This window comes from Triturus cristatus, chromosome 6, assembly GCF_964204655.1.
Source record: "Triturus cristatus chromosome 6, aTriCri1.1, whole genome shotgun sequence".
Lineage (NCBI taxonomy): Eukaryota > Metazoa > Chordata > Amphibia > Caudata > Salamandridae > Triturus > Triturus cristatus.
The window spans coordinates 1,673,911,451-1,674,055,629 of record NC_140589.1 but is presented as its reverse complement, the minus strand read 5'-3'; the positions used below and the strand labels follow the sequence as shown (position 1 = coordinate 1,674,055,629).

The window sequence follows — 144,179 nt, the reverse complement described above, 5'->3', positions numbered from 1 at the left end:
GGATAGGGAGGAGGTGGATGGGGCAGCAAGCTCACTGTTCAGAGAGTCGGGTATTAGGAACTTTATTGTTTTTAAAATGTGTGTCTGTGCGAACTACTTAAAATATGAACAAGTATGCAGCATGATCTCACTTTTATTCAGGAAGAAGAGGACGTTTGTGACTGTGACTCTGAGCTCACTTGGCAGAAACACCCCCTGACCTTCCACCCCCCATCGCAAAACGTAATGCCCGTGAAAAGGGTTGGTGGACGCAGTGTTATATAGACATAGTCCTGAGAGCACGATTGAGAATGAAAACTAGATAGAGCTTGGTGTGTGTGTATTAAATGTGCCCGTCAATAGCTACCCATGTTTGTATAAATAAAGACAAGGGTGTCTACCTGGGCAGTACCCACCGGCGGGGGCGCCGGGTTTAGGCACGGTAGTGCGTCAGACACATCAGAGTTTCACTAGCGGTGTAAATACATTCCACGTGGATTCATTGTATGCATAGTCGCCTTTTAATGAATATCACGCAAATTGTCATGGTGATAGGTACATACGGTTTGTCCAGCATGTCCTAGGTGTTTCTATAAATATATTAAAAAAGTTAATAATAAAAAACAAAGGCTGGCCCCGGAGGATGGGGTCCCCGGGGCCATAAGTGGCCTGAGGAGGGGGGCAACGGAGCCCCCCTCCAAAAGAATTTTTAAAAAAACAACATGACCCGGGGGTTGGGGTCCACGGGGCCGATTAAGGCCTTAGGAGGGCCAAATTTATTTTTTTCAACAAAAGACATGGGTGCAGGCCCTGTGGGATGGGGTCCACAGGGCCAATACATTAGAAAAAGAAGGGGGGCCACACAGCCCTCCTTCTTAAAAAATAAAATAAATAAAAGACCTGCATCGCGCCGGAGGCCACGCCCCCTCTTTGCAACACTCTGCAAACGAGCCCCCTGGCCAGTTGTAAATTGGGGAATTAATTCCCCTTCAATACTGAGGATCCCTGAGGGACAACTAGCCCAACAGGTATCTCCAGTATGCGCCAGGGAGCTCCATAGCAGACAGGTGTTCTGAGGTCACGCCCCTTTTTACACCTCTATGCAACGCAGCTCTGTGGCGCTTACTGGAGGTACCTAGTGGGCTAGTTTGACCCAGGGACCCTTAGGATTCAAGGGGACTTAATCTCTCAACTTAGAACGGCCACAGGGCGCGTTTACACAGTGGTGAAGGGAGGGGACGGGGCATGAGGTGACGTGTGCAAACACGCCCTGTGGTGCGTTTTAAGTTGGGGAAATAATTCCCTTTCAATCCTTAGGGACCCTGGGGGCCAACTAGCCCACCAGGTGCTTCCAGTAAGCGCCACTGCTCTGCGTTGCAGAGAGGTGGTCTAGGCTGTGCGCCTTTTTACATCTCTCTGCAACGCAGCTCTGTGGCGCTTACTGGAGGTACCTAGTGGTCTAGTTGGACCCTAGGAACCCTCAGGATTCAAGGGGACTTAATCTCCCAACCTAAAACGGCCACAGGGCATGTTTACACAGTGGGGAAGGGAGGGGACGGGGCCTGAGGTGACGTGTGCAAATGCGCCCTGCGGTGCGTTATAAGAGATAGTTTTAATCCCCTGCCCTATTATATACTAGGGGCTTACAGAGGACGTCATGCTAATCACAGGGGGACCCCAACGCATAGTGTTCCCTAGTGTATGTAGGTGTTTTCACTGTATTCTGAGTGTCTTTTAACATAGCACTGGCTCTAGGACTGGTTAGTCAGACTCAGTTACCACCAGTATCCGTCTCAAAAAGTTGAGGGTACAGGATGATTTTGCAACAAGGCTTCTTTCTGCTCTTCTGTTTGTTCTTTCTGCACGTTATCCTTCTTCCTGCACTTTTCTTCATCTTTGAGGACTTCTGTTGCTTCTTTCTGCATTTCTTTTTTTTCTTTCTGTGCGTTTTTTCTTCTTTCTTCACATGGCCCATCTCTGTAGACATAGTTAGAAATTAGCATTTAAAAAACCTTTGAAATTCGCTGAAAAAACCATAGGTTTCAGGCACGTTATAGTTAGGAATTAGCTTTTAAAAAACCTTAGAAATTCACTGAAAAAAACATAGGTTTCAGGGGCGTTATAGTTAGCTGGATTTTTCTCTCGTACAAAACTATTGAAATTCCCCCATTATAGTTAGTTCAGCTAACTATAACTCGCGCGCCCGCAATGCACTGCTGATGACGTCACATATTACATCACTCATGACATGGTCAGTGACATCACTCATGACATCACTGATGTAATGTGAGTGATGTAATATGTGACATCATCAGCAGTGCATTGTGGGCGCGCGAGTTATAGTTAGCTGAACTAACTATGACGGGGGAATTTCAAAGGTTTTGTACGAGTGAAAAAATCCAGCTAACTATAACGCCCCTGAAACCTATGTTTTTTTCAGTGAATACATATATATATCTGTGTGAATCCGTATACTTGCTGCAATTGTAACTCCACACCGTCACAGCATAAACGGACACGGACCAAAGATAAGTGCTAAATTATTTTAATCTGTGCCTTTTTGCCGCCATAACGTTTCGGCTCCTCCGAGCCTTGATCACATGACAACATGATCCAATGAAAAGATGGCTTATAAAGTGACTGTGCATACAACCAAGTGATCATGTGACTGTTTGTAGACGAAATAGATACCAGACTTGACAATTAGAACTGTGCAAAACAACGCGTTAAAACTACATCAGCAAGATGATTGAATTATAAATAATTTAAAAACCTGCATTGTTAATTACATCATATAAATAAATATTGTATATTGAGACCGATGTAAGTGCAAATAGCAATTAAATTCAAAGAGAATAAATAAATAAATATTTTTTCACTTGTGCAAAGTATCGCTGTTGTATATGCAAAGCGCGACCACATATGTACCTTGTCATGATACAGTCAATGAACATATATATGCTTGCCGGTAAACATATGTCTGTTAACCGACAGCTGTAAAGTGGAGGTAAGGTGCTAAACAGAGGAACATCTATGCAGACATGAGATGGAATATATAAGTTATCTAAAATAAAACGATTCTTTTGACAAGACCTCATGTATAATGTGCACCTGGTTTGTGATGTAATAATAACATCTCGTGTGTAATCTGAATGTAAACATTCTCATGAAGAAAACACAGAAGCACTCCACGTTCATAATTATGTTCATTATTATCATAGCAAATCGCGGGATAAATCCCCTGTAGTAGGTCACGCTATAAACAAGTCTGCCTTTACTAAAATGATGTCGTAAGGATAGTCACATGGATGAATTGTGCAAATGTGCAACGTGAAATATGTAAACCAATAAGCCTCACCTGCGAGATAAGAGTAAACAAGATAATGAATTAATATATAATTGTAATTGAGATAATTCTCTGATAATCAAACAGTGGGGGAAGTATTCTAATCTTGAAGCAAACTAAATCAAGTAAGAATAAGTCACCAAATAGATGTAAATTCTAAAGATAGAAATAGAAACAGCCAGAGGCATGCTCAAATATCCAATGTCATTTGCCCTACTGGTAGATGTGGACAGATCAAGTATACTGACATGTCCAGCAGCCCACGATGTAAAAGAAATCATGGGGACTTTATTCAAGGTTAGGTGCAATGTGGTGAGAGCCCTCACCATACCTAATAGTAATGTCGTGTATTTCAGCCTGAAAATAAGATAATTAAAAGGCAGATTATAAATAAAGGGTGCTAATGTAACTATTGCAAGAAAAATAGGCCAATGTGACACCTGGTGTGAGATAGCAGCTAAAATGGGGGTACACGAGGTATGCATACAAAGAAGTCATTCTCACTTCACTGAATGACTGACAATCTTAAAATACATAAATAAATATATTAATCTAAAAGGCAGAGATCCGCCTCAAGGTTCTGCCAACTAGTATAACAACCTACGATGGAAAGGTGGATGCCTACAGAAAACTGAATAGCATTAAGGTAGGCAAGTGTAAAGATCCTCTGTAATATTCAATCCCCCTGGATGTTTTGAATCTAGCTGTAAAATATATCGGGTTTCAAGTTGGCGGAGTCTATGCTCTCTATCACCTCCGCGCCTACTTGCCGTTACTGCGTCAATAACATAAAATTTTAGGCCCTTATTGTCACTGTGGTGATGTTCCTTGAAATGTCTGGCTACTGGGTAGGTATTGTCTTCATTTGTTATAGCCCGAAGATGTTGTAAGATGCGTTTATGAACAGCATGTTTCGTGCTGCCAACATATCTAAGTTGGCAGGGGCATTGTAAAACGTATATGGCAAACTCTGTTTTGCATGTTAAAACCTTGTCAAGAAGATGTTCTCTATCACTAAAACCATCTTTAAAAGTTTTCATGTTCAAACCGTGGATACAAGATTTTCAAGTTTTACATTTAAAAAATCCACTATTGGTCTGAAGCCATGTAGTTCTTTCAATGGTTTCGGGGCTGGTATTGACCAGACGGTCCTTCATAGAGGGAGCTCTACTGTAGGTGATAGAGGCTCTGTGACGAAGAGTAGGACCGATGATTGGATCACTGAGGATAATGGGCCAATTGCGATTTATGATTCTGTATACGTCTGAATGTTGCCTATTGTACCCCGTAATGATCCTAAATGGACTGGCTGTTGAGGGTGACATAGCGCCTGTTTTCATGGGTAACATTGGATCAGAGGTTCTATAAGTATCAAGGAGTTTCTGTCTGTCAACTTGCATACTTTTCATTATGGCACTATTATTGACCCGTGCACTGTAGCCCCTCTCCAAAAATCGAATTCTGCTTGCTTGCTGAGCAAGCTCAAGATCATATTGGCTGCTGCATATTCTCCTTAACCTAAGCATCTCCCCGTAGGGAATGCTGTTGATGAGATGTGTAGGATGTGCACTCCCTGCATGGAGGATGGTATTGCCTGCAGTGTGTTTTCTGTATAGTCTAGTTTGGATCGTGTTGTTACAAATGAATACCTCGGTGTCCAAAAATGCAATGTTAGATTGACTCATGGTTGCAGTGAATTTGAGGTTGAATTGATTTACATTAATCATGGAGATAAAATTCTCTGCCTGTTCTTTGCTACCCCTCCAGACCACAAATAACACATCAATGTACCTATACCAGGCAATAACATTAGTACTAAGGGTGGGCGTAGTGGGCGTAGTGGGGCTACGTGAAGCAGCACGTAGTGTGCCCAAATCTACGCACACTACGCGCTTCGCGTAGCCCCACTACGTGCCACCCACCTCCCGCCCGCCCTTCTTTTAAATAATATAAGCAATGAAAAATAAATTAAAGTAAGTCGACTTACCCGTAAGCGCGGCGTCTCCGGGGCTCCCTCTTTCTGTTTCTGATTTCTTCTGGCAAATGCGCATGCGTGGACGCCCGCGCATGCGCATTTCTCGCGAGAAATGCGCATGCGCGGGTATCCGCGCATGCGCATTTGCCAGAAGAAATCAGAAACAGAAAGAGGGAGCCCCGGAGACGCCGCGCTTACGGGTAAGTCGACTTACTTTAATTTATTTTTCAATGCTTATATTATTAAAAGGAGGGCAGGCGGGAGGTGGGTGGCGGGTGGCAAGCAGCTACGCTTCGCCCTCGGCGTGTGCGTAGCGCTGCCCTGCTTCGCCTACTTCGGAAAGTGCGAAGCAGGCAGCGCTACATACACTACGTGGGCGAAGCGTAGTGCTACGCCCGGGGTTAATTAGTACTGAAAATTGACTATTGGACCTTGAGGACCAGTTCCTCCCAAGCGCCCATGTGTAAACAGGCGTAGCTTGGAGAGAAACTGGCCCCCATGGCCACGCCTTGCAGTTGGCGGTACAGAAGATTGCTATACATGTATATACCTATATATATATATATATATATATATATATATATATATATATATATATATATATATATATATATATATATATATATATATATATATATATATATATATATATATATATATATATATATATATATATATATATATATATATATATATGTATATATATTACCTACTGGTAGTCGCCAGTAGGTAGTTATAGTTAGGACCTCTTATACATAGGAAATTCGTAACATTCTATTTCCAATAACTTTGGTACCGGATGACGAATCTTTGCGAAATGTTCAAAACTGGTGGGGCGCTCCGGTCAGCTCCTATCCTGAGAGTTTGGGGGTGATTCGTCAACCGGGGGCCGAGAAAAAAGAGGGGGTCCCAAAACGCTATAGTGATATCTATGGTTGCGGTGGATCCGCGCAACCTCCCGATCACGAGCTTCATGCTAATTGGCTGTCAACACTTCAATCCAGGAAGTGTTGGCAGCCATCTAACCAAGGCACAAGAAAAGCGAAAAACAAACGTGCAAAACACGAAAAGGGGGCAGGGTAGAAACACCCTACCCCCCTAGGCCTGCTCAGGGGGTCCCAAAAGGACCCCCAGGGCCCAAAAAAGTATTTTTTTTTTTAACCCACGGGATGCACAGAGGATCCGCAGATCTGGCCGCGAAAATGAAAAAAACGAAGCGCGGGCCTTCATTTTTAATTAGCCCCCGGGTGGGCCAAGTCCCGGGGGCAATGTTTAGATTATAATGGGGGGCCCCCCGCAGCCCCAGGGACCACCACCCTTGGGGCTTCTATCTTAAATGGGTGGGGGGCTCAAAGGCTCCCCAAGCCCCAGGGACCGCCACCCCCTGGGGCTTTTATAAAATATTGGCAGGGGCACATGGCCCCCCACTGCCCCGGGGACCGCCACCTCCCGGGGCTTGTTTTTACCAAAAAATTAACTACCTGTGTGGGGGGGCTCGAACCCCCCAACACGCCCCAGGGACCCCCACCTCCCCGGGGCTCTAATTATTAAAATTGAGGGGTCCGTGACGGACCCCCAAACCCCGGGGACCACCACCCCCCAGGGCTTTGCAAATGTTGGGAGGTGAGCCGCGCGGCCCCCCTCCTGGAGCTCTCGATGGCCCTGGGGACCGCCACCCCCCAGGTCCAGCTCCTGCAGTGTCACGGGGTGGCCACCCCCGGGACACTGCTGTTTACTATGGCAGGGTGGGAGCCTCGCGGCTCCCGCCCTGTCATAGCAAACTCTGCTTTGGTTTCTGGAAGAGAGAGCAGGAAACCTGCTCTCTCTTCCGAAAAAAAATGCTGATTGCTTTTCCACACGGGGAACTGCAACTTAGCAGCTCCCCATGTGGAAAAGCAATACCGGCTCCTGCAGGAGGCAGGGAGCCGGCGGGACCGTGGGGGGATTGGGGACCCCTTCTCGGTCCCCAACGGAGAGGGCCAGCCCCGAGGGATTGGGTCCCCGGGGCTAGAAGTGGCCCGGGAGGGGGGCCACACGGCACTCCTCCTCAAAAATGTGAAAATAAAAAAAATAAAACAAAGGCTGGCCCCGGGGGATGGGGTCCCCGGGGCCATAAAGGACCTAAGGAGGGGGGCAATGCAGCCCCCCTCCTATTAATTTGAAGGAAAAAATGGCCATGCCCTGGGGGATGGGGTCCCCGGGGCCGATTATGGCCTCAAGAGGGGAGCCACGCGGCCCACTTTAAAAAAAAATAAAAAAAATAGTAGTCTGCCCTGGGGGATGGGGTCCCCAGGGCCAATAAAATAGGAAAAGAAGGGGGGCTACACAGCCCCCGTTCTTAAAAAAAATTGTTTTTAAAAAAAGACCGGCCTCGCCCCCTCCCTGCAGCACTCTGCAAACACCCCCTGGCGCGTTTGCAGATGGGGAACTAATTCCCCTTGAATACTGGGGGTCCCTGGGGTCAACTAGCCCACCAGAAACCTCCAGTATGCGCCAGGGAGCTGTGTTGCAGAGAGGTGTTCAGAGGCCACGTCCCTTTTTACACCTCTCTGCAAGGCAGCTCTGTGGCACTTAATGGAGGTACCTGATGGGCTAGTTGCACCCCAGGGACCCTCAGGATTCAAGGGGAGTTAATCCCCCAACTTAAAACACGCTACAGGGCATGTTTGCAGACATGTCACCTCAAGCCCCGCCCCCTTCCTTCACCATTGTGCAAACGCACCCCCTGGCGAGTTGTAAGTTGGGGAATTAATTCCCCTTCAGTACTGAGGGCCAACTAGCCCACTAGGTACCTCCATTATGCGCCAGGGAGCTGCGTTGCAGAGAGGTGTTCAGAGGCCACACCCCTTTTTACAACTCTCTGCAACGCAGCTCTGTGGTGCTTACTGGAGATACCTAGAGGGCTAGTTGGACCCTAGGGACCCTCAGGATTCAAGGGGAGTTAATCTCCCAACTTAAAAACGCCACAGGGCGTGTTTACACGGTGGTGAAGGGAGGGGACGGGGCCTGAGGTGACGTGCGCAAACACTCTCTGTGGCATGTTTTAAGTTGGGGAAATAATTCCCCTTCAATCCTGAGGGCCCCTGGGGGTCAACTAGCCCACCAGGTGCTTCCAGTAAGTGCCACTGCGCTGTGTTGCAGCTCTTTACACCTCTCTGCAACGCAGCTCTGTGGCGCTTACTGGAGATACCTGGTGCGCTAGTTGGACCCAAGGGACACTCAGGATTCAAGGGGACTTTATCCGCCAAATTAAAACGGCCACAGGGCGTGTTTGCACACATGTCACCTCAGGCACCCCCTCCCTTCACCAGTGTGCAAACACGCCCTGTGGCGCATTTTAAGAGGTAGTTTTAATCCCCCCTGCCCTATTATGTACTAGGGTCTTACAGAGTGTGTATGTAGGTGTTTTCACTGTATTCTAAGTGTCTTTTAGCATAGCACTGGCTCTAGGCCTGGTTAGTCAGATTCAGTTACCACCAGTACCCGTCTGAAAAAGTTGTGGGCACAGGAGGACTTTCTGCTCCTCTGTTGGTTCTTTCTGCACATCTCTTCTTCATGTACTTTTCTTCGTCTTTGTGGACTTCTGTTGCTTCTTTCTGCATTTCTTTTTTTCTTTCTGTGCATTGTTTCTTCTTTGATCACATGTCCTCCCGCAGTAGGCATAGTTAGAAACTAGCATTTAAAAAACCTTTGAAATTCACTGAAAAAACCATAGGTTTCAGGCACGTTATAGTTAGGAATTAGCATTTAAAAAACCTTAGAAATGCACTGAAAAAACCATAGGTTTTAGAGAAAGTTATAGTTAGCTGGACATTTCACTCGTACAAAACCCATTAAATTCCCCCCGTCATAGTTAGTTCCGCTAACTATAACTCGTGCTCCCGCAATGCACTGCTGATGACATCACATATTACATCACTCATGACATGGTCACACACCAAAGAAGATGCCATTCTGTGAGGTGTGTGAGGATAAATCCTTCAATTAGATATCTGGCTGCTATTTTTAAGTCTATTGCACAATCTTATTCCATATGAGGAAGTAATGTGTCTGTTGCCGTGCATCTAAACACACCCAGAAATTCATGATTTACTGGAGGAATCAATTTCAGTACTTCAGATAAAGTAACTGAGAAGCAAAGTGGAAGCTAAACCTCATATTCCAGGAAGAGGACAACACTTATGTGTGCAATGCTTTAATGAGAAGGTGATAGTGGATTCTGCATACTTAATCCAAGGTTTGTGCTGATGGAGCCAAGAAGTATGAAGAATTACTGCAGTCAAAAGACATCAATTAAATGAGAAGAAAGTGACTCCACATGACCTGTTGTGGTGACCATGAGTAGAGGAAGATATTCTCTGCTAACATCTGAAAACGTCAGTGCTATCCTGTCTTTCTTTTCAAAGCTGTTGTCCATAAGACACCCATAGGTGCCACAATCAGTCAGTGCTAAAATCCTGACAGACTCTTCGGAGCCCCTAATTCCATTGTCATCAAAAAATAAGCCTCCATTTTGGCAAACCTTTGCAAGCTTTCTATGCTCATCCTTGGGTTGCCTTTCATAGTTGAACTCTCCCATTTGTCATTAGTGTTGGACACTTATTCAAGAAGTATTTCTCCAATAAAGATTATTCTTTTTCCTTTTCTCCTTTTCATCTTATGTAAGTAGTTGATTTATGTTTTCAATCTGCATCACTTGTTCTCCTCCTTCTGCAGTACTGGTGGTCATTGAAAGTCCTACTGCAGGAACTTGTTTGGGTAAACCACTTTACATTGTCGATTCCTAGTTTGTCAGTTCGAAGAGCCAAAAGCCATTAAGACTGTGGATGTGTTTAGTTGATTGAAAATCAGTTATAAAGTAAGTCTGTTTTCATCTTTTATTCTATGATAGTAAGTGGCAGTCGTTTCTTGATCAGTCCACTCAGGCTAAGAGCCTCGATTTTGAAAATAGAAAATATTGTTCATCAGATATTTAGCACCTTGTCTCCATGCCAGAAGATCTGAATAATTTGAGTTCCAGTCACTTTAAAAGTGGAGCAGGCTGTTGTATTGTTCCAATGCACACTACCCTGAGAGCTGGTTTCCCCACGTATACCTTGTTGGGCATGCATGTATGTACAGTTATTTTAAGGCACATATGAAGAGTTGGACAAGAATAGATTATGTTTCAAGTAGTAGAGTGTGTAGGTTGGCATTTGGAATAAGTGAAGGTGAGGTATGGGTTAAAGGAGAGGTTAAAAGAGAGGAAGGTTTGTGGAGGTCTATCATGGAAAGTGGAGATGTGGGTAGGAGATTGTAGCCAATTGGCTATAGAGTTTTCAGTAGTGTGTGTGAGGGGCAGGGGTTGTAGCTAAATTGTCCAACACATGCTAAAGCAGTAGCCATGGAATGATGTGAGATGGAGGGTAAATCCAGGCCAGGTGGTGTGAAATAGCAACTGTGAAGAGGGAGGCAATAGGATGGGTGATACCTGGAACTATGGATTTGAGGAATGGGAATCTGTTTGTAAGTGAGCTTAAATAGCTGCTAGATGTTGATGTCTTTAAACTCAATAAAGAGTGTTTTTATCGAGTATCAGGAGCCAGGCAATTTTTATTCTAATTTTGTAGTCTTTCAATAACATGGCTAAAGCCCAATATTAAATAATATTTGAGTTTTAGTGGTCCTGGTTTTAAAAACCTGACTTTCAATGGGCTACCATGACCATAATGCATTGCAAATGTTTTACAAAGCCTCATAGTGACCTTAATATTTCAAAAACCTTGGATGCCTTAATAAGCTTCAATGAAAGCAAACTGCCACATGCTAGCTTCAAAAGGAATAATTCCATGTTGTGCTGGGTGGCAGTCAATCTCATATTTCCTGTAAGGCACTATCCCTTGTATGATCATTGTTCCGATTTTCAATGTAGCTTCCTTTTAGAGGAATGGTCCTTGAAGACTGAGAGGAACCGTTCTTCCAATGGAGTGTGCACAGAGGGATAGGATTTTTCCTTGATCCTCTCGGACTCAAGTTAGTTAGCTGTTGATTGCGCTAGTGGAAAGAAATGCTAAATCTAAGCAATGTGTGTAGCTGCTATATTAAAAAACAGCGTCATAATATGATAGAACGTAGGTGGAGACAATTTTTGAACGTTAGGTTGATTTGCTTAGATTTAAATCAAAGTTGATTCAACTCTATGAACACTGTGGCACAGCACTTTGACTGGACAAAGTTATACTGAAAAGTATGCCTGCTTTCTGAAACAAGCTGGAAAAATTGCCTTCTATGTGGTCCATGACTGCTGAAAAGTGTCTCCTGCTACACTCCGAATCTCTGGGCCTAAAAGTTGCTCCAAGGGCTTCAGAAGCAGGCAACTAGTTGACCCACTAGTACAAAGGTGCCCAGGTCTGTGCAGAAGCAGGCCTGTTTACAGTGGCAACTTTTTGCACATGGTTGGAGAGAGTGTGAATTGATGAAGACAGAAGAAGCTACCACGCCTGAAAGACGTTCAGCAAAATGTCCACCTGGGCATTTTGCTTTGTACCTGAATCGAAGTGTGGAAAGCCTTTTCACAACTTGATCCCGCAGCCTTGTCTACAAGAAAAGTTTCATAAGGGTTTGGGGACTTCTGGTGCATCACACAAGGAGGTGTAGATCTGGAAAATTTCCCTCTTTTGACATCTAGGGCAAGGTGTCGAGAGAATCCAAAAATGATGCTACTACATTTTCAAGATTTATTCAGCTTGGAGCTTTTGCTGTGAAGTTCAAGTTTACCATAGGACTGTGAAACAGATGTTAATAGCATTTTTGAGTAATGCTTGTCTATACCTTTTCACCTTCTCAGGCTGAAGATTAATGACCAGCAGAAAAGTTTCAAATTTGCAAATAAAAATATTGGAAGGGGATGGCCACACACCTATTCACAACCTGCTGAATGGTGGTTGTCTGTCAAGCATGTCTAAGTGACAGCCATTCACATAAACTGATCAGGGTGAGCAAATATCTTTTATCAAGCCTCATTCCATCACCGATCAGTTTCTGAGCATGTCAAGATCCTGTTTAACTACACCTTATTGAATTACATTGGAATATGAGGAATGTATGACGTTACAACACAAACTTTACAATGCAGTTTTTGCAGTTTTTACATAGCAACATCAGATACAACGCATGATTTTCCATCGCATACCACCACAACGCATTTTTAGAAACTACATTTACAATGCATTCCATTACAAAGCATACCATTACAACGCATATCATTACAATACATATTATTTTTAGGGCAACAGTAGATTAAGTGTTGGACAGTGTAGGGGTAAAAATTACTACTCCCACTCCAGTGAGTGCAGCAGTAAGGTAAGTGTTGGATAATGTAGGGGTAAAAATTACTATTCCCCATTACTTAACTTATAATGCGTTGTAATGACATGCTTTGTAGTGACATGCGATGTAATGGCTGCATTGTAATGCCATGAAATGTAAAGAATGTTGCGATGCAATGACTGCGTTGTAAAGGAAGTGCGTTGTAATGACCGCGTTGTAAAGGTTGTTTCCCAAACATGAGTTGCTATATTATTTCATGGATGTTTTTTTATAATTACTGCTCCCTGCATCTGAGTTTTTGTAAGAATTTTTTATCTAGTCAATAGATGGTGCTCATGTGAGCTCTGTGAGCTCCTGCCTTTAGGTCTGACCATGCCATTGCATTTCAAAACACACAGCACACCTTGCGCCACATTGCATTCCCCTCCTTGCTTTCAATTTAGCATCCTGGTTCATAGTGGAACATGTAATCTCTCTTGTGCCAAACCTTGCTCTGGCCATGTCCTGGTGGTGTTACTCAGTTTAACATCATGGTTTCTGACTCCCCCAGATACACTCACTCTTTTAGTCTTGCTTCCTCAACTTTTCTTACTTTTAACTCCATCCTGCATTCCTTGTCTGGTTTCCCTGTTCCCCTCCTTATGCCTGATGTATTTCCTAGTCTTTTCTCAAATCCAAGTTAATACTTAGCCTTCTCTTCATTGGTAGTTCCCTGATTGCCTTCACCTGCTTGATCACCAACATCTGGATTACTCTCTGAATTTGTACTCCTCCCTCCTTTCCAGCTATATAATCCCTGTGCGTTTAATTTGCAGCAGCTTGCAATAGTCTTTTCTTCTAAGCCCCACTGGTTCCAGTTTTGTCTAGCTGCTTTGATTCCAGGCTTGCTCCTTGATTCTTGTACTTGGAAAGATTGTATTAGTTTTCACTGTGATTCGGACGGGTACTACACCTTTGATTAGTTCGATGTCTTTCCCGCTAAGATCCAAAACTTTTGGGTTGACAATTTCTGTTTAGATCCCAAACTTTTGGGTTGACAATTTCTGTTAAGTCAGGAGGTAAACCTACTGTCCTCACTGGATACAATCCTAAAGCTGCTTCTTGTTGGGCCATATTAAATTCAACCTCTTCATCATAAGTTTGAAATTCAACATAGCTTCTTCTTTCTTATGGCGGCAACAAAAAAGTTTGCAATACTAAAATAGTCTAAAGTACTTATTAAAATCTGAAGATAAACTAGCACTGGTCATACTTGCAAAAACCTTTATCTTTTAGTAATGGCAATCTAAAACGTTGGCAAAGAGAGCAATATTGGTCACAAAACATTATAAAATGCAGTTGCGGCCATCAGAAAGAAGAAGTTTAATATGTTGAAAAATAATGTTTTATTGTGTCTATTTATATTAATTTTGATATGCTTTGATACTTTTAGCTATAAGATTTAAAGAAAGATTTTTTGTGGAATGATTTTATGTCTACTTTTGATTTTCTTGTATGTATTTTCATGGTTTTAATTAACTGATTCAAGTATTTTGAGTGACTGAAAAGGAGTCATTTTCTTCAACTTTGCAACTTGAGCACCAGAATTCAGATCAAACGGAACTCCTTGACCTCTTCCTTGTGAACCGATCCTACCTCCATGGTCACCTTGCACAGCAGCTTGATACCCAACACCTTTCATTCCACCAGCATTCCCTGAAAAAGTCTGATTCTGAATTCCTACATGTGCACATTTTGTCTGAACGAGCATTCATTTCTCCTTAAGTTTTTTCTGCTTTATTTCTTGTTCATCACTACAGCATTTTGCATATCTCAGGAGCTCATCTAATGGTTTTGTCTGCCAACAAATCACATTCTGTTTTACGTGCATACTGATCTCTGGTCTCAAACCAAGCAAAAACTGTAACACAAAGAACCCCATATCACTCTGGTCAGAATGTTCCTGTCCACTTTGTTGTTGAAAACCCTGAAGCAAACACTCATATTAGTCATGCACTGATTCATTTGACCCTTGTGAGGTTCTATTTACCCAATCAATATCTTTTGGAAGGACGTTGCCTTTCAACATCCAATAAATTCATCGTGTTTATTCATTACCACAGGAGATGATGCATTTGTGCAAGCATCTCTCATTGGTTTGGTATGCAGCCACTGTACAGCAATTTTAAACTCAGGCCACAAATCAATGGGTACAAAAAAATAAAAGAATGTATTCAAATCAGTCCACAGCACTTCTGAAATGTTCACAAATCTCTCAACTTGTGAGTACCACTGTACAGACTTCTCTCTCAATTTTGGAAAATTATTTGTAAAGGCTGCAAGATTGCCCCTACTCCCAGGTACATGGATTTATCCTCCAACAGGTATTTCTCCTCATGGAAAAGCCGAGGCTTCTCCTTAATCTGGGGGACCTGATGGAGGCTTACTATTTGTTTTTCGTATCTGAATATTTATTTTTTCTTTTTGGGTTTCTTTACCCATTCGCTTTAAAATTTCTCAAATTAATTCATTTACAAATGCATTTGACTAATTCAGTAATGTGGGATCGCATTTCTGAACAATACATTGTCTCAATAGCTACACCATCTAATTGTGCTCTGAAACTTCTTTGCAATGGGACACTTTATGAAATATCGACTACATATTTTCGGGCCAATTCAGTTAATTTATCATGTATTATCACTGCACGCATAGTAAATCAGCTCTTCTTCTTGGTATTAATTCACATGGTCAAAATCTAAACACCCTCTAATTATTTCTTCTAACTTTACTTTTAACCTCAAGACATTTAATGGTCTTTCCATCTTTTTCTCTTGTCTAATGACAACTTGATTTTGTGCATTTTCTGTCTTACCCTCAATGACTGAACAGTTTGTGGTGGTGTCCAAGAAACAATTTGTGAATTCTGCATTGCCAGGATAAACCCTGTCGCAGGTTCTCCTCCAGTAGCTCCTTGAACCACAGCATTTGGGACTATATTAATTGGAGCATCTCCTGCTGAAATCTCTAATGGCTGTGCTATTATAACCCTGGTAATAGGTGCAGGTACAGTCACAATAAACGCAGGAGCACATGGAGGCATCATTGTAGTTACAGTCTCAATTCTGGCAGGCACAACATTAGATATAACAGATTGTACAACAGGTTGTGTTATTTTTAATGGTTTTTCATTTTGATCAAATTCTGGTCAATAGGAGCTGTAGCCACTGTCACGTTAGATGTCAAAGAACCCTCTGTATTTGTAGTAGGGGCCACGTAAGGTTGTCGATGCACAGACAGAAATACATCCAGAATGTCATCCCCTGAATCACTATTGGTGTCAGATTTCTTTTCATATTTTTCATCTTTATTACCCTGTAGTTTATTCTTTTTCAACTTTTCAGTTTTTCAGTCTCTGCTGTTCCTCATCCCATCTAGCATCTGCAAAAATACACACTGCTCTCTCAGCCTTTTTTCATCATTTTCTTTTCTTTTTCATGTGTTGTTTTCTTCCAAGTCGTTATGTTCAGGCCTGGGTGGAGGCTTCATCTCATAAAGATTTTCCCTCAATGATTCCTATTTCAAATGCACCATAGCTCGGAAGACTCAAACTAACTTCTATTTCAGTGATCTTGCACCATTGACGAAGCAACAAACATATCTGCCACCACATTCTCATTGTCATATAATGTGCTGGTGTACCCTTGGGTGGTGCCTCTTCACCTTCCCATACTGAACTTGTCACATAACCTCTAACTAAAGCCTTAAAAGCGTTTATACAATTCATGATTTCAGATTATTCACAAAAAGAACCGACAAAGTAATTCAAATCTACAATCTTTTTGATTTGATTCTGTATACATGAGATTTCTTTGCTTTAACGCTTGAAGATTCGTCAACCAATCTCAATGCAGCAGTTACACAACATTTGGCCTATAACAGCGCGACTCTCTGTTTTATCATCAACCAATAGCAACGCAACAGTACACCAACCAACCAATCTCGGCGCCGCACACTATGAAGTATTTTCTCACTCATTGCAGCAGTTCACCCTCCTTTACAATTTTCTCATAAACACAATTTTACAACTCTAAGCAAACATAAAACAAGCAATCTTTGCCTGCTCTTCTGAAGAAACCCAAAGGCAATTCAACAACAGGAATATTTAGCTTTTTGCACCCTCTGAGTGGTTTTACACAGAAAGTATTTTCACACATGCAAATGAAATCTCGACCAGCAGGAAAGCACCCTAATCAATTCAGCTTCACCTTTGCACAAATAGATGTCACTAACATCAATCAATATTAATAAAATTGCAACAAATCGTTATATTCCATAACTCAATTGTACAGTCGACGGTACCTCATGACCTGCACCATAAATTTGTTTGGCAGAGAGGAAAACCATAAATCCACTTTTATTTATCTATCCCAGGAACTTAGGCTATCTCGAGCCAAATAACTTCTTCAACTCCTTTATAAAAAGCACATAAACATTACCAATTCATTCAACACGCATAATGGAAATGCTTGAACACAAACCTCAATAGCCAAAATAATTGCAACGCATAACCCTATTAATACTCAGACCTCCAATTCTACAACCGCCTTTTAAACTGCACTCCCTCAATCTTCAAGATTCACGCTCTGAGCTACGGGAGAAGGGAATTTGTTTAAATCAGGGCAATTATTTAAAAGCCCTCTTTCTCATAACATAAACCATCGTCTGCTACCAACTTTGTTGGAATGGGGAGCTCAGTTAAGTTATCATTTTACTAGACATCAAGGAAAAAATCCGTGCTGCTTACTTCTCAGGTCGATAGGTCATTGACGTTGGCTTAGATTAACCAGGAGCTGCAGATCACATTAAAATATCACTACATTGTTTAATCTACTTCAGTCAATAAAGAGAATTTAGCATGAGTTAAGGGTTTTATTAATCAAATCTTTTAATAATTCATCTTTATTGAGTTGCAAGTCGAATTCGACAATCGAATTGTCAGAATTTCATTAGAAATCAATAATTAACCGACAAATTGCATTAAAGTACACATATCATAAAGGAAAGGATCCTTATTCTAGGAATGGGAATGAAAACCTATCATTTGGAACCTGTAAAGAGTTTTGAGTTGGAGAGAGGTCAGAAAGCATAAAGCTTAATCATTAAAATCATCTCAATAATCAACAAAAGCAGAACTTCTCATAAAGAGACGTTCAAGAAACTTAATAGAGTCTCAGGCACAGCCAAGCATAAAATAGGCAAGCTAGGTTTGGCCATAGTGGAACAAAGTATCTCCTGCTCTACTCTAGGAACACGCACTTATATAAACAACACTTAATTTAATTGTTGCCTTGAATGCCTTGAATCATCTCCTCTTATTGAGTCAGCCAATCATCTTTCAATGCTCTAACGGAAACCGGATCACTCCTCGTCTTCTCATCAGGAATACAATGAGCTTAAGGAATAGTGTTAAGTGAACCATTTCTTTTGAACTACAATGTTATTTATTCTACTTCTCATGTGATGCGTACTCTTTAAAAATGCTGCATCTTCGTAAATGAACTACCCCACTAAGGGCCTCATGTAGGTAGCGAAATACCGGTCGGTAACGGCCGATTTCCGGTAAATATGCCGTTACCGACCGGTATTCAGACAAGTGAGATGTAGGAGTCCAAAAACCACTTTTCGGTAAATATGAGGCGGTAAATACCGATTCATAGTTACCGAATTCTAAAATACCGATTCATATTTACCGAATACACATTTAACGAATCGGTAAATATGAAGTGGTAAATATGAAGTGGTAAAAATTTAAAATGACATGTAGGAGCAGTCGGTAATTAAGAAATCCAGGAAAATCGGTAAATAAGAGTCGGTAATTAACACGGATGGAAAGCAGGTGGTAACCATCAACAATGCACATAAGCAATCCCAAAATGCAACAGCATGGACAACATGGCCGCCATGTACGTCATTGCAAGGCGCCTACGTCTACAGGCAGCAGGACTGAGGGTGTGGCGACGGGAGGAACAAATCTACAGACAGCGCATCACACTATTCCAGCTGACTGATGCAGAGATACATGAGAGGTACAGGCTACACCCCGAAACCATCATGGACCTGATAAGGGACCTGCACCCACTCCTGGACCAGCCAACAAGAAGGGCGCACGCCATACCACCACATGTGCAGGTGCTCTGCAGCCTACATCTACTGGCATCCGGCAGTTATCAGGTGGTGACAGCTGCGGTGGGTGGTGTATCCCAGAGTTGCCTGTCCCGTTTCTTCAGGAAGTTCCTGGATGCCATGATGCAGAGAATGCACCACTACATAAGCTTCCCAAACACACAGGCTGCACTGCAGAAAACAAAAACAGACTTTTATCACATGGCACAGTTCCCCCATGTCATCGGCTGTATTGATGGTACACACATCCCAATCTGTCCACCAGCTGATACAGAGCACATCTACAGGAACAGGAAGTCCACCCACTCCATCAATGTGCAGGTGATCTGTGATGCAGGGAACATCATCACAGATATTGTTGCAAAGTTTCCTGGGAGCACCCACGACTCTTACATCTTCCAGAATAGTGGGATCTACACACGACTGAGAGCCGGAGAATTCATAGAGGGATACCTGCTGGGTAAGTAACAGTGACGCCCCTTGAAACCTGCAAATCAGAGTGTATAGAGGCATGTAACTGATGGTTCCCTTTTACTCATCCAGGCGACAGTGCATATGCATGCCGTTCATTCATCCTCACTCCCTACCTACACCCAGCAACCCAGAGTGAGAGACGATACAACGTGGCCCACAAATCTACACGCAATGTGGTGGAGCGCACGTTTGGACTACTGAAGAGCAGGTTCCGCTGCCTCCACAAGAGCGGAGGCGCACGCCAGTACAAACCCATCACCTGCTGCAAGATAATTGCCACTTGTGCAATGCTGCACAACCTTGCCACGAAAAAAGGTACAGATGTGGAACTAACATATTTTGAGGACAACGAGGATGAGTCAGGCCAGCCAGAGGGCAGCGCAGCTAGAGTGCCAACTGCAATCGATGGGAGAGAGAGACGGGCAGAGATCACATGCAACTATTTCTGAGTAAGTGAGGGGACACAGCGAGTTGTGAGAAGTCATGACGTAGTTTAATGTGGCACCACGCCATGAACACATGAACAGGCCAATCTGGCAATATGCCATCTATACAATGAGTATGTCCAGGGTTACGTCACCCAATGGCAAGTGGATAAGCAGGGCCACATCAATGTTTGCGCATACGCGCTGCAGTGGTGGATTGCACGGCCTGTGCATCCTCGCTAGAGCCAACCCCAAGCCGCCTGCTGCTCCTGCGTGCTTCGGGGACGGGGGGTGTGATGCTGCTGCTGGTGTCGATGCTCTCCGCAGCATCCCCTGCAGCAGTTGTCGACGCCTGACTAGTCAATAGCACCCCTAGTGCACTTGTCACCTGCACCATCCCCCGAGACAGGTCGCTGCAGCACTGTGTTAGGCCCTCCTGCATCGTCACAGAGCGCCGGCAAAGTAGGGAAGTCGCAGTTGCCAGACGGTTGAGTGCCCTGCTGGTAGTGTCCCTTCTCTGGCGTTCCCGGCGCCGTGCTTCGATGTCAGCATCTAATTTGCTGCACAACTGCTGGATTGACTGGGACATGTCCCGAATGCCCGCAGCCATGCCGCCAATGTTTGTGTCCATGTTGACTAAGCTTGTCTTCATCACCCGCATGTGCCTCTGGACTGACATAACTGCCTTTGATTGCAGGCGCTGTTGCTTCAACATTTGGCCCTCGAGCCCCAAGAAGACACCATGGCCGTCAGTGGGTGCTGGTGGACTCTGGACACGCGACCTGCGGCGCCCTCTTGCTCCCGTCTGTGCTGCCTGTGAGGTGTGGGGCACAGTGGGATGGCTCCCTTCCTGGGGCCCGGTGCGGTCTTCTGGGCCCATGCTGTCGTCTGACGAGGTGTCTAAGGCTCGTAGCCTGGCTGCTGGACGCCTCCTCATTCTCACACCTGCAAGCGGAGATGTGGCCGGTGAATCGAACATGAGTGGCGATGCTGGCTCTGGTGGTGGTGATGCTGGCTCTCGGTGAGGTGATGCTGGCTCTGTGTGCGGCGAGGCTGGCTGCGTAGGTGGTGCGGCTGCAAGTGGGCCTGCTCCCTGGTCAGAACTCGTGCTGGCTAGAGGTGATTTTTGTGGCCGGTGTGCCGTCTCCCCTGCAGCATGCCCTGTACTGCATGATGTCACATCTGTGGACAGAAAAACAACATTGGCTCAGTGTCCCCGAAGGGCTGCATTGCAAGCGTCACAATAAATCATTTCACATTCCAATCTGTCCTCTGTCTCCTTGTGCCTCGAGTGCGTGACATGCCTTGTTGCCCTGTAACATTTACGTCATGGTTAGTGTTGCCCTGACTACATCTCCCGGAATGCATTGCCTGTCTGCACTGACACGTGTGGACTGCAGTGTGATTCTCGTTTCACAATGGGGGATGTGGGATAGGGGTAGGGGAGGCTACATTGCTGTGCTTTCGTCTTACCTTGGTGTGTTGCGGCTCTGGCAGAGCTGTCGGCGTCCCCAAGACCCACGACGCTCTCTTGCTCGAGTGTGGCCGCCACCAGCTCCTCCAGTTCGGTGAGGGCAGGTGCCCTGTTGGTTCCACCTCCGGTCTGGCTGGCCTCCTTCTGGATGTCGCCCATCTTCCTCTTGGTCACAATCCTCAGGTCATACCAGCGCTTTTTGAGGACCTCAATGTCCCTGTGGGTCACTCCCACAGCATTGACCTGCGCCTGGATGGCCAGCCATATGTTGCGCTTTTCGGCCTCAGGCACTTGCAGGGATTGCCTCCCAAACAGCTTCTGGTGCTGCTTCACCACCTCCTCCACCAGCACCTGGAGTTCCTTGGGGCTGAATTTGAGCTTCCTCCTCCTTTCCCCTCCGTCTTTCTGTGTTCTCTGGCTGGACATGCTGTTCGTTTCCCGCTCGCACATGCAACTGCTCCCTGCCTCTCCTCTGCACTCCAAGCCTCTCCAGGGTCGGCTAATTATGTACACCTGCCTGGGTGTGGCCACTTCGGCTAATTGTGTACACCTGCCTGGGTGTGGGCAGTTCCTGGTTGAGTGGGCTGTCGTTGCACAGGATTAGCTGTTTCGTCAAGTCATGTGATGTTATTTACCGATTCCGTACGTACCGATTCGGTATTTTCCGATTCGGTAGATACCACCTCGGTATTTTCCGATTCGGTAGATACCACCTCGGTATTTACCGATTCGGTGGATACCACCTCGGTATTTACCGATTCGGTGAATTCCGATTCGTATTTACCGACTGTTACCGAATCGGTAACTGTTACCGAATTTTTACCTACATATAACTTACCGGTTCTAATTTACCGATTCGGTACGGCTCGGTATTTAAGAACCGGTAAAATTTATTTACCTACATGAGGCCCTAAATGACAAGTCTCCATTAGGGTGACCAACCGTCCGTAAATTTCACGGACCGTCTGTTATTTTAATATGATGTCTGTAAGGCGTCCGTAATTTGGGGTCCCCAATTTACGGACGCCTTACAGACATCATACTAAAATCAAATTGGGAAATTTCAGGAAGGTATGCTATTCCCCTGCGAGAGGCCCCATGAGTTTAAAAGTGCAGCTGATTATCACAAATAGAATGACACTGGGCCCTATTTTAGTGACAGCTTGTGGTGTGCCTTCTCCTGCATCAGACTAGGGCAAGGCATTCTGCTTTTGTCTTGGCTCCATGCTGGAGAAAATAAAAATAAAATAACTGACGAAGGCAGAGCATTCATTTGTGCAAAACTTCCATCTATAGGTCAGTTCCCACATTGTCAAAGTGGATATTTGTGAAGGGTAAAAGTGATAACCACTTTTAACATAGTATTCAATTTAGTTTCTGATGTCCCTGAAAATATTATCCCTTAATAAATATAAGGTGCAAGGTAAAAAAAGTCTGAGTAAAAATGAATACAATAGGCTATTCAGCAAAGTGCTTCTTATTGTCATGGGGCTGGAACAGCGTTTTCACTGTACATTTGAAAGTAAGATTTAAACATACAAATAAAAAAATGCTATTTAATGTTTATTTTGACATTAGCACAAATCTTGATCGCAGAAACGATCTGATGTCGCTTTACCAAGCTGCGCACATACTGAAAAACTGTGAAGTGCACGATTGTCTCAACCTTGTATAAACTTATTTTGACTTGTACTTATTTTTGTTGTCTATTTACTGACTTATACTATCGTGCCACCTCCTCTGATATGTCTGTAAAACGTATGTTTCGTCCCAAATTTTTGTCCTGAATTTTGACCTTCTGTTCTGAAATTTTGGGCTCAATTTTGACCCTTTGACCTGAATTTTTACAATGACCATCCTGAATTTGCACGCATGCCAGTTGGTCACCCTAGTCTCCATTCATTATTTAACAATGATCTTTGTGTACGTAGACACATTTTCAAAGTTGAATGATAAAATAGTATGCACCTTTTATTCTTTATGAAAAAACATGTTCTAAGAAAGGTCAGAAAATAATTCATTTTAGGTTATGTCAGGATTCTTTTTTTTCATATCAGCATTAGGCCAAGCATGACATTTTAGCTATTGGGGCCTAGTTCGAATAAGTATGGTTGTCTACAACAATCTTTGCATTTAAAAGCATTTATTTTCCCAAAGCATGCATGTTAATTCTGCACAATATTTCATAATTTTTCTTGATATTTAAATGTGTCAGCACATGTCACTGTCATTGGAGCAACATTGAGGCAGATGGGCGAACACTGTTCATGGTGACCAGTCAAGGAAGTAAGCAGCAACACTCGGGAACCTCATCTTTGACCTCAAATGAAATTATCCTTTTGTAATCAATTCTTTTGTGGTTTGTTGTGCCACGGCATTGCCATACTCTCACAGAATATTGAGGTGTGAATTATTGCAAGTCTCATACAAAATTTTGGGTATTGGATTGATTCTATTATCAGTTACTAAAGGGAGCAATGCATGTTTGTGTATTGATGTGCATTAAATATATCTATTGTGAGTTTTCTTGGAACTGAGGGGAATACTTGGCTGAGCAGAATACCTCAGAGCATAGCAGACTGTATTAGAAACAGAGATATAAAGCTTAACCAGAATGCCCAGTACCCCCACAATGGTCTCATGAGCTAGATTGTGTGAGTTTCATAATGAAAGCATGCAAATGGAGAGTCCTGTGTCCTTGCTTTTATCCCAAACAATGGTTTCATGAGCAAACTATCTTTGTCTGGTGGAAACATCCAGCAGAAAAGTATTTTATAAAAGCCTGTGAGCAGCCTCATAAATGGCATGATGGAGAGCTTACAGATAAAGAAATAATTGTGGATGTTTATTAAAACATAGGCCGGAGCGGCCCTAACAAGCTGCAGTTATGCCACAAGATATTATGGGACCCATGATACATGGCATAGTTGTAGTTTGACAAGGTAAATGTTGCAAATGTCACTGATGACACTACGTCATGGTTGAGAATTAGTTAGGGAAGAAAGTGTTAAGACCTTCAGATGGTAGAATTGCCTTCTTCATTTGAGCTCCTAAAATTAAACATGCAAATATTGAATCCAAACATTTTGATCAACGAGGTAGTATTTGACCTTAATATCAATGTCAGAATATTGCTGGGCATAATATTATGTTAAACATATCTGCATATCAAGAACTTTATGGGACATAATATAAAAAGTAAGTATATTGTGCTTCTTTCTTCCTTAAATATATTGTTATTTGAAATATTGTTTATTGAAATAATGTATGGCAGGTCCTTTTTTGACTATGTTATAGAGGTTTGATTTTTTGTAAATTATATCTAAATCTGTATTAAAACAGGATTATTAGTTATAATATTTTTGTGGTTTTGTTTTTTAGTTTGTTCGGTGGGTTTTATTTCAAATATTACAGTCTGTATTACAATTATTCATTGTATTGATGTTAGCTATTAATTTAATTGAAAATGTATTATGGTTTATTTTGTTTGTTACTTATAGAATTATTTTATCTGGTATATTGCAGGTTCTAGGGGATCAGGGTGGGACGCATTTTAAAATATTTTTAGATGTTTTGTGTTTATATATTCATGTCTTTTTTTCTTTATTTTTTCAGTTTTACAACACCCAAAAGTGGAGAAACCAGGGCGTGACAAGGAAGGAAAGCTTACGCATTGTACACCTATCAATTCAGTTACAGCACTACAGGCTAAGAATGTCGGAAAACAGCCATACGGTGTACAACATACATAACAATTACAGACCCACTGCTTTCCCCCCATTAAGCTATGCTCAGGGAGTCGCACAGAGCTGTAAAGCCCATATGTGGTTGAGGCCTCTCATTTGCTATCAGCTATGCATGAAGGTGAGGGCAGAGCCGGTTGGGCAGAGTCATCTGGTCCCTCTGGGTTATGGGTTTCTCTTTGGTCGCTGTCTGAAACCAGGGTACTACGTAATATAAAAAGACAAAGGTTCCAGTGGATAATAAGGAATTAGTATAAATGATAATACTGCACAGTCGCAATCACACTGTAAGGACTATAATGTCAGGGGGCAAAATGAATTCTCTACACAGTACATTTAAATAATTATTTATGAAAGACAGCAATCAGTATATACACTTCTTTCAATCAAAAGCGCAAAACTTGTGCGTAGTGTCCCCAAGTGAAACATGGAACCAAAAAGTGATTGTACATTGTGAAACAATTTTCTTGATACAAGGTTTCCATAAAATTATGTAGAACGGCCAATTGGGTACAATTTAACGACAGTCCACATATACAATGATGCAGACTGGGTAATGGTCCGTCCTATACACTGATCGACGGCGTTTCGACCCTTCTGCAAATGTAGGGTCTCTTCAGGACTGTCAATACAGGGACATCTAAAATGAATTAAATAGAAATTAGCAAAAGGCCCATATACCGGCACTGATGCGAGAAACTATAAAAAGGACTTGGATGTGCACTCATTACCTGAATTATGAAATTGATCTTAGTGACGTAGTGGTGCCTTGTGAAAAGTGAAAAAGAAGAGGAAATGAACTCACGCGAGGACCCAGCCGGGTTCTTGGTTAATATATTCAAGGAAAGAAAAGGATAATAATACTGCGAGAATACACATAATAGAGATTCTCTTAGAATCAAGACCTAGACCGTTACAAGTACCTACCAGCTTTATCATCAGTCTCTTAAGAATAGCTCTACAGAGCAATATTTCATTTCACAAGGTCACTATTATCAACAGTGCTCCGGTACTAGTATGGGAGCAATTTTTGCTCCAAATTTAGCGAACATCTACATGGATCATGTAGAACACAAATTTGCCCTCAATAATGACAATATGTATTGCTCCAACATCAAATGTTGGAAGCAATACATTGATGATATTTTTGTTGTTTGGACTGGTACGGTAACAGATTTTAACAACTTTGTTACCTATTTGAATACAGTTCAAACCGATCTCACATTTACATCTACTGTCCATCCATCTTCCATAGCATTCCTAGATCTCAATATTAATCATGAAAATGGGGCATTGTACACTTCCCTTCATAGAAAGATCACGGAAAGGAACACGCTTTTATCATATCGTAGTCACCATCCACGAGCACTGAGAGATGGTCTGCCATTTGGGCAGTTTCTCAGGATCCGCCGCAAGTGCACTCATAAAGCGGACTACATGAGGGAAGCGGAAATACTCAAAACAAAATTAGTTAATAGAGGCTACCCAAACAGACTTGTTAAAAGATCACTCAAACGAGCTTGGTACTGCCCAAGGGAAGAACTATTGAAGACAAAAGAGAAATCAGATATGGACAAAAAAGTATGTGTTACCACTTTTGGAACACACACTAATCAAGTGCGTAACCTCATTGTGAGCAATTGGAATATCATCAAAAGTATAGATCCGGCTCTTGACACCCCTCTCTTTGCTTATAAAAGAGGCAAAAATTTAAAGGACCACCTTGTAGGATCTGCCACCGATAAAAAAGCAAATTCTCCTAACACATTGACTGCTGCATGGGGTTTACCCAAAATTATAGGACACTACAAATGTGGCAGTTGTGTGTCTTGTGAATTCACACTCAACACTTCCATCTTTGAGCATGGCAATTTCAAGTACACGTTAAAAGACTTTTCAAATTGCAATACAAAAAATGTGGTATACTGTATTTGGTGTCCCTGTAACCTTCCATACATAGGTCAGTCTCAACAACCCATCAAAGCGAGGATCAGCCAACATCGAAGTCGCATTCGAAGATCTGTTCCTAATGCGCCTTTAGTCTCCCATTATATGGAGAAAAATCATACTGCCAATGAGTTTAGATGGCAGGTTATTGAAGTTGCCAGTCTACCAGTGAGAGGAGGAGATATTATAAATGTACTGCAAGGCATTGAATGCAGATGGATAGAGAGGATTAACTCATTTGAGTTCGGCCTCAATTCCGCAGAGTAATGGAGAGGCTATGTAACCACCCTAAACTGAGAATATGAAGGGAAGGAAAGGAACATCATCGGTCCCTCCATTTATAATGAATGTCATCAGTCATGTGTCACCGTCTTGTGTAAAGTTTAAACATAAGAGTTCAGACGTCATTTTTTGACAATTGTGTTAATTAACTATTTTGCGTATTGTAGTAAAAATGTCCTTCTTACTGTATGTATATTGGAATTATAATGGCCAAGGAGTATTGTCACATCTGTGCGGTTGACGATATTATGTAGTAAACGCAAATGCACTGCATTGACTAAGGAGCACACTGCGAATTTTCAGAATATACAGGGCCACTCCATGCTCTGTATTGGTTTTTGTCTCCCCTAATATGTATGCTAAGAGCTATACAAGTACTTTACGTTATTCTAGTAAATGCAGGTACAACATTAGGAACACCATCGCCATCCATGCACCAGTCCTTTCTCTATTTTCATTCCAACGTCACTCGGAGCAACAGAGGGCATACAGCTTCGGCGTTCCATTAATTATCCTGCAGAGCGTGAGGGGTTACGGTGTGCGTATTGTTCTTTGCCTCCCCTAATATGCATGCTAAGAGCTATACAAGTACTTTACATTATTCTAGTAAATGCAGGTACAACATTAGGAACACCATCGCCATCCATGCACCAGTCCTTTCTTTATTTTTATTTTCATTCCCACGTCACTCGGAGCAATAGAGTGCTTACAGCTTCGGCGCTCTATTAATTATCCTGCAGAGCGTGAGGGGTTATGGTCTGCGTATTTACGCAACAGCGCAGTCGTTCTTTGTAACTGTATCAGTAACGAACCCAGATCCAGGGAGTTAGCAGCGTTATCCGCGGAGATTCGTCCGCCCGCATTATATTGAAGTAAGTGGTAATGCGATCCAGGCAGTATACTTAATTTTCCCGCCCTTAAGCTCTGACTGTTTGCTTGATACAAGCATTCTCTCACGCTTCATCATTCCTCCATTTCTATAGCTATTCCACTATGATTCCATATACTGTGAACATGTGGCAAAACTGAATCAAGTTTTTAACGCAAGACTGTACATCACAGCGATAGCAAGACCCTATACATCAACGGAAAACCAACGCTTCATCTCGTGAGGTATCCTTATTATTCATACGGAGTACTATGCCCTCTATGCTCTATATTGTAATCAGTGGCAGTGTGTATTCACGCAGTATTATTATCCTTTTCTTTCCTTGAATATACTAACCAAGAACCCGGCTTGGTCCTCGCGTGAGTTCATTTCCTCTTCTTTTTCCCTTTTCACAAGGCACCACTACGTCACTAAGATCAATTTCATAATTCAGGTAATGAGTGCACATCCAAGTCCTTTTTCTAGTTTCTCGCATCAGTGCCGGTATATGGGCCTTTTGCTAATTTCTATTTAATTCATTTTAGATGTCCCTGTATTGACAGTCCTGAAGAGACCCTACATTTGCAGAAGGGTCGAAACGCTGTCGACCAGTGTATTGGACGGACCATTACCCAGTCTGCATCATTGTATATGTGGACTGTCGTTAAATTGTACCCAATTGGCCGTTCTACATAATTTTATGGAAACCTTGTATCAAGAAAATTGTTTCACAATGTACAGTCACTTTTTGGTTCCATGTTTCACTTGGGGACACTACGCACAAGTTTTGCGCTTTTGATTTAAAGAAGTGTATATACTGATTGCTGTCTTTCATAAATAATTATTTGAATGTACTGTGTAGAGAATTCATTTTGCCCCCTGACATTATAGTCCTTACAGTGTGATTGTGACTGTGCAGTATTATCATTTATACTAATTCCTTATTATCCACTGGAACCTTTGTCTTTTTATATTACGTAATACCCTGGTTCCTTGTGAGTAGGGTTCCCCTGTTGTTAGTAGTGAAACCAGGGTACGGCATGAGCTCCCAGCAGGCCCCAAGTTGCTCCTAACAATATGTCGCAATCTGCAGCCAGGATTTAATTTTTGGAGCGGGACACCTGCCGCAGTGTGCAACCACTCTACGATTAGCCAGAAGGAATTGCATTAGGGTCAGTCATCTGACCTCCGTGGGACCACTGTCACATAACCCAGTACGACCACCTGGGGAGCTACTGTGGGAAAAAGCCCATAAATCAAGGCAACAACTTTATAAACATCTGTCCAGTATGCAATTATTGCAGGGCAATTCCAGGCAAGGTGCACAAAGTTGGTTGTGGGTGCTGCACATCTCAGACATCATGCATCTTTTGCAAATCCTATCCTATGTAGTTGGCCAGGTGTACAGTGCGTCCTGTGTAGGAAGTTAAAATGGATTAATCTGAGTCTATAATTTGGTGGGAGAGTGACTGATTAAGCATGGCAATAGCACCATTGCGCATTAAGCATGGGAATAGGACTAGTCAGGGCCGCTTACCAAGGGGCCCAAGGCCCCAGAGCACGCTACTTCTCTTGCATTACTGCATTTAGTTGGGTGATTAGTCTCCAGGGGGATGGGTTTGTAAGAATGTTGTCAAGTGCATGTAGTGCTGTAGGTTATTTTGTAAATGTGTTGTGCAGGGCAGCATGGAGTTGATGATACAATAGAATATCCAGGGGCGTATGTGACAGGTCATTGCTTATGCTTTGTGACTGGAGGAAATGTTATTCAGGATAAAGATCACCGAGTGTGAGAAGCCCCTATCGGCTAGCCCGCCGACAGGCACCCTCGTTATTCGTCATGGGAAGCATAGAGTTTTTGGCTAACGGCATGTTGGGGGCATGAAGTCAATATATTTGAGCGCATCATTGCAGATCATCCCAAACCCACATAGATTGGGGATTCCAGGCCCGCTGGTATAACACGATGTTTAGAGGGCATGGAGCCACACTGTTAGCTTCCATAGCGGTATAGCTGGACCAGGTGTTATGCATGGGGGTGATGCATATGCCTTCAGTTCTGTTGGCATGTTTCTGTGTCCAATTATCGTGAACGCCATTGTCCTACATGAGTGTCTGAAGTGGGGCAGCAGTGCCTGGATGAGGGTGTTTGGTGTTGCTAGTTCTGTCAGCAAACTGGTCCAGTATCACATTAAAATGATCACCCTAACGTACAGTCCCAGGCCTCATGTTAGTGATCAAGTGCCAGACCTCTGCGAAGACATCAGGTTTGTCCACATTAGGGCCATATATCAATGCAAGTTCTGGGGAAGCCACACAGTGTGCACTGCATTATGACAAGTCTGCCCTTTTGTTGCAAAGTGCCTGATGTGTGCCCCACTGCAGCTCTTTGGCGATGAGGATGGGGGTGCCCTAGGTGTAGTTGGAATATAGGCAGACATGTGTCTCAGTGACACACCCATCCTGAAGGCGAGGGCGAATTGTGTCAGTCAGGTGTAGCTCCTGGAAGAAACAGATGTCTATGTTTTGTCTGTTGAGGTAGGCATGGTTGTTAAGCCTATTAATGTTCCAGGTTGGGCATTGAGTAGCCGCCTTCAGGTGGAGAGGGGATATGGTAGTAATGCACTGCATATGGCAAAGTTGTGATCTGTGCATTGTGACAGATGTAAGTGCATCAACATTGTGGAGTGCAGTATGTATTGAGCAAACGGGGGAAAACAATGCACAGTCCACCCACCACCCTCTTCAACCCACTCAACTGGTTGAATAACCACAGCCCATCGTCCACCCATTTCAACATCTCAACAATCATTCACACATTGAGAAACATCCCTTGGGTCAACAAAGGCTCAGGCATACAACCCAGTTGGCACTGAACTGGGTAGCCTGGAGGAAAGAGAGGAAAACAGATACAGTTTTAGGGCCACATTATGAAGTCTGACAAGGAAGAAGGCTTGGGGATGTTGCCTGAAATCTCCAGTGAGGCACAGCAAAACATTGGGTGGAGGCCACCACACATATCAGGAAGTGCCCATAAGTTCTCACACCAAAACAGGTGAAAGCTTAGTGTGGTGCAGCTGCAACGAATCAATCAATTGTTGCAAATTTCCAAGAAAATTTCATAGCTACCTTTGGGTCTGTGAAGTAATGATGCTTACCATGCACGCTGATGCGTAGTTTTTCCTGGTACAACAAGGAGTAGACTATCATAGCCTTTTGAAGGATACTTTTCACAAGTAGAAATTTCCAGCGAGCAGCCTAAGCTGTAAGGGGAAAATCAGGGTACAGGAAGACAGCATTTCCCTGATATTGAGTAATTTGGCTTACTGAGCCATGAAGCAAAAATGAACAAATCAGGAAGGGTGGCGTAAATCCTAAAAGGCACATCTGGGGACAGCTATCATAACCTTTGTTAATTTATTGAAATAAAAAACAAAGTTTAGCTTAAAAACAATTATCTGTGCTGATGGGGGTGGTTCCTCTGTATTGGGGAGGAGTATCGCCCCACTGTCCAGAGCCAGCAGATGATAAATAAAAGGATATTAACACTATGTTATTATCATTTTATTAATGGTGTCTAATCCGCACAATACATATAGGGTGGGCAGGATGGGACTGGACATGGCAAGGAGGAGAAATAGTGTGCACTTATAAGTGCGCATGTCTGTTTTGCCGGCTGTGAAGCGCACTTGCTGGAGCAGAGTTTTCAGTTTGAAAATTCTGTGGCTTTTGAAGCTCTGGCATGTCTATTCGTTGTACTAATTTATTAATAATTAATAATTAATTATTTGTCTTGTGCAAGTGCGTTTATATTAATCAATCCGTTTGTCCTAACAAGAGAGAGTTATACGTGGGTGTGCATAAATGTGCTGTTTAAAAAATAACGTGCGTGTTTTCATGTTTAAACGTTGCTATGTGCTGTTTATTTTTGAGCACAAAATGCTTTCCGAATTAATGCTTTTCTATGTTGCAAGTGCTAGATAGATGCATACACATAAGGGTATTAGTGGGGTTAACACTGTTTAATCACTATGCTGTGGTAATGTTGTTTTTGTTTCTTTTAATTAAGATGGTCTATTGAGGCCTATGATGGCCTAGAAAAGATGGCCGATTTGTGAGCCTGGCTGTGATTTATAATATGAAAACTGTGACGAGGGAGACCCCTGCTGGAAATGGTCCTGAAGCCAACTGACCATGGTCCTTGCTTGCTTGTTTGAAAACTTTCCATGAGGACAGCAGCAGTTTTGGGAGATCTCCAAGTGAAATGAAAATGTCCTTGGCAGCCTTGGGAAACAAAGGAGCCTTAAAGAAAAACTCTGAACTGTGGCTCGATTGCCGAGGAGAAGTAGAACTAATAAGATACATGTTTTATTTTTTGGTTCCTGTTCCGTAGTCTTTATTATGTGAACTTTTCCTGAGCGGAGATTTTCAAATGTAGCGATGTTACATCCTTTCCTTCTCGCTCTGCTCAGCAGAGCCGGCGGACATTACAGTTTTTCTATGTTTCCAATGTATCTTTCCATTGTTTAGAAACTATAAGAAATGTTAGCCTAGAGAGGGTTTTTGCCACTTGCCATTTTGCCTTTGCCGCGTACCGAATCTGCGTTGCTGAGGATTGATGCTGAAGGGACTTCGTCTTGAGAGACATTTACCGAGAGACTTGTCCTGACCCGTTCTGACATTTAGCTAGAATAGGTAACTATGAGAAATGATTTACTCCGATTGATTTTCTTTGACTAATTTTAGATAAAGCAATATAATTTTAAACATGGTGTTGGATATTCTTTCTTGTCAATTATTGGGTTTATATTTTTGATTATTGCTGTATATGTTGTATAGATTATGTTTAAGGACAGTCACAAAAACCAGGTCTTATCGACCTCGATAAAGATGCAGGGTGATTAGGAGTTTTTCTTTCCACAGGTTTATTGCTGATAGGGTACTTGAGCGTATGTTAGTGTAGTGAAACGGGCCCTAGCGTATGATGTATGCATGTGCGTGTAACTGTGAGATTACTCTATCCGTGGTAGTGGGAATATTATACACACCCTGATCTCTATCAATTTCCTGGTAGCAGAGTTGGATGGTTTTTGATGATTGTCTTGATTTGATAAGATTGCTTGTATATTAGTTTATTGATTATTGATTATTAGTTCATGTTGGTATATGTACTAATACTATATGTTGGAGTCGTAATGTTGAGTTATATGTAGTGCTTCTGGAACTTGGAAGCTGTAGCAGTTCCGTAGAAGGGCAGAGGGAAGTATATGCTGCTCTCGGGAAAGACGGAATTGTGAGGAATAACGTGTGACAATTGAAGTTGCGCGTCACATTGTCTGGGTTCGGAATCAGTGACATCGTCGTATGTTACTATTAGATATTTCTGGTATATAAGGAGTGTGTATGATAGTGAAGGTTATCTGTGAAACTCTGGTCTTAAGTCCCAGGGATCCGTAAGGATTTCCGTTAAAGCTTATTGCGGGAGGAGTAATAGGTATTCTCTGAGCTTGTTTGAAGAACTGGGCAAAGAAAGTTTGCTTAGTTGATGTATGTTATAATTCTGTAGTGGAGCAGATTGTCTGTTCTCGGGAAGCAGGATTCTGTGCGTATGTACTATATTTCCTTGTATGAATGTGCGTGAATGTTTGTACATTTAGTTGATGGTAAGACTCTTTGGACAAGTCCTAGAGGAAACAGTTAATGAATGTATGTTAGTAGGGCAGAGTAGAGGAAGTGCTACTGTGTCAATGAAAGATCTCTTATGAAATAGACTCTCTTTTACTATTCTGTGGTTAGCGAAGCAGACAATGGAGATGTTTTTATGTTATAACAAATAGATTTTGTAGAAATTATTTGACACGAATTCTACTGAAAAGATTTTGTAAAGGAGGGGTAGACGAGTGACAGAAGACAGGAGACAAGCGACTGCAGCGACTGTTGACGTCAAAAAGACCGCGCTCTGATTGGATGGTAGATCAGAATAGTGCTCGCGCTAGGATTGGTGCCTTAGTGTGAGCCGCGCAAGGATTGGAAGGGCTATTTAGTGACGTAGACGTTCCAGGATTGGTGCGTTAGTGTGAATCGCGCTGCAATTGGTTGAAAAATTCGTATTGTATATTTATAATACGGAAAGAGTAGAAAAGTTTTGGTAAACGCTAAAATGTATTACCAAGAAGAGAAAAAGAAGAAGACATTTTTTGGTAAAATTAAAAAGTGGTTTAGCAAGGATAAAGATGTTAAAACAAGAGAGGGCGAGTTGTTACCTCCACCGAAAACACCTGCATCCTTCATGGCTGCAAGACATGGGTTTCATACCTGTATATGGTTGGAGAATTGGGTTAGGTATACTAAAGAAGATGGTGTTCTAGCATTTCCAGAACATGGTTCATTTAATCTGGCCGTGTTGAGAAATTTACGGGAAAAGATGCTATGTTTAGACCCGAAACCGAGACCTACACAGTTCGAGGCTTTAGTGGAATGGGAAGAGGAAGTACATGAGAGAGAAAAACAGAGATCTGGAGGGTACTATAGGTATATGTTTGGGAGGAGACATGATCGTGAGACTCATCATGATCGAATGAAAAGGTGGCGAGATGTTAGTATGTCAGAGGGATTATATCCGATGAGAACAGTTGAAGGAGGAGCAGAAAGGGTTCCTGAGTCAGAAATAAGAAAATATGGAGTTAATGAGTATGAGGATGAGGTCTTGAATGACATGATTTACAAGAGACCACCTCCATATAGACCAGAACCGGATAAAAGTACACCAGTTGTTTCTCCGATAAGAGATACAGTGTGTGTTAGTGAGACGGAAAATGAGACACCTGAGGTAAGAAGTGATCATTACCTTGATGAGAATGCCAGACAATTAGCCAGAACTACAACAGAGTTGACAGAGAAGATTAGGGAGTTAACGAAGAATCTAGAAGCTGTTACGGTGCCTGTAACAATAGGTCCGGTTATGCCTGTGTTTGATAAGCAGAGGACAGGTGAGAATGGACTGGTGATTCCATATGTTGGGAATAATCTGACAAATTCAGTTGGTCCTTTAGGAGATTCAGGCAAAAGAGCAGAAAGAAGTGACCTGAGACAATCAAGACATGACACATGTAGTGAAATATTGGATGCTAGTGAAGCTAGTTGTTCAGGGATGCCAATTTTAGAACCGCAAAAGAGAGTGGTTCCAGTGAGAAAAACTGCTAAAATAACAGTTGATGATTTGAATGATTGGATGAAGGTTCTACAGAAAAAGGATAAAGATTCACAAGTAATTGATGTAGCTAGGTTACGTGTAGAACTAGAAGAGCTTGTTACAGGAACAGTTCCAACAGAGATTCTGAAGAGTCATCATGATGGTGAACTAATGTTTATGTGCAAGAATATCACCTGGAGAGCAAGAAATACACATGACAGGCTAAGAGCAATAGCGAATGAGCAGGGAGTTGACATTGATAAAGTGAAAGCTTTACAAAGAACTTACAGGATGGATTTTACAGAGAAGGATATTGAGAATTTGAATGCTACTGGTAGAACAGGACAGATTAAGGAAATGGTAGCATTATTGCGAAGATGGGGTGATGTAGAAAAGTGGAAGGATAGGTGGTACAAGAAAAGAGATGAGGCTGAACATAGAACAACTTATTCAGCATTTCCAGTGAGAGAAAAGGAGAAACCAGTGGATAATTATCCTATGAGAGAAATACGTGGAGGAGGATATGTACATGTTCCATGGACCAGACAGGATATTTTATCATTCACGAATGATTTCCCTCGATTGAGAGAAAAGCCCGTCGAGTGGTATAGGCAGGTAGATAGGTTTGTGAAATTGTCAAAAGTGCTGTGGGTTGACCTGAATAGTCTGTTTGATATAATTGTTCCAGCAGACTTGTGGACTGAGTGTAAAATAGTTGTGAGTTGGCCTACTGAGGAATATCCAAGAGACCCAAGAACAGGGGCACCAGATCCAGAGGTAATGAGAAAGTATGATCAGGTGATGGTATACCTGAAGAGTAAAGTTCCTGCAAAAGAGACAGACTGGGTAAAGATAGATCGAACACAACAGGAAGCGAAAGAATCAGTTCATGCTTTTTACGAAAGGCTGATACTGGCATTTAAACAATTCAGTGGAGATGAACACCTGGGTGACAAAGATTTGAGTCATTTTGTATACAGATTTGTATATGGCCTTAGACCTGAAATTGGTGAGAGAATTCGTGAGCATACAGTGGATTGGCAGAGTAAGAAAGTAGATGAGATCCTGAGACATGCAAAATACTTCAGTGATCAAATTGAAGCAAAACAAAGAAAGCTGAAAGAGAAAGCAATGTGGGCACAAGTGAAAGTTGCGGAAAGACAGGAAGCACAGTTAGTGGAACAGGCGAATAATCCAGGAAACAATGCAGGGAATAGACCTAGATATGCAGGGAAAGGAAAGGGAAGTCTTGAGGAAGCGAAGAAAAAGTTTCCTTGTCACAACTGTGGCCAATTGGGGCATTGGAGATCGGAGTGTCCTAATCCACCATTAGTGAGTAATGAGAATAAATCCTTAAATCAACAGGTGCAGAACGAAGGAAATAATCAACAGCAGCAACAACAGAAAGTTGTGAGACAGCAGAGTCAAGAGCCAAAACCGCCCTTGCCGCAGAATAGAGGGTTACAAAAGTATAATCAGGATTCAGGATTCTACAATGATGAGCAGGTAAACAAACCAAGACATTCTAACAAAGTACAACAGTACTTGTTAAAGAGTGAAGGGAGTGAGTCTGAGGGTGATTATTGACGGTGCCGAGGAGAGGAAGAAGAGTGCATACTTGGTGCAACTCTAGAAATAGACCAGGCAGGACCATTTGTGGATGGGAAAATAAATGAGGAGAGTGTTACTTTTTTGGTAGACACAGGTGCGACAAGATTAACTGTCAGGTCAACAGATGTTAGAAATCTTCCTCTCTCGGATGAAGCAATCCAAGTAGTTGGTGTAGCCAATACGCAAATCAGAACACGTCTTACTGAACCTGTAAGAGTACAGATAGGGAAATTTTCAGACATGCACAGATTCATTGTCTGTGACACGAGTCCAGTGAACCTGTTGGGTAGGGACTTGTTATGCAAAATGAACTGTACAATTTTTTGTACACCGGATGGAATAGCCTTTGAGACACCAGATGAAGATGTTTTGTACCGAGTGACTCTAGAGAATAGAGAAAGTGAGTTAATTGGTGCATTTGCTGTGTTTAATCCGGAGGATTTGCCTCGAGAGCTGAGAGACACAGTGAAAAGGACAGTTTGGGATTTTACTGGAGAGGATGTGGGATTGATGAATAATGTAGATCCAGTGAAAATTGCAGTGAAAGAGGGAATTACATATCCTAACATTCCTCAATACAAAATGACACCAGAAATAATTGAAGGGATAACTCCTATAATTGAGAAAATGATTCAGCAAGGAGTCCTGAGAGAACTACTGAGTAGTCCGTGTAATTCACCGATAATGGGACTAAAAAAGCCCAATGGGAAATTTAGGATCGTACAGGATTTGAGAAAGTTAATCAAATTGTGGTGGCATGTTGTCCTATTGTGCCAAATCCATCAGTGATCCTGTATCAAATTCCACATGATGCTGAGTGGTATACAGTGATTGATTTGTGTCATGCGTTCTTTTCAATTCCATTGCATCATGATAGCCAGCCGATTTTTGCATTTAGGTTTGGCCAGCGTATCTTAGCATGGTGTCGAATCCCACAGGGGTATACGGAGAGTCCTTCGATATTCAATCAGTTATTGAAGAAATCGTTGGAAAGTTTGATCATGCCCGAGAGTTCAGTGCTAGTGCAGTATATTGATGACCTACTGGTGGCATCAAAGACACGTGAAGCTTGTGAAGTAGATACCATAGCTTTACTGAATCATCTGGCAGATGGAGGGTTAAAGGTATCTCCAGCCAAATTACAATTTTGCAAGAAAGAGGTGCATTATCTTGGACACAATATTGAAAAGGGTCTGAGAAAAGTGACTGATGACAGGATCAGAATAATCAGAGAAATGAAAGCTCCAAAAACTCAGAGAGAAGTGAGAATGTTCCTGGGTATGGTGGGTTATTGTCGTCAGTGGATAATTAATTTTTCCTTGATAGCAAAGCCACTGATTAAACTGACAAAAAGTGAAATGACAGATCCATTGGATCTAGATGCAGAACAAATGGCAGCATTTGAAGAGCTCAAGAGTAAAATGTGTGAGGCTCCAGCTTTGGGTATGCCTGACTATGAAAAGGAATTTGAGCTGTACTGCAGTGAAAGAAATGGATGTGCACTTTCAGTGTTAATTCAGAAACATGGATTACTGAGAAGGCCTATTGCGTACTTCTCATCGACACTTGACCCTGTAGCTGTGGGTTTAGCAAGTTGTCTGAAATCTGTGGCTGCAACATGCAGAAGCCTGGAACAGAGTGAGGGAATCATAATGGGATATCCTGTAAGGGTATTCGTACCTCACAATGTGGCAATTCTTTTGACAAGAAGCAGAACTCAGTACATGTCACATAGTCGGTTGACTAAATATGAAAAAGTGATTCTGGGAGCATCAAATGTGACTCTCGAGAGATGTGTAAATGTGAATCCAGCGACACTTTTGCCAGATATTGAAAATGTGGGTGTGAAAATTAGGCCTGGGCGAAGCACTACGCTACGCTCGCGTAGTTTGCGAAGTTCGCGCTACTTCGCACTACGCGAAATGCACGTAGCACAGTGCGAACACGCGTAGCGTAGTGTTGCGTAGTGCTGCGGTCATTTTTTGCTTGCTCGCGGTCCTCAACGTCAAGTTGGCGACCGCGAGCAAGCAAAATGACATCCTGGCGAGACTTTTTCCTTGTTCGCGATCACGAGCATGGAAAATAAACCTCCCGGCGAGATTCACAACGCGAGAAGGTCAGGTTTCTCATTGCGAGGGGTCGCGTATGCTCGCGACCGCTCGCGATGAGAAACTACCAGTTCGCGTTGAGAAAGCTGCAGCTCGAGGAAAAATCTACTCGAGCAGCAGAAAACTACAGCTCGCACTGTGCAAGATGCCATTTTCAATGATTGCACAGTGCCGGTTGCTTGTCCGCACTGTGCAATCATTGAAAACAACATCTTGCACAGTGCGAACATGTTACTTCGCAGTTCGCGAAGTGCTACGCGTAGCTCGCGTAGTGCGAACTTCACTTTGCGTAGCTTCGCGAAGTGCTACTTCGCGAACTACGCCCACCCTTAGTGAAAATGGAAGATGATCATGATTGTTTGGATGTGCTTGATTACTGTACAAAACCGAGACCAGACATAAGGGATCTACCCTTGAATGAGAGTGATCATGTGTTGTTTGTGGATGGATCATGCCTGAGAAATGATGATGGTGTGCTATGTGCAGCATATGCGGTATGCAAAGTTTCAGAGGTCATGGAAGCATCACCATTGAAAGGAGTGAAATCTGCGCAAGTTGCTGAATTGGTGGCATTGACAAAAGCTTGCGAAATTGGGAAAGATTTGAGGACAACTGTAATGACTGATAGTCAGTATGGATTTGGAGTGGTGCATGATTTTGGACAGCTTTGGCTACAAAGAGGTTTCTTGACATCGAGTGGAACTCCGATAAAGAATGCTGAAATGATTGGTAAATTGCTTGAGGCGATACAGCTGCCTAAGGAGTTAGCAGTTGTAAAATGTGTTGCCCATGGACAAGGGGAGGATTTTATAACGGTCGGAAACCGTTATGCCAACGATGTTGCGCAATACTGTGCCAAAACAAATCAGTCCATCAACAGGGACAGAGAGGGGGAAATGTCTTTACTCTCTGTGATGTTTACTAATGTCTTAGAAACCTGGGATGAAGTGAAACAGTTGCAAGATGAGGCAGGAGAGGAAGAGAAAAAAGATTGGATTAAGGCAGGATGTGCTCCAAGAGAAACAGACCATGTTTGGGTCTAGAGAGATGGCAGACCAGTAATGCCCAACTCCATCTTGTCGTCAATGGCAAGGATGTATCATGGCCAGGGACATTTGGGGAGGGACGCGATGGTTAGGTCGTTCAAGCAGACCTGGTACAATGCAAAGTTCAGGACAATTGCAGAAAGCATCTGTCAGAGGTGTTTAGTTTGTCAGCAATTTAACACTGGGAAAAAGACAGTGGTGAGTCTGGGGACAATAGGCAGAGAAGGAGGTCCTTTTACAAGAATGCAGATTGATTTCATTGAAATGCCCCAAGTAAACAGACTGAGGTATGTTTTAGTGGTAGTCTGTTTGTTTTCAAGGTGGGTGGAAGCTTACCCGACTAGAAGAAATGATGGATTAACAGTGGCAAAGTTACTGTTAAGGGACTTGATTCCTAGGTACGGGTTTCCAGTAACAGTTGAGTCTGATAGAGGTGGACACTTTCAAAATGAGCTTATGGGTTTGATTTGTGAAGCATTGAAAATACAGCAGAAGCTACATTGTGCATACCGACCAGAGGCTTCTGGTGTGGTTGAGCAGATTAATGGCACAATCAAGAATAGGATTGGAAAAATGTGCTTAGCCACTGGCATGAAATGGCCAGACGTTTTACCTCTAGTTCTGATGACTATGAGATCTACTCCAGATAGAACTACTGGTTTGAGTCCGCACGAAATAATAATGGGACGTGCAATGCGCCATGCATTCGTGCCTGTCAATAAGTTGGTGACAATAACTGATGACATGATTTTGGATTACTGTAAAGGCCTGGCTGACGCAGTTCATTCTGTGTTTCACCAGGTTGGAGAAGAAGCTACCACACTTGAGAAGAAGCAAGCCCATGATCTGAGTCCAGGAGACTGGGTGAGGATAAAAGTTCACAGAAGAAGAAATTGCTTGATTCCAAGGTGGGGAAGGCCGAGACAAGTTATTCTGACTACGACGACTGCAGTAAAGTGTGCTGGAGTAAAACACTGGGTACATGCAAGTCATACTCTGAGAGTTCCAAACCCAAAAGAAGGGACTGGTAAAGAGTATTTTGAAGAGTCAGATTCCAGTGATGATGAAGATACAGAATCAGTGGGGAAAGAAGTAGGAAAAGCTTCGAATGAACCACTGCGAGTATCAGAGAAGAGATCAGATTCTGTAAGAGAGCCTGAAGTTTCAAACAGCAGTGAAGGAAAAAGAAAAGAAAAGAGAAATCACACAGAGACTACTCCTGAATCAGAAGAGGAGGAGATTGAAGAACCACTTGAGATTATACTTGAAGAAGTAGGGTCAGAAGAAGATAGAGAGGGACAGATTGCGGAAGACCCCCGAGGAGGTGTAGGGAACATTCTTGATGAGCCAGGTGAAGGGACAAGTAGACAGCAAGAAGATTGCGTGTCGGAGACCCGAGGAGGGACAGAAGTAGGGAAGTCTCAAACAGTGGTGAAAAAATCTGTGGAAAAGAAGAAAGCTGCTGGAAAACGGAAACAAGAGGCACTTGAAACAGATGATGAGGATGAACAAACAGAGGGTCGAGTTCTGAGAAAGAGAACTTGGATTGGAGAAAGAAGTAATAAAGAAATAAAGCCGAAAAAGGTGTTAAGAGGAGATCGTTGGCCTAACAACAGAGTTAAGAGGCTGAGATACAAAATAATAAGAGCAAGTACATCGAAAGCTGAACAAGTGAATGAAGTTTCAAGTCAAAGTTCAAAAGCTGAAGGAGAAGAATCAAAGGAGTCAAAAGAACCAGTGGAAATAAAAAGAGTAAGAAGACCCAACCAAAAGTACAGATCACCGGAATGGTCTTATGTGGCACTGTCTGAAGGAGGAAAAGAAGAAACAGTGACTCGAGATAATCCGGAAGAGATCTTGAGAGAAGTGGTTGAGGAAGATACTGGTGAAATTCTGAAAGTACTCTTGACTGACATTGGAGAAGAGTCGAGTACTGAGGATTTTGATGTTGGAGATCTAATACAATTTGATGTTGAAGAAATTGAAGTGAAGAATGACAAGTATCCAAACTGAATAAAGGAAGGATTGACTTGGATTAAGTGAACGAAAAGATCATTTGGATAAACTGAAATCTGAAGAATTGCTGAAGAATTGAAGAAGTTCCAACAGTAGTGGAGTAGTAGAGGCTAAACTAAAGTAGTAGAATGGCTAACATAGAGGATAATAGAAATAGATGTGCCTTCTTTAAGAGGTGGTGTAGGATGTGCTGCTGCTGTACTGGATTATTAATGCTTCTATGGGGTGTTTTAGTTTTATTAGTTACTTTTAAAGTAGAGTTTGAGATGCATACAGAGAATGTGACAAATGTAGAGAAGAATTCGCAAAAAGTAGTTCCAATTAGAATTAGTAATACTTACATACACAAAAATAGGTCAATTAATAACTTTTCTAGTAATGTTTTTTCAAAAATGTTATATGAATATGTGAAAACAATGGAAGTAAGGGATTGCTACGTCTGTATGCAATTACCTGCATCCGTTTCAGAGGGTGTTACTTATCATCATTTACCAGCTACATATGGTATTTCCTGTAGTATTTTAAGTAGTGTTTTTTATTTGTTAGGGAAAGTAGATTATAAGATGTCTAACAGAGACAGTATTTTTGGACATTTGCCCATGAACAAAGAGCTGAATCCAGCTAAAGAAGCTAACACTTTTGGTGAGATTTTTATTGAAGAAAAAGGATTAACATTAGATTACATTTTTAAGACTAATTTAACTTGCAGTTTGAAAGGAGAGGAGAAAGCTTTCCTGGATATGGTAGAAGAAAGGAGATTGAACATGCAGGAAAAAGCAGGAAAATATAAAGTGAGTGAGACAATTTGGGACATTGAGATGGGAAAAGAGTTGAAGAACGGGGCTAGTCCAACTTTAGCTTTAGATGCACCACAGAAGGGTAAACTTTGTATTACAAGAAGGAAATCCCAATATGATACATATTTTGTCGGGACTAGTGAGTGCCATGATACATACTTCATTGCAACAGGTTGGGGTTTCAGAGGTGGAGAAGATACAATTTTTCCAGGAGTATATTATGTTTGTGGGAATAAGGCTTATTACAAGTTGCCTGACCATTGGTATGGCACGTGTTATGTGGGCCTGGTTTTTCCAAAGATTTTTCATATAGATAAAATAACAGATGTAGAACATATTAATTTACTAATGCGTTTTAAGAGAGAAACTTGGTCTGAAATAGTGGGTGATATTTTTGGGGTTTTGATTCCAGCAGTGGGAATTTCTTTGAATGCTTATGGAATTCGGAAACTGTCCACAGTGGTTGATCGCTTATCGACAAATACCGCTGGAGGGTTTCTTTTGGTGAATACGGAATTAAGTGCCGTACGTGCCATGTCTATGCAAAATCGACTTGCCCTTGATATTCTATTGGCCAAGGAGGGTGGAGTCTGTGGAATGCTGAAAGTTCAACATTGTTGCACTTACATTCCAGACGAAAGCAAAGACCTGAAGGTCTATATCAAAAATATTACTGATTTGCATGAAGAATTAGTACCACTTGAAACTGAGAATTTATGGACTAAAATAGCTAATAAGGATTTTATTGCAAAAATAGGTAGTACTATTATAGGTAGAATATTGTTTCCCTTAACTTGTATAATTGTTGCTTTATTGATAATAAGATTGGTGTGTGTGTGTTGTAAAAACAGGGGAGGGAGGAAGAAATTGAATAAAGAAAAGAAAAACAAGAGGTTGAAAAGAGAACCTCAAGAAATTGAATTAGAAGAATTAAGGGAGAGTGTTTACTTAGAGACAAAAAGGGATGATGAAAGAGTGACTGGTGTGTAATGTTGTGTAAGGGGGAAAAGACATTTCCGATTTCTCCTAAAATGGGACTAAATTTCCACTAATTTTTTTTTTTTTTTTTTTGGGTTTATTTGGTGATAAAATCACCAAAGGGGGATTACTGGAGCAGAGTTTTCAGTTTGAAAATTCTGTGGCTTTTGAAGCTCTGGCATGTCTATTCGTTGTACTAATTTATTAATAATTAATAATTAATTATTTGTCTTGTGCAAGTGCGTTTATATTAATCAATCCGTTTGTCCTAACAAGAGAGAGTTATACGTGGGTGTGCATAAATGTGCTGTTTAAAAAATAACGTGCGTGTTTTCATGTTTAAACGTTGCTATGTGCTGTTTATTTTTGAGCACAAAATGCTTTCCGAATTAATGCTTTTCTATGTTGCAAGTGCTAGATAGATGCATACACATAAGGGTATTAGTGGGGTTAACACTGTTTAATCACTATGCTGTGGTAATGTTGTTTTTGTTTCTTTTAATTAAGATGGTCTATTGAGGCCTATGATGGCCTAGAAAAGATGGCCGATTTGTGAGCCTGGCTGTGATTTATAATATGAAAACTGTGACGAGGGAGACCCCTGCTGGAAATGGTCCTGAAGCCAACTGACCATGGTCCTTGCTTGCTTGTTTGAAAACTTTCCATGAGGACAGCAGCAGTTTTGGGAGATCTCCAAGTGAAATGAAAATGTCCTTGGCAGCCTTGGGAAACAAAGGAGCCTTAGAGAAAAACTCTGAACTGTGGCTCGATTGCCGAGGAGAAGTAGAACTAATAAGATACATGTTTTATTTTTTGGTTCCTGTTCCGTAGTCTTTATTATGTGAACTTTTCCTGAGCGGAGATTTTCAAATGTAGCGATGTTACATCCTTTCCTTCTCGCTCTGCTCAGCAGGTCCGGCGGACATTACAGTTTTTCTATGTTTCCAATGTATCTTTCCATTGTTTAGAAACTATAAGAAATGTTAGCCTAGAGAGGGTTTTTGCCACTTGCCATTTTGCCTTTGCCGCGTACCGAATCTGCGTTGCTGAGGATTGATGCTGAAGGGACTTCGTCTTGAGAGACATTTACCGAGAGACTTGTCCTGACCCGTTCTGACATTTAGCTAGAATAGGTAACTATGAGAAATGATTTACTCCGATTGATTTTCTTTGACTAATTTTAGATAAAGCAATATAATTTTAAACATGGTGTTGGATATTCTTTCTTGTCAATTATTGGGTTTATATTTTTGATTATTGCTGTATATGTTGTATAGATTATGTTTAAGGACAGTCACAAAAACCAGGTCTTATCGACCTCGATATAGATGCAGGGTGATTAGGAGTTTTTCTTTCCACAGGTTTATTGCTGGTAGGGTACTTGAGCGTATGTTAGTGTAGTGAAACGGGCCCTAGCGTATGATGTATGCATGTGCGTGTAACTGTGAGATTACTCTATCCGTGGTAGTGGGAATATTATACACACCCTGATCTCTATCACACTCATGTTTCTCCAACCCAAGTGTGTTGCACAGCCTGGTTGGAGAAAAGCCACAGACTACAAAGCACTGTCTGAGCAACAAACAAGGCTGCTCAGACCAATCCAGGCACTGCTCTCGTGATATAAGTGCAGTGTCTGGATTGGGTGAAAAGACTGTGCCTTGAGGCTCATCCACATCCGGGCTGGACAAGAGGAGCAATGAGGCAGCCAGGAGTGTCAGTGGGAGCGGAGCGACAGGTAAGTCTTTTGTTTAATTCTTATTTTATCAACCCTTCCCCCCTGCTCACTCTATCATCCCAGAGAGGTGGCGGGCGCCACTGTGTGTTAAGAAATAAGTCCTATAGGGCATAAATTCCTTTATGGCTAGCCTGGAAAGGAACCACATCTTATATCCTAGTGACATATAATAACATAACGATGTTAGGTGACTTGAATACATGGCCAGGGAGCACTAACTTACCACAGGTAAAACAGTTTCGAATACCATGACTTCAATATACCGAGCAGTTAGGAGAAGTCAACACCTGTTTTGTTCAATTAGGTATTTCTTTTGGAATTTTCTTTAGCACACCTCTACCATATACTAGGTTATGTACTTTCCAGTAGACAACTATTGTTAGACCTAGCATATCTTGGCGTGATTACCCCTGATTTTTTGCCTCTGCCTCCTTTGCAATCTAGATGCTTTGGATACTTTGCCACTGCTGATCAGTGTCAAAGTACAAGTGTTCCCTATGTAAAATTAAATGTAATGGTGATTGGTTGGCCATGATTGGTATGTTTGCCTTACTAGTAAAGTCCGTAGTGATATGCACTGTGTGTGCCAGGGCTAGTAATGCAAAGGCGCGCGGAGAAGGGAACTCATTCCTGCAGTGTAGGGCCTGTGCACAGAGTTAGCATGTTGTCCTGACAAGTGCAACCACTTGTCAGGCCTGACTTTCCCTTTTACATACACATTGGGCACCCCTGTGGTTGGTCCCGGGTAATCCCTGGGCAGGCTGCAGTGTAGGTAAAAGGCAGGATATATACTAAGGTGTGTTATGTCCTGACAGTGAAAAACACTCCATTTCGTTTTTCACTGCTGAAAGGCCCATAGGACAGAATGGGGAAGGCTGGGTGTTGTGTTTGTTAGCCTAGTTTCCTGTCAGTGTATAATGGAGAGGTGAAGTTTAGTATGTATGAACTCTCAGTGTCATAACACATCTTTCTGTGAAGGTGATTTTGTCACTGTGTGTTCAGAAACCACTCTTTTAGAATGTGGCTGAGTTTTGTGCTCTAGGCATACCTGTGTGTCTCTGTTGAAATGTGGATTGTCTGTCTTGACCCAGGGAGGGGTTGAGATGGCACCAGGATGCCCTTTATCTGGAAAGTAGGGGGTGGAGAAGCCCGGGAGGTGAAAAGGCCTGGGCTGGTGCTATAAACCAATTGACCCATCTCCTGCTGCGTGATTAAGGATCCAGACCCCCATTATCAAAGGGAGAGAGGTGACACTGGGACGGAGACACCCAGAACTGATTTAGGGAGGGATCAGGGACCCCTGAGCACAAACAAACTTCAAAGACAGTAAGGGGTATAACTATGAGAGCTGAAACCCCTGAAAGTTGGAATGAAACAGATATGGATTGAGACTGAAAAGGCTTTGACCAATTCTGTGCTCAAGAGAAACCTCTGCTAAAGAAGGAGCAACTGAAGAGACTGCTGTGGAAAGACCAATCCTTGCTTTGTGATCTGGGGCTGGTCTGCCGTTTGCTGTTCTAACTAAGGGAGAGGCTGTTGGGACTGTGCTTGGAGGCGCTGGGTCCCCCTGCTTAAAGAAGACTGTGCTTTGTGCTGTGTCTTGTAACCCCAAGGGATCGAGGTGAGCTGGCACCCTGTTTGGAAATACAGGATCATAAAAGTTTCTGGAGAAGTCCCAAGCAACGTGGTGTACATGTGCTTTTGCAGCTTGAGACCCTCACAATTTGTGCCTTTTGATCGTGTGCACGCAGGAGTAAGCTGAGTCTCGGACGCTCTGGGTGCGTGTCGTGGTGCAGGCCAGGGCGTTGGTGAGGAGCGCCGGGACGTTGTGTGCACCAAAAGAAGAAGTGAGTCTCGGACGCACAGCGTGCGTGTCTTGGTGCAGCCAGGACATTGGTGAGGAGCGCCTGGTCATCGTGTGCACCGGGAAAAGAGGTGAGACTTGGACGTGCAAAGTGCATGTGGTGGTGCAGCCAGGGCATTGGTGAGGAGCGCCTGGACATCGTGTGCACCAAAAGAAGAAGAGAGACTTGGTCGCGTAGTGTGCGTGCAGAGATGAAAGTGGGGTGTTGGTGAAGAGCGCCGGGTCGTCGTGAGCACTAGAGAAGGGGCAAGTCTCGAACGTGCAGTGTGCGTGTTTAGGTGCAACCTGAAGGCGCTGGTGAGGAGTGCCTGGGTAGGGTGTGCACCGAATTTGAAGTAAAGTCCCCACAGTGTTGAGGGTGGATCCCAGTGTGAACTGAGACTGCCAAAGGGAGGGCCAAGTCATTGGGCCCTTGGAGTAACGCAGCAGTGGCCTGGACCGGCAGCCCCGGAAGAGCTGCGCCACCGGCTCGAGCTTGCGCACCCCGTGACGGAGTTCTGGATCAAGACCCAAGTCTCTGAAGTTGGAGAGGAGAGTGGGATCGCGCCCCCCCCAGGTAACGTGGAGCACCACCTGGGGTGGGGTGCAGGTCCGGAGGGACACTCTCTCGGCCTCTAGCTTCTGTCAGTTGTGCGAGCCTTTTGCTTCGTCTCATATCTCGGCCCGTGCTCACCCAAGGAGGGGCAGTACTGGGGCTGGAGTGGGAAGCAGTACTTTTGTGTCATCATTTGATCCATACAGGGGGCAGTATTAACAAAGCACCTAAAACTATTGTATTACACTTTGCCTTATTGCTGCTAACAATCTATCGGTCTGTCGTATGACGCCTGACCCCATTTGTGCCTGACAAACCACATGCTTGGTGCGCTACGCACTGCGTTATTTTTCCCTTGCAGATTACCTGATTGTAACGTGAGGCATTGCATTATTTCTTCAGTGCACAGTATCTGATTTTTAATGTGCCGCAGTGCATTATTTCTTCATAGCACTGTACAGGATTGTAGTGTGCCGCATTGCTTTGTTTCTTCCTGGTACAGCTGGTGGTGATACGTATTGCGTTATTCCTTCAATTGCAAAGTACATGACTGTGGCGCCACGTATGGCACTGTTTCTCTGTTGCACAGTACAAGAGAATATCGTTATGCATTGCAGTATTTGTTTTCTTTTGCAACATGTGTGATTCTAGCAATACGGCTTGCCTAACCTAACGGTTAGAAGTGAGCTTAACTGTTGATTAGAAGCGGTGGTTGGGATCAGAACCTACCAACCCACCGGAAAGAATACTACCCATTCTTATATGTTGATTTTGTATCGTGTGGTAGTATCGTATAATTGCTTATATAAAGATTATACTCATTTTATAAAAACTTGTGTGGAGTCTCTTTGTGGTGACATCATTGGGTTACTGTGAGCGTGGTTGCACATACTGTACACTCGTGCCTTGTAGATAAGCCAAGCTACTAAGGGGGTGAGCAGGGCTATTTCAAATGGTGTCCTTACTTAGCCTAATGTTGAAGCGAGGGGTCGGGACTCCCGCCTCCAGCATTTGGTGGCGGTGGTAAGCGATAAGGACCCCCACTTCCAACAACTATACTGACAGGAATCTCTTTACAATGAACCTTAAACAGAAGATTCAAAAAATGTATTAGTGTGAATAAAAGTGACAGGTATAAAAAGAAGGTTGACATTGAATGCTGGAAGGAAGTTGGCATAGAAAAGTCAGAAACAGAGAAGGGAGGCACAGCACAGTTGAATGAGACAAAAGAAAGGGTTACAAAAAGAGGAGAGGGGAGAAGGGAGGACAGATGGAAAGAAAGACATAGAGAGGACAGAGGTGCCCATATCTTTAACACTCTTTGCTCGATGGGATCAGGCACAGCATTCACCTTATACAATTGACATGGACCGAACATTATGCAATACAGTGTTGAAATGACTTTAATAAACTGAGGAGAGTAATTCCGACCCGTGAAAGTTCAGAAATGATCTTGGATGGATGTTGTCCATACAACAGGAACTCTTGAATCTCTCCAGAAACAAGTCCCAGTATTTCTATCAGCAAATGCATCCATGTCTCTAAAGAACTTTAGATCATACATCCAGAGACCAATGCACCTGACCCTTCGGGTGAAGCTTTCGAAAATAAGCACAACAAATATAAGCAAATCAGACTTTTCCAGAACTTGCTTAAGAAAGAACTAAGGCAAACTAGGTCCATTGCATGGGTGGCAAAAGACAATGTTCAAATGTTGGCTATGTTTTCTTCCACAAACTACCACTGATAAAAAAAAGAAATGAAGCAACATAGCAATATTAATAAAAAAATGTAATGATTCAAAATAACAACTTATGGCAACTCATGACCAACCAGACAATCTATGTAATGCAAACCACCAACTTTAGGAGACTACAAACTTGAAGCTAAAGTGAAGAACGTAAAACAGCTTCATTGCTGTACCTACAATTTTGCATAACCTGTTCGTAAAGAAAAGTAATTTAGAAATCCAGCTAGTAGTATAACAGTGCAGAATGTTATCTAAGTGACAGATCCACTACAGGCATATTGTGCTTCACGATAGTACAGTATGCCACCCCACTGGTCTCTCAGAGACCACGCTCATTCAAGACTGGACCTCCAGAGCTTCTGTTATTTGTGTCTGCCATAGGAGCAGTGCCAAACCTCAATAGCAACCTGTTTATAGCTTGTAAGATCGTCAGTATTAAATGAACAGCTAAAGAAAATATTGAACATCGGAGAATCCAACATAGGAATAGTTGGTCCTTAGGAGGTTAAATAAAGTACATTGATTCTGAGTATAAAGAAACATTACATCTGCTGGGTCCATTCAGGTCCTCCTTCTGAGCAGCCGCTCAGCCAGTAATTAGGAATCAGGCACAAGCAGAACTTTCAAGTTGTGCGAAATAGCAATGTTGCCCTTGTGAATTTACGCAGAAGAAATCCAGATAGATTTGCCCAAGGAAAACAAAGTCTGAGGCCTTGGGTTCTCCCTCATTCCAACAATGAAAACTCAGAATGTGGACATAAACCATACTATGGATCAAAGCAGATTTTAGGGCAGTGCGACAGGTTGTGCAGCACTAGGTGTCCAGCTCAGGGGGCACACTTATGTGACAGTGGAAACAAGAGCAAGATAACTGCTTGATGCACTTGACGGAGAGATCTGGGGGCAGATTTACAAGAAAGTGACGCATCTGTAGAGATGCGTCACTTTCCCTGTGCCAACATTCCAAATCCATGCGTCACCATGGATGCGCCGTATTTACAATACGGCGCACCATGGCGCCAGGATTGACAGGTGCGTCAGAAATTCTGATGCATCTGTTGATGGAAAAGTCACGAATTGCTGGAGTCGTGTCGCAAGCATGACGCAACTCCAGCAATGCTCAGGGGTACCCTATGCCTAACATGCTGCGTCACTCCTTACGCCTGCTTCAAGCAGGCGCAGGGTTTTGACGCAGCATGGACGTAAAAGTGACTCAGTGAAATCTTGTAGATGTCACTGAGTCACTTTAACGGGGCTTCCTGCGACAGAACGCCCACCCTGCATACATTAAACCTGATGCAGGTTTAATGTGGCGCAGGGCTTCACAACGTGACACATCTCCCTAGATGCGTCACGTTGTAAATGGGCCGCAACTTTTACGCTGCGTCACAAAAGTGACGCAACAACGGTGAAAAAGTGACGTAAGGGGCTTGTAAATCTGCCCCCTGATCTTTGTGTAGTCACAGTTTTGACGCATCTAAAAGCAGCATAGAAGGTTAATGTGCCTACTGCAAAGCGCAACGTGTAACATGCAGATTGTATATTTTTATGTTATGTAAATGGAACAGTGGGTCAGTGATCCTTTTATTACTTGCATATCATAAGTTACGATCCTAATATAGCACAGACCCTGCATCAAAGAGCTGCATGCAGTAAGGTTTTAAACCTTATTGAATTTTGCTCAATGTGTCATTATTCTAAGTTTGCTATATATTGTTTCTTCGGGTAGTAGTAAATTCTTGGTAGCATAGACAACCCCAACCACTCTGTGAAGCAGGTTTTCTAACACATTTTTTATGCAAAGAGTTCTTTTGGGGTCTACTTTCCAGCACAGGGGGAAAGTAACTCTAATGAACACAAAGTAGCAATATGCACAATTTTGCTCCACTTTGCACCAAGGGGTGAATACCAGGGGAGGTGTAGGGAGGCGCAATGAGGAGACGCATTCATTTCTCCTCGTTTTTTCCCCCTTTCTATGCATGCTGCATTCTGCAGCACACATAGAAGGAGGAAATATTCTATAATTATTGTTTATGTGCAGGAGGGTGTCACTTCCTGCACAAAGTCCTAATGCCAACAAAAACGAAATTCAGATAACAGGAGGGATGAAGGCACTGCAAAGGTTTGGGGGTAACCCTGCAGAGAGGACCAAGTCCAGCATAAATATAAATGAAGGACTTTCAAAATGAATGCTCTAGAGGATTGATAAACCAAAGCCATTTCACTAAACATATCCCACACACGTAATAAAACAAGTTTATCACCGTGCTGAGAAGGCAGAAATGTTAAACTAACCTGGCATGTCACAGTAAGTTATTTCTGAAATTCTGATTAAAACTCATTTGAGCAAAGCTTTTTTAATTGATTTTCTAATCTTCAATGGTCTGTAATAGTGTTTAGCTCAGGCCTGAGGTCGGAAAAAGAAAATTCACAATTTTCATCATTTTTTTAAATGGGCTTTCCTAATTATAAGACCCTGGACTAATATTTGAATTCAGACGTTTTAGGGAACCCTGGAGAATTGTCTATCTTCCTCCTAGGACAAAACACTTCAGCTTTGCTGAGATGCCTAAATCAGCTGGTGTCACTTTGTATGATGAAGTATTTAGAATGAATATGGAGAGAGGACCATTTGGTTTCAGAAGGCAGTGTGGTACTGCAAATGGCCTGTTCAATGTATGGCTACTCCAGAGGTGCAGGTCGTAGGAGCAGTCTGTTACTGATACAGCTTAAAGGACCAGCATTTGCCCTGTGTGGTACTGGAAATGTATCTTATTCACAAGACAGTGAGCTTACAGATGTACTGGTGTATTCATGTACCAGTTATCTAGCCGAAACCCTCAACCAATATTGGCCACTGGTGGTGTTAAGTGGTCATCACTATGGTGTAGTATCGGGCGCCGTCATCATTGGGTTTCACACCTATGTACTCGCTTCCCTAGGTGAGTACCACCTCCTTTTGAGGGAAAGTACTGATGGAATCTGTGTGGTGAAATGTAAAATTGCCTCCTGTATCTAAAAATTGACATTTATTATAAGTGCAGGATACAGGGGTAAGGTTAAAAAGTGAAGGTGTGATGTTGTTCGGACATGTAAATTGTCCTTAGCACCACAAATATATGGTCAACATGTTTTGGCCATTATTGTCCATAAAGGTTCAAGCCTTCAGCAGGACCGACCTTGGAGATCGACAGATGCCTTATTGTGACTCAGTTGACTTGTAAGTAACTACTTACATGTCTTCTCATCAATCAATTTATGGTGAGTAACAGCGCCTAGCACAGAGCCGCCTCGTGATTCTTTATTCACCTATAATGATGAGACTATAGCAGTGTATCAGGGGTTCCAAACTGCATTTTATTTAATTATCAAATATTTTGGTATATCTCAAAAACAAATTCAAGCTTTTGTGTGCTTCATATCATAAGAGAGAGAGACAGCTATATTCATAAAATGACTAGTGCTTCTTCATCATGGAGATTGTTAAGAAATATAAAGTAGAGGTGCAAACCTTCACCAGAAGCATAACAAGAACCCTCATGTTCAGAGAAATCTTATATCTTGAACAACTTCATAAAACAAGTTAGCAAAATATGTGCATATGCCAGGTTAAAAACAAGTTAAAAAGAGATAACAAATCACAAAGGCACATGTACCAGTGTCATTATGATTGTACCAGTCCATTGCTTTTGAAAAAAGAAACACTTCTAGAGAGTTCTTTTGCAATACACTGATTCACCACTCATGGCATCTGTGACACCAGATAACTTGCTATATTCCTATGGTGGTGACTGATTCGAGTGTTTCAGCGTTGTTTCCACCCCTGATGGATGTATGGTGTCAACAAGTTTCATAGCCATCGAATTCCAGGCTCTCCTCAGGATAGGAGACTGGTAAAGTTTGTGCCTAAAGTTAAGATGTAACCGGGACTACAGTTCTGAAAATTGGACACATTTTTAGAGATAAATCTAAAGTATACTTATGTGGGGGGGGACCTTTGAAAGGCATACCTTTTGAAAGATGTTGTCAAAAGGGACCATCCTCAAGGAATGGCAATTCTGGGAGGAATTCATCAACAATTTAGAGAGTTGCCCCTGGAATGTACATAAATGGAAAGGGCGAACCATACATGTAAATTATGATGACAAGTGAGTGTGACAGTAATTAGAGGGACATATATCTTATTGTTTTCATAAAGAATTGAGGGGTTGAGTATGGGCATCACATGGAAAATGAAATTGTAGAAAGGCAGCTATTAGTACAACTGATGAATTTTAAACTTGGGATTCTGTGTAACATAGATTAGGCGAGCTTCACTCTTGTCTATATTGTTATTACAAAACTCCTCAATGAAAAGCATTTCTCTTGTAGAAAGCTAATTGTCTATAATTCTATATTTATTACTTAACAAAATTCTCTTTTCTGTATGTTAGTAGATGGAACATTCATGTATAAATTCCTTATTAATTAGAGGTTTGAGGACAAATTTCTTTTTTTGAGGGAGCTAAAATTAGGGGTTTGCAAACTTTCCATTATGGAAGCAAAATCTTGAGTAGAAACTGATATCTGGCTAACTACTAGTTTGAAGAATATCCTAAGCTTACTTTATTTCAAAGTTTTTCTCCAAAAGCTACCAATATTTCCTCATGTGGACTAGTTGGCAATGCCACAAATATTTGTGGCATTTTCTTATGACTTAAACAATTTTCCTCCAAATGTGGATGGATGTTGACAGTTGGGTTTCTCAAAGACACTTAACAGGGATTAAAAAACTGATTTTAACATGAAAACCCTCAGAAAACCTTGTGAACTACAAACAGTAATGTGAGTATTCCCAAGAATTTGAAGCTTACAAAAAAGAATGTTGTAACTTCATAAAACCCCAATTAAAGTCTACTAAAATGGGGTTTGACAGAGGGAAGCCCAGTAAATCTACCCTGAAGACATGGGTTATGGATGCAAAATGGTAAAAGCTTCACCCCAAGGCAGAAATGGGTGAAGCGCAAACTGTATCAAATACAGGAAGTTCATAAATCATAAACCTTGCCCAACTACCTTAGCAGTATTGATACTTCTCACACCCTGACTAGTTCTTCCTATCTATGCTGAAAAATAAAACCTAGCAGATTATGTTTGTTGCCACCATGGTTGATGTGAGCTCACCTTACTGTTAATGTGATTTCACTATCGAAACAGGGTAAACAATCAACACTAGTTAAACCTGCATCAGTAGGAACTTTAGACTGTCCCACTCTCAAGATCTCACCATACTCTTATAGTATGCTATACTAAATAAGATGTGATGAACCTTGTTGTTAGTCACACTATACCTTCGCTAGTAGATCCCAATAAATGAACTGAATCAGAGAGCTTGAATGATACCCTGCTCAACCACCAATGGTGCTCCCAAATTATCAGCTCAGCACTTACAATCCATCAAAGGTGAACTGAACGCCTACTTCCAGCAAATGATATATCTAATTCATTCCCTTACAGAAATCAAAAACTCTACAGTAACCCTAAAAAGCTCCATCAAGTAACGCCTGTGCACCTGTTCCACTCTGCTGGAACAAATCTCAAAACTGTCTCACCGAATAACTGAAATCTTACCCTCTTTTCGAACAAGAATAACCGGCTACAATTTTGCTTATCACTCACCCATGTGAAAAGGTTCACTCTACGCGACCTAATCATCAAAAAAATACATTGTTAATAGTGATAAAATTATTGAGAGTCAGAAGCCAATTCCTGTTGATGTTTGAACCATTTCTTGTCCCTTTCACCTTCACTGCCTTACATCTATATTATTGGTCAAACAAAGAAACCAAAGGCCTGAGTCAGAAACATCAAAAACACCAATTTGACTCTACTTGAAAACAGGCACTCTATGGTCTTAAAGAACCCCAAACAGGTAGTACATGTCAAGATGCCCTAGCCTAGCACTCCAGATCCAAAGGAAGAGATGTGACCTTCCCCACTTTTCCAGCCATGATCAATCTTACTAGAACAACAAATAAGTTAGAAGTAGACCCGAGGAAAGGGGAATGGGACAAGAGGGGGAACATAGACACTGGATATTCTCACCCTTGACTTTGGGTTCTAACTTGTGATATTGCATGTGATATACCTGCTGATGCTCTCTGTATTTCCAGCTCTCTATTCTGGAATGAAACATAACTTTCTTGAGCTGACATATATTTCATGTTGATATGATAATTGTGAACAACACTCTTATTATAGGTTGTTTGCTAAAAAAGAGCTACCTTCAATATTATGTGATAACCTTCCATGAATCTGTTTGCATTTAATGTAACTAGTTGATTAATTGCAAAATGAGAAGTGGGTATTAATATCATATAGCTTTCATATGCAAGTAGAAATCACATACTCATTTAAATTAATACCTTAATACAGAGATTCCACTGACTGCTCTTGAAGAAAGTGCAACACTGACTTCTTCATCCTCGCAGATGACTCTTTGCACTCAGGCTTACAAAGAAAGTATAAAAACCATATACTTTATAATTCTGTGCAATCTAGGGACTCTAGCTGAGCAGGACTTCCTCTGCCCTGATTGTCTGGCCAATAGCACACTCAGAACATGATGTTTGTCAGACTTTTGCCAACACTGTCCCAAAATAAAGTAATTCCCTTGACAGTTCTACATGTACAACATTATTAGCACAGATAAAATGGTGTTTCTGCAAGTGTAATCTTGCATAATTTACAGCATTTCACATTACAAATATTTCATGAAAGCCTGAAGTTACGCCATTACACCACAACACTTCATTGGCATTTTATAAAAATCTTATTGCGGGAGCACAGGAACAACACAATCAAACCAAAAGTGAGTGACCACTGTTCTAGTCACATGATTTTGTAAAAGTTTTTAGACAAAAAAGCATCTTTCTATCCAAAATATGTGCAAAGGCACGTTTTGTGTGAAAAATAGTGAAAAATCACAGATCCACATTTCATGTACTTTCTCATAATTTCTTTTCACGTAATTTAGGTAAATAAAATTACCCACATTTCGCCCAGGCTTAGATCATATAAGTGCTAAGGCTTTTCTCAAAACGTTGTTCTCTTGGATCTCTTGAACATGTGGGCACCAGACATATAAGGGTTTTCTATGGGCTCAATGTGCCCATAGGTGATTAACTAGGTGCAGTGCATTTTGGGAAATTGGAAAGTAACCGCATGCCCATTCCAGCCTAGTCTACCTATCCTTTGGTCTCAGTTATCACTACTGGTCTCTATGGAAATCTACCACAATCATATACTTTTAACATCTGCACATCTTAAAATTTCTCTCACTGGGTGTCCAACTTCCTTGATTTACTGGCAGGGAGATTGTGGCGTTTGGGTAAAACATGAACTGTGTTTAATTTTTAGCACTTTTTCCAAAACATAGTAATTCCCTACAGTCTTCCTCACAGAGGGTCATATTCCTGAGAAGCCAGTATGCCCACCTTTGTTTCTCTGCATCTCTTGAATGTGGGGAACCAACACATTTAGATGTTTTCTATGGGTACAGGGGGCCCAGTCATGATAATCCAGATGCAACAAATTTTGGAAATTTGGAAAGCAGCTGCAAATTAAATGCTGGTTTGAGGTACTTGTTGTTTGGTCATTGATATCACCCCTGCACTGTACATAAACGTATTACAACCATATAAGTTAAATATCTATACAACGTTAGGTTTCGCCGGGTGCCTGACCTCGTTAATCCTGATTGGCTGGCTGGGAGATTGCTGGGAGATTGCTCTGAACATAATTTTCGACATGGTCTTCCAGTTTTAAAACATTGATATTAACTCCAGTCTTCCTCGTGCAGGAAAAAAGCCCTGCCCAGCCTTGACCCCCTTGTTCCCCTGGATCTCCTGACTGTGGGGATACCAGACATTTATTAGTGAGCTTTATTATGTAGGTTCAGGGTGCTCGAGGTGATAAACTGGGTGCAGAGCATTTCAATTTGGGAAGGCAACTGCTAGCAAAATGCTGGTTTATAGTATCTGTCTGTTTTCACAGCTATCACCCCTAGACTGTACCGAAACGTATCACAACCATATATTTTTATATCTATACTTCATAAGGTTTCTACCTTTGGTTGCCAGACTGCCATCACCCTCACTAGCTGACTGTGACCAGTCCCTGATCAAGAAATATTTCCGATTAACAACCATTTTCCTCAAAACATGATTGTATCCTTTAATTGTCCTCACAAAACAACATGTCCCTCTCAAAATGTGACCTAAATCTATTTTCCCCTAGGTCTTCAAAGTGTGGAGTTATCAGACAAGTGTGTTTTTTCTATGGATTTGAGTGGGACTCCATACATAAGACAAGAGGGAATTGTTTTTTATTTCTTTTAAATGGGAGTGATTTTATGCAAGAACAGGATCAGCTGGTACCCAGGAAGCCCTTCAATCCCCAGGTATTTCTGAAATCTAAAGGCCGTGGATTTTATCCAAGCACTTTTTATTCCCAGAATTCCCTGTAAATGTAAAGTATAGGTACAAAAAATTCACAGTTCATTCCTTTTCTGTGAAAGTAAAATTCATAGCTTCAGGGAAATGGCAAAAACTGTGCTAGCCAATGTTTCTAAACTACTCCCGACACAAACAGTACCCCATATATGTGGGTTGGTGTATTGCATGGGATAGGAATAAGCCAAATTGCAATTATGTGAAGAACACATTACCATTATAGATACTTTATACAATCATATATTTGACCTGGTATTGTCAGTTATGACAGGCCCACCCTCATATGGGAGGTACTGTTTTTATTGGTAAAAGTGTGGGGGCACTCCCTAGAGGGAGCTTTGCTATTACCCTTACATTCCAAACTTCCTGTTGCATAAATGTGAGGAATTTTATTTTAACCAATGTTTGGCGTGTGTAGTGAATTCTGGGTAAGAAAAAGTGGTGGCATGCTCTCATGACTCCTCTCCATGTTAATTGTTCTGAAATGTCTAGGTCTGGTTAATGTGCATCTGTGCCCCAACAAGGAGTCGGTTACCCACCTGAGTTTTTCTGATGATGAGACAAAATGATGCAAACAGCGTCCAGGATCCTTGCTCTGGCACAATCATGTGTGTCTGCGCTGCAGCAAGGAGCTGTTTGGATTGGAGCATAAGAAAGAATCCAAGCAGCCACAGGCTCCTTGACTGAATGTATAGCTGTGTGTTGCTGCCTCACAAAGTAGTCAGACCCTGTTTGGATTTTTTCTTATGCTGAAAAAATCAAGACAAGAATCTTGCTACTTTCTCGCTGAATGCTTCTCTGCAAAAGAAAAGCATTGGGACACTAAGTATTTGTATGCAACTAAATCAGATGATGGTAAGTGGATGAGGAGAGGCTAACAGTAATGCTAATTCCTACCCTTTCAATTCCTCACCTCCAGTGTCTTTTCTTCTGTTGACGGAATGGAATGGGTGGTGCTCCTCTGTCCCTTTCTAACACCTCCATCCTTCCCACCCACAGAATAAGGTGACTTGAGCTGATGTGTATAGCTGAAGCAAGTAATAACACCTTTTTGCAACCCCAATCACCAGATAGATCTGATGTTCGACATTGGTTGGGCTACGGAATTCATCCAAGGCCTATCCAATATGTGTTTGAAGTCACTATTGAGGCAGTCCAGAAGGATGCATTTTCAGGAGTTTGCCCTAGGCCATATAGATACGTCATGTGGGTCTCCTGTGGACATCATTTCATGATTTATATATATATATATATATATATATATATATATTACCTACTGGCGGTCGCCAGTAGGTAGTTATAGTTAGGACCCCTTTTCCATAGGAAAACCTCAACATTCTATTTTGAATAACTTTGGCGCCAGTCGATGAATCCTCGCGAATTTCTCAAAATAGGTGGGGCGCTACGCTCCGCTCCTACCCTGAAAGTCTCGGGGGGATTCGTCAAGCGGGGGCTGAGATAAAAGGGGGGTCCCAAAACGCGTTTTTCCCATGCATTTTTCCGTAGGACCTTTAGAACGAGCTACAGCCCGAACGGCTGAACAGAATTACTAGAAATTTGGCAGAGAGGTAGTCCCTAGGTCAAGGAAGTGCCTTTTGTAGGTTTGGTGTAAATCCGTTCAGTAGATTCTGAGAAAATAGCCTTTAAATCAATATATATATCTGAGCCCGCTTACGGTACGCTTACCGTACGCTTACCGTAAGCGTACGGTGGCGTGCGCGAGCGCGATTCTGATTGGCTCTTAGATCTTAGTAAACATTCGAATCGGCCGAAACCAGGAAGCGGCGGCCGCCATTTTGTCTCTCGCACTGAGTGTTGTTTATCAAACAACATGGCCAAAAACATGTTACGGGGCTGTTTTGACAACTCCCTCCCACATAGTCATGTTGAGGGAGTCCCCAAACATCCCCCAAGAGCAAAAACGGTTTTATTTTTTTTCGGCAATTTCGCCGAGTACGCTTACCGTACGCTTACCGTAAGCGTACGGTAAAAAAAAATAAAAAAAATAAAAACACTATCCACACTTACCCCACCCCCTGTGCTTTTGGTGGCCGTAGGCCACCAAATGTACAGGGCTTATTAATAGGTAAAAAAAACTAAATTTTGGCAACATGAAATTATAAAATCGAAATAAAAAAAACACTATCCACATTGACCCCACCCCCTGTGATTTTGGTGGCCGAAGGCCACCAAATGTACAGGGCTTATTAAAGTTGATAAAAACCGTGCACGGAACGAACTGCGTTAAGTGGGCGCGCACGCCTCGAATGGCGTAAAGTAACTTAGCATTTAAAAAACCGTACAAATTCACTGAAAAAACCATAGGTTTCACACACGTTATAGTTAGGAATTAGCATTTAAAAAACCTTGCAAATTCACTGAAAAAACCATAGGTTTCACACATGTTATAGTTAGCGGAAATTTTACTGATAAAAAACCAGTGAAATTGCCCCGTTATAGTTAGTGCTGGCAACTATAACTCACGCGACCGCAATCTTCTGCTGATGACATATGTGTCTTTATGAAAAAAAAATATTTGTAATATATGTATAGCTAAAAATGTATGGAAGAAGACATGGGCAAATAAGTGTCTAAATACAGTATTAGCATCAGCAGAGGATTGCGGTCGCGTGAGTTATAGTTGCCAGCACTAACTATAACGGGGCAATTTCACTGGTTTTTTATCAGTAAAATTTCCGCTAACTATAACATGTGTGAAACCTATGGTTTTTTCAGTGAATATATATATATATATATATATATATATATATTCACTGAAAAAAACATAGGTTTCAGGGGTGTTATAGTTAGCTGGACTTTTCACTTGTACAAAACCATTGAAATTCCCCCGTTATAGTTAGTTCAGCTAACTAAAACTCGCCCGCCCGCAATGCACTGCTGATGACGTCACATATTACATCACTCATGACATGGTCAGTAACATCACTCATGACATCACTAATGACATCTCAAATGACATCACTGATGACATCACTGATGACATCATCCTTGTGATAGAGTGGCAGACCTCCTCTCACCCTAATATAACCTTTGATACACACATTCAAAAATAGAGACTAAAATTTTCAAAACAATGGACATACCAATACCAGTTACAACAACCTCTTCAGTAATTCTAAGATCCACATACACATCCACTCATTCACCAACAGTCCTATACAGTCACTCATACATGTACTCACTCATCATATGTACTCATACACCTATACATCCTGTTACACAATGCCACTCATCCATAGAGTTACTCACACACATAGTCACTCATGCTAATAAAGAATCAAACATACATTTACTTACATATACAGTTATACACACACCACCACACTTACTTCTACAGAAACTTACACATACTTAGTCTTTTAAACAATCACTTATAGAAACACATACTTATTCATACAGGAACTCTTTCAATCTCTCACTCTCACATATACTCACATACATACACCAATAGTCACATATACTAGTTTAAAACATATGTAGTTACTCATAAAGACACTATTGAGACAGTCATTCACTCACTAACACACCCATACACACACTCATCCACCCATACAGTCCTGCAGACATGCTGTGTTCAACACATACAAACAGTGAGTCACTCATTCATGCACCTATGCACTCCGTAATACCCCCCACCGAACCATGCAGACACTCAGACTGATACTCAAAAAACCAACTAATAACCTATATAGACACCCATGTATCTACTCACCAACCCATGCAGCCACTTATACACAAAGTGAGAGACTGAGACAGATATTTACATATTTAAACATTACTCACTAAGCCATGTATTCACTATGATACACTTAATCAGTCAGTTACACAATCAATTTTTCAAAAACAAATCATCCATTTAGACACTTATATACCCATTTATTTTTCCATCGACCTTGAGATATACATATATAAAACATTTAATTTTCAGAAAAACACACATTCACTGGATGATGTCATCAGTGAAGTCATCAGTGATGTCATCAGTGATGTCATTTGAGATGTCATCAGTGATGTCATGAGTGATGTTACTGACCATGTCATGAGTGATGTGATATGTGACGTCATCTGCAGTGCATTGCGGGCGCGCGAGTTATAGTTAGCTGAACTAGCTATAACGGGGGAATTTCAATGGTTTTGTACAAGTGAAAAGTCCAGCTAACTATAACACCCCTGAAACCTATTTTTTTTTCCTTGAGACCCAGAAGACAAAATCCCAACGGCTCCAAAGACTCAACCAAAAGCGCAGATTGCGACGACAAGCACACCGCAAACACCAGGCCAAAAAGGAAAAACAACAAGAGATGGAACAAGTAACTATAGTACCACATCAAGTTACAGAGTCCATAGAATCATCATCTGTTGTTAACCTTACTAGCACGCAACTTAGTCCAGCTGAGATCAACATTTTACATCTTGGTCTCTCGTTCAGCCCAGGTAGCAACTTTAACTACTCTAAAACCCGGATCGATTTATATAAATGTATCCGTAAGTTAAAGCTGCAGAAGCACTTTCTACTCAATCCTAACATTCAGAGACCATGTCTTACACCTATGTTGGATGTGCAACAAGGATTGATTGCTAACGATTTGGATCTAATGCAAGACCTTCAGCAGTTGAGGTATGAGGGCTCTAGTTCTGATTTCACGGAAGAACACCTAACCCTGAATGTGCCTGGTCATACCAAATTCAAACCTAAATCTACCTTCACGCCTTTGATGCTGCATGATAACATCGATATTTTTCACGAACTTTCTGTCTCAGGGATCAAAAAACTATACTCATCTACCCTGCATGAAAATTTTAAATACACAGCACGGAACAATTGCTACTTCCAACTTGTCATCAAATAGCAAGCTGATAATAACATCATCATACGTCAATCTGACAAGGGGGGTAATGTAGTGCTTTGGCCTAGGGACCTATATCTGGAGGAAGCCCATAGTCAACTTAATGATTCCCTTTGTTACAGACGCTGTGATGCAGCTACAGTGAAGGTAGCCAGAACTGAATTCTATTCCCATCTTGTTGCCTGGAGGAGCACAGGATTACTAAGTCAAGATGAACTGAAATTTCTTAAAAATGACTTTCCAGTAATTCCTGTCATGTATTTTATTCCTAAGATACATAAGAACTCTGAGAAGCCACCAGGCAGGCCAATCATCTCGGCACGAGGTGGACTTTGTGAGAATACCTCTGTATATATTGATGCCTTTTTGCAGGAACATGTTAAGACTTTGCCATCATATGTGCAGGATACAAGCGATTTTTTTAAGGAAAATAGCCGGGTTTAAGTGGGACCCCACGTTTTGGTTGGTTACACTGGATGTAACCTCCCTCTACACCAGCATCCATCATTCTGATGGTGTAAAAGCTGTCCAGCACTATCTGGGGACCCGACCTCTACATATGGTCAATCACAACTATGATAGCTATGATTTCCTTTTGCCTGCACAACAATTTCTTTATGTTTGGCAATCAATTCTTTCAGCAGGTCAGAGGTGTTGCCATGGGGGCCAGCTTTTCTCCCAGTTATACCTGTCTCCATATGGGCTACTGGGAGGATCTGGTCCTCTATGGTCAACATCATGATATCCTGTCAAAACATGTAATCCATTGGTATCGTTTTATAGATGATATTTTCATGGTTTGGCAAGGCACAAAACAGCAGATCCTTGACTTTATCGAGGTTATCAATTCTAACACCCTTAATCTTAGCTTTACCTCAGATATTAGTCAAGATAGAGTGTTCTTCTTGGATGTTGAAATCTTTATTGATTATGGCAAACTCAATACACGCCTCTTTAGGAAACCCACCGCGGGTAATACGGTTCTCCATGCCAGAAGTCACCATCCTGTGCATCTTATTCCCAGCATTCCCTACGGGGAGATGCTGCGTATCAGGCGCATCTGTAGCACAGAGTCTGATTGCCTAGCGGCACAGAATTTGAGTAAATCACGTTTCCTAGCGAGGGGCTACTCTGTTTCAACGATTGACAATGCCATACGCAAGGCTAACTGCTTGTCTAGAGAGGAGACCCTGATCAACAAGGGATCAATTGCTACACCTATTCACACCAGGGAACCAGTTAGATTGATCTGGACATACAATCGTCAACACCAAGCACTCAGAAAAATTCTGAAGAAAAATTGGAGCTTGGTTTGTAATGACCCTGTCATTGGGGATCTAATGGCAGCTAGTCCAAACATCACCTTCAGGAAAGCTCGCTCTATGAGCGATGCTTTAGTTAAATCTAGTCCTGAGTTAGGTTCCAATACAACCTGGTTGCAGTCTTGTAAAGGCTTCAAAAGATGCCCCAGCTGCAAAGCGTGTAGACAGGGAGTTAACAAGACGCAGTTCACGATCTCGTTCTGCGAGATTCCTCGTCCCATCACAAAACCACTCACTTGCAAGACCGAGTACGCGGTGTATGTGCTGGAGTGTCCGTGTGGCCTGCAATATGTGGGCAGTACCAAGTTGCAGGTCCACAAACGGATACTCCAGCATATGCGGGCAATCAATGGTAGTGATGCATCTTATCCGGTGGCACGCCACTTCAAAGAACTACACAATAACAAAAGTGAACTATTAAAGTTCTTTGTCATTGATGCAGTGCTCCCTTTAAGACGTGGTGGCAACAGAGAAGCATTGCTTCGTGCCCTAGAAACGAGGTATATCCTTGAACTAGACACGAAGACACCGCAGGGCCTTAATTCTAGTGAAGACCTCTTTACTTGCCTTTAAATTGGGTTGTATCAAATTTGACTCCCTATGTGTTAAGCTGCATTGCGTGGTGGTCACACCTCCTCCACCCACTGTTGGTTTTAATAATTTTAGATGACACATCTTTTTGATATACTTTGGGGCCTATGCATCAACAATGCCATTTGCGATTCCTTATTAGCGAAAAATAAGGAATCGCTAATAAGGAATAGCAAAAGGCTATGCATGTAGGAATCGCTATTCAAATAGCGATTCCTTAATATTCCTTATTACCGAATCGGTAATAAGGAATACCTACCCATTCATTCCTATGGGCTTGGAGGCCCATAGGAATGAATGTAAAGCCAGTCTGTATTAGCGATTCGGTATTACCGAATCGCTAATAGCGGGAGCACTTTCAAGGGTCCCAGGGTGTCAAAAGGACACCCTGTTGCACCCCTGAAAATGATATGTGCACATATGTTGCACACACACATGCTCTAAGGGCATGTGTGTGCGCAACATGAAACTTTGAAAAATGCACAAAAGTGCATTTTTCAAAGTTTTTGCAAATTACCATGCAGTTCATCTTCATGGTAATTTGCTCCCCCTATTAGCGAAATCGCTAATTTTTTAACTTTGATGCATTGCATTTAAGGAATCTCACTTTGGGATTCCTTAAATGCAATCGCTATTTAAGGAATCGGTATTTAAGGAATCCCTATTTAAAGAATCGCTATTTAAGGATTCCTTAAATAGCGATTTCTGCTTTTGGGTTGATGCATTGGGATTGGGTATTTTTTACTTAATACCGGGAGCTATTACCGAATCGGTATTTTACCGACTGGATTTTGGGTTGATGCATGAGGCTGTTTGTATTTTATATGTCTTCTCTGCATCTAGACATATTTCGACACTTGTCAGAATATTGGTTAAAACATGGATTAGAACAAGGGCTCCTATATATGCACTTCACAGTAACCTCACATGTTACTTTAGGGCTTGTAGGCTGCACTGCGTCTCTAAGGCAAGTATGAGTAAATGTGCAAGATGTCCTGGTTGACAAATCAGTGTTCAAATTGCCAGGGTGCGTCTAACTCAAATTTGTTAGATTATACCCACTTGGGTTTGATGTAATCTGCTTAATATTGCAAATTGTTTGTTCGCTTTGTATATTTAGGAAAGCATCAATATTCAATTCTGTTATAAACAACTTTATCGCTTTCTGTTACACTTGCACGAAATCAAAAAAACAACAAAAAATGTTGTTTCAAGTTATTTTAACATGAGTTACTTGCCAGTAATGATGAAATAATTTTATCATATAATAATTTTATCGTATGAAATTTGTTTTTCAGTATTTTAACTGTTTGACGCAGATGCTTTTGACATTACTGCACTGTTGTGATGTTATCCAATGTTTAAGAAACTTTTCTATGTCTATTCATGCAGGGTTTGAATCAGCCAATTGTGTCATTCTATTAATTAGCATTTTGCACTTTAAAAAGCGGGATCACAACTCCCATGGCGTCATGTGATCAAGGCCTCTGGTGAGGCTGAAACGTGTCATGCAGGCGGTGCTGTGAATTTAATAAAACAATCTACTCACTCGCTATCAGGGTCGGTTTCCGTTTGTTCCCGCTCTACTTCAGGATAGTTGGTGTGCAGGAGTGCTCCAGGCAGAATCCTCGTCATATATATATATATATATATATATTCATAGAAGGGTTTGCCTTTTGTGGGATGCACTCGAGATGGATGGATATAGCACAAAGGAGTTGTGGCCCCCAACCTCCAGACAGTTCTTGCGACGCGTTTCGGGCCTTGCGCCCTTCTTCTCTGGCAACTGTCACACAACAAACAAGCGCCACTGCCAGGTGATTCCCTTAAATAATTTATTAAATCACGCCCTTGTGGGCCGGCTGATACGCCGTCTCAAAGCATCCTGGGCCTGGTAGTTTCAATGTCAATTTCAAACCCGTGTGGGTTGCTTGTTACAATTGTGAATTTTCGAAAGTTTCTTGCTGCATGGTACACGGAGACAAACAAACTCCTTGATAGTGCGCATCCATTACTCACGCACTTGGCTGCCCCAATAAACAGCCGCGGACCCGCTGTGTGTGGCGCGGTGGTGCTTCCCTCGACCTGGCGGGCCGGAATATATTCATAGAAGGGTTTGCCTTTTGTGGGATGCACTCGAGATGGATGGATATAGCACAAAGGAGTTGTGGCCCCCAACCTCCAGACAGTTCTTGCGACGCGTTTCGGGCCTTGCGCCCTTCTTCTCTGGCAACTGTCACACAACAAACAAGCGCCACTGCCAGGTGATTCCCTTAAATAATTTATTAAATCACGCCCTTGTGGGCCGGCTGATACGCCGTCTCAAAGCATCCTGGGCCTGGTAGTTTCAATGTCAATTTCAAACCCGTGTGGGTTGCTTGTTACAATTGTGAATTTTCGAAAGTTTCTTGCTGCATGGTACACGGAGACAAACAAACTCCTTGATAGTGCGCATCCATTACTCACGCACTTGGCTGCCCCAATAAACAGCCGCGGACCCGCTGTGTGTGGCGCGGTGGTGCTTCCCTCGACCTGGCGGGCCGGAATATATTCATAGAAGGGTTTGCCTTTTGTGGGATGCACTCGAGATGGATGGATATAGCACAAAGGAGTTGTGGCCCCCAACCTCCAGACAGTTCTTGCGACGCGTTTCGGGCCTTGCGCCCTTCTTCTCTGGCAACTGTCACACAACAAACAAGCGCCACTGCCAGGTGATTCCCTTAAATAATTTATTAAATCACGCCCTTGTGGGCCGGCTGATACGCCGTCTCAAAGCATCCTGGGCCTGGTAGTTTCAATGTCAATTTCAAACCCGTGTGGGTTGCTTGTTACAATTGTGAATTTTCGAAAGTTTCTTGCTGCATGGTACACGGGGACAAACAAACTCCTTGATAGTGCGCATCCATTACTCACGCACTTGGCTGCCCCAATAAACAGCCGCGGACCCGCTGTGTGTGGCGCGGTGGTGCTTCCCTCGACCTGGCGGGCCGGAATATATTCATAGAAGGGTTTGCCTTTTGTGGGATGCACTCGAGATGGATGGATATAGCACAAAGGAGTTGTGGCCCCCAACCTCCAGACAGTTCTTGCGACGCGTTTCGGGCCTTGCGCCCTTCTTCTCTGGCAACTGTCACACAACAAACAAGCGCCACTGCCAGGTGATTCCCTTAAATAATTTATTAAATTACGCCCTTGTGGGCCGGCTGATACGCCGTCTCAAAGCATCCTGGGCCTGGTAGTTTCAATGTCAATTTCAAACCCGTGTGGGTTGCTTGTTACAATTGTGAATTTTCGAAAGTTTCTTGCTGCATGGTACACGGAGACAAACAAACTCCTTGATAGTGCGCATCCATTACTCACGCACTTGGCTGCCCCAATAAACAGCCGCGGACCCGCTGTGTGTGGCGCGGTGGTGCTTCCCTCGACCTGGCGGGCCGGAATATATTCATAGAAGGGTTTGCCTTTTGTGGGATGCACTCGAGATGGATGGATATAGCACAAAGGAGTTGTGGCCCCCAACCTCCAGACAGTTCTTGCGACGCGTTTCGGGCCTTGCGCCCTTCTTCTCTGGCAACTGTCACACAACAAACAAGCGCCACTGCCAGGTGATTCCCTTAAATAATTTATTAAATCACGCCCTTGTGGGCCGGCTGATACGCCGTCTCAAAGCATCCTGGGCCTGGTAGTTTCAATGTCAATTTCAAACCCGTGTGGGTTGCTTGTTACAATTGTGAATTTTCGAAAGTTTCTTGCTGCATGGTACACGGAGACAAACAAACTCCTTGATCGTGCGCATCCATTACAAGGGCGTGATTTAATAAATTATTTAAGGGAATCACCTGGCAGTGGCGCTTGTTTGTTGTGTGACAGTTGCCAGAGAAGAAGGGCGCAAGGCCCGAAACGCGTCGCAAGAACTGTCTGGAGGTTGGGGGCCACAACTCCTTTGTGCTATATCCATCCATCTCGAGTGCATCCCACAAAAGGCAAACCCTTCTATGAATATATATATATATATATATATATATATATATATATATATATATATATATATATTCAGTGAAAAAACCATAGGTTTCACACATGTTATAGTTAGTGGACATTTCACTCATAAAAAACCATTGAAATTCCCCCGTTATAGTTAGTTAAGCTAACTATAACTCGCGCACCCGCAATCCACTGCTGATGACGTAACATATTACATCACTCATGACATGGTCAGTGACATCACTCATGACATCACTGATGACATCTCAAATGACATCACTGATGACATCATCCTTGTGACAGAGTGGTAGACCTCCTCTCACCCTAATATAACCTTTGATACACAAATTCAAAAATAGAGACTACAATTTTCAAAACAATGGACATACCAATACCAGTTACAATAACCTATTCAGTAATTCTTAGATCCACATACACATCCACTCATTCACCAACAGTCCTGTACAGTCACTCATACATGTACTCACTCATCATATGTACTCATACACCTATACATCCTGTTACACATTGCCACTCATCCATAGAGTTACTCACACACATAGTCACTCATGCTAATAAAGAATCATACATCCATTTACTTGCATATTCAGTTATACGCACACCTCAACACGTACTTGTACAGAAACTTACAAATACTTACCCTTTAAAATAATCACTAATAAAAACACATACTTATTCATTCAGGAACTCTTTCAATCTCTCACTCTCACATATACTCACTTATATACACCAATAGTCACATATACTAGTTTAAAACATATGTAGTTACTCATAAAGACACTATTGAGACAGTCATTCACTCACTAACACACCCATACACACACTCATCAAACCATACAGTCATGCACACATGCTGTCTTCAAAACATACAACCAGACAGACAATCATTCATGCACCTATGCACTACGTTAAACCCCCCACCGAACCATGCAGACACTCAGACTGATACTCAAAAAACAACCTAAAATCCAATATAAACACCCATATAGCTACTCTCCAACCCATGCAGACACTTATACACAAAGTGAGAGACTGATACAGAAAATTACATATTTAAACATTACTCATTAAGCCATGTATTCACTAAGATACACTTAATCAGTCACTTACACAATCAATTTTTCAAAAACAAATCATCCTTTTACACACTTATATACCCATTTATTATTCCATCGACCTTGAGATATACATATATAAAACAAATTTAATTTTCAGAAAAACACACATTCACTGGATGATGTCATCAGTGATGTCATTTGAGATGTCATCAGTGATGTCATGAGTGATGTCACTGACCATGTCATGAGTGATGTAATTTACGTCATCAGCAGTGGATTGCGGGTGCGCGAGTTATAGTTACCTTAACTAACTATAACGGAGGAATTTCAATGTTTTTTTATGAGTGAAATGTCCGCTAACTATAACGTGTGTGAAACCTATGGTTTTTTCACTGAATTTGCAAGGTTTTTTAAATGCTAAATCCTAACTATAACGTGTGTGAAACCTATAGTTTTTTCAGTGAATTTGCAAGGTTTTTTAAATGCCAATTCCTAACTATAACGTGTGTGAAACCTATGGTTTTTTCAGTGAATTTGCAAGGTTTTTTAAATGCTAATTCCTAACTATAGCGTGTGTGAAACCCATGGTTTTATCAGTGAATGTGTATGGTTTTTTAAATGCTAATTCTTACCTAAAACATGTGTGATTCCCATGGTTTTTTCATTGATTTTGTATGATTTTTTTATTATAAATTATTTTATTATATGTGTTTTTTTTTTTTTAAATGCAAGTTTTTTTTTTTTAAACTTTATATTCTCTTAAAACACTATTTAAAAAAAAAAAAAAAAAAAAATCTGCAATATATTAATTTTTCTCTTTTTTTTTTAACCAAACAGGTAAGATATATTAGTATAACATAGAAAATCTTTTTTTCCTTTTTTTTTTTTTTTTTTTTTAAGTGCGCGTACGGTAAGCTTACGGTAAGCGTACGGTTTGCGTACTGTTCGTAATAATGCTACTCATTCTGCGTATGGTTACGCAATTTACGTAGCCGTGCGTACTGCGTATGGCGCGCGTAAGCGTGTACGCTACACGCGCACGTTACGCGGAAGTGCCGAGGAGTGACTGTTATGCGCATGCGCGCGAGCGCGTGTCTTTTTTACGCGCATGCGTACTTTTACCGTTAGCGCACCGTAAGCGCTCCGTAAGCGTAACGTAAGCGTAACGTACGCGCACGGTGGGTCATGTGATCATAAAACAAAACTTTTGATTGGTTCAAAGTAGTTTCAGTTCTAGAACTCTCCTACACCACACCCATTCCCCTCATTTCTGCTTGTGATCCCTTAGGAGAAGGAGCTGACTTGTCTTTGTGATACGATGGCAGAACAGCACTCTTCTGCTGAGAGTGAGGCTAGCAGCACCACCATCAGGCTGAGAAAGAGGAAACAGAAGAGCTCTTTTATACGGAGTATTTCACTTTTCCAGAGGGTGAGAAAAAAGTCAATGCTGCTTTGGTGACTTGTAAGCTGTGCCAGCGTGTACTTCCGAGAGGAAATCCCAACAAGAAGTATTCCTTCGGGAATCACACTATGTTGAGACACCTTGAGGATGTACATCCTAGGACACATGCATGACATACTAGAGGCAACCCTTCAGTAAGTCGAGCAAGCACGTCCACAGCAGCTCAGCCGAGTCCTTCTTCGGAAGCTCAGCAGAGCCCTTCATCTGTGGGGGCAGATTCACCTTTTTCTGATCCTGTGGAAACGAACCATCGGTTTGCAAGGGTTACTATGCGGTGTTCATTTTGCCATGGTCTAATTGTTCATAGGGAGACCAGTCTTCCCCTCATTAACAACAAAATAGACCAGCACATATGTCCTACCAGCTAATGTTCCCATTCTTCCTTTCCTCTGTCCCTGCATGAACACAACAGCTCTTTTAAGAGCCAACCTTACCTCTCAACTTTTTTTTATTTTTTCTTTAAAACTTTTTTTTTTTTTTTTACCGTACGCGTACGGTAAGCGTATTTATTTTATTTTTTTTTTTTAAAAACACAAAAAATCAATTACCACATCTCAAGATCCTTGAGGAATTAATAACTAAATACTAAAAATCTGTTTGAGGAGAAGTGGAAGAAAGGGACCATCTAATTTCTGACTTACCTGACCCACCCAACAATTTAATTTTTAATTAAAATTTAATTGAAATTACTTGAAAAAATGGTAGGTTTTTTTCAAAAATTTTCTTTCACAATCTGAAAAAAAAGAAAAAAGTATTAATATTTACTAAATCATTATATAACACAGTACACGTATTTACATATTTTCCCCCCAAAAATTTTTGCCTTTTTTTTTCTGTTTTCAGAATATATTGCATTTCACTATAAATCGTGAAAGCAATTGCATTCATCACTTAACAGTGGGCAAAAAAAAAATAACAATCTCAAAGATTGTTTTAAAAAAGCCCAGAATCTCTTTTTACTTAAACATAACATTATTGAAAAGCATAATATTCTAAAAAAATATCATCTAATAACAATAACTATTTCCTTAAAATACCGTCAGACAATTTTGTTACAGAAGCATAATCTCAAAAATAATATATCTCAAATAACTCCACAATACATCTGGTTACATTTCCTTTAGGCCAAACAGTAATTTTAAAATTCTTTTTTGATTAAATTTCCAATGGTAATCTAATAAAATTCCAAAATTAAAATTGTACAGATGTTACCGATTCTCTCTAACATTTTGGTTTCCAAAAGATTAATTAATAATTAAATAAGTCGGAGGAGCCTAGCGCGCAACCAAGATGGCCGCGTAGGTGCGAGGCTCCCGAGGACCTCCGCGACCTCCTGCATAAATCCTGACAGAATCCTGTCCCAGATGAGGGGACTGTATTTGTGAGCCCGAGCAGAGGTGACGCCCGTTTTCCGTTTTTAAATCGGACCTCGGACACCGTCAGGAGCATCGATTGAGGTTTGCGGCCTTCTCCACACCGGCCCCCCGTACTGGAGTTGTGGGGCGATCCGGACACAAAGTGAACAACAGCGGCGGGCAAGGCTGGGTGACTCGCGTACCCCACACTTTCACTTTCGCTTTTGCGCCCTCCTTGCTGCCAGGCGAGGTTGGGTTGCGGGGCGGTGTGCGGTGGTGTGGTCTCGCTGGGGTGCCCTGCCGGTCCGCCAGCTGCGGTCCGTCCTGCGGAGCGGTGGTCGCTCCCCCCTGGACCCCTTGAACTGGATTGTCGGCCCCCCGTTTCTTGAGGAGATTGACTCGTCTTGGGGATTGAAACTATGTCCACAAAACAAGATGGCGATCGGGCTAAGATAAAATCGACCCGCCGTGGCGCGGCCCAGCAATCCAACAGTATGGACCGCTACACCCTCCAGAAGGGATCCCCAGAGGCGCTGCGTAAGTCCCCTACGGGCCCGACTGATGCTTCCGCTCTGCCCACGGACCTGACCCTCCGAGACGTCATGGGTGCCATCGCCGAGATGAAGGCCTCGGTGGACCAGCGCTTCGACACTCTGGTGCAGAAGATTGACTCGGTCCTCGTGGACGTGGGCCTCGTGAGGGCTGATTTGTCTAAAACCAACAACCGGGTCGACTCTTTGGCCCACTCTACCACGGGCCTCACGACGGACGTAGCGGCCCTCCAACAGGAGGTGCGCAGGCTTGGCCAGGCGAGCGCCCTGATGAATCGTCGGCTGGAGGATTCCGAGGGTCGGGCCCGGAGGAACAGCGTCCGCATTATCGGGGTGCCGGAGGGACGCGAGGCGGAGGCAGCGGATCTATTTGTCGAGGACCTGGTCCTTACCCATCTCCAGCCTCGGGGGCTGAGTAAATTCTTTGCGGTGGAGCGTGCCCACAGGGTCCCCGGGGGTAGGCCTAAGGTTGGAGCCCCTCCGAGGCCTCTCATCGCCCGGATCTTCAATTTTCGGGACAGAGACGCTATCCTACAGACTTCCAGGCTACAAGGGCCGGTCAAACTTGACAATATGGACATCAATTTCTATCCTGACTTCACTCCGGCAGTCCAAAAGCAGAGACTGAGCTTTCTCGGTGTTAAACGTCGCCTAAGGGACCTGAATCTCAAATATGCGATGCTTTTTCCAGCTAAGCTGAGAGTGGAGGTGGATGGCCACACGCACTTTTTTGATCGACCCGAAGTGGCCGGGGACTGGCTAGACACTTTGCCCGGAGATCGGGACCGGGGGGGTGGGGGGGGTGCGGTTGGTGGGGAAGGCCCGCCGGATCAGGACTGAGGGACTAATGGTAGGCCTTGCTCTGGACTGCGTTGTTGTCACTATTGACTGTTAGGGTAAGTTCCCCTCCTGTGGAGGTCGTGTGGGGTCTCTTGGGGGATCTCCCTCCTCCTCTGGGGGACTAGTTAGTTTTCTTATCTATGGGGCGACAGGCACACTGCACTTTGGGGGGGCTGTTTGGGCTCATGCAGGGGTGCAGGGTGGGGGGAGTTTTGTTGGGTTGGGTGGGTTGGGGTGGGGTGTGGTTCGTTTCTACCGCAAGGCAAACCCGTTATTGTATTGTTGTTTTTGAGATGCTCTGGGGGGGACTAATGATGGCTTCGTTATGTGATGGGGGGTAGGGATTTGACTTTGTTGTCCTGGAATGTTAACGGACTGGGTGATAGGATCAAGCGGGGTGTGGTCCTGCAGTATTTGAAACGGATTTCGCCTGATGTGGTCTTTCTGCAGGAGACACACCTTATTGGTAACTCCTTTTGTGCCATGAATCGCCGTGGCTTTCGCTTGGTGGCCCACTCGGGCTTCACATCAGGCTCGCGGGGGGTGGGCATCATGATCAAGACCTCGCTCCCGCTAGAAATAGACGAGGTGCGCCATGATGAGAGGGGACGCTACACTGTCTTGGTGGGGAGGATGGAGGGCAGGGTAGTTGTCTTTGTCTCTGTGTACGTCCCACCGGGGCTACAGTCCACCACCTTTGCAGATCTGGGACGCCTCCTTCTTGACCTCCCGGGGGGGCTTCTGGTGGTTGGGGGGGACTTCAATGCGGTGGCTTCTGGGACTATGGATCGTCATCCCCCTAGAGACCTCCCCCGGGCACAGGCGTGGTTAGCGGGCCTTTTGGACACACTGGGATTGGTGGACTGCTGGCGTTTAAAGCATCCCGCCCAGCTGCAGTACACCTTCCATTCGGGTGCCCATGGTAGCCTCTCGCGGCTTGATTATGTCCTTGTCCCTGCGGCCGATGCTGGGAGGGTGGGAGAGGTGCGCCATCTGGCGCGGGGTATTTCAGATCATTCCCCGCTCCTGTTGCACTTGGGTGTCTTCCCGAGGGGAGAGGGCAGGGTAGCCCCAATCAATGCTTGGTACCTGCGTGACCCCACTATTCGCGCTGACCTGATTAAATCATTGCAACTGTATTTTGAGGAGAATGTGGGGTCCGTTCCGTCGGCTATCTCCCTGTGGGAAGCCTTTAAAACAGTTCTCAGAGGGGAGGCCCTCTCCTTTATCTCCCATGCCCGCAGACGCGCACAGGAGGAGGTGACCCGGGTGGAGGCCGAAATTACTGAATTGGAGGGCGATCTGGGGAGTGGGGTGACTGACGCGGCGCTGCATGTTCTACACCTTAAACAGGCGGCCTATAGGGCCCTCGTCACGGAGGCGGCCAGGGGCCTTAGCAGAGAGCAACAGGGGCGACTGTATGATGTGGGTGATAAGGCTGGCAAACTGATTGCGTGGTTGGATAAGAAGGAGAGAGCTAGTCGTGTGGTCCCGCTGATTGAGAGGATGGATGGTGTACGAATTACTGAGCCGGAAGGCATTGTTTCTTGCTTCGCGGATTATTTCCGCGAGGTATATTCTCCGGTCTCTCCCTGCTCGGAGGAGGACTCCCATGCCCTGCTGCGGGACATCGCGCTGCCCTCGCTTTCAGTGGAGGACAGGGATTCGTTGGATGCCGCTCCCACCTCGGATGAAATCGCCCTCGCCATACGCTCGGTCGCCTCGGGCAAGGCCATGGGCCCGAATGGCCTTCCTATCGAATTGTATAAGCTGCGACCGGATGTACTGGCACCTCACCTCCGTGCGATGTTCCTTGCGGCCCACTCGCGGGGCTCCCTCCCGCCGGACCAGCGTCTAGCTACCATCGTGGTTATCCACAAGGAGGGGAGACCGCGAGACCGGGTTACATCCTATCGGCCGATCTCGCTCTTGAATGCGGAGCCTAAAATCCTCGCCAAGGTGCTTGCCAACCGGCTGGTCGGCGTGGTGGGCGATCTGGTCCACCAAGACCAGTCCGGCTTCATTCCCCATCGCAACACGGCTCTTAACTTGCGGCGCTTGCACGGGGTGCTCGCGCGTGTTCCATTCGTGCGGGAGCCGGCCATCTTGGCGTCCTTGGACGCCACCATGGCGTTTGACACGCTCGAGTGGCCGTACATCTGGGCGATGTTGGCGAAATTTGGATTTGGCCCGGGATTCATCAGCTGGGTCAAATTGTTGTACTCTGACCCATTGGCGCAGGTGGTGGTGAATGGTCGAGTCTCGGCCCCATTCGTGCTGGGACGGGGCACGCGACAGGGTTGCCCCCTGTCGCCGCTCCTGTTTGCACTGGCCTTGGAACCCCTGGCGGAGTGGCTGCGGTGGCACCCTTCTATCCGTGGTCTCCGTTGGACCCCTGAGTATGAGGACCGCGTGTCCCTCTACGCCGACGACATCCTGTTGTACTTAGCCTCCCCGCGTAAATCACTGATTGTCCTGGTCGATGTTCTGCGCTCCTTCGGCCGTAACTCAGGTCTTGTCATCAACTGGGCTAAATCCTGCATCTATGTGCTTTCCGGGGAGGCTCCTGTTCTCCCGCGGGGCTGCTCGATCCAGATTGCCTCGCAGGGGTTTCGTTACCTGGGCGTCTATATTACGCTGGACCCGGTGGCCCGCTACGAGCGGAATTTGCTTCCCCCCCTCCAGCGCTTGAAGGAGGACGTCGCGCGCTGGCGGCGCTTGCCGCTTTCACCGCTCGGCCGGGCGGCATTGTTCAAGATGATGTCCTTGCCGCGCTTTTTGTATGCTCTCCAGAACTCGATGGATCTGGTCCCGGCGCGTTACTTCCGTGAGGTGGAGAGTTTGCAGCGCCGCCTGTTCTGGGACGGGAGGCCGCGTTTAGCCCTGGCAAAGTTGACGCTCCCGTGGTATGACGGAGGGATTGCCCTCCCGGATATTAAGTGGTATTACTGGGCCTCCCAATTAGCTGCAATTAATCATGGCCTTTACGGGCCCTCCTTAAACCCGGCATTTGAAATGGACAAGATGCTCCTGCCCGGTGGCGATTATAATCGAGCGCTCTACACTAGCGTGCCCGATTCCCGCCTTACGGGACCCACGCGTGTCATGGTGCGAGTATGGCACGCGGCCAATGCAGCTATGGGATGGAAGGACCGTTTGACCCGGGCGTCACCGTTGTATGCGTCTGAGAGGTTGGGCTCCCTATGGACCTCGAAGGGCTTCGATAGGTGGGACACGATAGGCATTAGTACAGTGGGGGACCTCTGGACGAGGGGAGGATTCAAAACATTTGAGACACTGCAGGCGGAGTTTCAGCTGCAGGGCAGTGAATACTTTCGATACCTGCAGGTCCGTCACGCTCTGGGTTCAGTCTTCCCAGACGTGGCCGCCATCCCGGAGTCCTCCCCATTGGAGGATAGAGTGCTAGATGGCCACGTTCCGGACAGCACGATCTCCCTCATCTACAAGAAGTTGATTAATGACCGCTCGGGCTTACTGACTGGGCTCCGCGAGGCTTGGGTTGCCGATGGGTTGGAGCTGGACGACGAGGACTGGATTTCCGCGGTGGCCTCCCCGAAGGAGGTGGCCATCCCGGCTCGCCTTCGCTTCGTCCAGCTTAAGATACTTCACCGGGTGTACATGACGGGGCCAGGGCTTCTGCGTATGGGCTATGCCGAGGATGGACTGTGTAGGCGTGGGTGCGGTGCATTGGCGACTTTTTTACATATTCTGTGGGAATGTCCGAGGGTGGAGCGATTCTGGCGTGGTGTGCATGAGGTCCTGCGAGCGGTTATGCATGTCGTGCTGGTGCCTGAAGCGAGGAGATGCCTGCTGAATGTGTGGGAACCAACCGACTACTCGGTTCCACAGACGCGATGGGTGACGCTGGGTTATATGATCGCTAAACGTGACATCGCTCAACTGTGGGGATCCCAGAGGCCCCCGGCAGTGTCGGCCTGGAAAGAACACATGGATTGGTGCATGTTCCGAGAGAAAGTGGTGTATGTGGCGCGGGGTAAGCCTGGGGCGTGGTTGAAGGTGTGGGGCCCCTGGAACGCCTACCGCGGGGGTATTTGCGAGCCGCCATTGTTGCCTCCCGCTTCACCAGCTCCGTCCCCCTAGATGACCCCCTCCCCCAATCCCGGGCACAGTGGTTTCCCAGTCCCGGACCTATTTCCCTTTCCCTCCTTCGATTTCAGTGTAGGGTTGGGGTCCCCCCATTTGAGGAGCATATGTTGTCACTCTTGTTCTCGGGTTGCCTTGCGGGTGTGGTTTTCTGTTGTTAGTGTTGTATAAAACGAAACCGTATTGTGGGCTCAGAGTCATGTGGCCCACGTTGTTGATACCTCCTGCTAGCGTCTCTGTAACGCCAAGTGCCTTATTGTATATATGTCACTAATTGCTGTCACTTTAGCGGCCGGCCGGAAGGTTGTAGGCCCATACCTGTATATATTCGAGATTGTAATAAACGGTTTCAAAAAAAAAAAAATAAATAAATAAATAAATAATAATTAAATAAGTCCACAATACAATTGGTTACTTTTCCTTATGGCCAAATAGTAATTTAAAAAATCTTTTTTGAATAAATTTCCAATGGTAATCCAATATAATTCCAAAATTTAAATTGTACAGATGTTACCGATTTTATCTAAATTTTTGGTTTCCGAAAGATTCATTAGGAATTAAATAAGACCACATTACAATTGGCTACCTTTCCATTAGGCCAAATGGTAATTTAAAAAAAATTTTTTTGGGAAAATTCCAATGCTAATCCAATAAAATGGTAAAATTGTTTTGTACAGATCTTGCCAAGTCTCTCTAAAATTTAGGTTTCAGGAAGATTAGATAGGAATTTGCTAAATCAAAAGGCAAACGTTGCTTGAAAATCAATTGGGAATCATTACAAAGTGTCCAGCCTTTTTCACATTTAAGATAAACTGTGTAATGTCCAGAAGTAACAGTAGGTCCTTCATGGAAAATTATTGCAACTGTTACAAAAGTTTTTCCTGAAATTGATAATTGCTGTCCTATAAACTTCTTTATTAAAGTATCCAATTTTGAACCATCAGCTTTACATCGTTGCATCATTAAAATTACATACTGTCCGTATTCCTTTAAAATTACGTTGAAAACATGTCAGATTTACACTCACCGCATTCCATGCTATGATTAGCATCTTTAATTAATTTAGCAAAAGTGACTGTTTTACTGTCTGGCAATGTTAAATAAATAAACCTTTCAGAATCAACATTAGAGCCACATGTATTGTAACAGTTTTCACAACTATGTTCCCATTTATAAGAGACACCAAACAAATTTTCAATGGGAACCCCTTCTTCTTCCAGTACCTGAAGAAAATACATCAAGAATTCCTGTGCGTCTTTCTGTACATTTTGAGAAAACTGTGTTCGTCCTGAACATACATCTAAAAGTTTTCTAATTTCAGTAGCACTTTCTATTTGAGTTTTATCATTACTCAGCTTTTGAAAAAGGAGACTCAACTCAGAACAGAATCTTTTTCTCTGATTTACTATTATCTGCTCTTGCAAACTTTCCAGATAAAATGCAACATTCAGCACTACATTAGCGTAGCAGTTGACACCAGAGCTATTTTCAAAATGACATCCTACAACCTCTTCTTCATTTTCCTTTTTCTTTTTGCTTGCAATTACATCACTCCTCTTTTTTTTCCTCCTCTCTACATCCTCATTTCAGATATTCTCAATTCTCCTTTTACGAGAAACTACACGTTTCTCTAACACAGGATACTGACCTAAATGAGGAGCATAGGTTCTTCTTAATCTATTATACTCCTTTACACAATTTGCATCAGCACTAACTTTTGAATCATCAAAGTCTATCATGAATAAACCAGATAATGTTTTCACTCGTGACAAAGGTACATAAGCCATACCTTCTTTGAACACAGTTGAACCAATGTTTACAAAAGCACAATCTACAGTCAATCCTTGAGACTTGTGAATAGTTACAGCATATGCTAGAGAAAACGGAAACTGTTTCCTTTGTACATATAAGTCTTTCACAAGCATGAAACGAACTGTACAACGACAAATGTCTATAACTTCTTCTATCTGATCAAATTTTATTTTTAAACATTCTATTCCATCTTTTTTCTGATAATTAATAAAACCCACAACTCTTCCCATAGCTCCATTAACTAAACCTTTTTCAACATCCAAATTTCTCCTTAAAAATACTCTACAGTTCATGCAAACATATAGATTTGTTTCTAATCCAGCAGTTTTGGAAATGTTCTTCTCTAGTGAATCCAATTTATTTTTCAGTTTACCTGTTAATGTGATAGTAATTCTTCCATCCTGAATTTTGTCCACTGCTTCCAATTTCCTGATATCTTCCTTTTCCAATTTCAAAAGTTCCTCATTGAATATTGAGCATTCACGTAGAGTTGGCATTAAGCAGATGACACTTTTCTTTTCTGCAATGTTCTTGTATATCTTCTCTGCAACTATTTCTTCCTTTGGAAATCAATTATGTAGCAACCTACTCTGTAATGCTTTTGTGCCAGCTTCAGTCAGTAGTCCAATCCTGATATCTTTCAGAATACTTCCATATTCTTCATCGTTTGCTTGCCTCATATTAGTAGTAAGTTCCTTGTACTCAAAGAAGGACCAAATATTTGCATTACCAATGCTTCCCAATGACTTCTTTGTGTCTTCATGTGTCACAGTATTAAACACTGGTTGTCCTTTAACTGTAGAAGATCCCCAAAAACTATGACATGTTTTCCACCAAATAACACGTCATAGTCTGTCCTTAGAATTTGCTGCATTCTTAAATGCACAAAGGCAAGCATTAAGTTTGATACCATGCTCACCTCATCAATAATGAGAACTTGCATCTTCTTCAATACTCTTGAAACTTCCAAGCATGCTTCTCCAGTTAGTTTGTGGTATTGTATTTTGTTCTCATGCTCCACTGGTAACATTAGCAAACGATGTAAGGTGATTCCTTTTATGTTATATGCTGCTAACCCAGTTGGAGCAGTAACCACACAAGACAAAGTAGAATCCGTTTTTTGCTGTAGGTAGCTTCTGATGACTTTTATTAAGAAACTTTTTCCAGTTCCAGCTTGTCCGCTTACATACATCCTGATTGGATGAAATGATGTGCATGAGCACTCTTTTTTTTCATGTAGTAATCCGTGATCAGTTTTGTTTCTGATCTCTTCATAAATTTGTTGCTGCTCTTCATTCAGTTGTCTTTCCAAATTTGGTAAGTCTATAAATTCTTCTTGAGCTTGATTCATAGCCGTTTCCACTTCATTCATGGCTATTGCAGCTTCATTTTCAACGATTGGTTGTCCTAGGGGATCTTGACTGAGTGTTCCTGAACTTTGGCTGTCTTGAGAACTGTCTCTAGCTACTTCAGCTGCAATTGTAGTTTCCTGTTCAATTTCTTCATTTAACATTTGCATATAAGTTGTGAATGTACTGCATTGTATGCTGTCTTTGCAAGCATTAAAGGAATCTTCATAGCTTTGAAATTCTCCCAGTAGTTCATCTTCTGTACGCCATGGTTTAAACAGCTGTAAAAGAGCCAAGTAGTAAAATTCCTTTTTGACAGTAGTGTCGCAACTCAGCTTCCTGTGATTTATCAAACTTCCTTTTGTTTGCTTCACCAAACATCCTTCCTCACCAATGACTTTATATTTTCCATTGTTGATGTCTTCTGTGGCTTTCCGTGAATAAATGTAGTTCTGCAGCACTTCATAGAGACACATGTTCTCCAGATGATGACTTCTCTTGGGATAATATGTGTCCAACATGTTTGATTTCAAAATATCTGTACTTTCTGGGTCATTCTCGGCCAAATATTCAATTTCTCCAACAGATTTCAGTACCCGATTTCTCATTGCTGCAAGGCCTAAACTTGCCCAAATTATTCTTCTTGATTTCGAGTAGAGACTTGCAGAAGATAACCTATCTGAACATTCGTAGGATCCAATTTCTCGATGCGATAACATCTTTAAACTGAAACTGTACAGCTTCTTACTGACAGTCTTCTCGTGAGAAATCTCTTCCCACATTTCTTTCAATTCAGTTTTTTCAGATTTAGTAATGTAAGACGTTACATATCGAGCAACAGCAATGGAATTGTCAGCTACATACTGTATATCCATGTTAGCATTCCACATGGATAAAATGACTGGGTTGTAGTCATTTATATTTTTTGACTCTTCTTTTCTTTTAAGGTTGTAGGTATTCTTAGGTGATTTTCTTGTAATAGTATGTCTCACAGATGACATAAAACTGTTTACTCTTCCATTTGAAAGAACTGGTCTAGGAAATCCAAATCGACATTTAGTGTAGTATTTATCTTTGCTCTTGTATTTCCGTCGACAGTATTTTCCACACCGATGACTTTGGAAACGTAAAACTTGCTCCTTTAACTTTTTCTCTTCTGTGCTTTTTGGTATAGCACATGTTGCATATTCTTCAATGAAAGATAACACTGCTTCATCAGTATCTGTTCCAAACTTTGGGGCATCCTTGATCCACAACAGCATATGAATATGAGGAGCACCTCTTGCCTGGTACTCTTTTCTCCAAAAGAAATCCTCTACTTCTCCAAGAGGTGGATTTTTTTTATTGCAGATGAAGGACATCATAGCCTCAAATCTATCATTGAAATATCTGCAAACATTAACCGGATCCAATGAGCACAGTTCTCCTGCTGTCTTGTATTCGATGTTTTTAATGTTTGAATTTGCCTCTCGTAGAAAATCCAGTAAATCATCCCAAGCGTACTCAGCACAGCTTAGGGTAAGGAACCATGTTGGTGTTCCTAAATTCCATAACATGCATTTTAATTCACCATGGCGTCGGTACCAATATTCATTTGTCCCACGCTGACAAGCCATCAGATTGATCAGTTGTGTTTCCAAATGATCATCTCGGTGCTGCACTTTCTCCATAAAATCCTTAGCAGACACATTTTGTAAATGTACTCCACTTTTTAAAATGTGATTTACTGCATATGATAATGCAGACAAGTCGCTTTCAAATAAAAGATGGAACAAATAAGGAATACTTTGTCGAAATCTGGGATCTTCTGCATATAGTCTTGTAGTTCGATACTCAGAAGCTGGAATCTGTTCTGGACGTTCATGGTATCGTCCTCCTTTTCCTGTAGGAAAAAGCTGGGGAAAACATCGAGCTTCCAAGCTCTCCTCCCATACACTCACGGGAGTTCCTTTTGCTTTCTTCATCTGAAACAGATCAATATTGTCTCCCATAACTTCTTTTGAATGAAGAGGATGTATGCTAAAATGTTCATAAATTTCTTCTTCCTTTGACTTGTCCACTTTTTCAATTTGTCTAGTTGGTGTTTCTGTGTCTTCTTGTAAATCTTCTTCTTCTTCTTCTATATAAATTGATTCATACCATTTGTTATTCCTTTTCAAATACAAATTTGCTCTTTGTACTTTCCATACATCTACCAGCTCCTGCCAAATCTTCTTATTCTTTGTAGGTACACCATTAACCAGAATAACTAATGGTTCAGTTTCCAAAGTATCTGCATCAATAGTTTCCATATTTTTTTTCAAATCCAAGGGCAAATACACCACTCTTCCTTTTAAACCTCTCAGTAAATCTGAAGGAGGTAATTTACCAGTTTTGGGCTCCATACGTACTATGGTCTGGAACGGATGAACACATTGAATAAGTATAGACTCATAAGTATTTAATTCAGAAAGTTCGGCAGGAATAACATCCAATTCTAAATTATTATGTACAGCTCTGGTCGGCATTCTATTTTCCTCTAACTTGTTGTAACAGTATTTACAAATACGCTGATCTTCACCCAATTCAAAACAATTTTCAAGAAATATATATGTGGCAAAATCCTTCCACTTATAATTATCTTCATTTTCACTTTTTCTGTAGAGATCAACATTCCTGGTTTGTTTTCTATAATGAGTTCTGCGGCAACAAATACAAGTAATATTTGGTCTTTCATTAGAGATTATTGCAAATTTTGTAATGTGATCATTAAATGTCTTACTTACAGAGGGTTCTACATTCTCTTCCACTTCTTCCTTATTTACTGTGTCCTTTTCTGCACTGTCTTGTTCAGGACCAAAGTAACAAAACTGAATTTCATCAGTAACCTTCTCTACATCTGATACCGATCCACGGAACAGAGCCCTATTCAATTCATCTAACTTTATTGCTGGACTTTTAGCAAAATACAACCGTCTCACAAACTTTCTCATTTCAGTATGATGAACAGCCAGCATCCTAAAATGATGAAAAACACTTTTACACACTTTTCTAGATAGACAAGCCAGAGAATGACCCTGCAAACCAGTATTCTCTCTCACTCTGCATGGATCTAGACTTTGAAGCACCTTAATCTTCTGTTTTACACTTTTTTTACTATATTCTCTTAGAAACTCACGAAATTTATCAATAGATTCCTGACGCACAGTGCAAATACTACTACAATTCCAAGTGTACACTGGGGCTTTAGGACGTCTCCCCATAGCCTCATCCGCCATCACTTGTACCTCATCTCTTGGAACCATTTTCTCCTTCTCCATTATACAACCATTTTTCACTTCATAAGCACGACCTCTGGTGTCAACTGCATGCAGCAAACTATTACTTTGAAAATAACTCTCTTCATTAAAAAAAGGTTCACTACTTGAACTATGCATCCATTCTCCTAAAAACACTTTACAAAAGTTTGTTCTTTTCACTACTCTTTTCATTGCATTTGCCGTTGCCCTTGTGTGCTCTGGTCCTACCTGCTGGCCCTGACTTTCCGCAACTCTCCAGCCTCTGCATAGTCCCCCCCCCCCCTCCCGCCGCCGCGTTTCGGATCTCGCGGCCGCAGCGCGGAGGGAGGGTGAGTGCGGACTGCATTACCCAGACTCCTCGGGGGCCTTCACCGGACACAGCGTCATCCACCTAGCGCCCGGAGGCGCATTAAAGTCAGCGTCACTCCCGGTGGAGCGGGTGTTGCATTTGCCGTTGCCCTTGTGTGCTCTGGTCCTACCTGCTGGCCCTGACTTTCCGCAACTCTCCAGCCTCTGCATAGTCCCCCCCCCCCTCCCGCCGCCGCGTTTCGGATCTCGCGGCCGCAGCGCGGAGGGAGGGTGAGTGCGGACTGCATTACCCAGACTCCTCGGGGGCCTTCACCGGACACAGCGTCATCCACCTAGCGCCCGGAGGCGCATTAAAGTCAGCGTCACTCCCGGTGGAGCGGGTGTTGCATTTGCCGTTGCCCTTGTGTGCTCTGGTCCTACCTGCTGGCCCTGACTTTCCGCAACTCTCCAGCCTCTGCATAGTCCCCCCCCCCCCTCCCGCCGCCGCGTTTCGGATCTCGCGGCCGCAGCGCGGAGGGAGGGTGAGTGCGGACTGCATTACCCAGACTCCTCGGGGGCCTTCACCGGACACAGCGTCATCCACCTAGCGCCCGGAGGCGCATTAAAGTCAGCGTCACTCCCCGCGTCGCGGGACGCCGGGCGAAGCCCGGGCCAAGGGCGGGCCCGTTTAAGCCCGTTAAAGACCGGGTAAGACTGGACTGGGCCCCCCCCTCTTACATTTTAGACAGGTGTTTTTGCTCTGCCATCTTCAATATACACTTTAAGCGCCATATTAGCGATTTTTGCTTATTTGACTAGCTCTAGTTTGTATTGTGTACATTGTTAGTAGTTGTGATAGGATGCCGAGGGCTTCTAGGAGTAAAACTGCACAGGGGGATGTTCATACATCTGGCCCAATTGACCAGTACATCACCAGGGCAAATGAAGCCATCAACCAAGGCATATCGCTCTTGGAGCGGAGGGTATCTCAGGATTTGGCCTTAGCAAGGCGATCCTCTATAGGCCCTTTGGCTTTAGCCAAGACACCCACTAGCCCTAGGGACCTTAGACCTCTTATCGAAATCCAGGCTGAAACTCATGGCGTGCCAAATACGGTCGATCTCTCGGCCTCATTGGCTCTTTCGGACATGCACTCAAGCAAAGCTCTTGAGAAGACGCCCGATCTTTTTATCAGCCCAATGCAGGAGCTTCCCACTGTTAATCACTCAAGGGGGAAGAGGGAGGGCGCCATTCCAAAACGGAAGAAGCCTAGGGAGGTGGAAAAATGCAATGGTAAACCCAAGAAAAAAATCCCGCCTATTCGGGTGCAAAGCAAAAGCATATCTAATCAGAGTAACCTACCTAATTCAGCCACTGATATAACTGCTCCGCCCACAAACATAACAACTCTTGGTGACCTTGGTAGTTTGGGCGAGGGTTGCAAAGTCTGCGAGGCCAAAAACTTATTTTTGGCTAGATTAGAAGATCTTATCAAAGACTTTATGCAACCCATTGCACTATCCCTTTCTAACATTGAAAAACAGTTATCCTCAATGAATGTTTCCTCTAGGGTCCAGTTGGGCGTTGGGCTGGCTAATCTTGAGGAACCGCAACCAACCCCCACAACCTTGAGAACGGAGCGGCCAGTGGCAAATGCACCCTCTCACGTATTAAATACAAGATTAAAGCCACTGCCAGCTCAATTAAAGAAAGTTGTGGAGCCCCCTAAACCCCCCGGCCCTGCCAAAATCTCGGAAAATACACTACTCAAATCCTCAGGGCCAACACACCCTAATGATAAAATCAGGGGGGAGTACGGGCACCACATACATTTACCAGCAGATGCAGACCCATATGTTGTGATCCTGACCGGTGTTCCCGAGTTAAGGCCAAAAGCTGAGGAACCAACGTGGTCCTTAAAAAACAAGGTCCAGCATTGGCTCAATACCAACAGACCGCTCCCACCCTCCTGTGGTAGTAGGATCCTAATGGTGCGTAGGGTCCCTTGGGTGGGAAGCGAGAAGAAAACGAGCCAAGGGGACTGCATTATAGTTAATTTTGACAATCCACGTACGGCGGATTACATTTGCCGTCGTGGTATGTGGCCTAAGTACGATGGAATAAAGGTGAGAAGGCTTTCCTCCTTTTATCCTCCTACAAACTATTGGGCCGACACCCCCGATAGGAACATGCCACAAATAAACAACTGGAATATAAGAAGGGAGTGGAGCGATTGGCCAGATTACGAGGGCAGAGACGCAGCTTCCTCTGTTGGCTGGAGAGGTTTACCACTCGCTAACAGATTTAGCTGTCTAGAGGAAGTGGATTGACCATCACCGGGTTCAGTAAATGGCCCTGAGGTCATCGAACATGATAGTCCCAAATTATCCCAGTCCTTAGTTAGTCTTGTCTCTGAAAATAGTATTGATTTCACCAAGACTGCTTCATCCCCGAAATTAATTGCTCAAGAAACTCCGCAGGCCTCTGCTCTAAGCCCATGCTCCACTGTGATCACAGGGCATGGGAGCATACCGCCTATGCTCTCCACTGAGCTTGTGCCCCCCGATTTATTCACGCCCTTTATTGTCCACCAAAGTGCCCAAAAAAATGTCGTCCATGATCCTCTTGGTACTCTAAAAATTCTAAGTTGGAATCTTGCTGGCATCCACAGGAAATTATGCCTTCCGGAGTGGAATGCCTTAGTAGAGGCACACACGATTTGTTTATTCCAAGAGACCTGGAGTTTAGAACCTTTATACCGGGTAGGTTATGTCACCTATTTCGTCCCTGCAGTTCTTGCTAGAAATGGGATAGGCCGTCCCTCTGGAGGCCTACTCATTTGGATAAGCATTGCTCTAAATCTTCGTATAGATGCAAAACAAATCAATTGTCCTGACATCCTAGGAATCTCCCTGAGAGGTCCCCAAAGGGGATTTATTCTTGATGTACTTAATGTATATGCTAGAGGTGCTAAGTGTGGCTCTACGTCTCCGACAGTGTCCATTCTTGACACGATATTGAGAGAAAATACAGTTGGAGCCCAAGTTCTGGTCGCGGGCGACTTTAATTGCACCTACGAGCCCCTTATACAGGATGACACTTCTGACCCGGCCGAGGATGACGAAAGATGGGGCATCCCGTCTTTGGCCATCCCCCCGGTTAAAAAATGGTCTGCAACTGCGATCCAGTTGAATGCTTTAACGCTGGAGTTCGGCTTGAGAGCTGCCAATGGCCGCACACGCTCAGATCCTATGGGCGCGGCCACATTTAATAGAACTAACTGCACCTCAAGGATCGACTATATCATGTTAGATCTCTTTCTCTGGGGTTTTGTCCAGGATATGGTTGTTTTGTCTACCATTGAAAGCGACCATAATTCGCTTTCCTTGTCCCTTAGGAATCCCTGGCCCAATGATAGGATTAAAACATCTCCTAAGGTAGCTAACAAAATCTTTGTCTCCTCTTGTGGGAGACGTTTGAAGTGGAGTTTGGTCTCCAAGGATGAAACCAAACTCAACACTATACACACACTGCTCACTGCCTCACAAATGGAGTTGGACAACAGTGACCCGGCCTTCTCGACCCCTGGCCGGGTCACTTCCATCTTTGAGGAAACCCTTAGGTCTATTGGGAATGTGTTTTCTAAAGAGGAGCATCTGGTTAAGAACAAGGTAACTAGGAACCCTAGGGGGAAACATGACTGGTATACATCTGCCTGTAGACATGCAAAATCACTCTTGATTAAGGCCATCAAAAGCAAAAATCAAGGAGTAATTCAGGGAGCTAGGACATTATACAAGAAAACCCTTGCAAGCGCTAGAAAGGAGTGGGAGCTTGAATATTGGTGTTCCTTAAAAGAGGCCAGCTTGGGGAAAGATTCAAGGCGTTTTTGGGATGCAATTAGAGCTAAAACTAGACCCGACAGCGATCTCATCACATGTAATATTACAAGTCAAGCATGGGTCGATCATTTTACGAAATTGTATGCTAGTCACACTGGGGATATTCCTAAAACTTCCCCCATAGCTACTTCTAATGATGATCTGGTGCGGGGGGTGGCGTTAGCAATTCCCGACCTCCCAATAAGAAGCGCAGACTATGAAATCGACACGTTGGGCACAATCACGACACTCAATGACTGGGGGGTAGATTTGGCAGATTCTGCTTTTTCGATCAAAGAAGTCGAGTATGCAATTGGTAACATTAGGCCCCAAAAAGCAGCCGGCTTAGATGGTATCCCCGGGGATCTGCTGCGTTCGGATATTCCGAATTGGGGCAAATTCATTTGCTGTTTGATCAATGCCATTAGTAGGGGAGCTCCTATTCCGGCATCGTGGAAAGGGGCGGAGGTCGTCCCTATTTTTAAAAAGGGGGCCAGGGACAACCCGTCTAACTATAGACCTATAAGCCTGCTGGATATAACCCAAAAGGTAGTCGGGAAGGTGCTGCTGGTCAGATTATCACAATGGATCGACGAAACCAATATCCTTTCCGACTACCAGGCAGGCACTGGTACCATTGAACAGACATTCAGATTGTTACTAGTGTATTGGAAGGTGGTGGTCCTAGGCAAGGGCAGTCTTTATCTCGCATTCATCGATTTAAAGACTGCCTTTGATTTGGTACCCAGGGAGACCCTCTGGAGAGTCCTTGTTGACATGGGGGTACCCCACTACTTACTCTTGTTAATTGCAAGGTTGCATGAAAACAACTTTGCCCAGATTAGATGGGGCAGGGATGGAGAGAGAACTAGTAGAATCCCGGTAGAGAGAGGGGTCCGCCAGGGATGTGTTCTAGCCCCCACCCTTTTTTCCTTATATGTGAACGGTGTGGTTGAGCATCTGCTGAACGATCCTTCAGATGAACCATCCCTGGCAGGGGAACGTATCCCTACCCTCCTCTTCGCGGACGACACCCTTTTACTCTCTAAATCCCCTATGGGCCTCCAAAAATTATTAAATAACTTCCAACTCTTTTGCGCTAAACGGGGCCTGGTAATCAACACTGACAAAACGAAATATCTTGTGATGAACCCCCCCAAAAAACTTGTGCGCCCTTTGAAATTAAATGCCGTACCTTTGGGGAGGGTGGATGTGTTTGATTACCTAGGGATCCGCTTATCTCATAATATGCAATGGGCCCCCCACTTATGCAAGATGTTGCTAGCCCACAAGAGGGTAACAGGGGCCCTACTGAAGGAACAGCGCTCCTGTGCTATTAGACCTATAGCCCCTGTTATGGAAATCTATGCAGCAAGGGCAGTCAGCTCTGCTCTTTACGGGGCTGAGCTGTGGGGTTCATGCAATATTAGCGAGTTGTCAAGAGCTGAGAGAAAGTTTTGTAGGGCCATTATGTCACTCCCTCAAGGTACTCCCACGACCCCACTGATGCTCGATCTAGGATCTCGTCCTATTAATGACCTGGCGAAACTTCGCCCTCTACTGCTATGGGCCCGACTATGGCGAGTCCCGGAACTAGCTAAATATGCCAAAGGCCTCTCCGAAGTTATGTCACTTCCCGGATGGCACAAGATAAAGTGGCTGAGCGACATGAAAATCCTCTTGTGCAATCTGGGGCTAAGCGCAGCATGGGAAAACAGGTCTTCCCCCCCGAAAAGCTACGCTTAAGTCTCTATATTGGAATTGGATTGCGACCCAACGAAACACGAACTGTACATTGGGTAGACTCACGGAGGACTTTCTGGAATTCAAGGATCAGCCGATCCGGGAACTGTATCTTGACATTATTGAGAGTCCTTTTGATAGATCTCTTTACTTTAAATTTAGGACCGGGACTCTCCCACTTTATGTTTTTACTTCCCGGTGGAATCCCCCTGCCCAGACCACTGAATTTTGTCCTTTTTGTATATCTAGACAAGAGTCTGTGGCCCATTTTTTATTTGAATGCCCACAGTATGTATACCCAAGAAGAAGATGGCTTAAGCAATTGTGCCGTTCCTTAGGTACTAGGCACTACATTGAGGCGTTACGTATTTTAATGTCTGACTCCCGCCCTCTGTATGCTTGCGCCTTATCAAAATTTCTATCTTGGGCATGGCGCATCAGAAGTAAAAGGCTTAAAGAAATTGTTTAATCCGTTCTTAACATCTATCTATGATATGTCTTTCTCTTATTGAAAAATTTGGATTTTAACCTAAATGAATTTAAACTCTTTTTTAATTGTAAAGCTTTTATGATATGTTTTTATCGAAATAAAGCCTTTGACTGACTGACTGACTACTCTTTTCCTTTTGCTTTGTGATTTCAGTACATTAACCATTTTATCTAATGTACGCATCCTATTCAAAATTAAAATGAATAGTTTCCTTTTTAATTCTAATGCCTTAGCTGCAATGGCTTCAATTTCTTTTTTTCTCTTATAAAATTTAGCCTTTTGCTTATATTTCTTCACATCCTTTATCAAATTGGACATAACTCTTCTCTGAAACATTTTTCTACGTATCTCTTTAAACGCTGTTTTTCTGTTTAACTTAATCTTTATTGTTTCTGAAGGTATATTTGCATTAACTAAATGCTCAATTTTTTCCTGTTCTTTTCTATTTAAAACATTCTTTCCAGTACAGACATTTTGTACATTTTTCCTTTTTTTGAAGATGTTCTTTAAAAAATCTTTTGTCTGCTTACCAGAAGACTTTCTCTTTTTCCCAACATGAGCATCTCCAACTAACTTAGGTCCTCCAGTTGTCTTCAAATATAGTTTTTTTTTGTGGTTTTTCCTTAGTCTGGATTTTGTAGGCATCTTAAATTTTGTTCACTGCTCTTCAGCAATACCTGAAAAAAACTAAAAAAAATTCCTTTATTTTATTTAAATATATTACTACATTTTTTATGATCTTTTCAAATCTTAAAATACTAAGTACCCCTTTCCTACAAGTGAAAATCACAATAACACCTTCACAAATTAAATATCTAAAAACAATTCCTGTGTGCACACAGAGTCATGGTTTGAAATTAGGCAGAAAACGAAATTTCTTTGCCAATTGGAAAGTACACTTACTACTCTTTTTTTTGGCAAGTGATAAGTACTTTTACAGTCTGACACATTTTGAATCCACTTTTCAGATTCTGAAAAAAACACATTTCCAAACTGCTTTTTGAGACCAGCAACATCTGTAACCTGGGTGATTGACTACACTCCAGCAAGGGCAACCAGCCTTAGTGATGCTGAATGTATTTGCATTACTGACTGCAACCTCAAACCCCACTCAGTTGTGAATACTGTGCATGATTTCACAGGATAAGCAGCTGGGTGTGTGCGAAGAGTCTACTTCTGCAGAAAAAATAGCTCCCCCTTTCCATCTAATGCAAATGTAAAATTACCAGAGTAATACACAATAAATCTCTGTCTATAATTCCTCTTTGCACACAGAGTCATGTATTCATATTAGTCAGAAAACGAAATTTCTTTGCCAATTGGAAAGCACACTTCCTACTGTTTTTTTTTGCAAGTGATAAGTACTTTTACAGTCTGACACATTTTGAATCCACTTTTCAGATTCTTAAAACAGCACATGTCCAAACAGCTTTTTGAGACCAGGAACATGTATAACCTGGGTGACTGACTACACTCCAGCAAGGGCAACCAGCCTTAGTGATGCTGAATGTATTTGCATTACTGACTGCAACCTCAAACCCCACTCGGTTGTGAATACTGTGCATGATTCCACAGGATAAGCAGCTGGTTGTGTGCTAAGAGTCTGCTTCTGCAGAAAAAAATAGCTCCCCCTTTCCATCTAATGCAAATGTAAAATTACCAGAGCAATATGCAATAAATCTCTGTCTGTAATTCCTCTTTGCACACAGAGTCATGGTTTGAAAATAAGGAAGAAAACGAAATTTCTTTGCCAATTTGAAAGCACACTTACTACTCTTTTTTTTGGCAAGTGATAAGTACTTTTACAGTCTGACACATTTTGAATCCACTTTTCAGATTCTTAAAAAAGCACATGTCCAAACAGCTTTTTGAGACCAGCAACATGTGTAACCTGGGTGACTGACTACACTCCAGCAAGGGCAACCAGCCTGAATGTATTTTCATTACTGACTGCAACCTCAAACACCACTCGGTTGTGAATACTGTGCATGATTCCACAGGATAAGCAGCTGGCTGTGTGCTAAGAGTCTGCTTCTGCAGAAAAAAATAGCTCCCCCTTTCCATCTAATGCAAATGTAAAATTACCAGAGCAATATGCAATAAATCTCTGTCTGTAATTCCTCTTTGCACACAGAGTCATGGTTTGAAAATAAGGAAGAAAACGAAATTTCTTTGCCAATTTGAAAGCACACTTACTACTCTTTTTTTTGGCAAGTGATAAGTACTTTTACAGTCTGACACATTTTGAATCCACTTTTCAGATTCTTAAAAAAACACATGTCCAAACAGCTTTTTCAGACCAGCAACATGTGTAACCTGGGTGACTGACTACACTCCAGCAAGGGCAACCAGCCTTAGTGATGCTGAATGTATTTGCATTACTGACTGCAACCTCAAACCCCACTCGGTTGTGAATACTGTGCATGATTCCACAGGATAAGCAGCTGGGTGTGTGCTAAGAGTCTGCTTCTGCAGAAAAATAGCTCCCCCTTTCCTACTAATGCAACTGTAAAATTACCAGAGTAATACGCAATGAATCTCTGTCTATAATTCCTCTTTGCACACAGAGTCATGTTTTCATATTAGTCAAAAAACGAAATTTCTTTGCCAATTTGAAAGCACACTTACTACTCTTTTTTTTTGCAAGTGATAAGTACTTTTACAGTCTGACACATTTTGAATCCACTTTTCAGATTCTGAAAAAAGCACATGTCCAAACTGCTTTTTGAGACCAGCAACATGTGTAACCTGGGTGACTGACTACACTCCAGCAAGGGCAACCAGCCTTAGTGATGCTGAATGTATTTGTATTACTGACTGCAACCTCAAACCCCACTCGGTTGTGAATACTGTGCATGATTCCACAGGATAAGCAGCTGGCTGTGTGCTAAGACTCTGCTTCTGCAGAAAAAAATAGCCCCCCCTTTCCTACTAATGCAACTGTAAAATTACCAGAGCAATACGCAATAAATCTATGCCTGTAATTCCTCTTTGCACACAGAGTCATGTTTTCATATTAGTTAGAAAACGAAATTTCTTTGCCAATTTGAAAGCACACTTACTACTCTTTTTTTTGGCAAGTGATAAGTACTTTTACAGTCTGACACATTTTGAATCCACTTTTCAGATTCTTAAAAAAGCACATGTCCAAACAGCTTTTTGAGACCAGCAACATGTGTAACCTGGGTGACTGACTACACTCCAGCAAGGGCAACCAGCCTTAGTGATGCTGAATGTATTTGCATTACTGACTGCAACCTCAAACCCCACTCGGTTGTGAATACTGTGCATGATTCCACAGGATAAGCAGCTGGGTGTGTGCTAAGAGTCTGCTTCTGCAGAAAAAAATAGCTCCCCCTTTCCATCTAATGCAAATGTAAAATCACCAGAGCAATACGCAATAAATCTCTGTCTATAATTCCTCTTTGCACACAGAGTCATTTTTTCATATTAGTCAGAAAACGAAATTTCTTTGCCAATTTGAAAGCACACTTACTACTCTTTTTTTTGCAAGTGATAAGTACTTTTACAGTCTGACACATTTCAAATCCACTTTTCAGATTCTTAAAAAAGCACATGTCCAAACAGCTTTTTCAGACCAGAAACATGTGTAACCTGGGTGACTGACTACACTCTAGCAAGGGCAACCAGCCTTAGTGATGCTGAATGTATTTGCATTACTGACTGCAACCTCAAACCCCACTCGGTTGTGAATACTGTGCATGATTCCACAGGATAAGCAGCTGGGTGTGTGCTAAGAGTCTGCTTCTGCAGAAAAAAATAGCTCCCCCTTTCCATCTAATGCAAATGTAAAATCACCAGAGCAATACGCAATACATCTCTGTCTATAATTCCTCTTTGCACACAGAGTCATGTTTTCATATTAGTCAGAAAACGAAATTTCTTTGCCAATTTGAAAGCACACTTACTACTCTTTTTTTTGGCAAGTGATAAGTACGTTTACAGTCTGACACATTTTGAATCCACTTTTCAGATTCTTAAAAAAGCACATGTCCAAACAGCTTTTTCAGACCAGAAACATGTATAACCTGGGTGACTGACTACACTCTAGCAAGGGCAACCAGCCTTAGTGATGCTGAATGTATTTGCATTACTGACTGGAACCTCAAACCCTAAAAGTATTCCTCATTTATACCAGTACATCTTAATTTATGGTGAAAACATAGTCCATATTATTTTACATGTTCCTCATATTTAAATTTCTCCCAAAACACAAAATGATAAACACAACTTCAACAAAAGGAATTCCAATTCTATTATTCATTTCTTAATTTACCATATACATCCCCTCTCAAACTCTAAACTCACCTTTAAAATTAGTTAGTTGTGAAAGAAATGTGGCACTCAAACAGCAGATGATCAGAGCCAGGATCTCTGTTCTGTACACCTCTCTCCTCTCAGCAGAACCAGATAATGGCAATGTTTCCCTCTCTTTTTTCACACATATACATGTTAGTTTCAAATCTCAGTGCTTCCCCCTTTTTTTCAAATGTAATCACACATTTCTATTGGTTGAAAACCCAACCCTTTTCCAAAAGTACCCTTCCCCCAACTTGACTTCAGCCTAGTACCCTTCCCTCAACTTGACTTCTGCCTGCAACCATAGCAACTGCTCTTGAAACACTGCTGTGTAGAGTTAGGTCAGAAGTTCACCACACAATGTTTCATTTCCAAAGAGCAGGAGTGCTTGACTTTTCAAACCTAACAGCAAATCCATAGTACTGTTCTTTGGTAACACATTTTTCTGTACCAATACAAAACATGCTTCTATAAATTTACACATACAGCCTAGTTTTTAGTGTAGAATGGTATGAAACAGCCAATCAGTTTAAAAAAATATATATATATGTATGCCTCCATTTCCAAACTGTCTTTCATTTCTTTTTACCATTCTACTGAATTACACCTCCTGAGTGCATCCAGATCTCCTTGGAAGATGTTCACAGTGTGGATTGTAGGGCACAGCTATGTCTTCTGGAGTGAAAAGTATGCAGAGAAAACAGGTATGGTGAGAGACCTTGCTTTGCCAAATGTAGACATTAAATGGATTGGTCAGAGAGGGTTAAAGTGGCACCAATTGATGCCATTGGTGAAATCCTTCATGCAAATCCAACACCCTGACCTCATAATAGTGCACTGTGGTGGCAATGACCTAGGCACTTTGACTGGGGTAGGTCTGGAAATGCTTATGAAGGACACCTTTGCACAACTGTTTTCACTTTTCCCTAAAACTGCCTTTGTGTATTCTAACATATGCCAAAGGCAAAAATGGAACTGGTCCAATCAATTTTGTCCGCAGATTGACAAAGCAAGAAAGCACGTCAGCAAATCTGTTTCTGCTTTCCTCCGAGACTATGGTATGGGTTCCATTTACCACAACAACTTGCGTTACGACATGCAAGACATTTATAGAGGAGATGGTGTACACTTCACTGATGAAGGGAACAGAGTCTTCCTCTTGAACCTTAGACTCTGTGTCGGTACTTACTTGTAGGTACCACTAAAAAATCAAATCACTTTATAAACACAACGGCTCTTTTTAGAGCCCCCTAATATCTAAACACTTAAATCTGATTTTTTTTTATTTTTTTTTTCTACCGTACGCGTACGGTAAGCTTACCGTAAGCTTACCGTACGCGTACCCCGCGATTTTTTTTTAAAATTGATAAATGTTTTTTTTGTACTTTTCTGTCCTTCTTTGACCCCCTTTCAAATGTTAGGGGGTCTGTAACTCTCTTCCTTGCCCCCTTTTCAAGTTATCACCCTTTTTTTTCTGACTGAAACACACAAAATGGCGGCCGCTGCTTCCTGGTTTCGACCGATTCGAATGTTTACTAAGATCTAACAGCCAATCAGAATCGCGCTCACGCACGTCACCGTACGCGTACGTTAAGCTTACCGTAAGCTTACCGTAAGCGCACCGTAAGCTGCCACAGATATATATATTGATTTAAATGCTATTTTCTCAGGAACTACTGAACATATTTACACCAGACCTACAAAAGGCACTTCTTTGACCTGAGGACTACCTCTCTGCCAAATTTCAAGTAACTCTGTTCAGCCGTTCGGGCTGTAGCTGTGTCTAAAGGTCCTATGGAAAAATGCATTGGAAAAATGCGTTTTGGGACCCCCTTTTTTCTCAGCCCCCGCTTGACGAATCCCCCCGAGACTTTCAGGGTAGGAACGGAGCGTAGCGCCCCACCTATTTTGAAAATTTCGCGAGGATTCGTCGACCGGTGCCAAAGTTATTCCAAATAGAATGTTGCGGTTTTCCTATGGAAACAGGGTCCTAACTATAACTACCTACTGGCGACCGCCAGTAGGTATATATATATATATATATATATATATATATATATATATATATATATATATATATATATATATATATATATATATATATTACCTACTGGCGGTCGCCAGTAGGTAGTTATAGTTAGGACCCCTTTTCCATAGGAAATCCGCAACATTCTATTTTGAATAACTTTGGCGCCGGTCGACGAATCCTCGCAAAGTTCTCAAAATAGGTGGGGCGCTACGCTCCGCTCCTACCCTGAAAATCTCGGGGGGATTCGTCAAGCGGGGGCTGAGATAAAAGGGGGTCCCAAAACGCGTTTTTCCCATGCATTTTTCCATAGGACCTTTAGACAGGGCTACAGCCCGAACGGCTGAACAGAATTACTAGAAATTTGGCAGAGAGGTAGTCCCTAGGTCAAGGAAGTGCCTTTTGTAGGTTTGGTGTAAATCTGTTCAGTAGGTCCTGAGAAAATAGCATTTAAATCAATATATATATCTGAGCCAGCTTACGGTACGCTTACCGTAAGCTTACCGTACGCGTACGGTGGCGTGCGCGAGCGCGATTCTGATTGGCTGTTAGATCTTAGTAAACATTCGAATCGGCCGAAACCAGGAAGCGGCGGCCGCCATTTTGTGTGTTTCACTCAGAAAAAAAAGAGTGAAAACAAGAAAAGGGGGCAAGGAGGAGAGTTACAGACCCCCTTACATTTGTGAGGGGGTCAAAGAAGGACAGAAAAGTACAAAGAAAACATTTATTGATTTTAAAAAAAATCACGGGGTACGCGTAAGGTAAGCGTACGGAAGAAAAAAAAAATTAAAAAAGAAATGAAATGCAGATTTAAGAGTTTAGATATTAGGGGGCTCTAAAAAGAGCCGTTGTGTTTATGAAGTGATTTTTTAAGTGGTACCTACAAGTAAGTACCGATGCAGAGTCTAAGGTTCAAGAGGAAGACTCTGTTCCCTTCATCATTGAAGTGCACACCATCTCCTCTATAAATGTCTTGCATGTCATAACGCAAGTTGTTGTGGTAAATGGCACCCATACCATAGTCACGGAGGAAAGCAGAAACAGATTTGTTGACGTGCTTTCTTGCTTTGTCAATTTGCGGACAGAAATGATTGGACCAGTTCCATTTTTGCCTTTGGCATATGTTGGAAAACACAAAGGCAGTTTTAGGGAAAAGTGAAAACAGTTGTGCAAAGGTGTCCTTCATAAGCATTTCCAGACCTACCCCAGTCAAAGTGCCTAGGTCATTGCCACCACAGTGCACTATTATGAGGTCAGGGTGTTGGATTTGCATGAAGGATTTCACCAATGGCATCAATTGGTGCCACTTTAACCCTCTCTGACCAATCCATTTAATGTCTACATTTGGCAAAGCAAGGTCTCTCACCACACCTGTTTTCTCTGCAAACTTTTCACTCCAGAAGACATAGCTGTGCCCTACAATCCACACTGTGAACATCTTCAAAGGAGAACTGGATGCACTCAGGAGGTGTCTTTCAGTAGAATGGCAATATGAAAAGAAAGACAGTTTGGAAATGGAGGCATACATATTTTTTTCAAAACAAAAAGAACTGATTGGCTGTTTCATACCATTCTAGAATAAAAACTAGGCTGTATGTGTAAATTAATAGAAGCATGTTTTGTATTGGTACAAAAAAATGTGTTACCAAAGAACAGTACTATGGATTTGCTGTTAGGTTTGAAAAGTCAAGCACTCTTGCTCTGTGGAATTGAAACATTGTGTGGTGAACTTCTGACCTAACTCTACACAGCAGTGTTTCAAGAGCAGTTGCTATGGTTGCAGGCAGAAGTCAAGTTGGGGGAAGGGTACTAGGCTGAAGTCAAGTTGGGGGAAGGGTACTTTTGGAAAAGGGTTGGGTTTTCAACCAATAGAAATGTGTGATTACATTTGAAAAAAAGGGGGAAGCACTGAGATTTGAAACTTACATGTATATGTGTGGAAAAATAGAGGGAAAGTTTGCCATTATCTGGTTCTGCTGAGAGGAGAGAGGTGTAGAGAACAGAGATCCTGGCTCTGATAATCTGCTGTTTGAGTGCCACATTTCTTTCACAACTAACTAATTTTAAAGGTGAGTTTAGAGTTTGAGAGGGGATGTATATGGTAAATTAAGAAATGAATAATAGAATTGGAATTCCTTTTGTAGAAGTTGTGTTTATTATTTTCTGTTTTGGGAGAAATTTAAATGTGAGGAACATGTAAAATAATATGGACAATTTTTTCATGATAAATTAAGGTGTACTGGTAAAAATAAGGAATACTTTAAGGGTTTGAGGTTGCAGTCAGTAATGCAAATACATTCAGCATCACTAAGGCTGGTTGCCCTTGCTGGAGTGTAGGCAGTCACCGAGGATACACATGGTGGTGGTCTGAAAAAGCAGTTTGGACATGGGCTTTTTAAGAAAATCTAAAAAGTGGATTCATAATGTGTCAGTCTGTAAAAGTGATTTTCACTTGCCAAAAAAAAAGAGCAGTAAGTGTGCATTTAAATTGGCAAAGAAATTTCGTTTTGTGACTAATGTGAAAACATGACTCTGTGTGCAAATAGGAATTACAGGCAGAGATTTATTGCGTTTTGCTCTGGTGATTTCACAGTTGCATTAGTAGGAAAAAGAGGGAGCGATTTTTTGGGGGAAGAAGCAGATTCTTAGCACACACCCAGCTCCTTTCCATGTATAATCATGCACAGTATTTAGAAGCGAGTGGGGTTTTCAGGTTTCAGTCTGTAATGCAAATACATTCAGCATCACTAAGGCTGGTTGCCCTTGCTGGAGTGTAGGCAGTCACCGAGGATACACATGGTGGTGGTCTGAAAAAGCAGTCTGGACATGTGCAATTTAAAAAATCTAAAAAGTGGTTTCATAATGTGTCAGTCTGTAAAAGTGATTTTCACTTGCCAAAAAAAAAGAGCAGTAAGTGTGCATTTAAATTGGCAAAGAAATTTCGTTTTGGGACTAATGTGAAAACATGACTCTGTGTGCAAATAGGAATTACAGGCAGAGATTTATTGCGTTTTGCTCTGGTGATTTCACAGTTGCATTAGTAGGAAAAAGGGGGAGCGATTTTTGGGGGGAAGAAGCAGACTCTTAGCACACACCCAGCTCCTTTCCATGTATAATCATGCACAGTATTTAGAAGCGAGTGGGGTTTTCAGGTTTCAGTCTGTAATGCAAATACATTCAGCATCACTAAGGCTGGTTGCCCTTGCTGGAGTGTAGGCAGTCACCGAGGATACACATGGTGGTGGTCTGAAAAAGCAGTCTGGACATGTGCAATTTAAAAAATCTAAAAAGTGGATTCATAATGTGTCAGTCTGTAAAAGTGATTTTCACTTGCCAAAAAAAAAGAGCAGTAAGTGTGCATTTAAATTGGCAAAGAAATTTCGTTTTGTGACTAATGTGAAAACATGACTCTGTGTGCAAATAGGAATTACAGGCAGAGATTTATTGCGTTTTGTTCTGGTGATTTCACAGTTGCATTAGTAGGAAAAAGGGGGAGCGATTTTTTGGGGGAAGAAGCAGACTCTTAGCACACACCCAGCTGCTTACCATGTGGAATCATGCACAGTATTTAGAAGCGAGTAGGGTTTTGAGGTTTCAGTCTGTAATGCAAATACATTCAGCATCACTAAGGCTGGTTGCCCTTGCTGGAGTGTAGGCAGTCACCGAGGATACACATGGTGGTGGTCTGAAAAAGCAGTCTGGACATGGGCTTTTTTAAAAAAATCCGAAAAGTGGTTTCATAATGTGTCAGTCTGTAAAAGTGATTTTCACTTGCCAAAAAAAAAGAGCAGTAAGTGTGCATTCAAATTGGCAAAGAAATTTCGTTTTGGGACTAATGTGAAAACATGACTCTGTGTGCAAATAGGATTTACAGGCAGAGATTTATTGCGTTTTGTTCTGGTGATTTCACAGTTGCATTAGTAGGAAAAAGGGGGAGCGATTTTTTGGGGGAAGAAGCAGACTCTTAGCACACACCCAGCTCCTTTCCATGTATAATCATGCACAGTATTTACAAGCGAGTGGGGTTTTCAGGTTTCAGTCTGTAATGCAAATACATTCAGCATCACTAAGGCTGGTTGCCCTTGCTGGAGTGTAGGCAGTCACCGAGGATACACATGGTGGTGGTCTGAAAAAGCAGTCTGGACATGGGCTTTTTTTAAAAAATCTGAAAAGTGGTTTCATAATGTGTCAGTCTGTAAAAGTGATTTTCACTTGCCAAAAAAAAAGAGCAGTAAGTGTGCATTCAAATTGGCAAAGAAATTTCGTTTTGGGACTAATGTGAAAACATGACTCTGTGTGCAAATAGGATTTACAGGCAGAGATTTATTGCGTTTTGTTCTGGTGATTTCACAGTTGCATTAGTAGGAAAAAGGGGGAGCGATTTTTTGGGGGAAGAAGCAGACTCTTAGCACACACCCAGCTCCTTTCCATGTATAATCATGCACAGTATTTACAAGCGAGTGGGGTTTTCAGGTTTCAGTCTGTAATGCAAATACATTCAGCATCACTAAGGCTGGTTGCCCTTGCTGGAGTGTAGGCAGTCACCGAGGATACACATGGTGGTGGTCTGAAAAAGCAGTCTGGACATGGGCTTTTTTAAAAAAATCTAAAAAGTGGATTCATAATGTGTCAGTCTGTAAAAGTGATTTTCACTTGCCAAAAAAAAAGAGCAGTAAGTGTGCATTCAAATTGGCAAAGAAATTTCGTTTTGGGACTAATGTGAAAACATGACTCTGTGTGGAAATAGGAATTACAGGCAGAGATTTATTGCGTTTTGCTCTGGTGATTTCACAGTTGCATTAGTAGGAAAAAGGGGGAGCGATTTTTTGGGGGAAGAAGCAGACTCTTAGCACACACCCAGCTCCTGTCCATGTATAATCATGCACAGTATTTACAAGCGAGTGGGGTTTTCAGGTTTCAGTCTGTAATGCAAATACATTCAGCATCACTAAGGCTGGTTGCCCTTGCTGGAGTGTAGGCAGTCATCGAGGATACACATGGTGGTGGTCTGAAAAAGCAGTCTGGACATGGGCTTTTTTAAAAAAATCTGAAAAGTGGTTTCATAATGTGTCAGTCTGTAAAAGTGATTTTCACTTGCCAAAAAAAAAGAGCAGTAAGTGTGCATTCAAATTGGCAAAGAAATTTCGTTTTGGGACTAATGTGAAAACATGACTCTGTGTGCAAATAGGATTTACAGGCAGAGATTTATTGCGTTTTGTTCTGGTGATTTCACAGTTGCATTAGTAGGAAAAAGGGGGAGCGATTTTTTGGGGGAAGAAGCAGACTCTTAGCACACACCCAGCTCCTTTCCATGTATAATCATGCACAGTATTTACAAGCGAGTGGGGTTTTCAGGTTTCAGTCTGTAATGCAAATACATTCAGCATCACTAAGGCTGGTTGCCCTTGCTGGAGTGTAGGCAGTCACCGAGGATACACATGGTGGTGGTCTGAAAAAGCAGTCTGGACATGGGCTTTTTTAAAAAAATCTAAAAAGTGGATTCATAATGTGTCAGTCTGTAAAAGTGATTTTCACTTGCCAAAAAAAAAGAGCAGTAAGTGTGCATTCAAATTGGCAAAGAAATTTCGTTTTGGGACTAATGTGAAAACATGACTCTGTGTGGAAATAGGAATTACAGGCAGAGATTTATTGCGTTTTGCTCTGGTGATTTCACAGTTGCATTAGTAGGAAAAAGGGGGAGCGATTTTTTGGGGGAAGAAGCAGACTCTTAGCACACACCCAGCTCCTGTCCATGTATAATCATGCACAGTATTTACAAGCGAGTGGGGTTTTCAGGTTTCAGTCTGTAATGCAAATACATTCAGCATCACTAAGGCTGGTTGCCCTTGCTGGAGTGTAGGCAGTCATCGAGGATACACATGGTGGTGGTCTGAAAAAGCAGTCTGGACATGGGCTTTTTTAAAAAAATCTGAAAAGTGGTTTCATAATGTGTCAGTCTGTAAAAGTGATTTTCACTTGCCAAAAAAAAAGAGCAGTAAGTGTGCATTCAAATTGGCAAAGAAATTTCGTTTTGGGACTAATGTGAAAACATGACTCTGTGTGGAAATAGGAATTACAGGCAGAGATTTATTGCGTTTTGCTCTGGTGATTTCACAGTTGCATTAGTAGGAAAAAGGGGGAGCGATTTTTTGGCGGAAGAAGCAGACTCTTAGCACATACCCAGCTCCTTTCCATGTATAATCATGCACAGTATTTAGAAGCGAGTGGGGTTTTTAGGTTTCAGTCTGTAATGCAAATACATTCAGCATCACTAAGGCTGGTTGCCCTTGCTGGAGTGTAGGCAGTCACCGAGGATACACATGGTGGTGGTCTGAAAAAGCAGTCTGGACATGGGCTTTTTTAAAAAAATCTGAAAAGTGGTTTCATAATGTGTCAGTCTGTAAAAGTGATTTTCACTTGCCAAAAAAAAAGAGCAGTAAGTATGCTTTCAAATTGGCAAAGAAATTTCGTTTTGTGACTAATGTGAAAACATGACTCTGTGTGCAAATAGGAATTACAGGCAGAGATTTATTGCGTTTTGCTCCGGTGATTTCACAGTTGCATTAGTAGGAAAAAGGGGGAGCGATTTTTTGGGGGAAGAAGCAGACTCTTAGCACACACCCAGCTCCTTTCCATGTATAATCATGCACAGTATTTAGAAGCGAGTGGGGTTTTCAGGTTTCAGTCTGTAATGCAAATACATTCAGCATCACTAAGGCTGGTTGCCCTTGCTGGAGTGTAGGCAGTCACCGAGGATACACATGGTGGTGGTCTGAAAAAGCAGTCTGGACATGTGCAATTTAAAAAATCTAAAAAGTGGTTTCATAATGTGTCAGTCTGTAAAAGTGATTTTCACTTGCCAAAAAAAAAGAGCAGTAAGTGTGCTTTCAAATTGGCAAAGAAATTTCGTTTTGGGACTAATGTGAAAACATGACTCTGTGTGGAAATAGGAATTACAGGCAGAGATTTATTGCGTTTTGCTCTGGTGATTTCACAGTTGCATTAGTAGGAAAAAGGGGGAGCGATTTTTTGGGGGAAGAAGCAGACTCTTAGCACACACCCAGCTCCTTTCCATGTATAATCATGCACAGTATTTAGAAGCGAGTGGGGTTTTCAGGTTTCAGTCTGTAATGCAAATACATTCAGCATCACTAAGGCTGGTTGCCCTTGCTGGAGTGTAGGTAGTCACCGAGGATACACATGGTGGTGGTCTGAAAAAGTAGTCTGGACATGGGCTTTTTTAAAAAACTGAAAAGTGGTTTCATAATGTGTCAGTCTGTAAAAGTGATTTTAACTTGCCAAAAAAAAAGAGCAGTAAGTGTGCATTCAAATTGGCAAAGAAATTACGTTTTGTGACTATTGTGAAAAGAAATGTAGTAATATATTTAAATAAAATAAAGGATTTTTTTTTTAGTTTTTTTCAGGTATTGCTGAAGAGCAGTGGACAAAATTTAAGATGCCTACAAAATCCAGAGTTCAAAAAACGCACAAAAAAAACCTATATTTGAAGACAACTAGAGGACCAAAGTTAGTAGAAGATGCTCATGTTGGGAAAAAGAAAAAATCTTCTGGTAAGCAGAAAAAACAATTTCTAAAAAATATATTCAAAAGAATGAAAAATGTACAAAATGTCTGTACTCGAAAGGATGTTTTGAACAAAGAAGGAGAGGAAAAAATTGACAATTTAGTTAATGCAAATATACCTTCAGCAACTGAAAAGATTTATATAAATAGAAAAACAGCGTTTAAAGAGATACGTAGAAAAATGTTTCAGAGAAGAGTTATGTCCAATTTGATGAAGGATGTGAAGAAATATAAGAAAAAGACAAAGTTTTATAAAAGAAAAAAAGAAATAGAAGCCATTGCAGCAAAGGCATTAGAATTAAAAAGGAAACTATTCATTTTAATTTTGAATAGGATGCGTACATTAGACAAAATGGTTAATGTACTGAAATCACATAGCAAAAGGAAAAGAGTAGTGAACAGAACAAACTTTTGTAAAGTGTTTTTAGGAAAGTGGATGCATAGTTCAAGTAGTGAACCTTTTTTTAATGAAGAGAGCTATTTTCAAAGTAATAGTTTGCTGCATGCAGTTGACACCAGAGGTCGTTCTTACGAAGTAAAAAATGGTTGCATAATGGAGAAGGAGATAATGGTTCCAAGAGATGAGGTACAAGTGATGGCAGATGAGGCTATGGGGAGACGTCCTAAAGCCCCAGTGTACACTTGGAATTGTAGTAGTATTTGCACTGTGCGTCAGGAATCTATTGACAAATTTCGAGAGTTTCTAAGAGAATATAGTAAAAAAAGTATAAAACAGAAGATTAAGGTGCTTCAAAGTCTGGATCCATGCAGAGTGAGAGAGAATACTGGTTTGCAGGGTCATTCTCTGGCTTGTCTATCTAGAAAAGTGTGCAATAGTGTTTTCCATCATTTTAGGATGCTGGCTGTTCATCATACTGAAATGAGAAAGTTTGTGAGACGGTTGTATTTTGCCAAAAGTCCAGCAATAAAGTGAAATGAATTGAATAGGGCTCTGTTCCGAGGAACGGTATCAGATGTAGAGAAGGTTGTTGATGAAATTCAGTTTTGTTACTTTGGTCCTGAACAAAACAGTGCAGAGAAGGACACAGTAAATGAGGAAGAAGTGGAAGAGAATGTAGAACCCTCTGTAAGTAACACATTTAATGATCATATAACAAAATTTGCAATAGTCTCTAATGAAAGACCAAATTTTACTTGTATTTGTTGCCGCAGAACTCATTATAGAAAACAAACTAGGAATGTTGATCTCTACAGAAAGAGTGAAAATGAAGATAATTATAAGTGGAAGGATTTTGCCACATATATATTTCTAGAAAATTGTTTTGATTTGGGTGAAGATCAGCGTATTTGTAAATACTGTTACAACAAGTTAGAGGAAAATAGAATGCCGACCAGAGCTGTACATAATAATTTAGAATTGGATGCTATTCCTGCTGAACTTTCTGAATTAAATACATATGAGTCTATACTCATTCAATGTGTTCATCCGTTCCAGACCATAGTACGTATGGAGCCCAAAACTGGTAAATTGCCTCCTTCTGATTTACTGAGAGGTTTAAAAGGAAGAGTGGTGTATTTGCCCTTGGATTTGAAAAAAAATATGGAAACTATTAATGCGGATACTTTGGAAACTGAACCATTAGTTATTCTGGTTAATGGTGTACCTACAAAGAATAAGAAGATTTGGCAGGAGCTGGTAGATGTGCGGAAAGTACAAAGAGCAAATTTGTATTTGAAAAGGAATAACAAATGGTATGAATCAATTTATATAGAAGAAGAAGAAGAAGAAGATTTACAAGAAGACACAGAAACACCAACTGGACAAATTGAAAAAGTGGACAAGTCAAAGGAAGAAGAAATTTATGAACATTTTAGCATACATCCTCTTCATTCAAAAGAAGTTATGGGAGATAATATTGATCTCTTTCAGATGAAGAAAGCAAAAGGAACTCCCGTGAGTGTATGGGAGGAGAGCTTGGAAGCTCGATGTTTTCCCCAGCTGTTTTCTAAAGGAAAAGGAGGACGATACGATGAACGTCCAGAACAGATTCCAGCTTCTGAGTATCGGACTACAAGACTATATGCTGAAGATCCCAGATTTCGACAAAGTATTCCTTATTTGTTCCATCTTTTATTTGAAAGCGACTTGTCTGCACTGTCTTACGCAGTAAATCACATTTTAAAAAGTGGAGTACATTTACAAAATGTGTCTGCTAAGGATTTTATGGAGAAAGTGCAGCACCGAGATGATCATTTGGAAACACAACTGATCAATCTGATGGCTTGTCAGCGTGGGACAAATGAATATTGGTACCGACGCCATGGTGAACTAAAATGCATGTTACGGAATTTAGGAACACCAACATGGTTCGTTACCCTAAGCTGTGCGGAGTACGCTTGGGATGATTTACTGGATTTTCTACGAGAGGCAAATTCAAACATTAAAAACATTGAATACAAGACAGCAGGAGAACTGTGCTCATTGGATCCGGTTAATGTTTGCAGATATTTCAATCATAGATTTGAGGCTATGATGTCCTTCATCTGCAATAAAAAAAATCCACCTCTTGGAGAAGTAGTAGATTTCTTTTGGAGAAAAGAGTACCAGGCAAGAGGTGCTCCTCATATTCATATGCTGTTGTGGATCAAGGATGCCCCAAAGTTTGGAACAGATACTGATGAAGCAGTGTTATCTTTCATTGAAGAATATGCAAAATGTGCTATACCAAAAAGCACAGAAGAGAAAAAGTTAAAGGAGCAAGTTTTACGTTTCCAAAGTCATCGGTGTGGAAAATACTGTCGACGGAAATACAAGAGCAAAGATAAATACTACACTAAGGGCCTCATGTAGGTAAATAAATTTTACCGGTTCTTAAATACCGAGCCGTACCGAATCGGTAAATTAGAATCGGTAAGTTATATGTAGGTAAAAATTCGGTAACAGTTACCGATTCGGTAACAGTCGGTAAATACGAATCGGAATTCACCGATTCGGTAAATACCGAGGTGATAATTACCGAATCGGAAAATACCTAGGTGGTATCTACCGAATCGGAAAATACCGAGGTGGTATCTACCGAATCGGAAAATACCGAATCGGTACGTACGGATTCGGTAAATAACATCACATGACTTGACGAAACAGCTAATCCTGTGCAACGACAGCCCACCCAACCAGGAACTGCCCACACCCAGGCAGGTGTACACAATTAGCCGAAGTGGCCACACCCAGGCAGGTGTACATAATTAGCCGACCCTGGAGAGGCTCGGAGTGCAGAGGAGAGGCAGGGAGCAGTTGCATGTGCAAGCGGGAAACGAACAGCATGTCCAGCCAGAGCACACAGAAAGACGGAGGGGAAAGGAGGAGGAAGCTCAAATTCAGCCCCAAGGAACTCCAGGTGCTGGTGGAGGAGGTGGTGAAGCAGCACCAGAAGCTGTTTGGGAGGCAATCCCTGCAAGTGCCTGAGGCCGAAAAGCGCAACATATGGCTGGCCATCCAGGCGCAGGTCAATGCTGTGGGAGTGACCCACAGGGAAATTGAGGTCCTCAAAAAGCGCTGGTATGACCTGAGAATTGTGACCAAGAGGAAGATGGGCGACATCCAGAAGGAGGCCAGCCAGACCGGAGGTGGAACCAACAGGGCACCTGCCCTCACCGAACTGGAGGAGCTGGTGGCGGCCACACTCGAGCAAGAGAGCGTCGTGGGTCTTGGGGACGCCGACAGCTCTGCCAGAGCCGCAACACACCAAGGTAAGACGAAAGCACAGCAATGTAGCCGCCCCTACCCCTATCCCACATCCCCCATTGTGACACGAGAATCACACTGCAGTCCACACGTGTCAGTGCAGACAGGCAATGCATTCCGGGAGATGTAGTCAGGGCAACACTAACCATGACGTAAATGTCACAGGGCAACAAGGCATGTCACGCACTCGAGGCACAAGGAGACAGAGGACAGATTGGAATGTGAAATGATTTATTGTGACGCTTGCAATGCAGCCCTTCGGGGACACTGAGCCAATGTTGTTTTTCTGTCCACAGATGTGACATCATGCAGTACAGGGCATGCTGCAGGGGAGACGGCACACCGGCCACAAAAATCACCGCTAGCCAGCACGAGTGCAGACCAGGGAGCAGGCCCACTTGCAGCCGCACCACCTACGCAGCCAGCCTCGCCGCACACAGAGCCAGCATCACCTCACCGAGAGCCAGCATCACCACCACCAGAGCCAGCATCGCCACTCATGTTCGATTCACCGGCCACATCTCCGCTTGCAGGTGTGAGAATGAGGAGGCGTCCAGCAGCCAGGCTACGAGCCTTAGACACCTCGTCAGACGACAGCATGGGCCCAGAAGACCGCACCGGGCCCCAGGAAGGGAGCCATCCCACTGTGCCCCAAACCTCACAGGCAGCACAGACGGGAGCAAGAGGGCGCCGCAGGTCGCGTGTCCAGAGTCCACCAGCACCCACTGACGGCCATGGTGTCTTCTTTGGGCTCGAGGGCCAAATGTTGAAGCAACAGCGCCTGCAATCAAAGGCAGTAATGTCAGTCCAGAGGCACATGCGGGTGATGAGGACAAGGTTAGTCAACATGGACACAAACATTGGCGGCATGGCTGCGGGCATTCGGGACATGTCCCAGTCAATCCAGCAGTTGTGCAGCAAATTAGATGCTGACATCGAAGCACGGCGCCGGGAACGCCAGAGAAGGGACACTACCAGCAGGGCACTCAACCGTCTGGCAACTGCGACTTCCCTACTTTGCCGGCGCTCTGTGACGATGCAGGAGGGCCTAACACAGTGCTGCAGCGACCTGTCACGGGGGATGGTGCAGGTGACAAGTGCACTAGGGGTGCTATTGACAAGTCAGGCGTCGACAACTGCTGCAGGGGATGCTGCGGAGAGCATCGACACCAGCAGCAGCATCACACCCCCCGTCCCAGAAGCACGCAGGAGCAGCAGGCGGCTTGGGGTTGGCTCTAGTGAGGATGCACAGGCCGTGCAATCCACCACTGCAGCGCGTATGCGCAAACATTGATGTGGCCCTGCTTATCCACTTGCCATTGGGTGACGTAACCCTGGACATACTCATTGTATAGATGGCATATTGCCAGATTGGCCTGTTCATGTGTTCATGGCGTGGTGCCACATTAAACTACGTCATGACTTCTCACGACTCGCTGTGTCCCCTCACTTACTCAGAAATAGTTGCATGTGATCTCTGCCCGTCTCTCTCTCCCATCGATTGCAGTTGGCACTCTAGCTGCGCTGCCCTCTGGCTGGCCTGACTCATCCTCGTTGTCCTCAAAATATGTTAGTTCCACATCTGTACCTTTTTTCGTGGCAAGGTTGTGCAGCATTGCACAAGTGGCAATTATCTTGCAGCAGGTGATGGGTTTGTACTGGCGTGCGCCTCCGCTCTTGTGGAGGCAGCGGAACCTGCTCTTCAGCAGTCCAAACGTGCGCTCCACCACATTGCGTGTAGATTTGTGGGCCACGTTGTATCGTCTCTCACTCTGGGTTGCTGGGTGTAGGTAGGGAGTGAGGATGAATGAACGGCATGCATATGCACTGTCGCCTGGATGAGTAAAAGGGAACCATCAGTTACATGCCTCTATACACTCTGATTTGCAGGTTTCAAGGGGCGTCACTGTTACTTACCCAGCAGGTATCCCTCTCCGAATTCTCCGGCTCTCAGTCGTGTGTAGATCCCACTATTCTGGAAGATGTAAGAGTCGTGGGTGCTCCCAGGAAACTTTGCAACAATATCTGTGATGATGTTCCCTGCATCACAGATCACCTGCACATTGATGGAGTGGGTGGACTTCCTGTTCCTGTAGATGTGCTCTGTGTCAGCTGGAGGACAGATTGGGATGTGTGTACCATCAATACAGCCGATGACATGGGGGAACTGTGCCATGTGATAAAAGTCTGTTTTTGTTTTCTGCAGTGCAGCCTGTGTGTTTGGGAAGCTGATGTAGTGGTGCATTCTCTGCATCATGGCATCCAGGAACTTCCTGAAGAAACGTGACAGGCAACTCTGGGATACCCCACCCACCGCAGCTATCACCACCTGATAACTGCCGGATGCCAACAGATGTAGGCTGCAGAGCACCTGCACATGTGGGGGTATGGCGTGCGCCCTTCTTATTGGCTGGTCCAGGAGTGGGTGAAGGTCCCTGATTAAGTCCATGATGGTTTCGGGGTGTAGCCTGTACCTCTCATGTATCTCTGCATCAGTCAGCTGGAATAGTGTGATGCGCTGTCTGTAGATTTGTTCCTCCCGTCGCCACACCCTCAGTCCTGCTGCCTGTAGACGTAGGCGCCTTGCAATGACGTACATGGCGGCCATGTTGTCCACGCTGTTGCATTTTGGGATTGCTTATGTGCATTGTTGATGGTTACCACCTGCTTTCCATCCGTGTTAATTACCGACTCTTATTTACCGATTTTCCTGGATTTCTTAATTACCGACTGCTCCTACATGTCATTTTAAATTTTTACCACTTCATATTTACCACTTCATATTTACCGATTCGTTAATAATGTATTCGGTAAATATGAATCGGTATTTTAGAATTCGGTAACTATGAATCGGTATTTACCGCCTCATATTTACCGAAAAGTGGTTTTTGGACTCCTACATCTCACTTGTCTGAATACCGGTCGGTAACGGCATATTTACCGAAAATCGGCCGTTACCGACCGGTATTTGGCTACCTACATGAGGCCCTAAATGTCGATTTGGATTTCCTAGACCTGTTCTTTCAAATGGAAGAGTCAACAGTTTTATGTCAGCTGTGAGACATACTATCACAAGGAAATCACCTAAGAATACCTACAACCTAAAAAGAAAAGAAGAATCCAAAAATATAAATGACTACAACCCAGTCATTTTATCCATGTGGAACGCTAACATGGATATACAGTATGTAGCTGACAATTCCATTGCTGTTGCTCGATATGTAACGTCTTACATTACGAAATCAGAAAAAACAGAATTGAAGGAAATGTGGGAAGAGATTTCTCACGAGAAGACTGTCAGTAAGAAGCTGTACAGTTTCAGTTTGAAGATGTTATCGCATCGAGAAATTGGATCCTACGAATGTTCAGATAGGTTATCTTCTGCAAGTCTCTACTCGAAGTCAAGAAGAATAATTTGGGCAAGTTTAGGCCTTGCAGCAATGAGAAATCGGGTACTGAAATCTGTTGGAGAAATTGAATATTTGGCTGAGAATGACCCAGAAAGTACAGATATTTTGAAATCAAACATGTTGGACACATATTATCCCAAGAGAAGTCAACATCTGGAGAACATGTGTCTCTATGAAGTGCTGCAGAACTACATTTATTCACGGAAAGCCGCAGAAGACATCAACAATGGAAAATATAAAGTCGTTGGTGAGGAAGGATGTTTGGTGAAGCAAACAAAAGGAAGTTTGATAAATCACAGGAAGCTGAGTTGCGACACTACTGACAAGAAGGAATTTTACTACTTGGCTCTTTTACAGTTGTTTAAACCATGGCGTACAGAGGATGAACTACTGGGAGAATTTCAAAGCTATGAAGATTCTTTTAATGCTTGCAAAGACAGCATACAATGCAGTACATTCTCAAGTTATCTGCAAATGTTAAATGAAGAAATTGAACAGGAAACTACAATTGCAGCAGAAATAGCTAGAGACAGTTCTCAGGACAGCCAAAGTTCAGGAACACTCAGTCAAGATCCCCTAGGACAACCAATCGTTGAAAATGAAGCATCAATAGCCATGAATGAAGTGGAAACGGCTATGAATCAAGCTCAAGAAGAATTTATAGACTTAGAAAATTTGGAAAGACAACTGAATCAAGAGCAGCAACAAATTTATGAAGAGATCAGAAACAAAATTGAACACGGATTTCTACATGAAAAAAAAGAGTGCTCATGCACATCATTTCATCCAATCAGGATGTATGTAAGCGGACAAGCTGGAACTGGAAAAAGTTTCCTTATAAAAGTCATCAGAAGCTACCTACAGCAAAAAACAGATTCTACTTTGTCTTGTGTGGTTACTGCTCCAACTGGGTTAGCAGCATATAACATAAAAGGAATCACTTTACATCGTTTGCTAATGTTACCAGTGGAGCATGAGAACAAAATACAATACAACAAGCTAACTGGAGAAGCATCCTTGGAAGTTTCAAGAGTATTGAAGAAGATGCAAGTTCTCATTATTGATGAGGTGAGCATGGTATCAAACTTAATGCTTGCCTTTGTGCATTTAAGAATGCAGCAAATTTTGAAGACAGACTATGACATGTTATTTGGTGGAAAACACGTCATAGTTTTTGGAGATCTTTTGCAACTTACTCCAGTTAAAGGACAACCAGTGTTTAGTACTGTCACACATGAAGACACGAAGAAGTCATTGGGAAGCATCGGAAATACAAATATTTGGTCCTTCTTTGAGTACAAGGAACTTACTACTAATAAGAGGCAAGCAAGCGATGAAGAATATGGAAATATTCTGAAAGATATCAGAATTGGACTACTCACAGAAGTTGGCAAAAAAGCATTACAGAGTCGGCTGCTACATAATTTATTTCCAAAGGAAGAAATAGTTGCAGAGAAGATATACAAGAACATTGCAGAAAACAAAAGTGTCATCTGCCTAATGCCAACTCTACGTGAATGCTCAATATTTAATGAGGAGCTTTTGAAATTGGAAAAGGAAGAGATCAGGAAATTGGAAGCAGTGGACAAAATTGAGGATGGAAGAATTACTGTCACAGTAACAGGCAAACTGAAAAATAAATTGGACTCACTAGAGAAGAACATCTCCAAAACAGCTGGATTAGAAAAAAATCTATATGTTTGCATGAACTGTAGAGTATTTTTAAGAAGAAATTTGGATGTTGAAAAAGGTTTAGTTAATGGAGCTATGGGAAGAGTTGTGGGTTTTATTAATTATCAGAAAAAAGATGGAATTGAATGTTTAAAAATAAAATTTGATCAGATAGAAGAAGTTAAAGATATTTGTCGTTGTACAGTTCGTTTCATGCTTGTGAAAGACTTATATGTACGTAGGAAGCAGTTTCCGTTTTCTCTAGCATATGCTGTAACTATTCACAAGTCTCAAGGATTGACTGTAGATTGTGCATTTGTGAACATTGGTTCAACTGTGTTTAAAGAAGGTATGGCATATGTTGCTTTGTCACGAGTGAAAACATTATCAGGTTTATTCATGATAGACTTTGATGATTCAAAAGTTAGTGCTGATACAAACTGTGTAAAGGAGTACAATAGATTAAGAAGAAGCTATGCTCCTCATTTAGGTCAGTATCCTGTGTTGGAGAAACGTGTAGTTTCTCGTAAAAGAAAAAATGAGAATATCTGTAATGAAGATGTAGAGAAGAGGAAAAAAAAGAGGAGTGATGTAATTGCAAGCAAAAAGAAAAAGGAAAATGAAGAACAGGTTGTAGGATGTCATTTTGAAAATAGCTCTGGTGTCAACTGCTACGCAAATGTAGTGCTGAATGTTGCATTTTATCTGGAAAGTTTGCAAGAGCAGATAATAGTAAATCAGGGAAAAAGATTCTGTTCTGAGCTGAGTCTCCTTTTTCAAAAGCTGAGTAAAGATAAAACTCAAATAGAAAGTGCTACTGAAATTAGAAAACTTTTAGATATATGTTCAGGACGAACACAGTTTTCTCAAAATGTACAGCAAGATGCACAGGAATTCTTGATGTATTTTCTTCAGGTACTGGAAGAAGAAGGGGTTCCCATTGAAAATGTATTTGGTCTCTCTTATAAATGGGAACATAGTTGTGAAAACTGTTATAATATATGTGGCTCTAATGTTGATAATGAAAGGTTTATTTATTTGACATTGCCAGAGAGTAAAACAGTCACTTTTGCAAAATTAGTTAAAGATGCTAATCATAGCATGAAATGCGGTGAGTGTAAATCTGACATGTTTTCAACATTAATTTTAAACGAATACGGACAGTATGTAATTTTAATGATGCAACGATGTAGAGCTGATGGTTCAAAATTGGATACTTTAATAAAGAAGTTTACAGGACAGCAATTATCAATTTCAGGAAAAACTTTTGTAACTGTTGCAATAATTTTCCATGATGGACCTACTGTTACTTCTGGACATTACACAGTTTATCTTAAATGTGAAAAAGGCTGGACACTGTGTAATGATTCCCAATTGATTTTCAAACAACGTTTGCCTTTTGATTTAGCAAATTCCTATCTAATCTTCCTGAAACCTAAATTTTAGAGAAACTTGGCAAGATCTGGACAAAATAATTTTACCATTTTACTGGATTACCATTGGAAATTTCTAAAAAAAAGATTTTTTAAATTATCATTTGGCCTAATGGAAAGATAACCAATTGTAATGTTGACTTTTTTAATTTTTAATGAAACTTTCAAAAACCAATAATTTAGAGATAATCGGTAACATCTGCACAATTTAAATTTTGGAATGTTATTGGAGTGCCATTGGAAATTTTTTCAAAAATGATTTTAAAAATTACTATTTGGCCATGCGGAAAAGTAACCAATTCTATTGTGGACTTATTAAATTATTAAAAAAAAATTCTTGAACCAAAATGTTACAGAGAATCGGTGAGATCTGGACAAATTAAACTTTAGAATTTTATTGGATTACCGTTGGAAATTTAATCCAAATTTTTTTTTAAAATAACTATTTGGCCTAAAGGAAATGGAATCAGATGTATTGTGGAGTTATTTGATTATACTTCTGAAACAAAAATATCAGACGGTATTTTAAAGAAATAAGTATTGTTTTTTGATGATATTTTTTTAGAATATTATGCATTTCTGTAATGTTAAGTTTAAGTGAGAAGAGATTCTGGGCTTTTTTAATACAATCTTTGAGATTGTTATTTTTTTTTTGCCCGCTGTTAAATGATGAATGCAATTGCTTTCACAATTTAAAGTGAAATGCAATATATTCTGAAAACAGCAAAAATAAGGCAAAAATATTTTTTTAAAAATATGTAAATACGAGTACTGTATTTTAAAATGTTTAAAAAATATTAATACTTTTTTCTTTTTTTTCAGATTGATATAGAAAATTTTCGAAAACTAGAACCATTTTTAAAGCAATTTTTTTTAAAAAAAACAAATGAATAAATATTTTTTTGAGTGGGTATGGTAAGTCAATAATAATAATTGTAGTGTTTCAAAGTCCTTGTAATGTGATTATTGATTTTTAGTGTGTTTTAAAAAAAAAAAAAAAAAATTACACGCACCGTACGCGTACGGTAAAAAAAAAAAATAATAAGTTTTTAAAAACATCTATAAAAAAAAGATGAAAGATAAGGTTGGCTCTTAAAAGAGCCGTTGTGTTCATGCAGGGAGAGAGGAAAGAAAGAATGGGAAAATTAGTCTCTGTGACAAGTGTGCTGATCTATTTTGAGGTCCACTAGGGAAACACTGGTCTCCCTATGACAAATTAGATCATGACAAGAGGCACATCGAATATCAACCCTCAGAAATCGAGGGTTAATTTCCAGAGGGCCAGCAAAAGGAGATGCTCCCCCCACAGATGAAGGGCTCACCTGACCTGCAGAAGAAGGAGTCAGCCCTGCAGATGATGGTCCAGGCTGAGCTGCTGTGGATGTGCTTGGTTGACTTTCTGAAGGGTTACCTCCAAAAAGTCGAGCATGTGTCCTTCTGTGTACATCCCTGAGGTGCCTCATCATGGTATGATTCCCAAAGGAATACTTCCTGTCAGGATTACCTCTTGAAAGTACACGCTTACACAGCTTACAAGTTACTAAGGGTGCATTTACCTTTTGCTGGCCTTCAGGAAAAGTAAAATAATCCCATACATAAGAGGTCTTTTGTTTCCTCGCTCTCTGCCTCAAGGTAGTGCTGCTAGTGCTAGCCTCACTCTCAGAAGAGCTCTGCTGGTCTGCCATCGTATCACAAAGACAACCCAGCTCCTTCTCCTAAGGGATCACAAGCAGAAATGAGGGGAATGGGTGTGGTGTAGGAGAGTTCTAGAACTGAAAGTAGTTTCAACCAATCAAAAGTTGTGTTTCATGATCACATGACCTACCGTACGCTTACGGTACGCTTACGGTACGCTTACGGCAAAAGTGCGCATGCGCGTAAAAAAGACACGCGCTTGCGCGCATGCGCATAACAGTCACTACCCGACACTTCCGCGTAACGTGCGCGTGTAGCGTACACGCGTACGCGTCCCACGCGGAGTACGCGCGGCTACGCAAATTGCGTAACTATACGCAAACAGCGTAGATAAATTACGGGCGTTGCGTAAACCGTACGCTTACCGTAAGCTTACGGTACGCGTACTAAAAAAAAAAAAAAAAAAAAGGAAAAAATGTATTGCTAATAAATTATTTTATAAAATATTTTTAAAAAAACATATTATAGAATTTTAAAAATTTAACCACAGTCTTAAAAAAAGGATAGAAAATTAAAAAAAAAAATATGTAAAAAAAATAGAAAAAAATAAAAAAATTAGCATTTAAAAAACCTTGCAAATTCACTGAAAAAACCATAGGTTTCACACACGTTATAGTTAGGAATTTGCATTTAAAAAACCTTGCTAATTCAATGAAAAAACCATAGGTTTCACACACGTTATAGTTAGGAATTAGCATTTAAAAAACCTTAGAAATTCAATGAAAAAACCAAAGGTTTCACACACGTTATAGTTAGCTGGACATTTTACTCGTAAAAAACCATTGAAATTCCCCCGTTATAGTTAGTTAAGCTAACTATAACTCGCGCGCCCGCAATGCACTGCTGATGACGTCACATATTACATCACTCATGACATGGTCAGTGACATCACTCATGACATCACTGATGACATCTCAAATGACATCACTGATGACATCACTAATGACATCATCCTTGTGATAGAGTGGCAGACCTCCTCTCACCCTAATATAACCTTTGATACACACATTCATAAATAGAGACTAAACTTTTCAAAACAATGGACATACCAATACCAGTTACAACAACCTCTTCAGTAATACTAAGATCCACATACACATCCACTCATTCACCAACAGTCCTATACAGTCACTCATACATGTACTCACTCATCATATGTACTCATACACCTAAACATCCTGTTACACAATGCCACTCATCTGTAGAGTTACTCACACACATGCTAATAAAGAATCAAACATCCATTTACTTGCATATACAGTTATACACACACCACCACACTTACTTCTACAAAAACTTACACATACTTAGTCTTTTAAACAATCACTTATAGAAACACACACTTATTCATACAGGAACTCTTTCAATCTCTCACTCTCACATATACTCACTTATATACACCAATAGTCACATATACTAGTTTAAAACATATGTAGTTACTCATAAAAACACTGTAGAGACAGTCATTCACTCACTAACACACCCATACACACACTTATCCACCCATGCAGTCCTGCACATATACTATCTTCAACACATACAAACAGTGAGTCACTCATTCATGCACCTATGCACTACGTAATACCCCCCATCGAACCATACAGACATCAGACACTTATACTGATACCCAAAAAACCAACTAATAACCTATATAAAGACTCATTTTTTTTTTTTTTAAATATTTTTATTGCAGGAATCAGTAAATCGTTACATAATCGGCCAACATTATATATCAAGCCCGATCCATGAGATACAACCCTCCGTCCCCCCACCGTAAGTCATTTACACAGCCCTTCAGCCCACAACCCTAGGGTCGGGCGGCGAAATTCAATGGGGGCTCCGGAGGATGTCGAGGCTGGCCCGGAGGACCCGAACCTATATAAACACTCATGTAGCTGCTCACCAACCCATGCAGCCACTTATACACAAAGTGAAAGACTGATACAGATATATACATATTTAAACATTACTCACTAAGCCATGTATTCACTATGATACACCTAATCAGTCAGTTACACAATCAATTTTTCAAAAACAAATCATCCATTTAGACACTTATATACCCATTTATTCTTCCATCGACCTTAAGATATACATATATAAAACATATTTAATTTTCAGAAAAACACACATTCACGGGATGATGTCATTAGTGATGTCATCAGTGATGTCATTTGAGATGTCATCAGTGATGTCATGAGTGATGTCACTGACCATGTCATGAGTGATGTAATATGTGACGTCATCAGCAGTGCATTGCGGGCGCGCGAGTTATAGTTAGCTTAACTAACTATAACGGGGGAATTTCAATGGTTTTTTACGAGTAAAATGTCCAGCTAACTATAACGTGTGTGAAACCTTTGGTTTTTTCATTGAATTTCTAAGGTTTTTTAAATGCTAATTCCTAACTATAACGTGTGTGAAACCTATGGTTTTTTCATTGAATATATATATATATATATATATATCATAATACATGGAAATATCGCACTGAGCGAACCTATATATCAAGGATGAGATATGTAAAAATCAAGTACAATTAATACACACTGAGTGTAAACAAAGGAGTTCACTTATTTCAAAATCAATTATAAATACAAGTACATCTGAACAATACTAACAATGAATCAGCAAAACTTACAATATACAGATACCATAACCCCTTTGAAAAGAACGGAATCGTATCCACAGACAACAAAATAAACTCAATTGCCAAAGAACGGTATAAAGAATACAAAACTACATCTCCCATAATTCCTCCTAATTGGTCAATATGGGCAGAACTATAAATAATGACACAAAAAACGGGCTCACACACCGTGAGCAAGACCGATTTAGGTTGAAACGCGTTGGTGGTGGTTAATGGTAACTACTTGCACGGAGAATAAATCCTGAAATTGACAACTTCCTTGGTGTGCAGTGTTTTCCTCTTTGAGGAAGTTGGTGGAAAATTGATAACGAGGACTGGCCCGTTCTCGGCACTGGCACCCGCTATGAGAGAGAGCACTCTTCTCTTGGGCCATTTGATGAGTTAAATTCATGAAGGAGAGGCGCCCGGCATTGGAATCAACAGTGGAACAGTGACGGATAGCGGAATCGGTGGAATTGACTGTGCCGAGATTTCGAATCGGGCAAAGTTGGGAGGCGTATCGGGAACAGGATCGCCTTAGAATTATGAACATGTCACCACACTGTAAGCGTACAGCAGAAGAAATGCTGGGACACGCAAGAAGTGAAATATAAGGAGTGTGTAGCTTGCCTGCCATTTGAAGAATCCGGCTGAGTGGAGTCGGAGGACGCCAGTCGACGGAGAAATCAATCAGGCAGGCGGGCTTAGTATCTCTCCTCATTTTTTGACTGTTGTTGCCGTAGACAGTATAATCAGGCTAGTAGAACCTTGTTCAATGCTAAGGAAGTTGTGTGGGAAGTGCACACCATTCAAAAGATAACCGCCAAGTGTGAGTCTCAACGGGCTACAGTCCTGTCAGTAGGCATGGAAGCTAGAGCAGCGAAACGCATACAGAGAGCGGAAACAATGTTTGTAAGAGCAGGAGCAGGAGCACAAAGGGACATGACTAGTGATCAAGATACAAGCCAGGTCAGAAGTTTAAAACAACTCTTCACACAACTTGAAAGATTACTAAAAAAATAAATAACCAAAAGTTGGGAAGTGATTACATTAGAAAAATACATTGAATGTGACCGCATACCCAGAGGACTAAGAATTTTCACGCTTCCTAATCATCCAGATACAAAGCCTGAAATGCTCGAAGAATGGGGTAAAAATAGTATGCAGTGCTCCAAGAACATGGTATTAATTATTATTAAATACGGAAAGAAGGACATAGATGAACTGCATGCAACCATTGGTGAAGTTGAATCACAGATTACAAGTTTGAATAAAGAAGAAGAAAGTAAACAACTTAGGAAAGAAATGGAGAAGAACTTAGATAGACATGAAAATGAAGTGGAACAACGCAAACAGAGGAAGTTTAGAAGAGACAAACTGGATTACGAAACAGGGGCTATTTTAACATTTGCAAGAAGATTTGAGGTGTTGAAGGAACAAATGGGGAAAAATTTGAAATTGACCTTGAATGTCCCAGCAACAAGTGAATCTGAGTCAGATTTAAGCGAAGAGGAAAGAACAACTAGAACAGGACATCTGTCTTTTTTAGACGAAATGAAGTTGATGTACATCGATCGGAAGAACCCAAGAGGTCAAGGAAGAGGACGAGGTCGAGGGAGAGGAAGAGGCTATCATTCATTTTCAAGAGAAGGAGAAAAACGAGAAGAGGGGGCAGAACAAACAAAAAGTTACCCTCTACACAATCGACTGAAAAAGTAAATACATTGAAAATACTTAAAAGAGTGAAGGTGAATTTAATAACCAATCTATCGGATTATAAATTAAACTCCCATGAACTGAATGTCCTCAACAAAGGACTGAACTTCTGTCCTGAACAACACTACAATCATGTAGACACTAGGATTGATAATTACAAATTTGTTAGGAAGTTGAAACTCGCAAAATTCTTCAGCAAATTTGCAAATCCAAAAACACCAATCACAAAAGAGAAAATATCAACATCGGAGACAAGTAACCTCACAGTAAATGATATACCTGTCTTAATTACAACACATGAATTAATGACAAATGATGAGGACGTAACGGAATCTCAAGTTATGGACAACTTGAATATATGTACAAATGTAAGAGACCCCAGTGGCTTCAAACCCAAATCGAAATTCCGCCCCGTCCTAAGTCCGGGTAATAGAATAGACACATTTCATGACCTAGTAGTCAGTGATCTGGAAACATTGGTTAAAGTGAACAACAACAACAAAAAGGAGAATCTGAGTAAAATGGAAAGGCAAGCAATTGATACCCTCATGAAAAATGAGAAGATCATAATCAAACCCCAGATGGCGGGGACATGCTGAGCCGGGGAGTTTCTTCGACGTTGGGTGACCACTCCGGTGCTTGCCGAGGGATGACACTACAAGTCGTCTCTCCCTCCTGACCTGGTGAGTCACTGGAGTGCAACAGTTTTACGCCCTTTGTTATTTTTCCAGCTATTACGGCCTCTGGGCATTTTCTTTCAGTGGAAAGGTCACGTCTGCTATTTTGAATGGCGGACAATTTTCAATTAAAAAAAATTACCTAACTACTAACACTTGGGCATTTATAAAGAACTGCAGCAGCATTGTGCCTCAAGTCCCTGCTTTATCAACATTTTCTTCCCCTTTCAGCATGTTTTGAGCAACCCTGTGTGAATCGCCTTATTCCTTGCTGAGAGACTTTTACCTAATCCTGTCTCTATGGAACCTTTACTTTTCATAATCCTTAAGGAGATTAAGGTTGCCAGCCAGTGGAAGTAGCTTTGATAATTCACTTTAATACTTAAAAAAAGAGATTGTCCTGCTGCTGTCTCTTTTTACATTTTTCTCAGCTGCTTATCGCTAAATTGTACTTGCCTTCCTATACTGCTGACTCAACAAATAGAGTGCTTTATTTAAGTTTCTCTTCCCTTTTATGGGGAGATTAAGAAATCTTAAACTTTCAGCTTTCTCTAAAGGCAATACATATTCCGACTCTGACTGTAATCATAACGACTTGGATGACATCTCTCAACATAAACCTGAATCTTTAGGTGCCACTTCAAAGCTGCACCCTACAACCAAAACACCTGTGAGCTCCACCAAACGAACACAAAAGACACTCTGTCTTCAGTACATTCTTCCTCTGTTTTAATGGACCTGATTCTGCTTTAAAGCCTTTTATGGCAGAAACTACTAAGCCCTTGCAACTTTTGAATAACAAATGGTCCTATTTGGAGTCACGCGTTCTTATTGTAGAACAGTCTACGGAATCTTTAAATTCTTCGTGCTCTCGTATTTCCTCTCTGGAGTCAGAAATAGCTCTCCTTAAGAACCATACAAAAGACTTTGAAAATCGAAACCGCAGAAATAACCAACATATTTCTGGGTTACCTGAAAATATGGAGAGCTCTAATCCGACAGTTTATTTCCAATCCTTTCTACCCATGCTTCTGGGAATGTCTATCATTGACGCACTTCATATACGAGCTCACAGGCTTGGTCCCAGAGTTTCAATTAAACCTCGTGGTGTCATCCTGTTCTTCTTGCAATACACTGATCTGCTACAACTCATGTTGGCAGTCAAATCTAAAAAACAAATCGCTTGGGAGGGTCACCGTTTGGTTTTCTCACAAGATGTAGCTAAAGCCACTGCAGATCTCTGGAAAAATTTCCATGACCTTCGTCCTCAATTAAGAACCGTAAATGCCATATATGGCCTAATTCATCCTTGCCTTTTTAAGGTCACCTATAAGGAAAGGACCACTACCTACGAGGACCCAGCAACTCTGCAAGATTTTCTTCAAAAAATTAGAACTGGTGTCATTGACACTACCAAATCTATTTAATTGTGATTTTGCTGTCTATTGCCTGCTCTCTCTTTTTGAGTATAATTTTATGTATAATTTTTCGAAAGATGTTATATTCTAGTTTAATATTTATGTTGTTCTTTCCCATATTATATGGTCTCTCTTACTTCTAATCACAGGTGTTGCTCTTCCTCCTTGTTTTTTTATGGTCTCCTCAATATGTTGATGATACCACTCAATTCAGAGCTGCCCTGTTGTTCGGTGGAGCTCGGATGTTGTTGTCATCATCGCAGGGTGTCCGCCACCCCATTTCGTCTTTGTGTTCTGTAGGTATGTTTTTCAACAGTCATTTGTATGACCTGTACTGTGTTTTTGTTTCTTGTTGTGTTCTCTCTCTTCTAATATTTACTTACTCTGTTCTTCTGTATCTTTTTCCTCTCCTTAATATTTATTCCATTGTTCTCTTTTTCCTTCCTCTTCATCTAAAAACAAAAGTCTTATTTCTGTCTTTTTACCTTTTCATTATTATTCCATTCTAATATCAATGTTACCACTGTAAGGTTCTTATACGTTCATGATACTATCTTTAGGTTATATTCCGAGTTACTACTTGGAATATTAAGGGGTTAGGTAACCCCATCAAAAGACAATGAGTGTTATCTCATTTACTAAATTGAAAAAGATATTGCATTACTTTAGGAAACACACCTTGCTGAAGCTGAGGCTGGCAAGTTGAAGAAATGCTGGGGAGGTAATGTGTTTTCCTCCCCAGCTTTAGGGAAGAAAAATGGTGTCCTGATTCTCTGTCATAAAGCATTTAATGTTTCTGTTGTTCATCAGTAATCTGACTCGGAAGGCCATTGGATTATTGTTAAACTTCCTATTGACAAGATACCCCTAGTTCTTTTTAATGTATATGGTCCAGTCTCAGTAGATAAGATTTTTTGGACAAAAATTTCTGATAAACTGCTTTTATATGATGATGATTATATTATATTTGGTGGCGATTGCAATCAAATCCATGATCCCATATTAAATAGACATTCAACAGTTAAGTTTGTTCACACTAAAATGCATTCACAATTCACCTTCGCAATTCGCAGTAAATCATTAGTTGATATTTGGAGACTTTGCCATCCAGACCTTCGAGAATATAGTTTTTATTCAGCCCCACACCACTCTCAATCCTGTATTGATTATCTTTTTCTGAGTAAATCCCTAGCTCAACATGTTCTCCAGTCTGAAATTGGGTCTATTTAAATTTTAATATTGGATCACGTTCCAGTCAATGTTGACTTTGACATGATACCCCTTACTTCAAATACAGGTAGATGACGTTTTAACAATTCTTTACTTTTAGACCCTAAGTTCTCCGGCCAATTCAGTTCCTTCACTTCTGAATTCTTTACAATTACTTCAACACCAGACTCCTCTCCTGTAATGATTTGGCACTCTTTTAAAGCAGCAGCCAGAGGATTTATAATAAACTTTGTTTCACAGAAGAACGTTTTTGGGGATATTCAAACTTCCCAATTACTCAATAAAATTAAACAGTTAGAGTATACTTACTATCATTCCAACAATGAATCTTTCTTGAAGAACCTTATTGATGCCAAACTCACTTTTAACAGACTATCTACAGAAGCAGCTTCTTTATTGTTATGGAAATGTAGCACTCGCTATTACGGAGGTCAGAATAAAATGGGGAAATTATTGGCTAATTACTTAAAAATAAGGAAATAACTCAAATAGAATCTTTACAGAATAATGCTGGAATTTTTTTCTTTTTAAAGACAATGATATTTTAAATGAATTTGTTTCTTTTTATAAAAATATATATACTTCAGAATCACAACCAACCCAAACAGACCTGTCCTCTTATTTTCAATCCATTTCTTCTCCTCCCTCCCATCATATTGATTTTGACTCTTTAGAATCCAACATGTTCTTAGCAGAAATTACTCATGCAGTCTCAGTACTATGCTGAGGGAAGGCTTCTGAACCAGATGGGTTTACTGTTGAGTTCTATGATCACTTTGCTAATCTCCTTTTCCCCAATCTTTTGCTTTTATTCAATTCTTTTATTATTAATGGTGCATCTCAAGGTACTTTTCAAGAAGCTTTGATATGTTTTATTCCACAAGATAATAAAGACCTTTCCCTTTGTAAAAATGATTGTCCATTTCCTTAATCAATAGAGACTACAAGAACTTTGCCAACATTTTCACATTACGCATTGACCCTGTTCTGCCTGATCTTATAGGTCCTGAGCAAAACGGCTTTGTCAAAGGACGACTTGCCTCGGATAACTCTCGAGTCTTTTTTAATATCCTTGGCAAAGCTTCTTCTTTAAATTATCCTATTGCTGCTATCGCTTTAGATGCAGAAAAAGCTTTTGAAAGGATTGGGTGAGATTTTATGTTTCAAGCGTTAAAATGGATAGGTTTTCCTCCTAAACTGATCGCTCTAATCTCCTTATTGTGCTCAAATCCCAGAGCTTCAAATTTTGCTAATGGTAAAGTTTCAGATCATTTTTCCCTCTTCCGAGGGGTACGGCACGGGTGTACTTTATCACCTTTACTGTTTGTCATAGCATTGGAATCCTTCCTAACAAAAATCAGACAGGATACTTGTATCTCTGGTTTTCAATTTTGCCCTCACCAGGTTAAAATGTCCGTATATGCTGACGATATCCTTTTATATTGTTGTAATCCAGCAACCTCTCTCCCTCCTTTTCTTCAGCAAGTTGATACATTTTCTCAGCGATCAGGTTATCGGCTTAATACTGAGAAGTGTGAAGTCTTGCCTCTAAATGTTTTATGTCACAAACATTATTTTAATCACACTGTTTTTTCCTGGAAACCGTCAAACATAAAATGTTTAGGCTTGGGGGTTCTCATTGAATATACCTGGGACGTTAAAACTAAATTTTGATCATATTAGCAAAACATTAGAGGATACTATTGCACGTTGGCACCCTCTCTTCCTCTCTTGGTGGGGGAGAATAGATTTGATTAAAATGATGCTCACTCCTCTGATTTTATATAATCTTTCCATGATCTCTGTTCATATCCGGGTTATTATTTTAAGAAAATTGACTCTCTTTTAACAAAATTTCTTTGGAAGGATAAACCTCCCAGAATAGCTCTGTCTTCCCTAAAAAAGACAAATCACATGGAGGCCTTAAGTTCCCTGATTTAAAAAATTATCACTCTGCCTTTTCTCTGAAACAAGCCACCCGTTAGCTCCTATCGGAACTTCCTTTACATCCTCCAGTGTGGATCACTATAGAGAAATCCTTCATCTTCCCCTTTGACTTTCGAGAAATCCTTGCTTTCACTAATAATATTTCTTCACTACGTTCTCCCATTATTTCTCCTAACGCACGTTTTTGGTCCCCCTATTTCCATCTTCATATCCTTCTGTTATTTCTCTTCATCATCAACACATTTAGCATAATAAAGCTTTACGAATCATGAATCACACCACTTATTGGAAATCTTGGAGATCTAAAGGCACACTTTGGATATCTCCACTCTTAAAAAATATTCACCCCTTATATTTTACTGACCTCCAAGTAAAATCTTCTTTGCCTGCTTCTTTTAATTCACAATATAATTTTTTGCTTCCATCTCTCAAACAATATCTTCGTGTACTACCAGACACCTCCAATCCTCCTACAGCTTGCACTACACTCTTTCCTATTAGATACTTCCCCTTCCGCATCCACCATATATAAATTCTTACTGCTACCCTCAGAAAGACTTCAGTCGAAAACTGAATTGGCCTAGAAAAAAGACTTAACACAGTGCTGGCCTACTACTACCTGGGATAGAATTTGGCTTAAACTCCACAAGACTTCACAAGCTGCAAATAACACTCAGACCCTTTATTCTGTTTATCATGCCTTCTGCTTTCCCCTGCAACATTAGCATCTTTCTCATTAAATCTATCTTCTAAGTGTTGGTCCTGTTCCTGTTCTATTGCCGACCTCAAACACATGTTATTTGATTGCCCTAAAATCCATCAATTTTGGCGGTTGGTTTGGTTCCAAATTAAAAAGATTTTTAAAGTTAATTTACCCTTTTCTTTTATCCAATATTTTCTTAGGATCCTTATCACCCCAATGGCCTCAATCATCATCGAATCTTAAGTTGTTAGATTTATTGTAAGCTGTTGCTTTCCACTTCATAACCTCTACTTGGAAACAAATAGACAAAGTTACTTTTAATGCTTGGTGAAACGCTGTATGTTTTCATCACAGACTTGATACCAATTGTGTTTCTCCTATTTCTTTGGCAATCAAAAGAGATCTTTTATGGCTTCCACTCACTACATCCTTATCTTTGTCTGCTTCCTATGGTGTTAAAGTTATTACTGTACCAGACGATGTAAAGAAGCCACCTTAATTTCGCCATGTTGTCTTTTCTTAGCACATTAGAAGTTGTTAATCCGTATATACATTGTACTATGTTATTTCATTTTTTCGTATTATTATGCCTGCAGTGTTTAATTTCTTATTTTCAACATACAGAGTAAAGAAATATTGTTCTTTTCCCCCCTCTACCCCCTCCTTATAGTTCAATTATTGAAATTAGTTTCTCTTGGCACTCAATATGTTGGTTGTAACTGTTGTATTTCCTTATTTATTTCCCCTCATGATCTCTATGTTAAATAGGATTTATTATGTTTATTACGGTGCTGTTCTTTTCTTGTTTTTCTTAATAAACCCAAACTTAAAAAAAAAAACAGGTGCGCCAGGCGCTAACAAGCAAAGTGCACCCTATTACATAGAATGCACTGCCTCCAGGGCAGCCGCGAACTCGTGCTGCCCTGGGGGCAGCACATTTATGTGAAATACAGAGTGGCTTTGAAGTAGCCGCTCTGTGTTTTCACAGTGCAGGCAACAACCCGCCTGCACTTTTGAAGGGTATTAGAGATCCCCTGGCAAGCGGGTGCAGTCAGTAACTACACCCGCCTGCAAGGGGATGTCTGGAGGGTCCATGGAACCCCCTATCCCTCTTCCAGAATGCTGCTCTCAGGGGGGCACACTGACAGTGTACCACATTTTAGGTGGTGCACTGTCTGTGTGCCTCCTCAGAGCTTCTTTGCCTCTGCGCCTGTGTCTGTAATACGGCGCGGGTGCAGAGGCAAAGGGATTCCCTCATATGAATGGAGCACGGCCCCATGCAAATGAGGGAATGCCCCTGAAGATTGTGCTGGCTCTTTATGTGCGCCAGTGCTATCGGTATTACAGAAGGGGACACAGAAGTGTATGCAGCCCCTTCTGTAAGACCAAAGCGCCCCGGGGCACCTTGTGTAATACAGCCCCCAATATCAATATGGTTGAAAACCAACCCAGGAAACCCTTTGAGCTCATTAAGAAAAATACCAGACACCCACAGTCTCTTTGGATATTACACAGTCAGACAGTCAGATGAGAACTGTGAAAGTTTCTCAAGCATCTTTTGCATGAAAATAAATAAGATTGCACTCTCTCTCTCCACCAACAAATCAGAAATACTTACAGATCAATAAACTAGCAAAATAGTGGTCATCATTACTGTGGTATCAGTCAGCACTCACACACTATGTTAGAAATATAAAACCGTCATTTTTTTGTTAAATGCCATTTCAGCAACAATACTGAGACCTTTTAATACATTTTTCATTCCTTACACATCTATAATGTCTATTGCTTTGCTTGCCTCAGACTGTTGTTCCCAAAGAGTGCAAAAATGATCATGTTACTCTTCTACCCAAACAATTAGTAGCAGCAAGGTAAGACAAGATAAACTATGGCCGGCACTCAATCTTCCTTTCTTGCCAAAGTCCTGAAGAGCTGTGCCAACAAAAGTAATTTCATCAGAGAAAATACTCTCCTTGATGAGTTCCAATCAGACTTTACATCCAGATGCAGAGCAGAAATCTCTATGCTACAAATAAAAACTCCTGCGGATGGGCACAGTCTGACTTCTTTCGATTATTTTCTGTCCAAATACTCCCAGCAAAACGAACTCCATTTCGAATCCTGCCTTCCCTAGTCTCAGAAAGATCTTTACTTTCCTCAACACTTTTCAGTTTGTACCTAAAATCCAGTTTCAAACATTTGTTTTCATCTCATTGCTGATGACACAGCTTTACCTGAAAGTTGCATTACCAGATGACGATGTGGAATTGGCGAGCACTCTAATACTCTTCCAATTCTAAATGTCTTTTCAACTCAGACCGGCCTCAAGAAAGACAAAGGGGCATATTATCAAGAAATGACGTTAAAATTATTGCCGCTTTAGCGGCAGAAAACTGCCGCTAAAGCGGCGATAATGGGCTTGATAATATGCCGTGGAGAATTCCAATAGAAGGAAAAAATTCCCTTGCCGTATTAAGGGTTGAGCTGTATGTCTCTCAGTCACTTCAATATGTTGAACAATGTACCAACTGCAGGAGATGGGATAAAGTGTATGAAAGGTAAATTATGTGATCTAAAATTGTCTACCATGCAGCTATCATACTTTTATTAGAGCTACAATGGTGACAAAATTAACAAGCATTTGCAATGCAATAGTTCTCGTATTTACGCGAGTTGGAGCTATTGGCATTGTAAATGACAATGTGTTTTATTTAGGTTTCAAAAACCAAAACATAAATAAAAGGCATTGTCATTTACGTCAATAGCTCAAACTCACGTAAATGCGAGACCTGTTGCATTGCAAATGCTTGTTTAGATTCAGCCAGCAGGGTCAGAGTACTGGCGGAAAGGAACCCCCGCGACAGATCATACCATACGACTGGCTTTCCGAAGCCCTGCAGGCCTTTGACAGGCATCAACCAGCCTGCCCAACAATCTGCTAGTTCCCCCACAGGGCCTGCACGCACCACTGACTGGCACCGCGTGAGCAATGCGCATGATTGGTTCACATAGTTATTTTTCATGGGACATCGGACCAGAAAAAAAAAAAAAAAGCTGCGTTGGAGTGATGTATTAAAGCTAAAGCAAAAATACAGTCTGTAAAGTATCGCTAAGTGGCGTGTTTTCAGAAGATTCATAGGTAGGATTTTACAGGATTACTTCAAATGGGATTAGAATAGAACTGTGATGTATATTAGGGAAGAAATCACCATATTCCTGTACCTCTACCCTTATCAGTGCATACTTTAGACAGTAAATGTAAGCAGAAACACTAAAACAAGCTCTGCAGCTGCCCGATGACCCCTGACTGAGAAAGTACACAAAAACAAAAAAAAGCAGTTTTAAAAATGAATATGGACGATTTTTATGTGACGTTCTACTGAAGAATCATGTCGTACGAGCAGTTAGCCTATGCTGTTTGCAACCTAAACAAATTGCTTGAAAGATGGGGAAAGAATAACTAAATGTGTGATTTTAAACAGTAAACAATCTATCATTGAAACCAAGGCAATCAGAAGTGGCATCCTGTGCAGAGAAAGAAAGTTGGTTATTTCAGATTAAAAACAAGCATGCTTCCCTATGGTAAATAATCTGCTGGCTCGAGAAGAAAATAAAGGGAATATATAGATACCATGAAATTAGGGAAAGAACAATTTAAGCATAGCGTCTGAAGTAAAAGTGAAAGCACAGCGTCCACATGAAAGGCTCTGCAGGGAGAGAGGGAGATAGTTGGGACGCTGGGATGAGCAGTTGGACCCTCCTGTGGCAAGAGGACAAATGCTCACTGCAGCAGGCTGCCCCCTTCCCCCACAACAGTTTCTAGGCAAGCAGCCTTGAGGAGGGACGGGGGAGTTCACAACGTTTAACACCACCACGCTTCTGATCAAAGCCTGCTTCCAAGTGCAATAAACACCACATTGCCCCATTGACAGCCAGGGCTCCTAATGCAACAGCACTCTGCAAAATTACAAAAGTATCATTTGGAGCGAGGGTTAGGAAGACAGATTTCAGGTTTAAGGTGTGAGTGAGTGGCCGAGAACAGGAGATGCGCGCTCCGAGACTGGGAGTGGGGGGGCTAGCTTTTGTCCTTGAATCTATGGTGGCTTCACTGGCTTTGTCGAATGAACAGTCATCAGTTTACGCTGCCTCGCATGTATAGTACTCTTGACGGGACGAGTGACCGCAAATCGAATCTAAATGAGATTATGCTTTTCCGCCAACAATGATGCCAGTGTGTGTACATGTCCAGGCAGGTACTGTGTCATTGCTTGACATCGATATACCTACCGCCAGCTTTGTACGTTAGTCAGTGGGCGGCGTCCTATAAGTCTTGCTGTGATTGTCTTTGTGTTTTGAGACTTATGACGAGGTTTTATGAAATTAATTTAGCTTTAATCCAAATATGTTAATTGGGTAAAACGCGTATTCGCAGCGCTGTGCATCTTCGAAGTACACTCGTTTCTGAGGTAACTTGTATTAATAACCGATCTATATACAGAGGCGCAACTAGAGCCAAATTTCGGGGGGGGAGGCTAAGAAAAAATGTCGGGGGGGGAGGGGGCTGAGTCTTTTAAGCCATAGGCAGAGTGGAGCTGCAGGGGCTCTTAGAAGGGGTGAAACAACAGCAAGGCCTCATTAACATGCAAATGGTCTTTTAAAGACCTGTGAAGTGCTCGGGTGCGGCTGTGTGTGCGCCGCGAGGCTGTCTCATCCCGGGCTGCCACACGCGACGGGGGGGGGGCTGAAGCCATGTGAGTCCAATGGGTGTTGCGCGCCCGTATATAGATACGTTGGTGCTGTTTACAGAGGTACGTTAACGGGCGGTGGGTTGCAATAGGGAATGTTTGCCTGGCGTCCTTATAAAATGCTTGTTTGTGCCTGGTTATCTTACCTCCTAGTTTTAGTTCAAGTAGAAACTATATTGGCGATATGGAGACTTCAAGTATAAACTGAGTTGTAAAATCACAGTGTGTGTGTTTCACCAAGATGTTTACTCGCCGGGTGAGCGTTTCCGAATGTGCCCTCACTATGGACACGGTGTAACATGCTCTCTTTACATAGATGCTTCACCTGCCTTCTCTACAAACATATATAACTCCGCCTCCTGTGCACGTGATGTGAATAGCGCTCCATGAGATCAGAAACGGTAAACCCTTTTTGATTGAATCACTCGAAGTAGCCCGTAATCCTTATTTTGTGACTGCTAGCAAAATTTGGCAGTGGAATGTTTTTTAGTTCAAGCTATTTACCAATTAAAAAGGTTTTGTTTTTGCGGTCTTGTTTTTAACTGGAGTTCTTTATGGCTTTATGGCTTCTACCACCTTAATGGAATTTGCTGCAGCTTGGCACAAAGGTTAGAAAGCTCGATGACTTTTGTGGTCTCGTGTGTACCAAAGTATCCCTCAAACTTCTGTTTCTTTTAAAAGAGAATAAGGTTTAGGGATTTTGTTATTCCCTATGTTCAAGATTCTCCAGTGTCTTAACACAGTTCGCTGTATTTTGTTAGAGAGAGTACTGAAAGTACTTACAAAGGTCATCCTCTCTAGTGTAGGTTTTTGGACCGGAGGTTCCAGCAAAGCGTCACGATTGTTATTTGCCACTCGTTTACGAGCTCTTCGGATCAAATGTTTTGGATATTGTCTAGCTTCAAGATCTTTAGACAGGTTTTTTGCATGTTCCTCATATTTAGTGAGTTCTGAGCAATTGCGTCGTATCCTCAGGAATTGTCCCACAGTTAAGTTCTGACGCAATGCTTTTGGATGATGACTATCAAATCTCAAAAGAGAGTTCCTGGACATTGTTTTTTTATATAATTTGCTCACTAAGGGACTGAATGATGACATACCCTGGACCTTACTTTGAATAGCCTATAATAACTACTGATACAGCTGTAAGATTGGGAAGGAGAGTAGAGAGGTGACAGGTAGATTTTGGTTTGATTTTATACCGCCACATCCCCTCTCCCGCTCTGTATATGGTTAGTCTTGCTTTCCCTCCTCCTCTACAGGGCCTTTCGTAAGTTTGTTGACTAAGACATAGCATCTAACACATAAGTAGAACGATTGGTGATGCAATTCTGTAGGTATTTTATTTGGCCACAGAAGGATGACGTTAAGGTACAATATAGATAAAATTGGGACTAACTTAATAGGTGTTATGACAGGATTGTTAACGAAATACATTTTTTCTGCACGCATTTGTTTCGCGTGTATTAAATATAGCGAGGATCACCTCCGTAACTTAACCTATTTGAGAACTATGCTTCCCATCGAAGACAGCGTGCTGTATGTTGCATAATGAAGCATCGCCACGTCAAGCGTGCGTTCAGACATTGACGAAAAAGATGAGATGCCGACACTCCGGACCTCCGACTACAATTCCCATCAAACGTGGCGTGTTTTACGTTACGTAATTGAACATGCGCCCGTCAGGCACCAGTGAAAATAAAAATGGTGAGATGCCGGCACTCCGGGCCTCTGATTGTAGCCCTGGATGCCGGGAGCAACCGACGGAGAGGTAAGCTTCTCCGAGAATGTTCTGTTGCCATCTTGAATATATAGAAATAATGTCTAAGAAAGGTTCTGTGATCATGCTAGAATTTTGGGAACCTTAAATAATATCGTATCAGTGAGCCTCATGGGCACCAGAGAAGAGTGTGCCCTAATGATAGAATTGGGTCGCCATTCGCATGGTTTCAACAAACTGTATGAGTCGATTGCCGTTTCAATTCATCAGGCGACTCTACGCTAACCTATTAAAAAGTCGATTTCTCTGGGACTCAGGGGCTTTATCAACTATCTACCCATAAATATTGAGTCCATGTAGAAATTTGAATGATGGGTGTAACTGTCTTTTCAGTGAGGCAATTGGGGCCCACATTGGGTTGCTGCAAAATTTCTCGGAGCATTATGTTATAAGAAGGGAGGCACCATGTTAGTTAAAAAGTTTTTCTTACTGGTGTGTTTATCCATTACCTTCATAGAGCGGTGCTTCATGCCTCGTGCTGCAATAAGTGAGGTGAGGCACACACCCTAGCAGAGCAGGGTAAGTTTTTAATTGCTTATGAGTGTTGCACAATCGTGATGGCGTCAAATTTTGGGCGCATTACCTCGGTATTAAGCAATTGTGACTGTTAAAAGTTGTGCTAGTGATAATTTCACTGACAAACTGTACCAATAACTTTTATTGTTTACTTTTAGGTGACAACTCTCCTGTGTTCGTATCTAAGGATTAACAGGAATTGTATGATCACTTTTCTCTTGTTTTTCACGTTTTTCTCATAGTGTATAGATGTCTACTTATGGTCCTGATGAATGCCCGATCTAGTATGGTCAGTTGGGGAGAAACATGTTGACCTGCTTTTTAGTAATCTTGGTAGTATCGTGGCCTATTATGTCAAAGGCCAATTACGCTTTTTAATTTTGTCACCATTAAAGCTCTAATAAAATTATGATAGCTGCATGGTAGACAATTTTAGATCAACTAATTTACCTTTCATACACTTTATCCCATCTCCTGCAGTTGGTACATTGTTCAACATATTGAAGTGACTGAGAGACATACAGCTCAACCCTTAATACGGCAAGGGAATTTTTTCCTGTTGTTGCCGCTTAGGAGGATGGTAGCTGTCACTATCCCAGATGATGAGTTTAGCCAATGCGGTCGATGATGGGATTTTTTCTGATCTCTTCAGTTTTTCTGTTGAAATTGTCCTAGCTGAATGAGAGACTCTCATTCCAGTCATAACTTGATATCTCGCCCTTTAACTTTGAGTGGCAGGTAGTATAGACCTGTTCAACTTCTGTGTTGTTTGTACTGGTATATTGTGGGGATAAAGTTGAACTATAGGTCTCTAAATATCCGTCCTCTGGACCCTTATTTAAAACTTTGTTGCGTTATTTGAATTCCAATAGAAGCCCATGTTCCGGGGTGAACATGGGCTTCTATGGGAATTCTCCAGGGCATATTATCAAGCCCATTATCGCTGCCTCAAAATACATGAGTGTTTGTGTGGGAGCAAGAACCCTCCACCCATGTAATGCGTAACTTGATAAATCTCATCTAGGTCTTGCGTTACCCTGTGTGGTGCAAGGGCGACACAAAACTTTGCTAAATATGCCCTCAAATCACTTGCCAGTCTTCAAAAAAACAGGAACTCTAAAGCAAGAGTTCCCAGGAAGTCTTCCAGTATCAGCAACTTCATCCCACTTGCAATCAGAACAAATGCTTTATATAGCTACGTTAAGGCAATGGTCAAAATCATGCATTTCCAATGTCACTTCCATCTGGATATATCTACAGGAAGCTCATCTCAAACAGGAATTGTTGCATAACCATAATAGAGTACATTGTGAAACATTATCTCTCAGGGGGTGGGAATCTTGTCTTGCCTATGCGCCCCTTGGTATCACACCTTCTAGAGCTAAGACCCTTATACCCTAAGCCACCAAACAGATATGCCTTGGAGATCAGAATGGTAGATGGTCCTGTGTATGATACTGCAACTACTCATAAATGTGTCCTGAATTTGTTACGTCCTTTTAATGTCAAGCTCTGTATTTGTATATGCATTCAAAACATTGCAAATCACTCTGCTACCATAGTGTGTCTGTTGTATCCCAAACAAATCAACAAATAATAGGAAATAATTTTACTGCAGCCTTTCATTGTTGTGCTTTACATATACCTAGGGGCAGATTTAGAAGCCCCTTGCGCCAATTTTGCATCATTTTTAACATGGGAAAAGTGACGCAACAGTGGCGCAAGGGCCTTGTAAATAAGCCCCCTAGTTTCTTAACATCGTGCTTTATTGAAAGTGCAAATAAAGGAATGTCTGCAATTTTCCCAGTGTTACAGGTAAAAGGTAAAGGTAAGAAAGAGCAGTCAATGGGGCAGATTTATAACGGACTTGCGCCACTTTTACGCTGCCGTTGTGTCACTTTTGTGACGCAGCGGCGGCGTAAACCCTGCGCCATGTTGCGCCCCATTTACAACGTGACGCATCTAGGGAGATGCGTCACGTTGTAAAGCCTGCGCCACATGTGGGCATACCTGCACGGGGGGGGCGTTCCGGCGCAGGAACACCTCCGAAAAGTGGCTGAGTGAAATCTACAAGATTTTCCGGCCATGCTGCGTCAAAACCCTGCGCCTGCTTGAAGCAAGCGTAAGGATTGACGCAGCATTGTAACGATAGGGCACCTCCAAGCCTTGCTGGAGCTGTGTCGCGCTTGCGACGCAACTCCAGCAATGCGCCAACCTTCCGCCATCAGATGCATCACGCATCTGTTTATCCTTGCGCCACGATGCGCTGCATTGCAAATGCGGCGCATCTATTGTGGCGCAAGGGTAAACTTCCGTGACGCATCTTCCCTGGCGCATCCATGCTGATTTGCAGGGATGCGCCAGGGAACATAAATCTGCCCCAATGTTTGTAGAATGGAAATTATTTAAGAAAGAATTTGGACCACAGTAACATTTTAGTGATAATATACTTTTAAGTGCATGAAGCCACCTCATGTTGTTAGCAATATCAAACAAGCATTTCTAGAGGCAATATGGCTTGCCTTTGGGTTATATTGGCTTTGATGTACAGTGTAGGGATGCTGTGGAGCATTGATCAAAATAAAAAAAATTAAGGGGCATATTACAAGCCCCTTGCGTCATTTTTGCACCGCAGTTGCGTCACTTTTTGTGACGCAGCAGCAGCGTAAAAATGCGGCCCATTTACAACGTGACGCATCTAGAGATATGTGTCACGTTGTAAAGCCCTGCGTCACATTATACCTGCGTCAGGTATAATGTATGCAGGGTGGGCGTTCCAACACAAAAAAGCCTAGTAGAAGTGACGCAGTGAAATCTACAAGATTTCACTACGTCACTCCTAGGACGCCACTGCGTCAAATTCTTACACCTGCTTGAAGCAGGCGTAAGGAGTGACGCAGCACAATGAGGATAGGTATCCCCCTGCATTGCTAGAGTTGCGTTGTGCTTGCGACACAACTCCAGCAATTCGTGACTTTTGCGCCAACAGATACGTCAGAATTTCTGACGCATCTGTCAATCCTTGCACCATGGTGCGCCGTATTGTAAATACAGCGCATCCATAGTGGCGCAAGGGTTTCTCAAAGTGGCGCAGGGAAAGTGACGCATCTTCACAGATGCGTCACTTTCTTGTAAATCTGCCCCTAAATGTGCAATGCTGGTTGCTTCATTCCACTTCGGCACGCATGCTTCAGAACGCATGCACAAGTCAGCGTAATTATGCCTGATCCTTTTGCTTCATTTTTTATTTACTGATCAAAGATGGCAGACGCTACTTGGATTGGTAAATGTGAAAATAAAGATTTCTTTAGCACAAAAGAACAAATTAAATTAAAGGACCACGGGTGTTTGGGTATGGTGGCGCACAACGATGAGCAGGTGGGGGAGGAAGACGAAAAGCAGCACAAGGAGCGTGGGGTGAGAAGCACAAAAGTGAGATAACACCACTGAAGTGCACGGATGAAAGAGAGCTCCATGGGGTGTGGGTCAGTGGGAGAGAAGCACCCAAGCGAGAGAGAGCAATGCTGGAGTAAAGAATCACATGAATAAGAGAGAACAAAATGTAGAATGGGGGAAGAGAATCACACAAGGGAGATAGCTGGAAAACACATGCATTTGTGGAGTGCTCAAGCAAAAAGAAAAGAAAGAGAGCAGCCTGGGAGGAGGGGATAGTAGAAAAGCAGATAGACAAGACGGAGCAACACAGACCAGGAGTGTGGAGACAAGCACATTATAGAGCCAGCTGAATACAAGTGTACTCTTATAGAGTACTTAAGCAAAAAGAAAAGGAGTCGCTTTCTAAAAGTGAGCAATGGAAGCGTACAAGTGAAAAGATTATGCCCCAATAGAGGGACAGTGTGAGATGGACAAGGCAAAACACTGTATAAGAAGCAAGAAAACTAAAGTGACAAAGCAAATCAATTGTAAGCAATTGGCTGGTTTCAACAGCTTGGTAAACTGACAATAGGTTGTTTGCATTCAGACAGCTTGCACTGTCTGGAAGGGTTTACCTAAAAATCAAACTGAAGGTTTGTCTTCTTTTTAGGCCACAGCAACAATTGTCTGCTGACATTCAACATGTAGACAAGCAGGTCATTTTAGTATTGCCTGGTAATTCTAGCAGAAAGATTATTGTTGCTGAGGAAATCGTTTGCGGTAGTTGCACCCGCTTTAAGTTTAGCTAGATCCCTGAGTGTACCCCTTCTCAAAAACTTAGTGTTTGAACGTAACCTAAATCCTCTACTGGCTTACACTTAAAATCTACAGATCTGAGGTATAGCCGTAGCAAGGACTCACGTTCTTGTAACTAATATTGAACAACTTGTGCTCAGTGTGCCGTCTTAATGTCTGGTACGTGTCCAAAGTTTGTGACCCCATAGAGAACTCTTCAATCATATGAACACTGTTAGAAATAGCGTTGCTGGTTGACTAGGGTGTGAAACGTGGTCAAGTTTCAACCACATTCCTTGTCAGGGTATGGTACAAGCACACCAAACATTAACCTATACTAAACCCCCTGGTAGCTTGGCACAGAGCAGGTAGGCCTAACTTAAAAGCAATGTAAGGTATTTGTGTAACACTTCAAACTGTACACTGTGAAAACACCACACAAAACGTTTCCACTCCAGGTTATAAAAATAGATCCTAATTTAATCAATGAAACAAGATAACAAGCAAAAATCCAGATAGTAGAACTGGAGTTATGAAATTTTAACGAATAAACTGCAAAATAGCACTTAAAAGCATAAAGCGGAATCCAGTGATATCTGGTCATGCTGCACCCTGTCGAATTCAAAAGTTCAAGCCGACAGCGATGGAGTACAGGTCATATAAATTCCCGGATTAATCCCACTGAAGGTTTACTTTATCAAGTTTTGTGCCAAGAGTCCAGTTTTTGTTGAAGAAGGTCAACGAGAGGAAAGTGTGCCTCACTGGCGATGGTCTGCGTGGCACAAAGAGCAGGATGGGCGTCATAGATGGGTGGGCCAGAGCCTTGCAGTAGCAGTCCACTCCAGTGAATGATGCTTGCTGTGCAAAGTGACAAACATGCAGTAGCTAGAACTGATTTTCCGTGCGAGCTGCTCATTCTGGTGAGAACTGGCCTGTTTGCAGTTGTGTAGAACCCAAAAGCTTGCCTTAAAGAGCTCAAGAGCCATACCATGGGACCAGGATCTGAGAGGCACCTCTTGGGTGTCCTGAACTCATTGAATATTGGTCCAGAAGCTGTGGGAAACATGTTTTGTGCATGAGACTCAGATCGGGAGGCAGGTAGACCAGCCTTTTGAGTTACTCTGGGGTCCTGGGTTCAAGGTGGAGTTGCAGGTCCAGTTCTTCCTCCCCAGGCAAGAGGACAGCAGGCAGCAGCTCCTTCAGTGTAGCACTCCGGCATGGTGGTAGTTCTTTCAGCAGCACAGCAGTCCTTATTCCAGGCAGAGTATCCACAGGTTCAGATGTTTGCTGAAGTGCTGGTGTGCATACCTTTGAAGTGCACAGATACCCTGACTTCCCTGCCCTGGCTCCAAGCTGGCTGAAGTAACAATGCAGGGTCGTTATGCCTATTGTGTGGGGACAGGATACAACCAATTTAGGTGTAAGTGAGCTCATCCTGCCAGTGATGGCCCATTAAGTCACACCTGAGCTCCCACTGTAGGTGACTGTTTTGGAGGGATACACAAACCCTAACTGCCAACTACACCCAGTCATGTGACCAGAGACAGGCTGCAGGCACCTAATGGCTAAGGCAAGAAAATAACAACTTTCTAAAAGTGGCATTTTTAGAATCGTTATTTAAAATCTGACTTCACCATAAGTTAGGATTTTAACTTGTGATACCAGAGACACCAAACTTGAAGGGGTTATCTCTTCCCATTTGGAAATTACTCTCCTATGGATGAGATAGGCCTTGAACTAGTGAAAAAACACTAGCGGGACATGTAAAACTCAAAGGTACATGTCTCACTTTTTCAATACTGTGCACCCTGCCCTTGGGGCTGTCTAGGGCATACCCTAGGGGTGACTTATATGTATTAAAAAGGAAGGTTTGAGCCTGGCAAAGAGTTTATTTTGCCAGGTCGACATGGCAGTTTAAAACTGCGCACACAGACTCTGCAATGGCAGGCCTGTGATATTTTTAAAGGGCTACTTTAGTGGGTGGCTCAATCAGTGCTGCAAACCCACTAGTAGCATTTAATTTACAGGACCTGGGAAATGCAGGGCACTTTACTAGGGACTTATAAGTAAATTAAATATACCAATTGAGTAAAAGCCAATGTTAGTATGTCTTAAGGAGAGAGGAAAAGCACTTTAGCATTGTGTAGCAGTAGTAAAGTGCACAGAGACCTGAAGCAAACAAAAACAAATTCAGCAAAAAGGGGACGAGGAAGGCAAAAAGCTTGGGGATGACACTGTAGAGAAAGTCATGTCCAATGAATGCTGAAAGGATAACCTGTGGGCTTCTCGTGACAATTCAAATTTAAGCTAGGCCAGCTAATCTCGGGTCTAAGTCCTGCTTTCATGGATCGCTCCCCACATGAACTTTACTAGATTAAAATTGAAGCAAAAGAAGAAGTTAAGGGATGTACTCGCAAATGTCAATATAAGGTTGAGGTTGGCTCCCAAAGGCCCATCAACTTATGCAGAAGTTGCTACCGTACAGTGGTCCGGATGGAAAAGTTAAGGAAATGGCTATTGGAGGCTCTCCTTCGATCATATGTACATGGTATGAGGTCACTGTTGCCATCACCCCCTCAAGAAAGTCTCCAAGACCCACGCCAAGAAAGCCAGCTGGTTTTCCACCGAACTCCGTGACTCCAGACACACCAGCAGAAGAAGACTCAAAAAGCTCTGGAGGAACTCCCAACCTCAACAGACCTCGACAACTTCAAAACAGCTACCCCTGCCCACCACACGCTCATCAGACTCTCCAGGAAAGAAGCACTCCAGGACAGAATCTCCACCAATGCTCACAACAGCAAGGAACTCTGCGCCATCATCAAAGAGTTCGCCTAACCCAACAGCGAGTCTACAGACATAACCCCCTCCCAGGACCTCTGAGACAGACTCAGCACTTTCTTCCATCAAAAAATCAAGACCATCTATGACAACTTCGACATCAACAACCCCCACGAGGAACCCCCTCCCACCGATCCCAGCAGCACGCAACCAACACTCAACAGTTGGACCACCCTCAGCATCGAAGATACTCTGAGAATAATGAGGACCACCCACTCTGGGGCCCCCACAGATACCTGCCCCCACCACATCTACTGCAAAGTTGCTGACATCATCGCCCCAAACTGCAACGTATCATGAATCGCTCCTTTGAGACTGCCTCCTTCCCCGACGACTGGAAACACGCCGAGATCAACCCTCTCCTGGAAAACCTTCAGTGGACCCCACTGACTTAAAATATTACAGACTGATCTCCCTACTCCCTTTTCTGGCTAAAGTCATGGAAAAAGCTGTCAACAGCCAACTCGCCGTCTTCATCAAAGAAAATACCATACTCTGCCCATCCCAATCAGGCTTCAGGAAGAACCAACCGCACCGAAACCACACTCCTCGCAGCAACTGATGACATCCGCACCCTCCTTGACAGAGGGGAGACTGCGGCCCTCACCCTCCTTGACCTCTCCACAGCCTTCGACACTGTCTCCTACCGCACCCTAGCCCACAGACTACACGATGCGGGAATCCGGGACAAGGGATCCTCTCTTTCCTCTCTGACAGAACGCATCCAGTCAGTCTCCCTCCATTCCATTAAAAACCAACCCCAACCACCTGCAGAGTACCACAAAGATCCTCCATCAGCCCGACCCTGTTCAACATCTACATGGCCCCGCTCGCAGCCATCGTCAGAGCACATCAACATCACATCTTTCGCAGATGACACCCAACTCATCCTCTCCCTATCCAACGAACCCAACATCACCAAATGCAACTTCCAAGACGGAATGGAAGCCGTCACCAGACGGATGAAGAGCAGCTGCCTTCAACTCTATACGGACAAACCAGACATATTCATCGTGGGCCCACACCCCGACGCCTGGAACAACATTTAGTGGCCCTCGGGGACCTCCCCACCCCCACGGAACAAGCATGCAACCTCAGGATCATCCTGGACCGCCAGGTCAACGCCATCACCTCCTCCTGCTTCCACACCCACCGCCTCCTCCAAAAGACCTTTAAGTGGATCCCCCCGAACACAGAAAAAAGGTCACTTACGCCCTCATCAGTAGCAGACGGGACTACGGCAATGCACTCTTCGCCGGTATCAACAAGAACCTCACCTGCAAATTCCAGAACATTCAGAACGCGGCTGCTTGACTAGTCCTCAACCTACTATGCCACTGCCACATCAGCCAACACCTACGGAAGCTAGATTGGCTCCCGGTGAGAAGAGCATCACTTTCAAGCTCCTCACCTATGCACACAAGACCCTCCACAATGCCGGACCTGCAAACTTGAACCACCCCCTCATGTTCCATGCTTCCCAGCGCTCTCTCCGCTCGGCACAGCTCTACCTCGAAACTGTACCTCGGATCAAGAAGAGCAGGACAGGAGGGCGCTCCTTCTCCCTCCTCGCGGCCAAGGCATGGAACTCCCTCCCTCCCCACCTCCGACAAACTGCTCTGTTCTCCAAGTTCCTAAAGGACCTCAAGACCTAGCTCTTCGATGGAACTCAGTGAACCCACAGGAATCTGCGGGATCCACCCCTTCGCGCCCCTCCTCCCTCAACGCCTTGAGACCCGTTCCGGTTGAGTAGCTTGCGCTTTATAAACTCCCTGATTAATTGATTGATTGATTGTGTACCTTTTGAAGCTAGCTACAAGGCTCAATAACCCCTTGTTAATCTCTCAGCCTAAGGTTCTCCGTGTCCTCTGTGCAGTGAAATTAAAACTAAATCTGATTTAAATACGCTACATGCTAAATTATACTCCTCTGAAAAATTAATCTCCTCATGGTTTGGGCAACTACATAGTGTATCTCAGTACATGAATACAAAATAAAGTGCTCTCAAAGTAATGGTAGGAAAGTAATTGTAAGAAACAACAAAGAGGGATATTAGAGGTAAATAGCTTAAGATACTGATATGCAATTTATTCAGTTATATCCAACATTATATAAATACTTGTAATTGAGGCAAAGAAAAGTACATCTAATTGCCTATCTAATGCTTATTTGCATTTCACATGTCTGTGGAATGCTAGATCTGCACTTCTAAAGGGATGCACATAATATACAAGAATATTAGACTATAACCTCAGGGATGAATGATGACAGATGATGGTATCTTAATTAATTTTGCTCTTTTGGGTAATGAGTCATTTGATATCTTCTGTTGTTATGCACACTTCAAAACAATCATTTTCAGAGAACCTTCCTTCTGAAATATTTAATTATTTCTAATCTAGAGAATACATGCACAGCATTGTTACACGCTGGAAACTCCCCAGCTGCATTTCCATCTATCTTGCAAATACTATGGATGGAGTTTTTTTTAAACATTTTCCTACCTGCACAAAAGCAACAAGTGAAATGATTGTAAAAGAAATAAAAATTGGATTTCTTAGCTTAACACTAACCTTTTATTAAATGTAAATTATTTTCCAATTATTAACCCAAAGCCTCCCCCTAAATAGTAGTACGTATTTAACTATACATACTTTGAAAGTTATTTTCTAGAACACCATGACAGTTCTCAATAGAAAATGTGCCATGGAAAGCAAAATGAAACCTATAGACCATATCTTGCCGGGAAATTTCATTTACGGCAGGGGCGGCTCCTCCGCTAAGGCAGAGGAGTGTTGCCCCAATACTTTAAAGCAGTGCAAAGAAAAAAT

At 42.2% G+C, this 144,179-nt stretch overlaps 1 protein-coding gene across 1 annotated transcript; it reads right to left on the bottom strand.

Moving 5' to 3' along the window:
• Window positions 1-24,998: 24,998 nt before the first annotated feature.
• LOC146821793 (uncharacterized) lies at window positions 24,999-91,820 on the bottom strand. The gene is made up of 3 exons (XM_085609915.1): window positions 91,258-91,820; window positions 83,238-84,913; window positions 24,999-25,093 (listed from the first exon to the last, which is right to left on the bottom strand). The coding sequence occupies exons 2-3, from the start codon at window positions 84,865-84,867 to the stop codon at window positions 24,999-25,001; spliced, it is 1,725 nt and encodes a 574-aa protein (XP_085466041.1). The 5' UTR covers window positions 84,868-84,913; window positions 91,258-91,820.
• Between the last annotated feature and the right edge of the window lie 52,359 nt (window positions 91,821-144,179).

Bases quoted from the DNA above. Each gene is read 5' to 3' on its own strand.
- LOC146821793 (XM_085609915.1), bottom strand. From the start codon at position 84,867: ATGCATAGTTCAAGTAGTGAACCTTTTTTTAATGAAGAGAGTTATTTT. The intron at 25,094-83,237 runs GTATTCCTTATT...TATATTACGTAG, and splicing joins AGATCCCAGATTTCGACAAA to TACCCTGGTTTCAGACAGCG.